The sequence below is a fragment of the Dama dama genome, chromosome 8 (genome assembly GCF_033118175.1).
Source record: "Dama dama isolate Ldn47 chromosome 8, ASM3311817v1, whole genome shotgun sequence".
NCBI lineage: Eukaryota > Metazoa > Chordata > Mammalia > Artiodactyla > Cervidae > Dama > Dama dama.
Genome location: NC_083688.1, coordinates 7,154,666 through 7,296,902, shown reverse-complemented (window position 1 = coordinate 7,296,902; position 142,237 = coordinate 7,154,666). Strand labels below are relative to the sequence as shown.

Genomic DNA, 142,237 nt, shown 5'->3' with positions numbered 1-142,237 from the left:
TAATGCTGTTCTGAACATTCGTGTGCAGTCTTTGAGTGGAAATGTTCTCAGTTCTCCTGGCTGTATATCCCGGAGTGGGATTGTCGAGTCATATCATCACTCTATACAAACGTTTTGAGGAACTACCAGAATGTGTCCTACAGCAGCTGCACCTAACTACATACCCATTAGCTCAGATTCTTAACCTTTCTGAACCTTAGTTTCTCACTGGCAAAGCATCAGTATTGATGCTTACCTTATAGACTGGCTGTAAGACGTAGATTTGATAAAGTAGCGGAGGCAGTTGGTACATAGTAGGTGCTCAATAAGTGGAATTATCATACTTAGAAAACCTATAAGATTCTGAACCTGTTCCTTTTGTTTCTCTTCAAATATGAGCATCAACTCCACATTATCCCCATTTGTTTACCTACTTTTTGAATTTCCCTCCAGTTAATTTTATTGTGGAGCAAGATTCCTGCTGACTGTTCCCTCCTCCTCTCTCTCTCTCTCTCCCCCTCACACAGACACACACAGACACACAGACACACACACAGACACACACACACACACACACACACACACACACGCCATTTTAAAAGGACTGTGTGCATCCTAAGTCGCTTCAGTCGTGTCCGACTCTTTGCGACCCCATGGACTATAGTCCGCCAGGCTCCTCTGTCCATGGCATTCTCCAGGCAAGAATACTGGAGTGGGTTGTCATGCCCTCCTCCACAAAAAGGACTAAGCTAAAGTAAATGGAAAGGAAAAAATTCTGCCATCCTGAAACCTGTACGTTAGAGCTGGAATCCATTACTATGGTGGTTCTCAAAGTGTGGAACCTAGACTGACAGCACTTGGGAACTTGTTAAAATGCAAATCCTCAGGCCCCACCCCAGAAACACGGAATCAGGGACTCTGGGGATGAGCCCCAGCAATCTGTGGTTTAACAAACCCTCGGGGTGATTCTATGGCACACTAATGTTCCCAAATTACAGATGGGAAAACTGAGGCCCAGAGAAAGGATGTAACTTATGTGTAAGCCCATGGAGTGATTAAAACTGGAAGCTTTGGAATCATGTGGTCCTGGCTACAAATTGCAGCTCCCCATTTCCAACTGCGGGACCTTGGGCCTGCCTCTCCCTACCCAAGTGTCTGTCTCAGTCAGTTCAGGCTGCTCTAACTGAACACCACAGACTGGATGACTGAAACAATGTTTACTTCTCACAGTCCTGGAGGCCGGGAAGTTCCAAGGGAAAGTCGCTCAGTCGTGTCCAACTCTGTGCAACCCCATGGACTACACTGTCCACGGAATTCTCCAGGCCAGAATACTGGAGTGGGTAGCCATTCCCTTCTCCAGCGGATCTTCCCAACCCAGGAATCGGACTGGGTCTCCTGCGTTGCAGGCGGATTCTTTACCAGTTGAGCTACCAGGGCTTAGTTCAGCCAATTTGTCAGCCAATTTTGTTCCTGCTGAGAGTGCTCTTCATGGTTTGCTGACAGCAGAAGTCTTCTCCTCTTACCCCCACATGGCCAAGAGGAAAACGATCTCTCTTGTGTCTCTTCTTCTTAGGGTGCTAATCCCATTCATGAGGGCTCCACCCTCATGGCCTTATTACCTCCTAAAGGCCCCATCTCACAACTGCATCACCCTGGGGGTCAGTATTTCATCATATGAATTTGGGGTACAATCATCTGTAACATGGGAACAGCATATACCTGCTCCCAAGATGGCCATGATTCTGCGTTAAAGGCAGAATGAGGGCTGGAACTCAGGCCCCCAGATTTCCAGACTGGTGCTTTTACCCCTAGAAAACTAGCTGTCATCCCAACCATCCAATAAGAAGGTTCAAGAGATAACATTTGAAAAGCTGACATGGAAAGAAGGGCTTTGTTTTATTTTGAGAGACCCCAAAAGGAAGAGCCAGAGGACTAGTGAAAAATTACAAGGTGGTAGATCAATTTAAGAGAGAATTTCCTACATGGAACTGTTCAGAAACAGAATTGGAAGCCCCAAAGGATTCATCACTGGAGAATTCCAAACCATATCTGGATGCCAACATTTCCAGGGTAGGAAGTTGCTGTGGATGATCTCTGAGGTCTCCTCACATGTAACCCTCTGTAGTGGATATGCGCTATCCCCGCCACACCCATTCTTTGGGAAACGGCCCATTCACCACCTCCATGTGGTTGGATGGGCTGTCAGTCAGGGTGTTCCATTCATGCCTCACACCCCAGGGGAGGACACACTACCCAGACTAGTCAATTAGACTTTCCCATGAATCCCTTGGACTGCAAGGAGATTCAACCAGTCAATCCTAAAGGAAATCAGTCCAGAATACCCATCAGAAGGACTGATCCTGAAGCTGAAACTCCAATACTTTGGCCACCTGATGCGAAGAACTGACTCATTTGAAAAGACCCTGATGCTGGGAAAGACTGAAGACAGGAAGAGAAGGGGACGACAGAAGATGAGATGGTTGGATGGCATTACCGACTCGATGGACATGAGTTTGAGCAAGCTCTGGGAGTTGGTGATGGACAGGGAAGCCTGGCGTGCTGCAGTCCATGGGGTCACAAAGAGTCGGACACGACTGAGCAACTGAACTGATCCTGACCACACTGATTGGCTCAGGGAATGGCACCTGACCCAAGCAGAATCTTTTTCTGCCAGAGCCGTCTCAAAGCCACATCCATTCTTGAATTTCCCAATCTGGTGAGCCTGCAGAATTTCTTTTTGGCTTAAGACGGTTTGGGGTTTCTGTCCCTACCATTGAAAAAAGTTTTAAGTAATACTACCATACAAAAATGGGCTTTCTGTCCTTGTTTTGAGGCCTGCCTGGAATTGCATTAAAACAGCAAGAGCAATAAAAACAGCAGACAAAACAACAATAGTTTAAAACCATTTAAAATCTTTAGTCTCTTTAAAAAATGCCAAAACAGATTCCAGTCCCAACACAGAACAAAAAGTTTTAAAATCTATTTTCTCCATCCCTCTCATCTCATAGTCACTGCAGCTGGCTCCTAAATTTGCTTCTTTCTTCTGCAAACACCTAAGCCCCAGTTGGCTCTTAGCTTTTTCCTTCTCATCAGCCTTTTTCAATGTCCACTGATCCTGATCCAACCTTGCTGGATCTTGGAAGCGGGAAGGAAAGAAGAAAGGCATAACTCCTTGTACAGTAATGTGGATTTATGCAGATCAGTCTCGGAGTCAATGGAAGAGGTGTGATTGTAAAATCCCATCTATGGAGTGAGGCATGACTGTGAAATCATACTTTCAGAAGAGATACTGAGCTCTTTCAAGCATGAGTCATAAGCCAAGTACAGCCTAATAAACATTTACAGAGTAACTACCATGTGCCAGCTAAGAGCCAGGAGTGGGGCTGAGTTGTCTCAGGCATCTGGAAATGTGGCTGCCTGAACTCCAGACATTAAAAGTCTGTTAGTTAACAAATTTATGGTTGCTGAGTGGGGAAAATGGGGGGAAGGGATAGTTAGGGAGTTTGAGATCGACATGAACACACTGCTCTATTTAAAATGGATAACTGGGACTTCCCTGGTGGTCTAGTAAGGTTAAGAATCCGCCTTGCAATGCAGGGGACACATGTTCAATCACTGATTGGGGAGCTAAGATCCCACATGCTGCAGAACAACTAAGCTCATGTGCCAAGAGTGGAGAAGCATGGGCCGCAACTGAGAGATCCTGAATGACACAATGAAGATGCCACATGCCACAACAAAGACCTGATGCAGCCAAAATAGACAAGTTAAATAAATAAATATATTAAAAAATAAAATAAAATGGATACCTAACAAGGACCTACTGTATAGCGCAAGGAACTCCACCTAATGTTATCTGGCAGCCTGGATGGGAGGGAGATTTGGAGGGAAATGGATACACGTATATGCATGGCTGAGTCCGTTTGCCGTCCACCTGAAATGATCACAACATTGTTATCAGCTGTAGGCCAATATAAAGTAAAAAGTTAAGGGGAAAAAAAGCCTGTAACTCACTCATCATTGAATAGCTACTATGTCCTAGGCTGTGAGGATATATCCAGGCAGAGAAATATTAAAGGCACAAAATGATTTCTATGAAATGGTGGTTAGTACTGCCGGAGGAAACATGTTGGGGACTGAGAACAAACCAAAGTCAGGGGTTAAGTTCCCTGAGAAAGTGACTCATGAGCAGAGACAGGAAGCAAGAATAGGAACTGGCTAAAAGACTACAAGACTCGGGGGGAGATAAGCCAGGGAAGGGAATCCTGGGCACAGGAAGGGAAGCCTGGGCACAGTATTTGAAAGATAAGAGAGAGTGAGAATGAAAGCGAGAGCAAGAGGAGGAAGGAGAGAGACAGAGAGAGCCTCCAGGAGGACTGTCTGTGTGGGTGGAGAACAGAGAACTAGAGGAAGGTTCAAAAGGTCAGTGGAGGCCCCCGCTGTAAAAGCCTTGGACTGCCACGTAAGGGATCATGAGTCAGGACCAGAGACTTCAACACAATCCCTATGGGCCACCTAGGTCTTGAGATAGTGGTTTGTTCGAAACAAGGAGAAGCTCAGTTCTGGTTCTTCCACCCTGTGTTGTGTTGGAGCAGGCTACCGCAGACTCAGGAGAGCCCCTGGTGTGCATTTCTTCCCAACTTTGTATTCAGTGACTTCAAACCGAAATTGACCATGATGGAGATATGTATACCACAGAAACTGGCAAATGCTACCAAGCAGGGCTTTCCCCTGCCCCACAAGACCCAGTCCTTAAACACCAGCACCTCTGCTTTCGCCAAAGAGGAAGCTGGCACCCCAGCACTGGTGAGTTCAGTGCTAATGATCTTTGCAAATCAGGAAGTGATCAAGATCGGGACATTTCATTTTCATCTGCCCTTAACCATCAGGAGGCTGAGTAGAAGAAGTTTTAAACCCACAGGTCAGACTGAGATCCAAATGCCAGCCCCGTCACTAATCCGCTGTGTGACCTTGGGCAAGCAGCACAATCTCTCAATTTCATCTGTTAGAAGAGATATTGATACCCACCTCATGGGATTGATGTGTGTACTAAATACATGTAAACTGTAATGCCTGCTGAATAATAAGGACTATTATGGACTTAAGGACTAATGCTATTGAATGCCATTTTAGGTAAAGAGCTCTCGATAGAGATACACTTATTTTATTCCAGAATGGAGTTATAATCATTGTTTGAGATACTGGAAAGAAACAGAAGGAGCTCCCTGAGGACCTACATAGAGGTTAGGTCGTGGTAACTAGCTGAGATTTTCTCTTTCATCTTTCTTTTTTCTCAAGATGACGTCTTTTAACACTTTGAGAGATGCAGCTTACCCGACTTCTGTGGTCACAAAAAGTCCTTTCGAACTGTTGCAGCAAGGCACTCAGACACACAGCTTCCTACTTTGAAATTATGGGGTGGGGAGAAAGGGAACAAGGGAGAGCGAGCACATGGCAGGTTTTGTCAAAAAGAACAGGTGTCAGATTCAGATGAGCCACGTATGTGGAACAGGTGGCAAAGGAAGACACTTCTGTGCCCCCTGCTAAACTGCTCCCAGTTCAGTGGGATGCTGGGTCTGAAAGAACTGCAGTTGGTCAGATGAAGCCACAGTTCCATAGATGATTCAAAGATACTTAAGTATGCTTCCAGATGAAACTGCTTCTATCTTCCTTGCCTTTGAGGTCTGGACATGGCTTCTGTGAGCCCATGTTAAGAAGTGCTGATTGAATTCAATGCATGATGCAAATCCCAGAAGTCTCCTGAAATGTCTGAACATCTGCACCCAGGGACAAATACAGGGCAACCAAGTCCCCAGAAGATGCATTCTCTCTCTCAAGAGCTGCCGGAACCCAATCAGACGAGCCCAGGATTCTCTCTGCAACTTCATTGGTCCTGGTTCATGTGCTTGGTCACAACTGATCAACAGTTACCAGGCCCCTTACTGAGACCCAGAGAATGAACAAAGCAGTTACCTAGAGGCAGTGTAGCCATGAAGTCAGACAGGCCTGGGACTGAATCCGGAATTCAGCACCTGCGTGAGCTCTCTGGGTTCTCAGAATGGCAGATTCCTCATCTGTTAAGAGGAAGCAAACCTCCTTTGAGAGTTGTGGAAGAACAGAAAACAATAGAGTTCATAAAGGAAAGGTATGATTGTTCTTTAGAATACAAGTGACTTTTCTTGTTGGAAAAACAATATATATTAATTAGAAATTAGTTTTGGATTAATTTAATTACTTAACTTTAGAAGTTAGACGTAAACAGAAAGAAGAAAACTTAAAAATATCCTCACCATTGAGAGATAACAAACGCTAACGTATTGGTTTTCAGTACAGTTCAGTTCAGTTGCTCAGTCCTGTCCAACTCTTTGCAACCCCATGGACTGCAGCACACCAGGCTTCCCTGTTCTTCACCATCTCCCAGAGCTTGGTCAAATTCATGTCCATTGAGTTGGTGATGCCATCCAACATCTCATCCTCTGTCATCCCCTTCTCCTTCTGCCTTCAATCTTTCCCAGCATCAGGGTCTTTTCCAACGAGTCGGCTCTTTGCATCAGGTGGCCAAAGTATTGTAACTTCAGCTTCAGCATCAATCCTTCCAACAAATATTCAAGATTGATTTCCTTTGGGATGGACTGGTTGGATCTCCTTGCAGTCCAAGGAACTCTCAAGAGTCTTCTCCAACACCACAGTTCAAAAGCATCAATTCTTCGGCACTCAGCTTTCTTTATAGTCCAACTCTCACATCCATACATGACTACTGGAACATACTGGGGTTATACCCTTCCAAATCTCTCTATGCCTATGTGTGTGTGCCTGCTTAGTTGTGTCCGATTCTTGGCAAACTCATGGACTGTAGCCCGCCAGCGTCCTCTGTCCATGGAATTTTCCAGGCAATAATATCAGAGCGGGCCATTATTTCCTACTCCAGGGGAGCCTCCCATCCACGGGTTGAACCTGAGTCTCTTGCATCTCCTGCATGGGCAGATACTTTACCACCCGTGCCTCCTGGGACGCCCACAAATGCCTATAGGCACACACTTTTTTAATGCGCTCGTATTTTGGTACTTGCTTTTCTGCTACTGAGTAAATATCCCTGAGTGACTACGTATGTCTTGGCAGCATCTTTTTTTTAATGACTGTAGACTCTTCTGTGGTGAGGCTTGTTCCATTGTCTGGAAGCGATTACTGATCCGGTGACAGGTACCACGCCACAGGCTTTGGCATCAGAGGGAACAGTGTTCCCGGGAACATGCCCAGGAAGCTCTGGAGGCTGTCATTCCCACGTGAAGGGTGTAGAGAATAACAGGACGGACCCCGCACCCCCCTCCCCATTGTCTCTGGAATTAAATAACGGGCCAAATTGCTTGACCTGGAACCTGGCACTTGGAACGCACCCGGATACACCCAGTGGTGTCTGAGACTACGTTCTTAAACTGGCCCTGAACTAGTTTGTCTTGTTTCAAGTCCCGTGTTGAAATTCCTGTGATTACGAACTATGAACAGTTTTCCTCTTCTCCCCTCCCTCCATACGCGGATTTACTGATCTCCCCCCCCCCCCCCCCCCCCCCCACTCCATCCCCTCACCGGGATCGGGCAGAAAAAAAAAGAAGTAGAGGCTTTGGGGAGCTCCTGGAGGGTTTGAGCGGGGCGGCCCCAGGGGAAGCCCCGGGCGCCTCCCTGGCCACGCCCCCGGAGGGGCGGGCCCGTGACTCGGCCTCCTATTGGCTGCCAGTCGCATCACCTGCCCGGTGTGAACCAGGAGGCCGGAGGTGTGGGAGGCCTGACCTGGTCCCCCCGCCCAGGGCCGCGGGAGGGCCGGCATGACGGGGGCCCGACGCTGGGCCCCCCTGCTCCTGTGCCTGCTGCAGTCAGCTCCAGGTAAGGGCTCGGGGCCGCGGGGCGGGCGCGGGGCCGCGGGGGCGCTCCATCCGGTCTGCACCCAGTTCAGACCGACCCTGGGAGGGAGGTGCCCGGGCAGAGGTCTGTGCGGGGTAACCCTGGTCGTGCGAATCCGCAGAGCCCATCCCTCCCCCCTCCCCGCCCCCAACCCGCCACCACCTGGTTTTTTCTAACCGGGGACTAAACAGACTCGCCACTCCAGCACTCTTGCCTGGAAAATCCCATGGACGGACAGAGGAGCCTGGCATACTGCAGTCCATGGGGTCTCAAAGAGTCAGACGCGACTGAGCGACTTCACTTCACTTTCTTAACAGACTCGAGTCTGAAATTCCATTACGGGAAGGAACTGATCCAATTTTCTAGTGCCAGTTCAGGTCCAGGTGAACACAGAAAAACAGATAGTGACAGTTCAAAAGTCAGCTGCATTTGTCTTTTATAAAGCTCTTTTTAGGGTTTCCTAAAAGCCCTGTCCGCTGAATGAATACCATCACCCACACTTGACCCTCATTGGTACAGGAAACCAAGCAAAAGTGCTCTGCCCTCGCTGGCTGGGGCAGGGCGGGGGGTGGGGGGCCGGTGGTTGGGGAGTGTGGAGGGGTTGGGGGAGTCCCCTATCCTCCCCCTCCTCCCAACTCGAGGTGTCAAAAGTTCCACCCAGGCCTGGGGGGAAGGACCACCCGCTTAGTCTAAGCTGTGCTACCGTTCTAACAAGTCACATTTTTTTTTTTTCTGCGCCCTCACTAGTAAATAAGTTGACAGGGTACAAAACACCTTGGGTGGTTGGGATCCAACCACCAAACCCCAGCTAATCCAGGGAGAAGGAGCCCAGATTGGAGCCAGGATATCGCCCTGATCTTAGACTAATAATTTAAGAGCTTAGAAGGGCCCTTAGACATAATCTAATATTGATGCTAAAAGCCAACATTTGTCTGAGCAACTTCTTTGTGCTGGGCACCACATTATTCTAGTTAAGCATCACAGCCCAACTGTCCTAAAGGTAGGTAGTATTTTCTCCCTTTTCAGATGTGGAAACTGAGGCTCAGAGCAGTTAAGGGAATTACCCAAGAAGGAAGGCGTTGGTGAGACACACAGAACAGGGAAGACTGAGGCTGAAGCGAGCATGGCCAGCTTTGGCGGTGCTGCGGGCGGCTGGTTCTTCCACCCGGGTCAGCTCAGGGACGCCCCAGCTCCGGTGCCTTCACCGCAGTGTTACAGCAGCTGATGAGGAACGGGATACCTACGTGGTGGGAGGGGAGGGGTCCTCTGTACTCCCCTTTTCACCATCAATGGTTTTGCTGTCTAGCCCTAGCTATCCTTACACTCGATGAATATTTAATGTACAGAACACAAGCTGTGGTGTGAAGGTTTAGGGTGAAGCAAAGCTGAATCCAGGTTCTAATCCTGGCTCCCACACATAATGGGTGTGTAACCTGAGGCAGTTGGGTTGTGACACTTAATTAGAATAATGTGGTGCCCAGCACAAAAAAGTTGCTCAGACAAATGTTGGCTTTTAACATCAATATTATATTATGTCCAAGGGCACTTCTAGCTCTTAAATTATTACTGTGTAATGGGTGTGTAGCCACTTCTGTCTTAAAGGGTGTGTAGCCCCTTCTGTGGAAGGGGATTGACGCCTACACCACAGAGTGGTTTGTCCTGAGGACTGAGTGAGGTTTTGATTGAATGGGGATTTGACTGAATGCCAGCCTTGTGCCTGGCACCTTTCAAAGGCTCAGTAGAGGGTAATGGATTGCCAGGGGGCTCAGTGGTAAAGAATCCGCCTGCCAATGCAGGACACACAGGTTCCATCCCTGGGTCAGGAAGATCCCCCAGAGAAGGAAACAGCAGCCCACTCCAGTATTCTTGCCTGGGAAATCCATGGACAGAGGGGCCTGGCGGGCTACAGTCCAGGATCTCAAAGAGTCAGACACCACAGAGCAGCTGAGCACCCAGAGGGCAACTACTCTGGCTGCTATTTCTCCATTGCGGCCGAGCTCAGACTTAAGGCCTATTCTCAGATAAGCTACTGGTAGACGGATTTTGGCCTCTTGCCAGCCACCTGCTAGAAAGTCCAGAAACTGGGAGCACTGTCAGCATCAGCGTCCTGGTGATCCAGTTCCAATGACAGGACACAGGTTGGGGTGAAAGCAGGAGCCCACATTTGGGTCTAAAAAGGCGGGAGTGTGGACCTGAACTGAGGGCCATCAGCAGAATGGACCCCACCTTCCCTGATGCCCTTCTGTATACTGTATGGATTTCTATCACGGCGCATGTGACCCTTCAGGTAACTGAATTCTCCATGGGACCATGAGTACTTAAAGGGCAGGAGTGGAGTTGTAGCCCTCTTTGAAACTTCTGGCATGCAGTGATCAAGAGATGTTCTTGAGCAGCAGTGAGCCACAGATGTTGGAAGAATAATGCCGAACATAGAAGGAAAAAGTGGAAACAGTGGCAGACTTTATTTTCTTGGGCTCCAAAATCACTGCAGATGGTGGCTGCAGCCACAAAATTAATAGACGCTTACTCCTTGGAAGAAAAGCTATGAAAAACCTAGACAGCATATTAAAAAGCAGAGACATCACTTTGCCAGCAAAGGTCCGTCTAGTCAAAGCTATGGTTTTTCCAGTTATGTACAGATGTGAGAGTTGGGCTCACATAAAGAAAGCTGAGTGTCAAAGAATTGATGTTTTTGAATTGTAGTGTTGGAGGACTGTTGAGAATCCCTTAGACACCAAGGAGATCAAACCAGTCAATCCTAAAGGAAATCAACCGTGAATATTCACTGGAGGGACTGATGCTGAAACTCCAATACCTTAGCCACCTGATTTGAAGAACTGACTCATTTTTCAGATGAGACCCTGATGCTGGGAAAAATTGAGGGTGGGAGGAAAAGAAAGCAACAGAGGATGAGATGATTGGATGGCGTCACTGACTCAATGGACATGAGTTTGAGCAAATTCCGGGAGATGACAGGGAAGCTGGGTGTGCTGCAATCCATGGAATCGCAGAGTTGAGCATGCCTTCGTGACTGAAGAACAGCAGGCCCCATGAGAACCTAGGGGAGGAAGTGTGATCAGAGTTCAGACTTTGGGGATTTCCCTGGTGGTCCCGTGGTTAAGAATCAGCCTGCCAATGCAGGGCACATGGGTTCGATCTCTGGTCGGGGAAGATTCCACATGCTTCAGAGTGACTTGGCCAGTGCACCAGTCCTGAAGCCTTCGTGCCCTAGAGCCAGTTTGCCGCAACAAGAGAAGCTGTGGCAATGAGAAGCACGTGCACCAAAATGAAGAGCCCAGCCCCCCACAACTCCAGAAAGCCCTCCCATAGCAACAAAGCCAAAACTAAAAATGAATTTTTAAAAAAAAAATTTTTTTAAAGAGCCCAGACTTTGGGATTGACTAGGCCTGGATGGATTTGAATTCCATTTCTGCAACTTATTAGCTAAGAGGGCCTCAGTTTCCTCATCTGTAATGTGATGCTCACAATTAGTACCTGCCTCCTGGAGAGGTGGGGCAGGTTGAAGGAGAAAATGCAGATGACATAGTTTTTGCATCGTGCCTGGCACATAGTTAGGACACAGGACACATTAGCTGCTCTTACTAGCAGCAGCAGCATTGCCACCACTTCTGACATGTCAGGAAGACTCCCCAGAGGAAGTGACATTTGAATCAAGTCTTTAAAAGACTGGATGGTGAATACCATGCTGTGAAGAATGCTTGGGTTCAAGGACACACAGAGGAATGCAGTGGTTTGAGAAGGGCGAGAAGGAAGATTGGCTGCAGCCTGGTGAGGTGTGTTGGTGAGCTGTCAGGAAGACGTCAACGAGATGGCCAGGCCAAGCTGGGCAGGGCTGCACGTACCCTGATAAGGAGCATGGACTTTATTCTGAGAGCGCGGGAAGGGCAGGAACTGGGCAGCTGGTAAGCAGATGCATATTTCAGAAGCTGAGCAGTGAGAAGGAAGGAGTGCCGAGGAGGGCAGCAGGGGAAAGTTAGAGGCAGTCAGGGAAAGAGCCGCTGGGACAGTGACGTCTGAGCAGAGATGGGAAGGAAGCAAAGAAGTGAGCCAGATGGAATATCCGGGGGAGAACAGTCTAGGCGGAAGGAACAGCTTGTGGAAAGGCCTGGAGGTGAGTGCAGGCCCATCGCACTCTAGGAACAGGAAGGGGCCAGTGTGGCTGGAGGGGACAGAGTCCTGGGGAGTCCTGGGTCAGACTGGGTAGGGCCCTGTGGGTGACTGTAGAGACTTTGGATTTTACCTGGAGTGAAACAGAAGCCACTGGGGCCTTAAAGCAAAAGGGTGACATGATTTAACTTTTGTTTTAACCCCTGCTGTCATATGGTAAATGGACTGAGGGGACAAAGCTGGAAGCAGGGACAGCAGTTAGGAGGCCTTAGGGATAATCCAGGTCATCACAGTATTCATTCATTCACTCAACAGATTTTCACTGTGCACCTACTATGTGCCTAGGGACCTTTGCAGGCAGACCCTGGGGACATGGCTGAGGACAGGACAGAGCCTCTGTTCCATGAGACCCTCAGGGCCGTTCCCTCCTGAAGGCCAGGGATCTATCAGATGGTTCTGCTCTGTGCTGTTTTGCTGGAATCCTCAAGTGCCAGGGTGGGCACAGATGGGCACAGATGGGCTGCTGAGGTCTAAGGAGGGGAAGGGGCTGTAGTCAGCCAGTAGGTCGCACAACTATAACTGGAATCGTGCCCCCCGGGTCTCCCGCCTACATCACATCCCGTCTGCTTCAGCCACCCCAGACAATGCCTGCTTCTCAAACTGAGCAAGCACCCGATTGCCTGCCATGCCATGCTTCAGCTCAGAATGGCTCCAGGCTTCATGACCTCTTTCTCCTCCACAGGGCGGCCCCTCCTGGCCCCTCCCCAGAACGTGACACTGCTCTCGCGAGACTTCAGTGTGTACCTGACGTGGCTCCCAGGGCCTGGCAACCCCCAAAACGTGACCTATTTTGTGGCCTATCAAAGGTGGAAGAATGCCTCTGAGCTGGCGGGGTGGGATGGGGGGGCGGGGCAGTGGGCCTGAAGAGGTGGGCAGGGGCCAGAGGGGCTTCTCTGCAATAAATAGCTACATTCAGTGTGGGCAGCACCTGCTGGGGTCCATCCAGCCTCGGCAGGATCCAGGGGGTACCCTCAGGATGAACAGCGTTGGCGAGAGAGAGAAGACACGTGAGACCAGCCTTGATAGGGCCAAGTCTGCGAGGGGGAGAGAGAGAGAGAGAGAGAGAGAGAGAGAGAGAGAGAGAGAGAGACCGACCAGACAGGGGGTGCAGAGTCTGGCAGAGTCTGGCAATGCTTTATTTTTTACCGTGGCTTTTATACCCTAAATTAGTACATTTCTAAGGGGAAGATAGTTTAACATTACATCAGCTTGTTCTTCACGAAACCAGGGTGTTTTCTGCATACTTCTTTGTTTATGACGGTCTTGTACATTATCTTCTGGCCTTGGGGCCTATTAACATTTTATGCAAGTCAGGTGAATGTAAACCTATTTTCTGTTTCTATGGTGACCTTAACTGAAAGGTAGCAGTCTCATAGGGCAACAGTACAGAGTAGAAGTATAACCTTGTTAACACAAAAATTAATCCTTCTGCAGAAGTTGTCAGTTGCATTTATCTGAGAAGTTTACCCCAGACTGACTCTGTGACTTTGATGAGGCAGCCTCTGCCTAGCACTCCTGGCTGACAATTAACAACCATCTCATTGTTACCACACTAGGGCTAAGCTCTTATTTCTCTAGATCTTTAACTATATTAACAATGGTTTCTATAACACAACCTTAGCACATTAAAAGCAAAAACACAGCAAACAAAACACAGCAAGCAAATGTTAACCCAATAGCTACTTTTAGAATAATTTTTCTTGTGTTTTCTAATAGGGCTTCCTCACCCCCCGAAGGGCTCTATGTCTGTTAGGGCCTTTATATGATCAGGTTCTTTATGTTATTTTATGATTAGGGTATTATAAGCAATCATGCATATTAGTACCAAGGGCATAAACACATTTGCCAAACAAACTAAAATACCAGCAAAGGAGTTTAAATTAAAACACTCCTTTCACCCTGGATAATCTCATAAAATACCACCACCTGGGAAACTTATTGATTAAAGTTCTAAATCGATTCTCATTTGGGAAGAGATTGGGGAAGGCCTTCTGCCTGTGTCACAGAAACTAGGGAGTAGTCTATTGAGGCAGGCATCAGAAAGACAGACATCATCTTTAAGGTGAGCGCCGGGGGCAGCTTTTCGAAATCCCTGAAAACCTGATCTGCCTTGCCTGTCAGGCTTTCTCCTCGTGACCTTGTCATGGGTGGGATCTCGTGAGCTGGCCTTTTCAAAACCCCTGAAAACCTGATCCACCTTCCCTGTCAGGTTTTCTCCCTCATGACCTTGTCATGGGTAGGGTCTCATGTGTTGACTCCTAGCAAGCACCCACTGCTTCTCTGAGTCCCACAGGTGACAGCATGCGGCAGGTACTGGGAGAGGATATTCAGGAAAGTTCTGGAGGTGGGGGTGATGCTGAATGGAGAACAGTGCCCAGGTGATGGACCTGCCAGGAGCGAGGCAGGATCTTTGAGAAAAGTCAAAACAGGGCATGGATGGAGCTGTGAGGGCCTGATGATGGAATTTTTGAGAGCCTGGATAAAGTGCTTGACACTGTAGCAGGTAAAGGAAGCAGGGATATCTCTTGCAGAGCTGTGATAGGCATCACAAAATGATCACCCTTTTCCCCACGGAGCCTGCACAGAGCCTTGGGGTCCTTCTCACCTTGGCAGCCCAGGCATCCACCGCTGATGCAGAGGAGTCTAAAAATGAAAGCAGATTTGTCATCTTTGCACACAGGTGGAAGTCATCTGAAGATCTTTCATTAGAGAGTAAGCTAATAAAAGCAGATACTCAGCAGCATTAATCTAGAATTGGTGGGAAGGAGGAGGCAGGAAGGAGAACTGCCATATACTCAGGACTCTTCCTGTGCCAGGCTGAGTGCTAGGAGCCTAGCGTGAATGCCTCCCTTCTGCAGGCTCTGCATCTCCCCTGTGTTAGAGGTGAGGAGGTACTCAGAGGTGCTGTGACTTGCCTAAGGAAGTCAGTGATGGAAGCAGAAGAAAAACCCACATCTGTCTGACCCCAAAGCTTGTGCTCTTCCTGTTCTATCATGGTGCCTCCATCTGTAGCCTCCAGATATGAACGGTGGGGGCCTGGCTTGGGAAAGGACAGACTGTAGAGAGCTTTCAAAAGAGAGGATGGGACCTTCCCTGGTGGTCCAGTGGTTAAGAATCCACCTGCCAATGCAGGGAACTTGGGTTCAATCCCTGGTCTGGGAAGATCCCACATACTGCAGGGCAACTCAGCCCGGGGGCCACAACTACGGAGCCTGTGCGCCCTAGAGCCCATGCTTCACAACGTGAGAAACCACCATAATGGGGAAGTAGCCCTGGTTCATCACAACCAGAGAAAGTCCACACACAGCAACGAAAACCCAGTGCACCCAAACTAAAGAAAGAAAAGAAAAAGAAAGAATGGTGCAGAACTGTGTCAGGAGGCAGAAAATACCCAGCCTGTCCTGTGTGTTTGCTGTGTGTCTGCACGTGTCCATACATGAAACATATTTAATCTCACACTGCCCTGCAAGGAAGGATTCAGTGACTCTGCTCTACCAGTGAGGGAATTGAAACCCTAAGAGGGTGTTTTGCTCAAAAACACACAGCTAGGCATAGTGGAAGTGGGATAAATTGATTAAAGAATTGAAAGCCTAACCTCAGACTTTTATGATATTTTCCTTTCCTTTTATACTTTTGAAACACCTGTGAGGATTCCAAAACTGTGATATTCTAATGGTACTATTTTCTCATTTATTAGCTAGAATTATTTTATAAAAAGATGCTTCCTTTCATGTAGTATTTGATATTCAGTGGTACTGTTCATACAGGCAAGACAGAATAAATGCTTGGAATTTTTTTCTTGACCAGCTTGGAAGATAACGAATTGGTTCCCTATCATGCCCCAAAGGGGATTGCCTTGTTGGTTTTTTTTTAATTATCATCACCAACTCAAGTAGTTAAACATATCTAATGGTTTAGTCCATTGCAATTGATTCTACTCATTGAAGCTTGAATTGTCTCACATTTGGCCAATGCAAGTCCCTTCAGGTTGGCTCCTGGGTCCTTTGAACTTGACCCTAGTAAGTCTTGATATCTCTATTGTCATTTGTTGCAAATAGATGTTCCAGATTCATTTGCACAATTCCTCACCTGAAACCTGAAATCAGCCATGTCTCCATTTGGTAAAAAAAATGGTTTTAAAGAACACTGTGTAGCTGTCTGATCAGTACTGCACTATCGCTTTGAGATCTTTTCAGTGAACAGAATTGAGGTAATATGTTTAAAAATCCCATCTCTATTCCTGGCTTCTACTGAGATGGCTGATTAAATCTGCGAGTCACACCCATGATCTCTTTATCAAATGATTTTCAAGCCACAACTTTGGCATTCTCTCCAGAACATGCTTTCTTATTTTTTTTTGCAATATTCATAGGCTGAGAATTTTCCTTATCTTCAAGTTCTGGTTCCTTTTGGCTTAGCGATTCCTTCTATCTGTCTCTCTCTCTCTCCTTTCTCATTTTACTGTAAGCAGTAAGAAGAAATCAGGTTACATCTGCAGCATATTTCTTAGAAATCTCCACAGCTAAGTATCAAAATTCATCACTTTCCATTTCTGATTTTCCATAAAAACACTAGGATGTAATTCAGCCACACTCATTGCTACTCTATAACAAGGATCAATTTTCTTCCAGTTTCCAATAAGATATTCCTCCTTTCCATCTGATCACTCTCAGAATCACATTTTGTCAGAGCTCTTAACCATGACTCATCCATCCTAGGTGACCCCTCATGGCATGGCTCATAGCTTCATTGAGTTACATAAGCCCCTTCACCATGACAAGGCTGTAATCCATGAAGGGGGTCTATATTCCTACCAATAGTGTTTTCAAGGCAATTTTGGCTTTTGCTCACATAAACTTTAAAACCCTTGCAGCTTCTACCCATAACCCAACTGTAAAGCCACTAACTCATTTTTAGGTATTTGTTACATTAGCTCCCCTGAGGCCTTTCTCAGGAGATGGTCACCTTCCTTCTCCCTGTGTCCTCACCTGGCCTTTTTTCTGTGTGAGAGCAGCCATGGTGTCCCTTCCTCTTCTCATAAAGGCACTAGTCTTATTGGTTTAGGGCCTCACCCTTAGGACTGCGTTTAATCTTAATTACCTCTTTAAAGGCCCCATCTCCAAACACAGTCACATTGGGGTGTTAGGGCTTCAACATATGAACCGGGTCTGGGGGGTGGGGGTGGATGCTGTACAATTTAGTCAGTAATACTGATAAACTGAATTTCAGTAAATTTAAAACTTTTGTTCTTTAAAAAAATAAAACCCCAAAGAAAATGAAAAAGCCAGTCACTGAGAAATATATATTCACAATACATACACTGACAAAGAACTTATATCCAAAATAGATAAAGAACTCCTACATCTCAAAAATAAGATGAATCACCCCAAAATATTTGAATTGTCACTTAACAAAAGAAGATATGTAAATAGCCCAAAAGCATATGAAGAGATGTTCAACATCGTTAGTCTTTAGGGAAATGCAAATTAAAGCTACAAGGAAATACACACACCACTAGAATGGTTAAAATTAAAAGATGTGACAGTACTAAACGCAGACAAGCATGTGGAGGGCATTTTGTTGTTTAGTTGCTAAGTCGTGTCTGACTCTTTGCAACCCCAGGGATTGTAGCCCACTGCCTCCTCTGTCCATGAGAGTTCCCAGGCAAGAATACTGGATTGGGTATGGAGGGCATATGGCCCTCCATATTTGGAGGTTTTGCAGCCACAGGTTCAACCAACCATGGAAAAAAATATATTTTTTAAAAAAATTCAGACAGTTCCAAAAGACAAACTTGAATTTGCCACACAGTAGCAAATATTTATGTAGCATTTGCATCATATTTACAATTATTTACATAGTGTTTGCATTTATATTAAATATCATAAGTGATCTAGAGATGATTTAAAGTATATGAGAGAATGTGCAAGTGTTGTGTGCAGATACAAAGCCCCTTATGTAAGGGAGCTTAACTGCAGATTTCTGTATCAGTGGGTGATCCTAGAACCAATCCCTTGTGGATACTGACTATGTATTGTTGGTGGGAACTACAATGATATAGTCACTTTGGAAAACAGCTTTACAGTTTCTAGTAAAGTCACACATTCAGTGACCACGCTTCCCAGATTCCACTCCTAGATCTATATCCAAGAGATGTGAAAACATATATCCATATGAAGACTTGTATGTGAATTTCATAGCAGCTTAATTCGTAATTCCTTGTTATGGACTGAATTGTGTTCCACCCCTTAGTCACTCATGTGTTAAAGCCCTAACACCCTTGAGACTGTATTTGGAGATAAAGTCACAAGTATACAGTATTTAAGATGTAAGAGGCAATTAAGATTAAATGCAGTCCTAAGGGTGAGGCCCTAAGCCAATAGGATTAGCACCTTTATGAGAAGAGGAGGGGACACCAGGGCTGCTCTCACACAGAGAAAAGGCCAGGTGAGAACACAGGGAGAAGGAAGGTGACCATCTCCAGAGAGAGGCCTCAGAAGACAGCAGACCTGCTGACACCTTGATCTTGGACTTCTTGTCTCCAGAACCGTGAGAAATCAAAGTATTTGTATCATTTAAGATTACACATATAAGTGATACCATATGACATCTGTCTCCCTCTGTCTGACTTAATTCACTTAGTATGACAATCTCTAGGTCCATCCATGTTGCTGCAGATGACAACCACCACCACCATATTTCATAAATGAAGAATAAATTAGAAGAAATATAAGAGCAAATACAGCAGATAATGCCTTAAAAGAAACAGAAGGTGAAAAAGAGAGAAAATTTTTAAAATAAAAGAGAACTGAAATGTAAATGCTGAAGTTATAAGACTCATAGAAGAAAGCACAGAAGAGCATCTTTGTGACCTTGAATCAGGCAAACATTTCTTCAGTTCAGTTTAGTTCAGTTTAATCACTCAGTCGTGTCCAACTCTTTGCGACCTCATGGACTGCAGGACGTCAAGCCCTCCCTGTCCATCACCAACTCCCGGAATTTACTCAAACTCATGTCCATTGAGTCGGTGATGCCATCCAACCATCTCATCCTCTGTCGTTCGCTTCTCCTCCTGCCCTCAATCTTTCCCAGCATCAGGGTCTTTTCAAATGAATCAGCTCTTTGCATCAGGTGGCCAAAGTATTGGAGTTTCAGCTTCAACATCAGTCCTTCCAATAAACATTCAGGACTGATTTCCTTTAGGATGGACTGGTTGGATCTCCTTGCAGTCTAAGGGACTCTCAAGAGTCTTCTTCAACACCACAGTTCAAAAGCATCAATTCTTCGGCGCTCAACTTTCTTTATAGTTCAACTCTCACATCCATACATGACCACTGGAAAAACCATAGCTTTGACTAGACGGACCTTTGTTAGGATTAGGACACCAAAAGGAAAGAAAGCTGATGTGTTAGTCTGCCAGGGCTGCAGTGACAAAATGCCAGACTGGGGGCCTAAACTCAGTTTAAATGCTGGCTTATCAGAGTGATATTTTAAAAACGTAAATCAGATAACTTCAGTCCCCCTGTTCAGAACCTTCCAGCGGTTTCCTATGACATATGGAATAAAATCCAAACTCCATACCAAGATGGTAAGACTCTGCCTGCTCTGCCCACCCACCTCTGTCCTCATCTCCAGTCTGCCCACCCTCTCTGTTCCTTGTCCACTGGGCTTTGGCCACCCTGGTCTTGCTTTTTTTCTGTACTGATCAAGTCCCTTCCCATCGCAAGGCTTTTGCTTTTGTGATTTCCTTCCCCCCACCCCTTCTTATGGCTCCCTTCTCAGTATCCCATCCTCAGCTTCAGCACTGTCTTCCTGACCTTTCCTGAGCTGCCTTCAGAAAGTAGTCACCCCACCTTCCCCTGTTTTCACTGCACTTACCAGCTCCTGAGTTTATCTTCTCATGTGACAATGGTGGGAAAGCCCCTCCTTCCTGAGTGTCGGTTCCGAGGGCAAGACCTCATCCGCCATGAATTGCCGATTCCCTGAGAATAATGCCCAGCGAGCGGGTCCCTCCTTTGCACCTCAGTGTTCTCAGGAAGTTGGAGTCATGGACTTGGGTGTCCCCTCCGACATTCACGTAGCACCCAGCACAGAGTGGGACACACAGTGGGGGGCCTGTAATTGTCTGAATGAATCAACGTGGTGGAGAATGGTTACTAGCAGAGCGGCCCTGTGAGGGAGACATCACAAATGAGGAGATTCAGGCTTAGGGACTTGAAGGTTCCAGAGCTAGTGATGGGCAGAACCTGGGTTCCCACCCTCATCTGTCATTCTTGAGTCCAAGCTGCTAACAGGACGGTCCTTCTTCTGTCTCAGTTGATGGCTGGCTGGCCAGACAGATGGATGGATGGACAACCAGGTGGGATGGAGGGACATGTAATCACGTATTCTCCAAGTTTCCTCACCCCAAGAGGCCGAATCCATGACCCACACTTTTCTGTCTCCTCCCTCAGCTTTGCACCCCCCAGAAGGTGGCGGAGAGTGAAAAAGTGTGCAGGAACCAAAGAACTGGTGTGTTCTCTGATGTGCCTGGAGAAGCAAGACCTGTGCAACAAGTTCAAGGGGCGTGTGCAAGCAGTTTCACACGGCGCCAAGTCCCCCTGGGTAGAGTCCAAGTCCATGGATTACTTCTTTGAAGGTGGGTAAGGGGCTGTGAGAGGGAGGCTGTCTGCCTAGGAGCTCAGCTCAGTGACACTGCTGTCCTAGCCATCTGCCCTCCACTTCCCCAAAGCGGTGGGCAGCTCTGGAGCCATCCGCCATGGGCCCCAGCCTGTAGTCCAAGTAGTCTGACTTTGCAACCAGTAATCAGAAGCGTTTGCCAGCCCCAGCAGTTCGGGGTGTGTGTGTGTGTGTGTGTGTGTGTGTGTGTGTGTGTGTGTGTGTGTGTGTGTGTGTGTGTGTGAGCCGCTCAATTGTGTCTGACTCTTTGTGACTGAATGGACTGTAACCCACCAGGTTCCTCTGAGCACAGAATTCTCCAGGCAAGAATACTGGAGTGGGTAACCTATCCCTTTCCCAGGGGATCTTCCCAACCCAGGGATCAAACCCAGGTCTCCTGCATTGCAGGCAGATTCTTTACTGTCTGAGCCACCAAGGAAACCCAGTTCTGTTTGTGCCTCCAACTAATGAGGTTCATGATCTTCTACTGTATACAACCTTGGTTATGAACTACACAAAGCACTTTACTTATTCCTATTTTTGTTAATGTTCAATCTCTCTCTTTCAGAAATATTTTTTTTAAATTTTGGTTGAAAAAATAATTTCTGTACACCATAGAAATTTCAGGGGAAAGAGAGAGAAGAATAGGAAGGAAAACATTCCCCATGCTTATAACCTTCAGGAATCACCATTGTTAACATTAAGTGAGGAGAGCAATTTTTTCTCCAGTGTATTTTATTTCTGACCCTCACAACAGGCCTGTGAGGTTCATTTTAATCCACCCGTGTTTTTAAAAAAATTAAAAAATTAAGACTTAAAAAAGTTAAGAAACTTACTGGCTAGTAATTGATGGAGATGTGATGTGAAATACGTCTTTCTGACCTTGGACAAGATGCTGGATTGGGTCAAGAGTAAGAAAGGGAGTATAAATACTCAGACAATAGCTTCATGGAGCTGAAATCTGTAATTTATCATTCAGGCTTCTCAAAATATTTGAGGACAAAATAGGGCTTGAAGGGAGGGGAGGAAAGGATTGAATGAAGGATGGCAGGAAAGAGTGACAGAGAAGGAAGAAGCGGTGATTGGGATGGGAGGAAGCTGGCAGGGTAGATTGACAAATGGAGGAAAAGGATGGATGAATGAGAAGAAAGGAAATGTGGAAGCAATAGGGAGGAAGTGATGGATGCGTGGGAAGGATGAGGCTAGAAGGATGGATAAATGCTTACTATGAAGGAACTAGTATGGGTGGAGAAGCACAGGATAGGAATGAAACTCAGATGGATGGGTCAGTGGCTAGAGACTATAGAAGGAAGGCTGGCTGCCTGGCAAGGGAGGGAAGGGTGGGTGAGAGGGAAGGAGAAGCAAAGGAGAAAGGAAAAGCAAAAAGAAAAGATACATGGAAAGAAAACAATGGATGGACAGGAAGGATGGAGGGATAGCAAAGTAGGCTGACTGGCTAGATGAAAGGAAGAAAGAAAGTATAAATGATTAGGAAGACAGGATGGATAGGAAGGAAGAAATGTCAGCTGGAAAGAAGGGAAGATTAGATAATTAGGAAGAAGGAAGGATAGCTGAGAAGGATGTATGGATGGGAAGGAAAAGAAGCATAGTCACGAAAGATGGACAGATGGACGAAAAGAAAGTTGGGAAGGCAGACAGAAAGGTTGTCTGCCTAGAAGAATGATGGATGAATAGGAATAAGAATTAGAACAATAAAGGGACAGATGCAGAGATGGGCTTTTTTATTTTTTTAATTAATTTATTTTGTTTCTTCCTCCCTAAAGCTCTTCTGATTCTCTTAGAGCACACCTCAGGCTTGAATGATCCTTCTTGCCTTTTTTCTGCACTCAACCGTGACCCTGGTCACATTCTCTCTTGAGTTTTGTTAGTTTGAATATTTCATTTTCCCTCTAATTTCCTCCAACTCCTTGAGGTCAAAATTTATGGGGGCCTCGTCTCCCCACTTCTCTCAGCTCCCTGCCCAGGGCTTTAATACATATCAGTGTCGAGTGGGTGTTTCCTGATCACATAAGTAGTGGCACCTTGCAGAAGCCCCATGCTTTCCCTGAGCACAATCAGAGCAGGGAAGACCAATGTGGTCAGGGCTCCTGCCGTTTGGTGCTCAGGGAAGGCAGCATGGAAAAAGTGGCATTTCAGCTGGACTTCGAACAATGGTATATTAATTTTCTCTTGTTGCTTTATTCCTTGTCACTGCCCCCTCCATCTTCAAACCATCAGTCAAACCTAGATAATCTTGATCAGACTGTCAGTAGAAATGGACATTAAAGATTCTGCCAGTGAGGGCTCGGAAGTGAAGAACATCATAGAGGAAGCCTACATCCCCTCAGGTCCATGGGACTTTCCAGGCAAGGATACTGGAATGGGTTGCTATTTCCTCCTCCAGGAGATCTCCCCAACCCAGGAGTCGAGCTCTTGTCTCCTGCCTCTCCTGCGTTGGCAGACAGATTCTCTACCACTGAGCCACCTACGAAGCCATAAATCTCTTTCAAGAATAGTTAAATCATCATGAGCAGACTGTTAGTAGAAGTATGGATACTAAAGGTACTGCCTCACAGAAGGAAGTGAGGAATATGTTACTGAAAATTTCGGGAAGGGGGATGCCTCTTATATACTGAAAAACGATGAGCAAATTTGTATCTTACATGTGTATGGAAAACAGAACTCATAAATGATTAATTTGGTCCTTTATCAAGAAGATTTCCAAACAAAATATTGAAGGCATGGTCTGGTTTATTATTGGCAACTATAGCAAAATGCAAGGAGGAAAGAGAAATTGAGGAAAGAGCCTAAACAAAAAGGAGCTAGGACTCAAACGTCTGGACAACTCTCAACCTATCCAGATGCAAAAGATGCTAAAATTAAGAAATTTCTTCCAGGAGTGTGACACAGAGAAATAGCCAAGGGTGTAACTATACACCTGGACTTCCTGGTGGCACCAGGGATAAAAAACCTGCTTGCCAATGCAGGAGACACAGGTGACATGGGTTTGATCCCTGGGTGGGGAAGATGCCCTGGATGAGGGCACAGTGACCCACTCCAGTATTCTTCCCTGGAAATCCCGGTGGACAGAGGAGCCTGGCGGGCCACAGTCCATGGGGCAGCAAAGAGTTGGACGAGACTGAAGCAACTGGGCATTCATACACCCACGTGATTGTATAACCACTTACTAAAACCTCAGATCAATGTGTTTGGCCCAGAGAAAAGGCTCTTGGAAGAGATTTAAGGGTATGACACACAGTCCCCTCAATCAAATCAAGGGGCCTCTAGAAAACGGAAGTGTTATCCCTCAGCCAGCTTAGCTAAAACCAAAAATAGAAACAGCTCTTCCCAAAAAGATATGTGGAACTGGCTTCTGTCAGATGCAGTAGGTCCCTGTGACATCTGTAGGAGACCCATAAGCTTCTTGAGCATTTTATATCAGCAGAAATAGTGTCAGTTTGGATGAAAAGGAGCAGAGAGAATATGAAATGAAAGAAGGCTATTGGTGCCCCAATTTCTATGGAAAGAAGCAGACTGTAAACTATTTAGCTGCAAATATCTTTCATGAAAAAGAAGGACTATTCAGAGAGTGGAACCAAGATCCTAGAGAGCAGTGTTGAAAGCCAAGGAAATGTAGTTCCCAGGCCTAAAAATCTAATACAGTTTGTGTAGCTAGATTTCAAAACTGCTTCAGCTCAGTGAGTATTTTACCTCCTGTTTCTCCCTATTTGAACCAAAATGTCCATGATCATTGTCCGCTGCCTATCCCACCTCCTTATATTGGGAGCAGATAACTTGTACTTTATTTTCACCGGTCCACAAGTGGACAGGAATCCAGATGTCATGCTGAGTGCATTGGACCCAGACTCTCACCTGAACCTGATTTAGATACTTTAGAAGATGAGATTTTGGAATTTGAGTTGATGCAGTAATGGGATGAGACCCTAGGGGGCCTTGGGACGGGGTGAGATGGCTCAATGGTAAAGAATCCGCCTACCAGTGCGGGAGACACAGGGAACACAGGTTCGATCCCTGGGTTAGGAAGATCCCCTGGAGAAGGAAATGGCAACCCACTCCAGTATTCTTGCCTGGAGAATCCCATGGACAGAGGAGCCTGGTGGGCTCCAGTCCATGGGGGTCACAAAGAGTCGGACACAGATGAGCAACTGAGCCTGCACGCACAGGATGGGGTGAATGTATGTTGCCCTTGAGAGAGACAGGAATTTCAGTCTCTCAGGAATCATACGGAGAACCATGATAGGCAGAATGACTCCCCCCAAGATGTTCATGCTTTAATCCCTGAACCTATGAATATGTTAAATGTTAATATTAGATGGCAAAAGGGATTTTACTTACGTTTATGGGTGTTAAAATAGTGAGATTATCTTGGATTATCCAAATGGGCCCAATCTAGTCCCTTGAGTCCTTAAAAGCAGAGACCTTTCTCCAGCTGGAGGCAGAAGACATGTAGAAAAAGGGGAAATCAGAGAGAATTGAAATGTGAGAAGGATTCAATATGGTGTTTCTGCTTTGAAGATGAAGGGGTAACCTGATTAGAAATGCAGGTGCTGGGACTTCCCTGGCAGTCCAGTGGTTAAGACTCCATGTTTCAACTACAGGGGACATGGGTTCAGTCTCAGGTCGGGGAACTAAGATTCCCATAATGCTATGCAGTGTGGCCAAAAAATTTTTTAAAAAGAAAAAGAAGAAAGAAGCACAGGTGTCTTCAGAAGCTGAGAAAGGCTCCCGGCTAACAAACAGCATGGAAATAAACCTCAGCCTTACAGCTACAGGGAACTGAAATCTGCTAACAACAGTAATGAGTATGGGAGTGAATTCTGCCCCCAAAGTTCCCAGAGGAGAGCCCAGGCCGGCTGACACCTTGATTTCCACCCAGCGTTGAGAACCCCATCAAGCCCACCTAGACTCTTACCTCCAGAACTGTGACATGATAAATCTGTGTTGATATAAGCCACTAAGGTTGTGGCAATGTTATGGCAGCAACAGAATACTGATACAGATGGGCAGGAAGCTGACAGACCAGGGACAGGTGAAGGGCACCCGGGGGAAGGGACAACGTGCGTCAAGGCAGGTTAACTGTTTCCGCACTGGGTGAGGAGCAGGCCTGCCTGGAGGCAGGGGCATGCGTGCTCTGTGACCTGCGGAAGGTCCTGACAAGTCCCGTTCTGTTCCCACCAGTGGAGCCAGCCCCGCCTGTCCTGGTGTTCAACCAGACAGAGGAGATCCTGATTGTCAATGCTACGTACCAGCTGCCGCCTTGTGTGCCCCAACCAGATCTGAACTATGAGGTGGATTTCTGGAAGGAGGGGACTAAGAACAAGGTGAGAAGCCCACCTCATGCCCCCACAAGCTGCGTCCCCTTCCCCAGTCTCCCAGCAGATCCCCTCCGAGCTCTTCACCCTCCGAGCCTTGCCCCTGAATGCCTCCTCCAGGAAGCCTTCCATGCCTACCCCTCACTGCTGCAGTCACCCCCTTGACTTTGCAGTGTGATTGACTTGTGGCTCACCTCTGCCCCAAACCCCCACCCAAAGGGCCAAGTCCAGGACATCCTTCCCCTGAGTATTACAGCTAGTAACAACAAGGCAGTTTTGTTTTTGTTTTCATTATGAAACTTTTTTAAAAAAATAAAATCTGATTGAAGTATGATGGGCTCTGGGAGGCCTACTTGCTGAGGCACCAGATTCATTTGGGAAAAAAAACTAGAAAATTCAGATAAATTCTAGGAAGAAAACCGAAAGTATCCAGAGATGATTTCAAATAGCTCTTTGGTGTATATACAATTTGGAGAAGGCAATGGCAACCCACTCCAGTACTCTTTCCTGGAAAATCCCATGGACGGAGGAGCCTGGTAGGCTGCAGTCCATGGGGTCGCAAAGGGTAGGACACGACTGAATGACTTCACTTTCACTTTTCACTTTCATGCGTTGGAGAAGGAAAAGGCAACCCACTCCAGTGTTCTTGCCTGGAGAATCCCAGGGACGGGGGGAGCCTGGTGGGCTGCCATCTATGGAGTTGCACAGAGTCGGACACGACTAAAACGACTTAGCAGCAGCAGCATATATACAATTTCAGACTTGTTTCTGTGTATGCATGTGCTTATGTCTGTATCTATTTGTTTATGGTTAGCAAATTTTTTCCGTAAATGGCCAGAGAGTAAATATTTTTTACTTGGCAGGCCATAGTGTCTCTCACATCTATTCAGCTCTATCTGTAACATGAAAAGAGCCATAAGTAAATAGGTAAACAAAGAGGCATAGCCATGTTCCAGGAAAACTATTTTCAAACAAAGGTGAGGTTAAAGTCTATAGACCCCTTTTCTTGTTCATTCTGTTGTTTACTGAACCCAGACTCACACTCCTGACCTCCTGCACACTCTGGATCCCAGAGACAAAGATCTTCATCTGATGTGGTCCTTGCCTTCAAGAACCTCATAGGTGTTCTTCTGTTCTTTCTACTGTCCAGTAGAAACATAATGCAGAACACACTGTGTCACTTAAACATTCCACATTCAATTAAGTAAAAAGAAACAAGTGAATTTAGTTTTCACAGCAGATTTTATTTCATTCAATTGAATGTAATCATCTCAACATGTAGTTAATATAAAAATTACTGAGATTTTTGGGTTGGTCTCTCATGAAAGTTGGTATGCATTTTATACTGGAGCGCATCTTGGTTGGTACCAGCCACGTTCCAAGTGTTCAATAGCCCCATGCGGCCAGTGGCTACTGTGTTGGACAAGCAGCCCTGGAGTTTTCTGTGTCTGTAATGGCTGAGTGAATACCCCTGTGTTGTTGTTTAGTCACTAAGTCAGGTCCAGCTCTTTGCGACCCCATGGACTGCAGCACATCAGGCTCCTCTGTCCTCCACTATCTCCCGGAGTCTGTTCAAATTCATGTCCATTGAGTCCATGATGCTATCTAACCATTTCCTCTGTCACCCCTTTCTCCTTTTGCCTTCAACCTTTCCCAGCATCAGGGTCTTTTCCAATGAGTCGGCTCTTCGCATCAGGTGGCCGAAGGATTAGAGCTTCCGCTTCAGCATCCGTCCTTCCAGTGAATATTCAGGGGTGATTTCCTCCACCCTAATATTTTGCCATGCCCTGAGGGTAGGAAACCTGAGGCATCTGCCCCTGAAAGTGAGGACCACTGGGCCCTGGTGGGGTGTGCCTGGGAGTGACCTTGAGTGGCAGGGCTGCTTTTGAACCCAAACCATCTCTACCTTGAGACTCAGCGAAGAAGAGAAGCCAGATAGTGTTGGGAAGTGCTCTCACTTAATGCTTAAGCCTTAAGGCAAGTAAAGAAGCTGTGGGAATCCCAGCTGTGCCATACCTGCCAAACACACCCCATCCTGACTGCATGGAGCCAGTTCCCCCCACAGGCCCACTCTCCTCTGTTTCTCTCTCCACACAGACCCAGTTTCCAGCCACTCCCCATGGTCAGCCAGTCCAGATTCCCCTCCAGCCAGACACCAGCGGGTACCACTGCCTCAGCGCCAGAACCATCTACACCTTTGGCAATCCTAAATACAGCGAGTTCTCCGAGCCCGCCTGCTTCTTCCTGGAAGCCCCGGGTGAGTGCCAAGTGGTACAGAAGTGAGGACTTCCCCCCTGAGCTTTAGGATCTTCATCACGTGGTGGTTAAGAGCCCGAGTTTAGAGACAGACTCGCCTCCATTAAAATTCCAGCTTCGCCTCCGCTCACTATGTATCTTTGGGCAGTTTACATAATCTCTGTGAACCTTGCTTTCCACCATCTGTAGGATGGGTTTAATTCAGTTTTTTTTTTCTTTTTAAATTTTATGTATTCATTTATTTTGGCTGCACTGGGTCTTCACTGCTGCTAGAGGGTTTTCTCTAGTTGCCGCAAGGGGGGGCTACTCTTTGTTGGGGTGCAGGGGCTTCTCATTGCGGTGACTTCTCTCATTGAGGAGCACGGGCTCTAGTGTGGGCCTAAGTAGTGGTGTGCAGGCTTAGTTGTCTTGAGGCATGTGGGATCTTCCCACACCAGGGATTGAACCCGTGTCACCTGAGTTGGCACTTAACCACTGGATCACCAGGGAAGTCCTGGGTTTATTCTTATGAGTATTAAATAGGATAATGTATGTGAAGCCTCAGCTCAGATGTAACTGATAGACAGGAGCCCCCGTTTCTCTAGTCATTATTTTTTTTCTTCCTAGGATCCAACTGGGTGCTCCTGTTGCTACTACCGCTTCTACTACCACTGCTATTGGCTGTTGCCATAGGGCCTGTGATGTGGAAGACCTTCAGGGGGAACCCCTGGCTTCAGCAGACAAAGATGCCACAGGCCCTGGTATGGCAAATCTGGGGGCGTGGGACAGGGAGGGAGGGTTGTCCAAGAGGAAGGAAGTGGAGCTAGACTTGGTAGATAGTTCAGGTAGAATATCAAGATCGCCTAGACTGCAAAACGTCTATCTACCCATCTAAATTTTCTCCATTAGTGATTCATTCCTTTGGCACCAAATTAAAATAGCAGATAAGCCTGGGAGGGACAAGTGCCTTAAATCCCTCTTGAAAATAATTTCATCTCTGCTAAGGATTTGTCAAGTGCCAAGAGCAGAACCCCCAGCCTTGGGATTCAGGAGAGGTGCCGGGAGGGGAGGTGGGGAGGGTGAAACCGAAAGGAGACATCTTAAAAAGGTCCCAGCACTTTGTTCACCGTCTAACTGAGGGTAAGTCTTACACAGGCAGACCCTGCAATTTCTTCATTGGTCTGCTGGCTCACTCACTTAGAACCTGGGGCACTGGGACAAGGGAAGCCTGGAGAGGCCAGATTTGTTCAGTGGAGGCCTGGAAAGGGAAGCTGAGTCATACATGGGGCTCGGTGGGCACTTGGGTTGGGTGGGAACTTTGAGGATGGGCTCTGAGTGTTCGCCACATGGAAGTGTTTGACATTCCTGGACCTGCAGGGGATTCCCACTCACTGGAGGACTACCTCTGTGTTAGACATCCGTACCTGCCCCATCCCTCTACCTTCCCGAGCATGCACGCATGCGAAGTCCCTTCAGTCATGTCCGACTCTTGGCAACCCTATGGACCATAGCCTGCCAAGCTCCTCTGTCCACCTTCCGTTACATGGTAGATCACCAGCCTGATCTCCTAAAGCCAGCGCCTGCAACCTGGACGCTTTCTCTGGCCTCTGGTGCCCTCTCTGCCTGTGCACATCACAGGCTGCGTGTGCCAGGGAGTTCACGCCACCACCCCCTCCATCCCTCCCCCACTGGTGCTCTGAGGCCCCGGTGCTGCAGCCGCTCCAAGTCCCCAGCAAGGCTCAGCTCCAGCTGCCCTCGAGGTGACCTGACTCACCATACCCCGCTACGGGCTGCTGCGCCTTGCTGGCACTTCCCGGGATGACTTCCCAGAGAAACGGCTTCCGTTTGAATCGCTTGTCTCTTTCCTTGTCTATTTCCCAGGGAACCCAAATTAGAACAATCATGCTTCCAGAAAGGCTAATCTTCTGTTCTTCTCTCCTCTCCCCAAATCAGAACTTCTCCGGACACAGACACTACAGGGCAACCTTTCAGCCTAGTGTCCCAGAGTGCGTGCACAACCTGATCCTCTGTCCCCAAAAGGAACTGACCAATAGGGTCAGGCTGACCTCTAGAGCCAGGGCCCCAGCCCCCGTCCAGGCCGGACCAGAGAAGGACAGCACTGAGGAGAAGGACGGTGAGGAGAACACAGATGAAGAGGACACGGATCCCAGTGTCAGCTTCCAGCCCTACATTGAACCGCCCCCCTTCCTGGGGCAGGAACTCCAGAGTCCGGGGCCCACCGAGGCAGGAGGGCCCTGGACTCCGCTGGTCCAGGGGGAAGGCTCCTCTGCCTACGATTCTTCAGGCAGAAGCTGGGCCAGCACTGCCGGCTCCTCCTCCTCCTGGGATGAGGCTGGATCCTCCGGCTATTTGGCCAAGAAGGGGCCAGGCCAGGGGCTGCATCGGGAGGAACACCAGAAGCCTCTCCCACCACCCAAATTCTCCGAGGACTCCAGTTCCTCAGGAGAGCCCCCCAAAGACAACCTCTCCTCCTGGACCACCTGGGGCTTATCATCACCAGGGCTGAATCTAGTCCCTGGAGAACCCCCGGTTTCTCTTCGGACACTGACCTTCTGCTGGGACAATAGTCCTGAGGATGTTGAGGGGGAGGAAGAAGAGGAGGAAGAGGGTTGGAGGGAGTCAGAAAGTGAGGACAGCAGTGCTGGCAGCTGCAGGGCTAAGAGCCTCCAGAGGACCGAGGTCAGACCCCTGGGGCATTACTTGGCCAGGTGAGCTGTGCCTCCGAGTCTGGCTGCTGCTGAGTTTTCCAGGGACCCAAGGCGTCACCAAGACTTGAAATCCTGGGAGTATCGTTGCTGGGGCAGCAGACGGTCTTCAGAGTACCTCGGGGAACCCCAGCCATTAGAGGCTGTCCACCAGGCTGAGCCATCAGAAGCCACCTGCCCTCTGACCTGCCTGCTTTGTGCCAAGCACCAGGAGGGGTGGAGACGAGAATGGGAGGAGGTCAGAGGTTGGTTGGGTGTCAGATCACCCCACTGACCCTGGGGTGATAGGCCAGCTGGAAAGATTATCTCCAGACAATGTGAAATGGGCAAGGTCAGGTCCCAGTGGACACTGAAAGCCGACAGTGCAAGGGCCCATCCGGCTTTGGGGAGAGAAGGAATTGCAGGCACATCTGGTGGAGCAGAGACTCTCATCTTTCTCCAGCATCCGCTGGGCTTCCTCCTCCGCAGAACTCGGCCTTCTGGTTTATGAGTTCCCTAGGGTGGGCCCCAGTGAAGAAAAATCTAGTTGGCCAAGGGTGTTGGAGAGGCAGAGGAAGGGGAAGGGCGTCGTCATTGAAAGCCCAGTCTCTGAGTCACGCGTTTCACAATCTATAATATCAGACAGACCTGGGTCCAGATCCCAGCTCTGCCATTTACCAGTTGTGTGGCGGATGGGGAGACACCCTCCTCCTCTGTGCCTGAGTCTCCTCTCCAGCTACCACCTGGGGCGTGGTGAGAGTTCTGACAGACGCGTGATGCCTGCCACATCGTTGGCACTCACCACGTGGCGACCAGTAGGATTCTCCCATCCACCCAGGCTCTGGGGGGTGGGGGGACCACTGGGCATCTCCCACCTGTGATCCTAAACTCAGAGTGACTGGATTCTCACTCCAAGTCTCCCACCTACCTCCCACCCTCACTGCCCCCCGCCTTGTGGTCAGGAAACTGAGTTCTCAAAAGCTGAAGCCCAGTCAAGGGGATCCCTGGTCCCTCTCCCTTTTCGCGGCAAAGAAAGAACCAAATGGTCCACTGTCTAGGGAGCCTGATTAATTGATGGTGAAGAAGCAACCCAGCAGGGAATTGGGCCCCCAAGCCTGTGATCCCCAGCTTAGAACTTTAGACCCTTCAGTTGCCCATTGTGGTTGTAAAGATGTCCTATTTCCCTTTCCAGTTTTGAGAAACCACTGTTTCTGGAAATAGGTGACTGTTCTTCCCTGGGGGTAGTGATGGATGTTCTCAAACAACTGATTTGGTAACCTAATTTTGTCAGTTTTGTGGCCCTGCGGGAACCACAGAGATCAGAACAAACCTTGGCTCTGCCATTTCACCTGCCAGGACTTACACGTTTTTCCAGTGATGCAAAAAGCATCTTCATAAGCTTTGTACCCACAGGGCTGTGCTGTTTAGAAGTCAGCATAAAGGTATAGCATAGAGAGAATGATCTGGAAAAGCTTCTCAAACTTCCAGGGCTTCTCAAACTGTGTTCCCAAAAGACCCTGGGCTTCACAGGAGGAGTCTCAATCTCAGGGGAAGCTAGAGCTTCCCCAGTTTCAACCAGAGCAACCTCCCTGGACCCCTCATTTTTCTCCAGCACTCTCCATGTGCAATTGTGCTTGGGAGTCTCCACTGCTAAAGAAAAAGTTAACAAACCCCCTTTGAAGCTGCAAATCCTGTCTTCTGTTTCAGATGAGGAAGCAGAAATGTTGACTTCACTATATATATCGCTAAGAGTGAGGTTGGGTCTCTGGCCCGCCAGGGCAACCCCGGTCCCTTTGGCCAAGTAAACAGTACGAAGGTCTCGGCAAGGGGCATGGGGTTGCAGGGGCCTTCACCACTGCTGGGAGGCATGCACGTGCCTGCACGCCCAGGCACACACACGTGCCTGTCTGCAGGGGTTTCTCTCCCATGAGGCTTGTCTACATCCATCACTCAACACAGGAGAAGAAAAACAAGCTGTACCCGTGGCACTGGGGAAGGCTCAGGACCAGTTCCCAGGGAAATACCCAGACCAAGCCCGGTGTCCTTTCTGGAACCTGTTGAGCTGCTTCGAGGAGGTAATTCCAAGTCCCTAAAAGCTATCGTCACAGTTGTCTTAGGCTGGTGTGAAGTAACTAACCACTGTATTCTGAAACCTTGTGTGTTTTCTAAGTATTTTTTTCAAAGTTTAATTTCTGACATAGGCTGAACCCTCCTTGAATTCTAAAAGTCCAGCTCCTTCATGGTCATTAAGTTATAAACAAAAAACTATGGGCAGCATTAGGAAAGAACATGCTGGCCAATATTATTAGTTAGGTGTACTCAGCACTGAACTGTTTACAAAGCCCTTTCATAAACTCAATGGCCAGGAACTGCATAGCTTGAACTCCAAGGCCACATGTGAAGAACAACGGGGGTGGAGCAGGTAATGCCCTAAGTAAAAGTAAGATTCCGATTCTTTAGGGTACTGAGAAGTTTATATATTGCTCTGAGATATTTGTATTTATTTCTAGCTTTATTTTATGTTTATATCATATTTAAATAATTTCCTAATGCTTGTTGGGACCTACCCTAAACTGTTTAAATAAAGAGCTCTATTTTTAGAGAAAAAGGCAAAATCGAATGGAAAAGTGTGTGCTCTTATTTCTCAAAGGCTCTTCACCAGTCTTGACTGTTAAGACTAGAGTAAGTCCCCTACATGCGAATGTGTTCCATTCTGAAAGCACATTGGTAAGTCCAATTTTTTCACTAAGTCCAAAGAAGTTAGCCTAGGTACCCAGCTAACACTATCAGCTATACAGTACTATACTGTAATAGATTTATAATATTTCTTATACAAATAATGCATACAAACAAACACACAAAAGTAAAATATATTTCACCTCACAGTACAGCACCTTGAAGCTTCCCAGGTGGCACAGTGGTAAAGAATCTGCCTGCCAATGCAGGAGACACAGAAGACGAGGGTCTGACCCCTAGGTCAGGAAGATCCCCTGGAGCAGGGAACGGCAACCCGCTCCAGTATTCTTCCTTAAAGAATGGACAGAGGAGCCTGGTGGGCTACAGTCCGTGGGGTCTCAAATAATCAGACACAACTGAACTCATGCACAGTACCTTGAAAAGTACAACCACTGGCTTACAGAGGCTGGCATCGAGTGAGCAGGCAAGAAGAACTACTGACTGGAGAAGAGAGAGGAGATGGGAGATGGTGGAGCTGAAGGATCGTCAGCAATAGGAGATGGAGGGCAAGCTGCAGTTTCACTCATGCCTGACATTGATGACACAGATTCTGGTTCCTGCTGGAATCAGATGCATGTTTGCATCTTTGAAAGTTCATATGTAGGGGCTTTACTGGATAGGGTCTTCAGTTGGGTCCCCAGCAGTGGACCAGAGACAAGGACTTGGGGGTATTTATTTCAGTGCAATGATTTCAGAAAGCACCAATAGAAGAGTGGAAGAGAGGGAGGGGAAGCAGCCAGTCCAGGTGCACAGTCAGACAGGTCAGGTCTCTGAGCAAGTGGAACTCAGTCCTCCTAGGGTGCTTTGGGAGTTCAGTATTAAACCCTCTAGATATGTTCCACTACCAGAGACAGGAACTGGGGAATTTATCCACCAACTCCCAACAGTCCTGTGTAGAGAGCCACTCCCTCCCAGAGAGGTGCGGGTACTTGCAATTGGGATCCATCAAACTGAGTGCACAAGACGAGTGCTACAGTGCGGCCAGAGCTGTGCCTACCACCCTGGCAGCTTGCCTTTTTGCAACAATGGTCTCTGGAAGGATATAGAATAGCCTATGTGGCAGCCTTATAAGCCCAAATTCATTCTAGTAGCTCTCAACTGGGGAAGGGTCTCCCAGCTCCCACCAATTCTCCCTCAGGGTAACTTCTGAAAACCTAAAAAAAGAAAAACAAAAAACAGCCTGTCATTTGACCAGCTAAATGGATTTATTCAGAAACAGCAAAGAATTGCCATTTGGGACATGCGATTCATGATGAACAATAAGCAAGTCCAAAGAACAAGGAGAGGAATGTTTCTTTATAAGGGAAAGAGGGGCCACTATAAACCATCTATTGGAGGAAACTGGGAGTTCGAAGGGTAGTGACTCTTCATTGGCTGAGTTAGGACAGTCTCTCATTGGCTAGACTGTTGCCAGGCAAAGAGAAATTCCTCCTCCTGCTGGGCAGTAACATAGTAGCCCTCTTCCTGTTGGGCGATGCAAGGTTATGTCTCTTTCTGGGGAGTCTGCAATTGACAGCAAGAGGTAGAGCATGAGAGTTCTCCCTTCTGTCCTCCCACTATTAGTTATCAGTCATGTCCAACTCTTTGCAACCCCATGGACTATAGCCCACCAGGCTCCTCTATCCCTAGAATTCTCCAGGCAAGAATACTGGAGTGGGTAGCCATTCCCTTCCCCAAGGGATCTTCCCAACACAGGAATCAAACCCAGGTGTCCCACATTGCAGGCAGATTCTGTACTGTCTGAGCCACCAGGAAAGCCCTTAATCCCCTACCTGTAATCTATTATTTTCTGTAAACTTAGCATCTATGACTGCTTGCTTACAGCTTCCTGGAGTTCATGCCTGTGTGCACAAAATCAAGCTAAAGTGATGGGAGTTTGGGGGTTTAAAAAAAACCAGCAACTTCCCTGGTGGTCCATTAGCTAGGACACCATACCCCCAATACAGGGGTTCAATCCCTGGTCAGGGAACTAGATCCCACATGCCACAACTAAAATAAAATATCCCACATGCCACAATGAAGATAGAATATCACACATGCAGCAACCCAAATGCAGTGCAGCCAAATAAATAAATATTTTTAAAAAAAGACAGATGAGAAGTTATCAGTTCAGTTCAGTTGCTCAGTCATGTCCGACTCTTTGTGACCCCATGGACTGCAGTACACCAGATTCCCTGTCCGTCACCAACTCCTGGAACTTACTCAAACTCATGTCCATTGAGTTGGTGATGCCATCCAACCATCTCATCCTCTGTCATCTCCTTCTCCTGCCTTCAATCTTTCCCAGCATCAGGGTCTTTTCCAATGAGTCAGTTCTTCGCATCAGGTGGCCAAAGGATTGAAGCTTCAGCTTCAGCATCACTCCTTCCAATAAATATTCACAACAAATTTCCTTTAGGATGGAGTGGTTGGATCTCTTTGCAGTCCAAAGAACTCTCAAGAGTCTTCTCCAACACCACAGTACAAAAGCATCAATTCTTCAGCGCTCAGCTTTCTTTATAGTCCAACTTTCACATCCATAATACATGACTACTGGAAAAACCAAAGCTTTGACTAGACGGACCTTTGTTGGCAAAGTAATGTCTCTGCTTTTTAATATGCTGTCTAGGTTGGTCATAGCTTTTCTTCCAAGAAGCAAGCATCTTTTTATTTCATGGCTGCAGTCACCATCTGCAGTGATTTTGGAGCCCAAAAAAGTGAAGTTTGTCACTATGGAAACAGTCAGTTTTCATTCCAATCCCAAAGAAAGGCAACGTCAAAGAATTCTCAAACTACCGCATAATTGCACTCATCTCACACGCTAATAAAGTAATGCTTAAAATTCTCCAAGCCAGGCTTCAGCAATACATGAACCGTGAACTTCCAGATGTTCAAGCTGGTTTTAGAAAAGGAAGAGGAACCAGAGATCAAATTGTCAACATCTGCTGGATCATCAAAAAAGCAAGAGAGTTCCAGAAAAACATCTATTTCTGCTTTATTGACTATGCCAAAGCCTTTGACTGTGTGGATCACAACAAACTGTGGAAAATTCTTCAAGAGATGGGAATACCAGACCACCTGTCCTGCCTCTTGAGAAACCTATATGCAGGTCAGGAAGCAACAGTTAGAACTGGACATGGAACAACAGACTGGTTCCAAATAGGAAAAGGAGTACTTCAGGGCTGTATATTGTCACCTGGCTTATTTAACTTACATGCAGAGTACATCATGAGAAATGCTGAGCTGGAAGAAGCACAAGCTGGAATCAAGATTGCCAGGAGAAATATCAATAACCTCAGATATGCACATGACACCACCCTTATGGCAGAAAGTGAAGAGGAACTAAAAAGCCTCTTGATGAGAGTGAAAAAGTTGACTTAAAGCTCAACATTCAGAAAACTAAGATCATGGCATCTGGTACCATCATTTCATGGCAAATAGATGGGGAAACAGTGGAAACAGTGGCAGACTTTATTTTTGGGGGTTCCAAAATCACTGCTGATGGTGATTGCAGCCATGAACTTAAAAGATGCTTACTCCTTGGAAGGAAAGTTATGACCAACCTAGATAGCATATTAAAAAGCAGAGGCATTATTTTGCCAACAAAAGTTCGTCTAGTCAAGGCTCTGGTTTTTCCAGTGGTCATGTATGGATGTGACAGTTGGACTGTGAAGGAAGCTGAGCGCCGAAAAGTTGATGCTTTTGAACTGTGGTGTTAGAGAAGACTCTTGAGAGTCCTTTGGATTGCAAGGAGATCCAACCAGTCCATCCTAAAGGAGATTAGTCCTGGGTGTTCATTGGAAGGACTGACGCTGAAGCTGAAACTCCAATACTTTGGCCACCTCATGTGAAGAGTTGACTCATTGGAAAAGACCCTGATGCTGGGAGGGATTGGGGGCAGGAGGAGAAGGGGGCGACTGAGGATGAGATGGTTGGATGGAATCACCGACTCAATGAACATGAGTTTGGGTAAACTCTGGGAGTTGGTGATAGATAGGGAGGCCTGGAGTGCTGCGATTCATGGGGTCGTAGAGAGTCAGACACAACTGAACGACTGAACTAAACTGAACTGATTTCCATTGTTTCCCCATCTATTTGCCATGAAGTGATGGGACCAGATGCCATGATGTTAGTTTTCTGAATGTTGATTTTTAAGCCAACTTTTTCACTCTCTTCTTTCACTTTCATCAAGAGGCTCTTTAGTTCTTCTTCACTTTCTGCCATAAGGGTGGTGTCATCTGCATATCTGAGGTTATTGATATTTCTCCCAGTAATCTTGATTCCAGCTTGTGCTTCTTCCAGCCCAGCGTTTCTCATGATGTACTCTGCATATAAGTTAAATAAGCAGGGTGACAATATACAGCCTTGACGTACTTCTTTCCCTATTTGGAACCAGTCTGTTGTTCCATGTCTAGTTCTACTGTTGCTTCTTGACCTGCATACAGGCTTCTCAATAGGCAGGTCAGGTGGTCTGGTATTCCCATCTCTTTCAGAATTTTCCACAGTTTGTTGTGATCCACACAGTCAAAGGCTTTGGCATAGTCAGTAAAGTAGAAGTAGATGTTTTCCTGGAATTCTCTTGCTTTTTCGAGAAGTTATACCTCAGTCTAAATGAGTCAGTCAGTTCCATGAATCAGTTACTCAAGAGATACTGGTTGGTGCCAGGGTTTCCACACCCCTTGGCAAGTGATGGGATAATATAGGATGCAGAGGTGTGACTACATTTTATCAATTATCAGCAGTCTGTTTTTTCCCTTACTGTCTCTTTAAGTGGGCTTAGGAGCAGAAGGTGGCGATCCCAAAAGAATGCCTCAGAGTACACGGTCCTGGTGAGACAAACCATCAGCAGGGAATTCGAGGCTGCTCTCCAGGAGCCAGTGCCTCCAAGGTGAGTCCCATCCATTCTTTCAGGTGGCTCAGCACATCCCATCCCACTCTGAGCCTTGGCTTTTCTGGGCGCTCAATGGATGTCTTGGAAGCCAGATTCCAACAGGGGCTCAGACTCCCCGACTCCAACTCCCATCTCGGAGTTCCAGGCCCTTTCATGGGATGCATGCTAAGTTGCTTCAGCCATGTCCAACTCTTAGTGACCCCATGGACCATAGCCCGCCAGGCTCCTCTGTCCATGGGATTCTCCAGGCAAGAATACTGGAGTGGGTTGCCATGCCCTCCTCCAGGAGATCTTCCTGACCCAGGGATCAAACCTGCATTTCTTACGTCTCTTGCATTGGCAGGGGGGTTCTTTACCACTAGCGCCACCTGGGAAGCCCTTTCCTGGGATGCGTGCGGCATGCGCGCTCAGACGCTTCAGTCGAGCCTCCTCTAAATAGCTCTAATCCAGCCTCAAAGCCTAAACCGCAGGATGCAGTCCTTTACCTCCCCCATCGCTGGAATTTGGCCTCACAAACTACTGCCAACTGAAACTTCTAAGTGGATATTTATGACTGTCCTCATTGCCACCTCCTGCCATCTCCATGCCTACATACCCAGGAGGCTGTTTTTTTATGAAGGTTTTTAAGGGCCCTCTCTTGATCCTTGGTTCCTCATTTTGTAACAGAGAAGACTCACTGCAGGAAGTGTCCTTTGAAACTGCCCAGAGACATCAGCTTGTTTAATCCTCCCAGCATCACTGAGAGTAGAGGCTCTTTTGATCTTTTGTAAATAAGAAAGTTCAGGGTGAGAGCTTAAGCCATCTGCACACTGCAAGCAATTGGCAGAGCTAGGATTTGAACCTAGGTCTGTCTGCCCAAGGCCCATATTCTGTTCACTTCCTGACTCCCAGGGTACATATAAACCTGTTGCCCCAATCCTGGCATGAGATGCAGGGTATTCTTAATGTTTTATGAGGCAGCATGATCTTGTTAGCATGTAATAAGCTACTGGAACTCCTTACCCTGAGAGAGACAGCTAAAATTCTGAGCAGAGTCAGTGACTGATGAGCTGAATTTGTGTTTGTGGTCACTGACAGCAACCAGGTAGGGAATTCCAGGATGTCAGGAGAGGATTCCAACCTCAAAGTGACATAGAAGCAGAGGCCATTCGAGCTCCAGGGGCCCTTAGAGACTCCTAAACCCCAGCCTCCTTTATAGACAGAGGCCCAGAGAGGGACCAAAATCTACTCTGGGTTACCTAGAGTCAGGTGCAGGGGTGGGAGCAGACCCAGGCTCCCAACTTGGAACATCTAAGTCATTGTCCCTAATTAACACAACCAAGCTTGGAGGCAGATGACTCCAATGCGAATCTGATGCTCCTTTTCTTTAAGAAAAGGCCATGGGGTGAGTTGTCAAAGCTTCATCCCTTGTTCCTCCCTCCCACAAGTGGTCAGGGACCCCTTTCAAGTGTCTCACCACTGAATCACCATGGAAACAGCACTCCCCTCCCCTAAAGCCACCCCACTCCCTGCTAATGTTCTTGCTTCTACAGAACAAGTTCTGGCATCCCTGGGTGTTCAGAGACAGGACCGGAGCAGGTCACATCCCTGAGTATCTGGCATTTTAGGAAATGCTTTTTCCACACCTTAGGGGTATTCCAGGGAAGCCCTGGCCAGCTCCCTCAGCACATTCATTCATCCGGCAAATATTCCTGGGTACCCACTTGGTGTCAGCTCATGCAGGACGCAAGTTACATGCTTTGTCCCTGAAATGGGGAAACAAATAATGTGGTGAGATACATACCAGGTTGGAGGAGAGACAGGGGGCCATGGGAGCTGCAGCTCCTAATCTACCCAGATGAACTGATCACATGGGGAAGGCTTCCTGAAGGAAGTAAGCTTGAGAAGTGGTCAAGAATGAAGAGGAATTAAAGTGGGATGGACGAGGTGTTCTGGGCAGTGGGTACAGCCTGTGCAAAGGCTCAGAGGCTGGACAATGCAAGGTGTAATTGGAAAATGTCATCAGAGGGAAAACAAGTGCATTTTCTGGCTTTCTGTGTAAAAGAGCTAGCAAGGGCAATCTGCTGAGATAAAGGTCAGTTCTGTAAGCCAGTGCTGGAGAGCTGCTCTCTGAAGGATACAGAGAGAGTACAGAGGAGGGAACAAAGAAATACAAGGGGTGCTCTTTACTTCCCTGGTGTCTCAGACGTTAAAGCATCTGCCTATGTGGGAGACGCAGGTTCAATTCCTGGGTCAGGATGATCTCCTGGAGAAGGAAATGGCAACCCACTCCAGTACTCTTGCCTGGAAAATCCCATGGACAGAGGAGACTAGTAGGCTACAGTCCATGGGGTCACAAAGAGTCTGACATGACTGAGCGACTTCACTTACTTATTTATTGTACTTGGAACATTTTCTTCCTCACTGGGGAGACAAACACCTTGAACTTGACAGGCCAGAGAAGGAGGTCATCCAGGGAGCACCTCCCAGTGGTCCTACCTTCTCACTGAATACGCCCAGCAACCAAGTGCAGCCCATCACAAAGTCGGCCACACCTTTGTGGGGAGAGCTGCTTCCTTAAACCAAAAGGAATTTGCCTCTTTAATATGTCCCCTTACTCTGTACTCTGGTTTTCCTGTTTGGAGGTAGTTACCAAAAAGGGGCTCAACTCTTCTCCATGCAGTAGCCTGTCTGGTATTTGAAGACGATGCTGGCACCCCACTTTGACCCCACCAGAGTCTCTTTTTTCCAGTCGTAGGCATGAGCACAACTCAAGAATAATATTGGACAATGCCAAGTACATAGCATACCAGAGTTCAAGAAGGATTTTTTTAATTTTTAATTTTGTATTGGAGTAGGATTTATTTATAATGTTGCTTTCATTCCAGGTGCACCACAGTGATACAGCCATACATATACACAAATCTATTCTTTTCCAGATCCCCCTCTTGTATAAGTCACTACAGAGTCCTGAATAGGGTTCCTCGTGCTTTGCAGTAGGTCCCTGTTGGTCATCTATTTTATGTTTAATAGTGTATATATGCCAAGCCCAATCTCGTAATTTATCCCTCTCCTCTTTTCCCCTTTGGTAACCATAAATTTGTTTTCTAAATCTGTGAGTCTGTTTCTGTTTTGTAAAAAAAGTTTATTTGTATCATTCTTTTAGATTTCACATGTAAGTGGTAGCATATGATATTTGTCTTTCTCTGTCTGATTTCACTTGGTATGTAATCTCTGGGTCCATCTATGAATTATCCATTTGCAATGAATATGCAAGTGGAATTATTTCATTCTTCTTTAAGGCTGAGAAATATTTCATTATATATATTCATGTATATACCACATCTTCTGGAAGGATTTTTCAGAGTGAATCTGTGACAGTCTGGAGCTGTCGTGAGCAGAGGAGAAACCATCCCAGCTGGCTTTGAAGAAGTGGGTCTCTGGTTGAGGGAAAAGAAACCCAAAGAGACAGGTCCAGCCCAGACAAAGGCATTTCTTCAATGTCCACTTGCGTTGTACTGTCACCTTACTTTTCCTTAATATTTTGTTGTTCAGTCATTAAGTCGTGTCCAACTCTTTGTGACCCCATGAACTACAGCATGCCAGGCTTCCCTGTCTTTCACTATCTCCCAGAGTTTGTTCAAACTCATGTCCATTGAGTCGGTGATGCCATCCAACCATCTCATCCTCTGTCATCCCCTTCTCCTCCGGGCCTCAACCTTTCCCAACATCAGGATCTTTTCCAAAGAGTCAAATCTTCACGTCAGGAGGCCAAAATATCAGAGCTTCAGCACCAGCACCAGTCCTTCCAATGAATAGTCAGGACTTATTTCCTTTAGGATGGACTGGTTTGATCTCCTTGCTGTCCAAGGGACTCTCAAGAGTCTTCTCCAACACCACAGTTCAAAAGCATCAATTCTTCAGTGCTCAGCCTTCTTTATGGTTCAACTCTCACATCCGTACATGACTACTGGAAAACCTTAGCTTTGACTAGATGGACCTTGGTTGGCAAAGTGATGTCTCTGCTTTTTAATATGCGTCTAGGTTGGTCATAGGTTTTCTTCCAAGGAGCAAGTGTCTTTTAATTTTATGGCTGCAGTCATAAAATAATATATTTCCTATAAGAGCTTTAAAAATGCAAATGAGCAAAGACAGGGAAATAAAAATACCTTTAATTCTACTACCACCCAGAGATAATTCCATGAATGTTTTCATATATATCTTTCAGACTTTTTTCTTTATGCGTGCATGTGTTTTAGCATGCCTTGTACTGTGCATAGTTTGTACCATGCTTCTTTTTTCTTTTTTTGGCCAGTTTATGGGATGTTAGTTCCCCAACCAGGAATTGAACCAGCACCGTCAGCAGTGAAAGCGCTGAGTCCTAACCACTGGACCACCAAGGAATTCCCCAGGCTTCTTTTCATCTAGTAAAATATGGTGACCCTTTACCTGGGTCACAAAACAGTTTTCTCCAGCGTTGTTTTGAAGGCCGCATTCATCCTGCATTGGATGGACTTAACAGTTATACATTTAACCAAACCCCTAGAGTCAGATATGAATGTTGTTCTATTTTATTTTTATTTTTTACTATTAGAAATGATGTCTGGATGTTTCTCAAGCTCTTTAACAATCCAGGTGTCTTCCTTGTCATTAATAGTCTCTTAATCATAGTCCCTCCTAAGTATGGGGGGCCTAGTTCTCTCACAGATTCCTTCTTCCAGGAGTTTCTGAGAGTCTCCAAAGAAGACTTCACTTTCCACAGACCTACAGGCTTGAAGCCTGTCCTCTCATCCAACCAGCCCAGATTGCTCCAGCGACTGCTCCTCTCCTGACGAGCCCTTCTTGGCATCTTTGTAACCTGTTTCTCTGACCGTGATCTCCCCACACCGCCTTGTCCCTAAAGTCATCACAAGCCCTACAGCCATCATAGTCCACTCAGGAGCACAGAAACCTCTTAAGTCTTTCAAACCAAGAGACTTTCACGTAAGGGAGTTGGTTGCCCAGGTGACGAAAGAGCTGAGAATTCACTCAGGAACTGAGAAGCAGCCCAGAGAGTCAGCCCAGAGAGTCACCACAGCAGGAAGTTGCTCCATCCTTTGAACTAAAGGGGAAAATGGAAGGAGATGTTATCAGAGCCCAGGCCACCTGACGGAAAGATGGCGGCTGCCTGGCTGGAGGCAGCGGGAGCTCCAGAGGAGACACTGCCTTTGGGGGAGGCCACTCAAAGTGGAGGAAGAGGGGGAGAAGTCCCCTGACTTCTCTCCTCCAGCTCACCTGTCTGCCTCCCGTGCCTCCCATCGGCGGAACCGAGCAGGAAGCCGTTGGCAAAGGATTCTGGGAAATGCAGTTTCCTGCAATGAACAGGACAGGACTGGCACAAACCATTCCCCCAAAGCACAGCTCAACTGCGGCTGTTTAGTCAAACAAACTTTGCCAAGGACTCGGAACTGACAGAAAACAAGGACAACACAGCAAAGAAAAACTTAAATACAGATCCCTGGCTGTCACAACCTACTACATCCAAAAACCAAGGCCTCTCTGCCCTCCCTGAGGACCCAGCTGTCCTGCCACAGGACTCAACCAGCTGTTGTGTGACTGGAACTGGTCAAACTCTCCCCAGAGGTAGAGATCTCTGATAATGTCCACCCTAGCCAGAGTCCAGGCCCCTTTAACCTTCTCTTGAGGCCCAGTGAGGAGGGGAAAATCATTGCCTAAACACCCGTCCCAGTGGATATCATGTAATCCCTATAGATCCAGCTGCACATGATGGGACAGCTTGGGTGAGCAGTTTGAATCTTCATGGTCCCCAATCAAAAGCCCATTCCTGAATTTTGCCCCCATCTCTAGCACAGTAGAACAAGTCACTGAAATCTCAGATCCTTTTTTTTTCCCCTAATGTTTTGCAGGTTCCAAATTCCCAAGGCTCAAGGTAGGAGGGCCTGGGCTTCTCACCCCCAGCAGCCTCTCTGGGTGGAAAGCTATTCCCAAGCCCAGCATCCATCATGGCGGACCTACATAAATACATAGCACAAGACACAAGCAAAGACATTTATCTCTTCTTGCCAGAACAAAACCAAGGAGTCTAGCTTTTCCTCTGCCACAAGGAACTTTCCAGAACATATCTTTTGCTCCTGCCTCTGCTCCAGTTGCTTTCCTCAGGGTGAATCCCTGTGGATGGAATCACCGGAGCAAAAGGTAATTTGTAAGTTGCAAGCTCTTGATACCCAGTGCCAACTTGCTCCCAGATAAGGCTGTACATCACGGATTATTTTTGTCTTTTCTGCCTATCAGTTCCCTAATAAAGCACTGAAGTCTTAGGATGAATCAGCCACCGGACCAGATAAACAAGCCAGTCCGTCACTGTTGCTGTTTTCTGCACTTAGGAAGGAAACTCCCTTGGATCCCGCCCAGGACCTGGAATTCCGAAGCACACGGACCAGGCACCTTTGTACCCAGCTCCCCACTGCCCAGGTCCCACCTTTCCTCCTTTCCCCGCCCTCGTGCCTGGGTGGAGCCAGCTGCCAAGGCGCCAAAGCTTCTCAGCCCTCCCTCTGGGCTCAGTCTGGAGCGGAGACCGAAAGAGGGCTCTGTGCCCGGCCCCGATGAGGACGCTACTGACCATCCTGGCGGCGGGATCCCTGGTCGGTGAGTGCCCACCACCCTACGGTCAGACGTGCCCCTACCAGGAGTTGATGATCAGGGCTGTCCTCCCCCTGGAACCCCATCCAGCCCCAGCATGAGCAATTTCAGTTTCTTCTCTGCTGGGCTGCACTGGGAGTTTCTGGGGAGAAGTAGATACCAGCTCAGGTTGCTGGGGGGGCAGGGGGGCGGGGGAGAGGGTCCCTGAGATCTTGGGTTCTTCCAGAGACTCAGCTGACCCTTAAGACTCTCACCATTCTGAATCTGTGGATGCTCCCACCCCAGCGGATAGAGAACTAGCTTGAGGGAGACGAACATCCTTGGACAACTCACATCTTTCTGGTGGAAATTGTGCTTCTGTTCCTCTGCTTCTGGCTGGCGCTGGCCTGACTTGGGGAGGTGAGGAAGCATCAAGATGGACAAAGCTTGAGTCCGGCCATTGCCGCCTTCCATGCTCCCCAAGGGAGCCTCTTGCAGCCCCTTTGTGGTAGACCTGAAAGAGCCATCTCTCACAGAGTGCTCAGGTCTGTTTCACTAATAGGTCTTCAAACACCAGCGCTCTTAAGAAAATGGGGCTCAAGGGCATAGTCTTCACAGCCAATAAAGTAGAATTCTTTGATGTATGGTTATGGAGAACTTCAGGACCGGTGCTTGAGATCCTAGATTGTCTCTCTGCTCCCTGAGATGTTTAATAAAATTCAGGGAACTTTCTGAGAAAGTGAAAGCATAGTCCCAGCTGAAGAAGGGGGAGCGGTGGCCGCTGCAAGGTCCCTTCGAGCTCAAGAGCAGGGTAAAGGCCATAAAGGGCTGGAGCTTCCAGCCCCTCCAGTGCCGCGCGTGGTGTGTGCTGCGTGGATGCACGGGGCTTCCAGCTGCCGTCCCAGCCCTCCAGTTCACCCTCCCCTGGGCATCAAGCCGGGCATTCCCAGCACACTGAACTCACGATAAGTTCAGGAGACTTGATGCTTCCCCTGCAAGAGACCCCAGATCTGTCCCTCCAGACCCCCACCCATTCTGGCTGGGGGCCATTGACCCTTCACGATGTGGGACACAGGGGGTACCAGCCTTTAGAAAGTTGTTAGGAGTCTAAGTTCACTCTGGAGACTCAGATGCCTTCTTTGAAACTCTTCAGCTGATTCCAGAGCAAGTTGAATTGCTTTTGCTCGTCTGTCCTTAGCTTCCCAACTGATTGATGTAGAATTGTTTTTCCTAGCAAATGCAAAAACTTCCTTTGATCAGATCTCCCAGGCTGTCAATCTCTAGACAATACACGTGTCCCTATGATTTCACAATGTAGACTTTTACCCAGGAAGTGCAGAAACGATGTGGGCTGAGGAGCCGATGATGAATTTGAGAGGGAAGAGGAATGAGTAGGCAGGAGGAAAGGGGGAGATCTTGTTAGCCCTCAACACCTCCTAAAAGAGGTGGGCTGCCGAGGTCCACCAACCTGACTTCAGGAAGCCAACTTCACTTCCCTCTTGGAAAGTGGTCCCCATCTCCATCCAACCTGGGCCCTTCACCTCCCTAGCACATCCCAGCCTCAGCCACCTGCCTCCTCCAAACCCACGTGGCCCACCCAAGATACTGACCCCAACCAGCCACCCTCCGCCTGCAGACCATAGCCGAGCCCGCCTCCAGGCACACCCTGGCCTTCTCTCAAATCCCTCTCTCTTGCCTGCTCCTGACCTCACCACCTTGCCCGAAGCCACCATTGAGTTCTGACCTCAAGTGGGCTCCCTGCCTCAACTTAAGACTCAGTTCTGAATGCAGGACCCCTCCCTTCAGTGAGTGCATGCTCAGTCACGAAGTCATGTCCAACTCGGTGTGACCCTGTGGACCGTAGCCTGCCAGGTTCCTCTGTCCATGGGATTTTCCAGGCAAGAATTCGAGGAGTGGGTTGCCATACCCTCCTCCAGGGGATCTTCCCGACCCAGGGATCGAACTTGCATCTCTTCTGTCTCCTGCACTGGCAGGCGGGTTCTTTACCATTAGCTCCATCTGAGAATCCCTCGCTCCAGAACAGACCCCAGTTCTGCCAAGACTCAGATCCAAACAAGATCCCAGCCACACCTTGGGACTCAGCATCATATCTATCACATTGGCTAGAGGCAGGAAGAAACCCCTGCGCCCTAAGACTCCAGTCTGGGGGCTCCGAGAACACAAAGAATTCTGCAGCTACTGGGCCTGCCTGATCCACCCAGATTCAAAGGAGGACGTGGCCTTAGATTTAGCACACGGATACACAGCCGAGTCAGGCTGTCCTAAGATACTTTACTTTCCCCACAAATGCCTCCCAAGCCCATGGACCTCTCTTGCAGAAATCCTGTACGTAGACTTGGAGTAGAGGAGTAAATAACGCTCCACTGCCTCACTCTCTGGACCTTCTGGCAGTCATCGTCATTGACTGGGTTGGAGGTGGCAGGAGGCCACACATCACATCAAAGACATGTACACACAGGCCTCAAGGCCTTGACTCAGCTGGGCCTGCACCTGTTTATTTCCCACCCCGGCCAACCAGGCCCTTTGAGCATGCACAGAGCCAGCTGCCGCTCTGGTCGCCATTTTCCTGTGCTCTCCTTTCTTCAGACCAAGCTGGGAGGGCTGAGAGGAGATCTATTTGTAAGTCAAGGGCTCTCATTTACAGTGAAGATTTGCTTCAGGGTCTGTGCCTCCTTCTGGGTCCTCTCCTTGGGGCTCTGGCTTTTGTTGCCCCCTCCTTGGCCCATTGTATCTGCCCCAAAAGCAGGCTAACTGCTGTGATGAGTATTGCACACTGCCTCTCTGAGCCTCAGTTTTCCTCATCCATGAAATGGGCATAACCTACCTCTTCAGGTGGTCAGGAGGATTTGATGCGGAGACTTAGCCCAGTGCCTGGCACTTGATGTGCATTTCAGACATGTCAGCTACTGCTATGGTCCAATTATTTCCATTATAGAGCTGAAGAAATTGAAGTTCTAATGACTTAAACAGCTTCCCCAAGGTCACACTGCCTGTTCAGTTCAGTCCAGTCGCTCAGTCGTGTCCGACTGTTTGCGACCCCACGAAGCTGTATGTGGCCTCGGTCAGCATCCTCCCGCTATGAAATCCATGGGGCTGGAGAAGGCTCCTTTGCCCTCCTCAGCACGTGTGTGGTGGGTGGGCAGGGACTGGACCCACCAACAGAGAGGCAAGGATGCACAAACATCTTCTTCTCCCTTGCTTGAAATTATTGGTTCTAGGAAAGTTACTTCTTAGACATTAGTTGAGTACCTCTAAAACATTCCCTTGGTGAGAACACTGACTTCAGATGGTGCTGAGAAATGAATGAACACAGTAGCAAGTGTCGACAAGGCTGTGGAATAACCGCACCCACTCAGACATCGCTGATGGGAATGTGAGATGGTGCAGTCACTTCTCTGGAAAACAGTTTGGCTGCTCTTCAAAAGTTCAACATAGAATCACCATATGACCCAGAAATACCACTCCTACTGAACTTATGTCCACTTCAAAAACGTGTGCACTAACATTTGCAGCAGCATTACTCAAAATAGCCAGAAAATGGAAACAATCCAAATGTCCATCAGCTGATGGGAGGATAAACAGAATGTGACCTAGCCACACAAGGCAATATGATTCAACCGTAAGAAGTAAATAAGTACCAATTCATGTAATATGGATGAACCGTGAAAACATGATGCTAAGTGAAAGAAGCCAGACACCAAAGGCCAATTGGATGACTTCATTTGTACAAAATGTCCAAATAGGCAAAGTCATTGAGATAGGAAGTAGATTATTGGTTGCCTGGGGCTGGGAGGACGGGGAGGGATGGGAATGAGAGCTCAGGGATACAAGATTTGTTTGGGGGCGATGAACACGTCCTGCAGCAGTGGTCTACACTGCCTTGTGAATATATTTAGGATACCACGGAACTGTATGATTTTAAGTGGTCAATTGTGTGGAATGTGAATCATAGCTCAATAAAAAGGAAAAAAAGAAGTGAAGGGAGCGGGAGGGTCAGCTAGCACAGTCTCCTGCTAAGTGGTTGCTGGCTCACCCCCTCAGCTGGCAACTCGAAAGGGGGCTAGGGCAGGGTCTATGCACCCACCTGCTCACCCTGCTCCCACTTCTGGCAGCTCACATCGCTGAGGACACCTCGGACCTCCTTCAGCACGTGAAGTTCCAGTCCAGCAACTTCGAAAACATCCTGACGTGGGACGGCAGGCCGGAGAGTGCCCCTGACACCGTCTACAGCGTCCAGTATAAGACGTAGGCTCCCCAGCAACGTGACCCCTTTGACTCTGCTCTGAAACCAAAGAAAACCCTCCCCTCTTCCATATGTCCCCACATCCCCCTTGGACCCAGACTGGTGTCACTCAGCAACCCTCCCCCAAGACATGGCTTTGTTCCTTGATGTTTCTTCTGCAGGGAGAGGTTAGAATGATGGTTACAAGTATGGGCTCTGAAGGCAAACTCCAGCCCCTCATCCTATAACCCCGGGCAGGTAGATAAATTCACCAAGCCTCCATTTCCCATCCATGAAGTAAAGATAGCAATAATACCTTCCTCTTAGGGTTGTTGGATGGGTTAAGTGAGTCATTAGCATGTGTGCCTGGCAAAAAACAAATGCCCAACCATTGCTTTGTTATTTGGGGAAGACTAAGTCAGCAACCAGGTGGCGCTAGTGGTAAAGAACCTGCCTGCTGACGCAGGTAGACGGAAGAGACGCTGGTTCCACCCCTGAGTCAGGAAGATGCCCTGGAGGAGGGCATGGCAACCCACTCCAGTATTCTTGCCTGGAGAATCCCACGGACGGGGAGCCTGGTAGGCTGTAGTCTATAGAGTTGCGCAGAGTCGGACACAACTGAAGTGACTGAGCACGCACGCCAGTCAACAAAAAGTCATGCTCACCCCCTCCAGCCCCCACCCAGCCCCATTCCTGCTCATCTCCCTTCCCAGGCAGGAGAGGGGGGTTGCATGGGCTCAGCAATCTGCAAACCTGGGTGCCATTCCTGGTCCTGCCACTTCATCCTGTGGCAAGTCACTTGCCCTCTCCGAGGCCCAGGTCCCTGACCTTTAAATGGGCCTACCAGTGCCCAGAATATGAACTCAAACTGTCTGAGTTCACATCCTGGCTCCCTGCATGCATGACGCAAACACCTGGGCAAATTTTACTTCCTGAAGCCCCAGCTTCCTGACTTGAAAAGGAAGGAAGATATTAATAATGTGTGAACCTCGCAACACTGTTGTGAGGTTGATCTGAAGACTAACAGATCATCTGCATAAAAAGCCTGGGACACACGTGCTAAGTAAATATTCAATATCGTTATCAATATTAATAAACCACAGGCTGGCTGCCAAGCCTGTTCATGAAGGGTGTGCTCCAGCCCCTCCCTGGCCCACAGGTATGGAGAAGGAGAGTGGTTGGAAAAGGAGGGCTGCCAGCGGATCACCCGGAAATCCTGCAACCTTACCATGGAGACAGGCAACCTCACTGAGCTCTACTACGCCCGGGTCACCGCCATTGACGGGTCAGGCCGGTCTGCCACCAAGATGACCGACCGCTTCAACTCACTGCAGCACAGTGAGTGGGGGACTTTCGTTGCACGGGATCTGGGGTGCGAGGATGGCCTTTTCCCCTCTGGAGTGGGTGGAGCGTCCAGAGGGGCTCTGCCTCTCAGAGCCAGTTAAGGATGTGGCTTTTACGGAAGACGCCCCAGACTGGACAGCATCCCCCATGTGGATCCCCCATCTTTCTCCATCTCTAGACCTCTCGTATGCAGACCACATTCACCTTACCACTTTAGTGCAACCAAGCCCTCCTAACTCCATCCCCCTACTCCTTGTTTGACTCTTTTCCAATCCTCAGACATGGTTTCAGTTTCAACATCACCTCCTAAGTGAATATCCCCACCACACAGCCCCAACAACTCCCTTTTATGATACAGGTCATCACCTGCTATTTTCCATCACCATGAACTGTCCACTGACTTCAGAGCTCAGATCATAACCTGTCTTTATTGTTTGCTTGCATGGGTATCATCTGAATTGAAATGTGAGCTCCATGAAGGCATGCGTGGGCATGGGATCCACTGTATTCCTAGTCCCTAACGTAGCGCCTGGCACATAGGAGATGCTCCATACATAACTGATGAAGGGTTAAATGGGTGGATGGGTAAATGGATGAGTCATTAAACTTCTCACGCAAGTTAAGCTGGTGATGTTCACTAACTGACTTAAAAGTCACATGGTCTTTTAAGAAAATAAAAAATAAAATTCAGCAAGTTATTTTATATTGTCTCTCAGGTTGTTCAATTAATGCATAGTTATTGTAGGAAATTTGGAAAATACAGAAATACGCAAAGAAAAATAAAGCTAAGCCCAAATAATCTGAACACTTAAACATAACCACAGTTACTAGCAGCTGTATCTACTCTTTTGTGACCAGGTGGTTTGTTTTTCATATCATGGTATCATGAACACTTCAGTTCATTTCAGTCGCTCAGTCGTGTCCGACTCTTTGCGACCCCGTGAATTGCAGCATGCCAGGCCTCCCTGTCCATCACAAAATCCCGGAGTTTATTCAAACTCAAGTCCATCGAGTCGGTGATGCCATCCAACCATCTCACCCTCTGTCGCCCCCTTCTCCTCCTGCCCCCAATCCCTCCCAGCATCAGGGTCTTTTCCAATGAGTCAACTCTTCACATGAGGTGGCCAAAGTATTGGAGTTTCAGCTTCAACACCAGTCCTTCCAATGAACACCCAGGACTGATCTCCTTTAGGATGGACTGGTTGGATCTCTTTGCAGTCCAAGGGACTCTCAAGAGTCTTCTCCAACACCACAGTTCAAAACCATCAATTCTTTGGCACTCAACTTTCTTCACAGTCCAACTCTCACATCCATACATGACCACTGGAAAAACCATAGCCTTGACTAGACGGACTTTTGTTGGCAAAGTAATGTCTCTGCTTTTTAATATGCTATCTAGGTTGGTCATAACTTTTCTTCCAAGGAGTAAGCGTCTTTTAATTTCATGGCTGCAATCACCATCAGCAGTGATTTTGGAACCCCAAAAAATAAAGTCTGCCACTGTTTCCACTGTTTCCCCATCTATTTGCCATGAAGTGATGGTACCAGATGCCATGATCTTAGTTTTCTGAATGTTGAGCTTTAAGTCAACGTTTTCATTCTCATCAAGAGGCTTTTTAGTTCCTCTTCACTTTCTGCCATAAGGGTGCTGTCATCTGCATATCTGAGGTTATTGATATTTCTCCTGGCAATCTTGATTCCAGCTTGTGCTTCTTCCAGCTCAGCATTTCTCACGATGTACTCTGCATATAAGTTAAATAAGCAGGGTGACAATATACAGCCTTGACATACTCCTTTTCCTATTTGGAACCAGTCTGTTGTTCCATGTCCAGTTCTAACTGTTGCTTCCTGACCTGCATACAGGCTTCTCAATAGGCAGGTCAGGTGGTCTGGTATTCCCATCTCTCAGAATTTTCCACAGTTTGTTGTGATCCACACAGTCAAAGGCTTTGGCATAGTCAATAAAGCAGAAATAGATGTTTTTCTGGAACTCTCTTATTTTTCAATGATCTAGCGGATGTTGGCAATTTGATCTCTGGTTCCTCTGCTTTTTCTAAAACCAGCTTGAACATCAGGAAGTTCACGGTTCATGTATTGCTGAAACCTGGCTTAGAGAATTTTGAGCATTACTTTACTAGCATGTGAGATGAGTGCAATTGTGCAGTAGTTTGAGCATTCTTTGACATTGCCTTTCTTTGGGATTGGAATGAAACCTGACCTTTTCCATTCCTGTGGCCACTGCTGAGTTTTCCAAATTTGCTGGCATATTGAGTGCAGCACATCAATAGTATCCTCTTTCAGGATTTGAAATAGTTCAGCTGGAATTCCATCACCTCCACTAGCTTTGTTCGTAGTGATGCTTTCTAAGGCCCACTTGACTTCACATTCCAGGATGTCTGGCTCTAGGTGAGTGATCACACCATTGTGATTATCTGGGTCATGAAGATCTTTTTTGTACAGTTCTTCTGTGTATTCTTTCCACCTCTTCTTAATATCTTCTGCTTCTGTTAGGTCCCTACCATTTCTGTCCTTTATGAGCCCATCTTGGCATGAAATGTTCCCTTGGCATCTCTAATTTTTTTTTGAAGAGATCTCTAGTCTTTCCCATTCTACTGTTTTCCTCTATTTCTTTGCACTGATCACTGAGGAAGGTTTTCTTATCTCTCCTTGCTATTCTTTGTAACTCTACACTCAAATGGGAATCTTTCCTTTTCTCCTTTGCTTTTTGTTTCTCTTCTTTTCACAGCTATTTGTAAGGCCTCCTCACACAGCCATTTTGCTTTTTTGCATTTCTTTTCCATGAGGATGGTCTTGATCCCTGTCTCCTGTAAAATGTCACGAACTCTGTCTGTAGTTCTTCAGGCACTCTGTCTATCAGATCTAGTCCCTTAAATCTATTTCTCACTTTCACTGTATAATCATAAGGGATTTGATTTAGGTCATATCTGAATGGTCTAGTGGTTTTCCCTACTTTCTTGAATTTAAGTCTGAATTTGGCAATAAGGAGTTCATGATCTGAGCCACAGTCAGCTCCCGGTCTTATTTTAGCTGACTATATATAGTTTCTCCATCTTTGGCTGCAAAGAATATAATCAATCTGATTTTGATGTTGACCATCTGGTGATGTCCATGTGTAGCATCTTCTCTTGTGTTGTTGGAAGAGGGTGTTTGCTATGCCCAGTGTGTTCTCTTGGCAAAACTATTAGCCTTTGACCCGCTTCATTCTGTACTCCAAGGCCAAAGTTGCCTGTTACTCCAGGTGTTTCTTCACTTCCTATTTTTGCATTCCAGTCCCCTATAATGAAAAGGACATCTTTTTGGGGTGTTAGTTCTAAAAGGTCTTATAGGTCTTCATAGAACTGTTCAGCTTCAGCTTCTTCAGCATTACTGGTAGGGGCATAGGCTTGGATTACCATGATATTGAATGGTTTGCCTTGGAAACAAACAGAGATCATTCTGTCGTTCTTGAGATTGCATCCAAGTACTGCATTTCTAACTCTTTTGTTGACTATGATGGCTACTCCATTTCTTCTAAGGGATTCCTGCCCACAGTAGTAGATATAATGGTCATCTGAGTTAAATTCACCCATTCCAGTCCATTTTAGTTCGCTGATTCCTAGAATGTCGACATTCACTCTTGCCATCTCCTGTTTGACCACTTCCAATTTTCCTTGATTCATGGACCTAACATTCCAGGTTCCTATGCAATATTGCTCTTTATAGCATCAGACCTTGCTTCTGTCACCAGTCACATCCACAGCTGGGTATTGTTTTTGCCTTGGCTCCATCCCTTCATTCTTTCTGGAGTTATTTCTCCACTGATCTCCAGTAGCATATTGGGCACCTACCGACCTGGGGAGTTCTTCTTTCAGTATCCTATCATTTTGCCTTTTCATACTGTTCATGGGGTTCTCAAGGCAACAATACTGAAGTGGTTTGCCGTTCTCTTCTCCAGTGGACCACATTCTGTCAGACGTCTCCACCATGACCCGTCCGTCCTGGGTGGCCCCCCACGGCATGGCTCAGTCTCACTGAGTTAGACACGGCTGTGGTCCTGTGATCAGATTGGCCAGTTTTCTGTGATTATGGCTTCAGTGTGTCTGCCCTCTGATGCCCTCTCGAAACACTTACCATCTTACTTGGGTTTCTCTTACCTTGGACGTGGGGTATCTCTTCACGGCTGCTCCAGCAAAGCACAGCTACTGCTCTTTACCCTGGATGAGGGGTATCTCCTCAGGGCTGCCCCTCCTGACCTTGAACGTGGAGTAGCTCCTCTTGGCCCTCCCGGGCCCACGCAGCTGCTGCTCCTCGGATATTCCAAATAGGCAGATGTCATTAAATACTTTTCCACATCATGGTATCTCACAACTACAAAAATGATCCATTCTATGGAGGTACTTTAACTGACTTCCCTGATTCCCTTTTTGGAGGCAATCAGTTTTTTTGTTATTGTTGTTTTTTAATAAACAACACTGAAGCAAACATTCTTTTAGTGCAGATCATTTTAATCTTGGAGGTCAATGGACCCTTGAGGACTTTTTATAAGTTAGCTTCGGGGGGAGACATGAATCCCTGAAATTGTTTGCAAGATTTTTGTATATGTACATTTTGGGGGAGCAAAGAACCATAGCATTCATCAAATTTACAAAAGGGTCTATAAACCAGGAAAGGTCATTTGGTTATTTGGAAAATTCATCTTGAGAGAGATTGAAGTCTTGGGCCTTGCCTTTGAGGTTGCATCAATGATATTGCAAACCGCAAACATTCTTCAGGATGCATAGTTGAAACATCACTCCCCAAAACTCTCATTGCCAAGGTGTCCAACAAGACTCGAGGTAGGGATGTATGGAGGCTGGGGCAAGGGCATGATCAGCCTAGGGGGCCAGGGCCCCTCTCCCTGGGCTCTTCCGACCACCCTTGGTCACTCCTTTGCCAACCTTACACCCAAGCACCAGTCGCGTCTCTTCTCACCTATTAATTTAGTGGATGCTTTCAGAAACATGGCTGGGGTTGGGGTGGGAGGGGGTGGGAAGCAGTCATTTCCCAAGGTCCACGGCAGCCTCTCAGACACTTCTGACTGATTCCAACTGTTTCATTTCTTTTTCTCTCTCTCTCCCTTTTCTAGCTATCATCAAACCACCTGATGTGACCTGTATCCCCGAGGTGAGATCCATCAAGATGATTGTCCATCCCAGCTACACACCAATCCGCGCACGGAATGGCCACCAGCTGACCTTGGAGAACATCTTCCAAGGCCTGCTCTACCGCTTAAAGCTGCGCATCAACCACACCTACCAAATGGTAAATGAAGGGTAAATATACACACCACCGTGGTCCTCCCCTGCCTCCAAAACCCATTTTCCTCTCTGCATTGTTTTAAGTAGAAATGAGATGTGTTATATAAATCAGCATTTCTCAAAATACATCTACAGCTACCTCTTGTAGATTCACGCACACAATAGCATGCTAAAGTCTCTGACAAGTCCTGCAAACTCAAGACTCCAGTTTCAGTTTGTTTAATACAACTGTTCTCACATATTTGATCAGAGAAAGTCCCTTTATTTTGCATTACATGTTTTGTTTTGTTTTGCCTAAGGCCTTCTAGCATTCTGAAGAACATCTTCTATTAACATTCTCACATGTCCACTTTGGAAAATACTGGAATCAGTTTCTTTTGTTGTCCAGTCCCTAAGTCATGTCCAACTCTTTGCAACCCCGTGGACTGCCCCACAGGATTCCCTGTCCTTCACTATCTCCTGAAGTTTGCTCAAACTCATGTCCATTGAGTCAGTGATGCCATCCAACCATCTCATTCTCTGTCGTCCCCTTCTCCTACCTTCAATCTTTCCCAGCATCAGGGTCTTTTCCAATGAGTCAACTCTCGGCATCAGGTGGCCAAAGTTTTGGAGTTTCAGCTTCAGCATCAGTCCTTCCAACAAAAATTCAGGGTTGATTTCCTTAAGGTTTGACTGGCTTGATCTCTATCTCCTTGCTGTCCAAGGAACTCGCAAGAGTCTGCTCAAGCACCACAGTTCGAAAGCATCAATTCTTTGGTGCTCAACCTTCCTTATGGGTCAGTTCTCACATCCATACATGACTGCTGGAAAAACCATAGTTTTGACTATATGGACTTTTGTTGGCAAAGTAATGTCTCTGCTTTTTAATATACTATCTAGGTTTGTCATCGCTTTTCTTCCAAAGAGCAAGCATCTTTTAATTTTGTGAATGCAGTCACCATCCACAGTGATTTTGGAGCCCAAGAAAATAAAATCTGTCACTATTTCCACTTTTTCCCCATCTATTTGCCATGAAGTGGTGGGATCAGATATCGTGATCTTTGTTTTTTAGTGTTGAATTTTAAGCCAGCTTTTTCACTCTCCTCTTTCACTTTCATCAAGAGGCTCTTTAGTTTCTCTTTGCTTTCTGCCTTTAGGTTGGTATCATCTGCATATCTGAGGTTGTTGATATTTCTTCCAACAATCTTGATTCCAGCTTGTGTTTCATCCAGCCCAGTATTTCTCATGATGTACTCTGCATATAAGTACAATAAGCAGGATAATAATATATAGCTTTGATGTACTCCTTTCCCAATTTGGAACCAGTCGATTGTTCCATGTCTGGTTCTAACTATTGCTCTTTGACCTGCATACAGATTTCTCAGGAGGCAGGTAAAGTGGTCTGGTATTCACATCTCTTGAAGAATTTTCCACAGTTTGTTGTGAACCACACAGTCAAAGGCTTTGGTGTAGTCAATAAAGCAGAAGTAGAATGTTTTTCTGGAATTCTCTTGCTTTTCTTATGATCCAACAGATATTGGCAATTTGATTGCTGGTTCCTCTGCCTTTTCTAAATCCAGTCTGAACATCTGGAAGTTATTGGTTCATGTACTGTTGAAGCCTAGCTTGGAGAATTTTGAGCATTATTTTGCTAGCATGTGAAATGAGTGCAATTGTGTGGTAGTTTGAGCATTATTTGGCATTGCCTTTCTTTGGAATTGGAATGAAAACTGCCCTCTTCCAGTCCTGTGGCCACTGCTGAGTTTTCCAAATTTGCTGGCATATTGAGTGCAGCACATTAATAGTATCCTCTTTCAGGATCTGAAATAGTTCAGCTGGAATTCCATCACCTCCACTAGCTTTGTTCGTAGAGATGCTTCCTAAGGCCCACTTGACTTCGCATTCCAGGATGTCTGGCTCTAGGCGATTGGTGAGTGACCACACTATCATGGTTATCCAAGTCATTAAGACATTTTTTGTACAGTTCTTTGTGTATTCTTGCCACCTCTTCTTAGGTCCTGTTCTGCTTCTGTTAGGTCCTTGCTGTTTCTGTCCTTTATTACGCCCAACTTTGCAGGAAATGTTCCCTTGGTATCTCTAGATTTCTTGAAGTTCAGTTCAGTTCAGTTCAGTTGCTCAGTCCTGTCCGACTCTTTATGACCCCATGGACTGCAGCACAGCAGGCTTCCCTGTCCATCACCAACTCCTGGAGCTTACTCAAACTTCTTGAAGATATTTCTAGTCTTTCCCATTGTATTGTCTTCCTCTGTTTCTTTGCACTGTTCACTGAAGAAGGCTTTCTAGTCTCTCCTTGCTATTCTTGGGAGCTCTGCATTCTGTTGAGTAAATTTTTCCCTTTCTCCTTTGCCTTTCACTGCTCTTCTTTTCTCAGCTATTTGTAAGTCCTCCTCAGAGAAACTTTTACCTTCTTGCATTTGTTTTTCTTGGGGATGGTTTTGGTCACCGCCTCCTGTGCAATGTCACGAACCTCCGTCCATAGTTCTTCAGGCCCTCTGTCTATCAGATCTAATCCCTTGAATCTATTTGTCACTTTCACTATATAATCATAAGGGATTTGGTTTAGATCATACTTGAATGGCCTACTGGTTTTTCCTACTTTCTTCAATTTAAGTCTGAATTTTGCAATAAGGAGTTCATGATCTGAGCCACAGTCAGCTCCCAATCTTGTTTTTGTTGACTATGGAGAGCTTCTCCATCTTTGGCTGCAAAAAAAAAAAAAATCAATCTGCTTTTGGTATTGACCATCTGATGTGTCCACATGTAGAGTTGTCTCTTGTGTTATTGGAAGAAGGTGTTTGTTATGACCAGTGCGTTCTCTTGGTAAAACTCTGTTAGCCTTTGCCCTGCTTCATCTTGTACTCAAGGAATCAATTTCTACAGCTGCAATTCTTTTTGCTGACTCTCCACTTTTTGTGGGAACTGGATACAGCAGTGTCTTAAGATCAGTAACAATGAAAGGTGGAAGGCAGGGACATAAATTGTCAAACGTTACATATTTCTTTTTGTATTCAGAAAATAAAATATGAAGTATGTCCCCTTACCCCCTGTAGTGTGTGCTACTAATCCATAACTCCACTGAATGACTATTCCTGCACTCAGGGGGTTTATAATCTAATGGGTGTGGCAAGAATGAAAGCAAGAATTCATACAGCTAGAGGCAGAGGGAAACAAGAGTGTGTGAGAGACGGGACAGGGGCTGGAATGAGAGAGAGGAGGTGTCAGCTCAGAGAGATCTGAACAAACCTCTAGAACAGGAGACTCTTGTGCCAATACCAGTTTCTGAGGTGTACCAGGTAATATATGCTGGTTGTGTCATTTATTCCTCATCACACCACTATGAGGTAGGTGATTCTATCTCCATTTTCTGAATAAGAAAGCAGAGGTTCAGAGAGGTTAAGTCACTTGCTCAAGACTGGTCAGCAAATAATAATGTAGTCAAGACTCCAAGCCAGACTTGTCCCAAGCTCACATTCCTCCCCTGCCCCCTTCACTGGTCTACCTTGTCCCACTATGATCAGAGAGAAAAGCAGGGAAACTTAGGATAGTGTTGGAAAGCACAAAACTACCCATTTGAGCTGAATCATAGGGACATGTAGAACAGTTTCTCAATAAATAAACCTGGTCCCAAACCAATGGCATCACAATCTCCTACTGCCTTAGTTTAAAATGCATGTTCTTGGGCCCCCTTATAATCTGCTCCATCAAATTCTAGAGTTTCACCTCTGGGATCTGAATTTTAGTAGGAACCCAGTGATCACTACTTACCCTAAAGTTTAAGAACCACTGATGCAGAGGAACAATGATAACCCTGAAAAGACAGGCTGGGGCCATGCTGTAGAGGTCTGGAGGGCAGATGGAGGAATCAGGAGTCTTTATTTGCTTCGGTTGTCAAGGGGAGTGAATAGAGATTACTGAGCAGGAAGAGGCTTTATCACAACTCATTTTGGGCAAATATTTGGGGTTTGAATGAATATTTTATTGTTACTGATTTACAGTTTAATTCAGTTTGTGACCAGAGAACATATTCTGTATGAGTTCACTCCTTTATGGAGACTTGTTTTATGGCCCAGCATATGGGCTATCTTGGTGAATGTTTCACATGCCCTCGAAAAGAATATGTGTTTTGCGGGTGTTTTGTGGAGTGTTCTACAAATACCAATTAGATAAAGGCGGCTAAGAGTGTCATTCATATCTTCTATGTCTTTCCTGATTTGGGGAAGCTCTATTGTTCTCTTAATTGCTGAGAGTATTACAATATCCAGCTTTGATTATGGACTTGTCTATTTTCCCCTTTAATTCTGTGCATATTCGAAACTTTATTATCAGACAGTTACAGACATGGTTGTTACAGCCTCCTGGTGAACTGACCCTTTCATCATTATGAATTGTCCCCTTTTATCTCTAGTAATACTCTTTTTATTGAACTCTACCTTGTCTACTATTAATATAGTGACAGAAGGCAATGGCACCCCACTCCAGTACTCTTACCTGGAAAATCCCATGGAGGGAGAAGCCTGGTAGGCTGCAGTCCATGGGGTCTCGAAGAGTCAGACATGGCTGAGCGACTTCACTTTCACTTTTCACTTTTATGCATTGGAGAAGGAAATGGCAACCCACTCCAGTGTCCTTGCCTGGAGAATCCCAGGGATGGGGTCGCACAGAGTTGGACACGACTGAAGTGACTTAGCAGTAGCAGTAGCCTTGTACTTGGGGCTTCCCTGGTGGCTCAGTGGTAAAAAATCCACCTGCTATTGCAGAAGATGTGGGTTTGATCCCTGGGTCAAGAAGACCCCCTGGAGAAGGAAATGGCAATCCATTCCAGTATTCTTGCCTGGGAATTCCCATGGGCAGAGTCAGAAACAATTTAGCAGCTTAACAACAACAAAGCCTTATATCTATAATTGCATGGCATATTTTTTATATCCATATATTTTCAATCTATCGGTGCCTTTATATTTATTTTTTACATTTTCTTTTATTTTTAATTGGAGGATAATTGCTTTACAATACTGTGATGATTTCTGCCATACATCAACATGAATCAGCCACAGGTATACATGTGTCCCCTCCCTCTTGAACCTTCCTGCTGGTGCCTTTATGTTTAAAATGTATGTCTTTAGACAGCATTCTGATAGTCTTTCCCTTTTTAAGAATTGAGATATAATCACCTACCATAAAATTCACCCCCTTTAAAGTATAGGAATCAGTGGTTTTCATATATTCAAGAAATTTTCCAACCATCACCACTATCTAATTTTGTGTGTTCTATTGATCTGTTTTCAAGTTCTTTGATTCTTCTGTCATCTCCAATCTGTTGTTAAGACTATTCAGTGGGCATTTTTAGATTTTTTTTTCAGTTCTGAAGTCTCTAATTTTTATAGTTTCTATATGTTACTGAAAAACCATTCATTCATTATGAGCACATTTTCCTTAACTTCCTTGAGCATACTTATATTAGCTGGTTGTCCAAGGAGGCCTTATAAATAGCTGAGAAAAGAAGAAAAGTGAAAGGCAAAGGAGAAAAGGAAAGATGCTGCTGCTGCTGCTGCTGCTAAATCGTTTCAGTCATGTCTGACTCTTTGTGACCCCATAGACGGCAGCCTACCAGGCTCCTCCATCCACGGGATTTTCCAGGCAAGAGTATTGAAGTGGGGTGCCATTGCCTTCTCCCAAAGGAAAGATATATCTATTTAAGTGCAGAGTTCCAAAGAATAGTAAGAGAAATAAGAAAACCTTCCTAAGTAATCAGTGCAAAGAAAGAGAGGAAAACAATAAAATGGGGAAAACTAGAGATCTCTTAAAAAAAAATAACAGATACCAAGGGAACATTTCATCCAAAGAAGGGCACAATAAAGGACAGAAAATGTATGGACCTAAGCAGAAGCAGATGATACTAAGAAGAGGTGGCAAGAATACACAGAAGAACTACACAAAAAAGATCTTAATCACCCAGATAAACAGCATGGTGTGATCACTCACCTAGAGCCAGACATCCTGGAATGCGAAGTCAAGTGGGCCTTAGGAAGCATCTCTACGAACAAAGCTAGTGGAGGTGATGGAATTCCAGCTGAACTATTTCAAATCCTGAAAGAGGATACTATTAGTGTGCTGCACTCAATATGCCAGCAAATTTGGAAAACTCAGCAGTGGCCACAGGACTGGAAGAGGGCAGTTTTCATTCCAATTCCAAAGAAAGGCAATGCCAAATAATGCTCAAACTACCACACAATTGCACTCATTTCACATGCTAGCAAAATAACGCTCAAAATTCTCCAAGCTAGGCTTCAACAGTACATGAACCAATAACTTCCAGATGTTCAGACTGGATTTAGAAAAAGTAGAGGAACTAGCGATCAAATTGCCAAGCAAATTGTCAAATTGCCAATTCTGGATCATAGAAAAAGCAAGAGAATTCCAGAAAAACATTCTACTTCTGCTTTATTGACTACACCAAAGCCTTTGACTGTGTGAATCAAAACAAACTGGAAATTTTTTAAGGAGATGGAAATACCAGACCACCTTACCTGCCTCCTGAGAAATCTGCATGCAGGTCAAAGAGCAATAGTTAGAACCAGACATGGAACAACAGACTGGTTCCAAATTGGGAAAGGAGTACATCACAGATGTATATTGTCACCCGGCTTATTTAACTTGTTACAGAGTACATCATGAGAAACACTGGGCTGGATGAAACGCAAGCTGGAATCAAGATTGTCGGGAGAAATATCAATAACCTCAAATATGCAGATGACAACATCTTTATGGCAGAAAGTGGAGAAGAACTAAAGAGCCTCTTGATGAAAGTGAAAGCGAAGAGTGAAAAGGCTGACTTAAAACTCAACATTCAAAAAAATAAGATCATGGCATCCAGGCCCATCACTTCAAGGCAAATAGATGGGGAAACAATGGAAACAGTGACAGACTTTATTTTCTTGGGCTCCAAAATCACTGCAGATGGTGACTGCAGCCATGAAATTAAAAGACCCTTCTCCTTGAAAGAAAAGCTATGACCAACCTAGACAGCATATTAAAAAGCAAAGACATTACTTTGCTGACAAAGGTCCATCTAGTTAAAGCTATGGTTTTTCCAGTAGTCATGTATGGATGTGAGAGTTGGACTATAAAGAAGACTGAGAGGCAACAAATTGATGTTTTTGAACTGTGGTATTGGAGAAGGCTCTTGAGAGTCCCTTGGACTGCAAGACCAAACCAGTCAATCCTAAAGGAAATCAGTCCTGAATATTCATTAGAAGGACTGATGCTGAAAACTGAAACTCCAATACTTTGGCCACCTGATGTGAAGAACTAATTCATTAGGAAAGACCCTGATTCTGGGAAAGATTGAAGGCAGGAGAAGGGGACGACAGGGTTTGAGATGGTTGGAGGCACCACCGACTCGATGGACATGAATTTGAGCCAGCTCCTGGAGTTGGTGATGGACAGGGAGGCCTGGCGTGCTGCAGTCCATGGGGGTTGCAAAGAGCGGACACGACTGAGCAACTTAACTGACTTTAAAATCATTGTCTGCTAATTCAAAAATTTTGGTTACCTTGGGGTAAGTCATAATTAACTGTCTTTTCTCCTGAGTATGGATTACATTTTTTTCTTTTCTATATGCCTAAAAATTTTGGAAAGCATTCCAGACATTGTGAATGATATGTTGAAAGGACTGGGTTCTTATGTTCCTCCAAAGAATATTGATTTTTGTTTGTCTTTCTAGGCACTTAATTTGGCTGAACCTCAAGCTCCAAAATCTCAGTTATTTAATGTTCAGTTGAAATCTTACCTGGACTGCTTGGCGTCTTCTCCATTAGTGCATACCTTAGGTATCAGCCAAGAATTTGGACAAAGTTTATACATAGAGTTTAGGCTTCCCTCTCTAGGAACTTCTCCTATCTGTGGTTTCTCTCCTCACTTTCTAACTTTAATGATTGCCCTGAATTCTGTCTTCTGTTTGTTCAAACCAGTAAGATTACAAGGTTTTTGTCTATCTGTTACCCACCCCATGTGGTATAAATGGGGGCCTGTCCTCAGGCCAAAAGATACTAAAGAGGGAGAAAAATTTATTCAGTGCCATTCCCTTCCTTCTTTCTCCAGTATCTGCCTACTTTATGTACTTTCCAATACCTAAATGTAATTTTTATTTTAACCAGAATTTATAGTTGTTATTTTAGGGGAGATTGGTCCAATAGAAGCTGTAAATTACTGAGAAAGAAGAGAGATCAAACATAGAAATGAAAGCATGATCAGGGTGGGAAGTCAGGGGGCTATTGCAATGGTACGTGCTGGAAATGGAAAGGGCCTGAACCAGGATGGAGGCAGTAAAATACTGGGGAAAGAAGGACTCTTGGGACCTTGAAAACGCTACTGGAATTGTATTACATGATCATTTCAATCATAAGAGTTCCAAAAAATAATAAGTTGTTAAATCCACACATGCACTTCTTCACCCCCTTCAAAAGAAAAGCAATAAATAACCCTAAACCTTGGCCTCCATGTGTCTGGAAAAGGGAAGGCATAACTGAAAGGCAAAGAACCAAAGAAGAAAATTCTTAGCCTTTAAACTGCCAAGAACATAGGTCCTAGACCTTTAAAGAAAAGTTTATGTATTATTTCAGGGCAATTATATACAAAGGATATGAGAGAGCATTTGTCAAAAAAAAAAGGCTTTAAGGTTTGTGCTTTGGATATTAGAATAAGACATTATTAACAGATTGAAGACAGGAGAAAGGGACAACAGAGGATGAGATGGTTGGATGGCATCACCAACTCAATGGATGTGAGTTTGAGTAAGCTCCAGGAGTTGGTGACAGACAGGGAGGCCTGGCGTGCTGCAGTCCGTGGAGTCTCAAAGAGTCGGTCATGATTTGAGCAAGTGAACTGAACTGAACTAGGGAATCAAATACAGTTGTCAGTTTGGGGTTGGGGATGGGACAGAACCGAGAGAGAGGAGATCGGGATGTTTAGACATGTGAGGTTAGAGAAGCCCGCAGACTGATGTTCAGGAAGGAGCTGCCCATGTGCCCCAGGAATTCCATAGATCTTACTGAGATCACTTTGGGTGTTATCCACACATTGGTGATCACAGGAGCCACAGATTGAGAAAAAAATCAACAAGAAAATACATGGAAGAAGAGGGAAAAAAATAGATGAAGAGTGAAACTTTCAGAAAAACAACACTGAGGGGCTGAAACCAGTAAAAGAACAATTAGAGAGGGAGGAAGAGAGCCAGAATGATGGAATGAGGCAGCCAAGGAAGGAGTTCAAGGTCAGAGAGTTTTGAGACATACAAGTGGGTAAGAACTGAAAAGCAGCTCCAGCAGAAGGATGGGCAGGCACAAAATACAAGGGCTTGCTTCCGAAGCAAAGTGTCTGCAGGAGTGGCAGGCATTCAACATCACCAGAGGCTAAAGTACTAATTAGGTGAGCTGTAAGGAGAGATAAGTGAACAAGGTGGGCAGGGACCAGGGTTTTTCACTCTGTAATATGACCTAGACCATCAAAGGATTTTGAATAAAGGAGCTTTGCAATTATATTAATTGTTTAGAGAGATCGCTGTGACACAAGGTTAAATCTAAAGGTGGACAGGGACGAAACCAGAGACTGGGGACTAGTAAGGAGGCCACTGCAAGAGTCCAGGGCAAATACATTGAGGTCCAGTCAAGACAGAAGCAAAGAGGAGGTAAGAGATTGATGGATATTCAAAGGGTTTTTGTTATTTTATTTTAAAAAGGAGGAAAAGGAGAATAGAAGAAGGAAGAATGGAGAGGTGGTGGTGATTGTGGTGGTGATGGTGGTGGTGGTGGTCATGATGGTGTTGTTGTTGGTGACACTGATTGTGGTGTTGATGGTGGTGGTCATGATGGTCATGATGGTGATGGTATTGGTGATAGTGATTGTGGTGGTGATGGTGGTCACGATGGTGATGGTGTTGGTGACAGTGATTGTGGTGGTGGTGGCCATGATGGTGATGGTGGTGGTGACAGTGATTGTGGTGATTATGGTGGTGGTCATGATGGTCATGATGGTGATGGTATTGGTGACAGTGATTGTGGTGGTGATGGTGGTCATGATGGTGATGGTGTTGGTGACAGTGATTGTGGTGGTGGTGGTGGTCACGATGATGATGGTGTTGGTGACAGTGATTGTGGTGGTGGTGGCCATAATGGTGATGGTGGTGGTGACAGTGATTGTGGTGATGATGGTGGTGGTCATGGTGGTCATGATGGTGATGTTGGTGACAGTGATGGTGGTGGTGATGGTGGCAGTGGTGGTGGCCATGACGGTGATGGTGTTGGTGACAGTGATTGTGGTGATGGTGGTGGTGGTGATGGTGGTCATGATGGTGACGGTGTTGGTGACAGTGATTGTGGTGGTGATGGTGGTGGTGATGGTGGTCATGATGGTGATGGTGTTGGTGACAGTGATTGTGGTGGTCATGGTGGTGGTCATGGTGGTCATGATGGTGATGTTGGTGACAGTGATTGTGGTGATGATGGTGGTGGTCATGGTGGTCATGATGGTGATGTTGGTGACAGTGATGGTGGTGGTCATGGTGGTCATGATGGTGATGGTATTGGTGACAGTGATGGTGGTGGTCATGGTGGTCATGATGGTGATGGTGTTGGTGACAGTGATTGTGGTGATGATGGTGGTGGTCATGGTGGTCATGACGGTGATGGTATTGGTGACAGTGATTGTGGTGGTGATGGTGGTGGTCATGGTGGTCATGATGGTGATGGTGTTGGTGACAGTGATTGTGGTGATGATGGTGGTGGTCATGGTGGTCATGATGGTGATGGTGACAGTGATTGTGGTGATGATGGTGATGGTCACGGTGGTCATGATGGTGATGGTGTTGGTGACAGTGATTGTGGTGGTGCCACCCTGATGGTGGTATATAACAGCAACTAGTATTTATAGAGTGCATACTAAATCCCAGGCACTGTTCCAAGTGAAAGTACACTGAGCTTGCAACTTTAAGGAGAGCTTGCAACTTTAGGGAGAAACTAGAAGTTAGGGGACTGGGAATGGAGCACTGCAGACTGACCTGCCAGTGTATGGTTTGGGCAGCTGGTCTCACCATTTTCTAAGTGCAGTGACCCTGGCAGAGTTGTAAGCAGGCTCCTTATGGAGGTTGGTGTATAAGAGGTGTTGCTCTGTGTTCTCTGTCAAATTCAGGACCTTGAAGGGAATAAGAGAGAATTTGAGTTTGTCGGCCTGACCCCTGACACGGAGTTCCTTGGGACCATCATGATTTGTATTCCAAACTTATTCAGGGAGAGCGCCCCTTATGTATGCCAAGTGAAAACGCTGCCAGGTAAGTTCAGCTGAAGCCAGAGGGAGGTAGGACTGCTGAATTCAAACCTTGACTCTGTGCTTTCCTCCTAATTACCCAGGTGAGGCTTGAAAGTGCTCTAAACACAAATACACACACACACACACACACACACACACACAGAAGGATTACCAGTGTATTATTAAAGTCAATCTTTGTTTATCCATAAATGAGTTAGCTGGTGGGTTATCATAGCAAATGTTTAATCTCCACCCTCCAGCCTATGTCTGAATTTCCTCTCTCTGGCAAACTGCATGTGTATCCTGGCAAAGCAAATTCAACTTGATATTAACTCAAGTGAGACATCCTGGGAAATAATCTGCTGATGGGAGAGCAGAAAAGATAAAAAGATCCCTCAATACCTTCCCAGGTCAAATAAAAATAAGTGATTATAATAGCATTTCTGCAGTACCAGCCAGGGACCAGACACGACAAAACACAATTCTCATGAGCTATCTATGAAGCACCTTGGTTCCACTGAGAAAACTGAGGTACAGAGTGGTTAAGTAACTTGCCCAAAATTGCATCGATGGTGACAGACAGAACAAGGCCTAATTCCAGGGAAGACACTGTCATCACTATGCTTCTATAGAAATCATTTTGAGTCACTGGCTCAAGGAGGTGGTGTCCCATGTTCCTTTCCTCTAGCACATTGAAACTCAACTCTTATTGTAAGCATCATGATATTTTTACTTGTGTTTATTTTCATAGAGATAGAAATGTAATGCTGTAATTTTAGAGGATGAAAGTGATAGCATTGGATTGGATGGATTTGGAAAACAGTTTCCACCCTAGTCTTCATTTTAGATTAATGATGTCAGTAGGTGATTTCTGTTCTGATGAACAGAGGTCAGGCAATTTAGAGGCTGGACCCAAGGGTATAACTGCAGCTTGGTAGAATCATCATCAGTTAGGTTCTGGTCCTCAGCTTTATTCAGAAATTCAGCTCAACGGTTTCTCCAAGAGCCCGTAAGAGACTGACTTCTCTACCCAAGTCCCAGTACTTTAGTGTTCATGGGAAAATATGCGTGGTGGACCAGCCAGCACCGGCCACTTGAACGGGGCATGCCCTTCCTGGGGAAAGGGCCAAACGAAGACCGGAATAGACCTTGGCAGTGGAAGAACTAGAAAAAAGAAACCAACGTCACAGGCAGTGAGCTAGGAGTGTATATATGATTTGTGACCCTCTCCTCGGACCTTACTGGATAAATCTCCTCCATTCCCAGCTCGCCCCGTCCCCTTGCTTATTGACAACTTGCAGACCACTCCACCCATATCCTTCTGATCTACCCATATCCTACATGATCTAACTCATGATATCATTTTTTTCTAAGACTGTAGCTGCTTTTATATGAATCATACTTTTTAGTGACCATTTCTTGGTGACATATAGAAGGTGCCTTATCCTTTATAATGAAGAATATTAATAAGAAGTCCTACCATTTATTAAGTACGTACTCTAGTGCCAAACACTGTGGAAAATGTTTTACATATATTATCCCATTGAATCCTTACTACAATCCGGCAAGTTGGGTAACCTCATCCCCATCTTACAGAGGAGGAACTCTGGCTCTGAGAGCTTAAGCAACTTGCCCATGATCACACAGCTGATCGGTGAACCTAATTAGGTTCATCTGATTTTGAAGACCGGGCTCTAATCACCACTCTGCAATTTCGTTTAGAGCCAGTCCCCTCTACTGCACACTTATTCCTCTTACTTCTATTTCAGGATGAACCGTCCTGCCCTTGACCCTGTATCCAGGAGTCTGTCTTACCCCAGAGCCCAGGACCCCTCCTTTATCTACATCTCTGAATGTCTTGGGCCATCATGCCAGCATCCTGATGCTGGAAAGGGGTCTAGGGCTTGGCTTACCCCATATCCTAATTTAACAGACAAGAAAACAAAGGTATCGTTGTGTCTTGGCTCTGAGGATGAGCTTTAGAGTTACACATGTCAACCCTGGCTCCGCCGCTGAGTAGCTGGTTGACCTAGTCACACAAGTCACTTAACCTCTCTGAGACTCAGCTTCATTATTTGTAAGGAGGGAGCATACATAGCCATCTGTTTGGTAGGATAACATTGGTAGAGCCCTCTACACAGTGCTTGACATGTATTAAGAGTTCAGTCATCGCTGGCTACTGTTATTATTAATAATAAATCTTAGACCAGAGAGGGTCATGCAGAAGAACACATCAGTGACTGGACCAGACCTCTAATACCCCACTTTCCAGTGCTGTTTCTGTCATGTCTTCCTACTTCCCCGTGAGTGAGATGGCAGAAATGTTCCAAGTCCCTGTCCTGGGACAGGAAGCAGCAGTTTTCCAGTCACGTTAGGCATGTCATGTAGAAACATGTGGTTCCTGTCCTCTCCCCAGTAGAGTGATGGGAGTATCACGGGACAGGAGACAGGGTATCACTCAAGTGGGAAGCTACCCAGAGAGGCCCAAGCCACAAGGACTTGGGAAGGAGAGAGGAGAAGCCTGGAAGTAAAGGCTCCAGCAATCCCCAGGGTTCACAGTCATTGCCAAGGTCACTGGCAACTGATGATCACCCAAGCTGAAGCCACACAGGGGCCAGGAACCAAAGGAGGGTGACTTGGAAAGTCAAGACCACTGGGTAATCCAAATCATCAGCTTTCTGTTGGTTTGTTTTGGCTGTATTGTGTCCTTGTTGCAGTGCACAGGCTTTCTTTAATTGCGGCACAGTGGTCTAGTTGCCCAGCAGCATGTGGGAGCTGAGTTTTCCAACCAGGGATCAAACCAGCATTCCCCATGTTTGAGATGGCTTCTCAACCACTAGACCACCAGGGAAGTCCCAAATCACCAGTTTTAACAAAAACCCCAGCTACCTCTAAGAAGAGATACCAAGCTACTTTCCAGTCCCACCTGGGTTGGTGACAGGAAGTGTGTCATGCCAAGAACTGGCTGCAGGCACCCATTCCAAAGATACAGGACTATAGGGAGGAGGCTCAGCACTAGAGCCCTTACCTGTCCTCTCCTTCTACTTTAGAAAGGGTGATGCTTCCCAGGCTCCCTCCTGAGTGAGGTCTTCCCAATACACAGCTCAGACCTTGACTGAGACGTGGGCAAGTCGGGCCCCTCTCATTGTCCATCTCCCCTCCCTTTGCCTCTTTCCCAAGCACCCGCCAGGAAGGCAGGACTTCCCTTAGACCCAGACAAGAGGGGCTCTTGTAAGGTCCTGCTCCAGCCCTGCCCTGGTCATGGCCCTCCCCACAAGATGAAGGGTCCTTAGGTCCAAGTGGGCAGATCCCCATGGAATCTGTGAGCCCCAAATCCCCTGTATCAATGGCAGGAGCCTGTGTCCAGTCTCAGCAGGTCTCCTCCTTGGGTCTTTCTTCCAGAGGGCAAGCCCTCACTCCAAAGGGTGGCCAAAGGATGGGTATTGTAGGGGCCATGGATGAACTTGACCATGAGCCCATATCCTTGTGCATGATGCCCCTGACAGTGTGGGTTGGAGCCAGGCTGGGCTTGCAGGAACTCCCCCCTGCACTTCTGTCTTTCTACTCTGCACCCCGAGGTGTCCAAGAAGCAAGCTTCAAGCCTTCCAGGTTGTTATGAAAAGTATATTTGTTAAGAAGGGGGCACAGAACATATTTAACTTAACAATGTAAAAACGCAATTTATAAATTCTTAATATTTAGACGTATGGTGTGTGGCCCTCCATCTGTGCCCTCGCCCCGGCCCCGTAAGTCTTGGGGGTAGAAGAGGCCTTCCCAAGCCTGACCCGAGAGGTGGGGTTGGGGGACGAGGCCCGAGTTGCCAGCACCCACACTGACAGCCTCAGCCTCCCTGCTTTGCCTCTTGTTGACCCAGATCGGACGTGGACCTACTCCTTCTCCAGCGCCTTCCTGTTCTCCATGGGCTTCCTGGTCGCAGGGCTCTGCTACCTAAGCTACAGATACATCACCAAGCCACCTCCACCTCCCAGCTCCCTGGTGAGCAGGGGCCCTGGGGAGGGCATGGACCCAGGGACCCCCGGCTCTCTCTCGCTTCTCCCGCCAACCTAGAGACATGGCTGGCAGCCCCTGGGGTGGACCGACAAGAGCTAGGAGCTTGGGAAGAGAAGGTGTGGAACAGAAAAGCCATGTGGTTTTCAAGGGGGCACACGCCCTATCTGAATGGGCAGCCCAGGCAGGCTCTGCCACCTGGGATCACGGGCCCAGTATGGCCACATCTTTGCATTTTTTTCAGAAGTCAGAATTTCAGATGGTAATGTGAACTCTCCCATGTTTCAAGTCTTGGCAACTAATTTTTCTAAATTAAGCCTTAACAAACCACATGTGTCATATCAGCAGCCCGAGTCTGGGGCATCTCTGCCTGCTGCAGAGCCTGGATAGTCTGGGGCTGGAGGAGTTGGCCCATCGGCCCCTCCAAGTCAAACCCCATCTGGGCCATTTCCTGTAAACTCTCCTGGCCTCCGCTTTCCCCCACCCTTCCCCTCCTTTCTCCCTCCATGAGACCCTTTGGGAGCTGAAGAGCAGTTGAAGCACCACCTGGGGAGCATCACCCAAGGTCATCCCAAATCTGAGCCAACTCCTTCCAGAATACCCACCTCCTGGGGAAATCACAGCCTGACTCACCACTCTCCCTGGCCAAGCCAGACTCTGGAAGTGGGCCTTAGCTAATGGGGCCAGAGCCCTGTTCCTTCACAGAGGCCCCAGCACTTAGAGGAATCCCTGGGAAAGGAGGCAGGGCTTATAGATCTTGGAAAAGCCCTCAGACAGCCTACCCTTGCCCTTGCTCCCACCCCGGGGGAGGACTGCAGTGCCCACAGCATCCTCGGTGGGGGGGCGGGGGGTGGGGGGGCTGAGAAGGCACTCTAATGGGCGTGCTGTTCTCCCTGCCTAGGATGTCCAGCATATCCTGCCCTTCCAGCCTCTGCGGTTCATCCAGGAGCACACCCTGATCCCCATCTTCGACCGCAGCAGCTCTGGCGGTCTGGCCCAGCCTGTCCAGTACTCCGAAGTCAAGTTCTCCGACCCCACGGAGACCCCGGGACCCCCACCGCGGCATGGCCTGCCTGAGATTGCCTACCTCGGGCAGCCAGACCTCCCCGTCCTCCGGCCCTCCAGAGGACCACCTCACCAGGGACTCCCCATGCCGTCATATGCCCCCCAGGCTGCACCCGAGGGCAGGCCCCCATCCTACGCACCTCAGGTAACCCTGGAAGGTAAACCCCCCTCCTACACCCCACAGGCTGTCTCAGAGGCCCGGCTTCCTTCCTACACCCCGCGGGCCACTCCGGACAGCTGGCCTCCTTCCTACGGGTTGTGCGGGGAAGGGTCTGGGAGAGACTCCCCACCTGTGACACGCTCTGGTCCCAAACACCTCGGAACTAAGGGGCAGCTCCAGAAAGAGGCGCCAGCTGGCAGCTGCAGCCCAGGTGGCCTTTCGCTACAGGAGGTGACCCCCTTGGCCATGGAGGACCCCCAAGAAGCAAAATCCTTCCACCAGCATCTAGGGGTTCACACAGACCCAGACTCTGACTCTGATTCCATCGGCCAAAGGGGGCCAGGAACACGAAGCTCCCTACGGGGCCAGCTGCCCCTCCTTTCCTCTGTCCAGATCGAGGGCCACCCCGGGGCCCTCCCTTTGCAGACTCCGTCCCTCCCATGCTCCCCCGTGGACGAGTGTCCAAGTCCCTGGGGCCTGCTGGAGTCCCTCGTGTGTCCCAGTGACGAGGATCCGGCGTCCAAGATGGAGGCCGAGAGCCCAGGCCTTCAGGCCCCAGACCTGGAGTCGTCCACGGAGCTGGACTCGCTGTTCCGAGGCCTGGCCCTGACCGTGCAGTGGGAGTCCTGAGCGGAGAGCAGGGCAGGCCTGGGGCTTCCTCCTGTCCCCACCAGCCCCCAGTTCACATCCTTGGCCGTCCCTCCCGCACCCAGGGACGCTGCGCACTCTACAGCCCAGCCCTGGGTGGGTGCCCTTGAGGAACCCGCAGAGGAGGAGGCTGGACCCTTGCCTCGGCTATGATCCCTTTGGAGCAAAATAGACGTGAGAAGAGCTCCAGCCAGAGTTTCAGAGGCGTACCATGTGCAAACGAGCTTGAGCACGCCGAGCTCGGCAGGGCAGGACACAGTCAGAGAGAGGGGGTCGATGCAAGGAGACCGCCCAGAGATCCAGGGCCCCGGCTCCTAACGCACTGGATACAGAGTTCTCCTGGAGCCTACCCCTCTTCACTCCTTTCCTGGCCAGTTTCATAATCTGGTTCAGCAGACTGAGGTCTCTGCCTCCTTTATGATTCCCCAAAGAAGGAAAAAAGGAGCCTGAAAAGGGACGCCTCCTAGCAGACTGGGCAGAACCAGAACAACCTGTGAGATGGCAAGACTCCAGGGCCGGGTGTGGCTCAGCCCCAACCAGGGCTACTGCCTGAAACTGCACTGTTTCAACTTCCATCCTCTACTGGAGGCTGGACCCCAAGTGAAAGGCAGGTCCTGCAGGGAGGGAGAACACAGAAACCCTCTCTGTCAGCAGGAGTTTCAGACCCTATCCTGGGAGCGGGGTTTGAAAGGAACATGGGGCCACGGGGTGCCTGAAGGAGACACAACTACAAACTGTACTTACTTCACAACTTTGGAAACTCAGCCTTGGGTTCAGCCCACCTGGGTTCCAGTTTCAGCCTTAATACTTCCCAACCATGTGACTACAAGCAAATGAATCACTGTTTGAAATCTCAGTTTCCTCATCTGTATAATGCGGATAGTCACACCTACCGCATGGGATTGTGGTGAGGCTGAGATTAAATCATGTCTGTAAAGTGTTTCACAGCGCCTGGCACATGGGCCATGTCCAATAAATTATTAGCTGTCTCCTATTGTGATTTTTTTTTTTTTACCCCCAATTCAGGTTGATTTTGGATCAGGCATTTTCTCAGATTATCTTGATTTCCTCAGAATTGTTCCAGGCCAAGCCAGAGGGTCTGGACTGCCTAGGAGGAGCTCAGGGAAGGGACTGCAGGAAACAGGGTCCCAGAGACACACGGAACCTCCTCCTTGAGCTCTTAGGTGGAAGCTATTTTGGGGGTGGCAGCAGCCTGCTCAGAGGACCTGTCTCCCCAGCAGCCCCCACCCCCAGAGGCAGGGCAGGGCCACCCCACAGTTCTGCCCCTGCCTCTGCTCCTCCGTAAAAGCAGGTTCTCATCTGAGCTTCCAGCATGCAGTCACATCCTTTGTGTCACTGCATCTCCTGTGATCCTTGTGATGAGGAAACAGAGGCCCAAGGAGAAGAAGGGGGCTCCCCCACTGTGCCCCCGCTAAGGCCACGACACAGTTAGAGTTTAAAATTAGTGCTTTCTCTAAAAAAAAAAAAAATTGTATGCAGACTATTATTTTAAATTCTTTATTGAATTTGTTATAATATTGCTTTGGTTTTATGTTTTGGTGTTTTGGCAGCGAGGCATGTGGGATCTGAGCTCCCTGGACAGGGATTGAACCCATACCCCCTGCATTGAACGGGGAAGTCTTAACCACTGGACCCCCAGGGAAGTCCCCCAACTCTAGTATGTTTTGTCTTCATCAAGAGAAGGAACTTCCCACAGCAGTTTGGATTCGTGCCGGATGAGACTCCAGGGACATAAGGAGGGGAGGGCCCCAATGGGGACCCTGAGGGGCCAGAGGCCTCATCCCCCTCTGAACATCCCAAAGCCCTGTCTGAAAATAGCTGAGCAACAGGGTCAAAGTGCAGTTGCCCTGGTGAGACACTTTCTGGGTGGGCAATGCCCTCCCTTCACTGTACCCAGCACGTCTCCCCTCCTATTCCTCACCCCTCCCCTCCCTGCAACACAGCGCCAGGCAGCACAGTCCTTATCTGTAATTAATATTTAACATCTCTTCAGGGTCACTGGTCTAGACCCAGTATCTCCCTGGTGGAGGGTGGGCTGGCCCATTCTCCTCCCGGCAGCTGCTACATTGGCCCTGATGATTGCTCTCTGCCCCCACACTGCAAACAAGCCTGCTTCCTGTCACTCGGGGTGAACTTGGCCAAAGGTGGACTGTCTCACCTGGTTTAGTCATGAAAACCAACTTACCAGCTGGACTCTTCTCACCAGGTGAGTGGGTCAGGGTGTCAGAGAGTTTTTAATTAAAAGCTGTAAACATCTCTTCCAATTCACAAGGCCGCAAAGCTCTCTAAGCTCCCTGGGGTAACTGTTGTTCCTACAGTCCATGAGTCTCTGAGTCCTGTGATCCTCCTCATCCTGGCCCTGCGTCTGCTAGGCTTCATCCCCTCTCAGGTCTCCGGCCTGCCAGGCAGGAAACTCAGGCTACAGAAACAGCTGGAACTAGCTAGGGGGCAGAGCGTCTGAGGCCCCGGAGCCCGGCTGGGGCGTTGGCATTCCTGAGTGTCCTAGACCTTGACCACACTGCAGCCTGGCCCCACCCAGTCCAGAGAAAGGTGAGTCTGGTGTCACCAGCCTCCAAGTCACGCAGAGCCCAGCCCAAGAGCAAATGAATAAGAGTCCAGCAGAGCCGGTCAAGGAGTAGTAAGAGGAGGCGGGACTCAGCCTCGCTGTTGGGAAGTTCCTGCTCTTGATGGCTCCTTCTTCCATTAACCTGCCGTGATAGGCGGCATCGCTGATATTCTGCAAAGGAGGAAAATGTGGCTCAGAGGGTTTGGGTGAGGTTTCCTAAACTTGCCTCACCATGAAAAGCCCTTGAGAAGCTTACAAAAAATACATCTTCCTCAGCCCCAGCCCAGACCTGCTGGATCCACAGCTCCTAGGGAATCAGGCTTTTAATAAAGTCCTTTAGTGATTCCTCTTAGGCAAGTGGAAGAACCCATGCTATTATATCAATAGTTTTCCTATTCATTGGTCTCAAATATCCCCCTAGAGCCACCCCCATCTAACTCCCTGGATGGGGGTGGGGAGCTGAAAGTAGGGGGGGCGGTATTTCAATCTGAGATATCTGAAGACTCCCGGCCTCCCAAACCCCCAGCCGAGGAACGCGCGGGGTTTGCCTGAGTTTCCACCGAGAGAACAGGGCCGTGGGGGATGAGGGCTCCTCCAGGGTCCCACAGGGCAAGGCTGGATCCCTCTGTGCCCCTCCCCAGTCTGGTGTCAGCTGGACAGAGGGACACAGCTCTGAGACCCCAGCCCCGTCCCCTCCCCTCCCACCCGCACCCCACGCGGCCCTTCAGTTGCTTGAGCCAGTTTTCCCTTCCCACTCTAATGAGGAAGGGGCATGAGGAAGACGCGTTTTGACCTGTTAGTGAGAGACGAACTGTAACCGGAAGTAACTTAAGTGTGAGAGCAACAGAGCAGGGAAGGGAGACGGACGCAGGAGAAAGGAGGCGCCGGGAAAAGGCTCTGGACCAGACAGTTCTCCCCTTGGCCACCAGGGGGAACCATCAGCCGAAGACAGTCCGGTTGCTGTCTTAGAAACCCTCGGGGCAGTTCAGGGTGGTCGGTGGGTAAAATAGGAGGTGGGAGAGGGTTCAGGATGGGGACACAGGTCCACCCGTGGCTGATTCATGTGAATGTATGGCCAAAACCACCACAATATTGTAAAGTAATGAGCCTCCAATTAAAATGAATAAATTAATTTACCAAAAAAAATAGGGTTCAGGTGAGAATCCTTAGTATTCATAAATCCAAAGAAGGCAATGAAAAGGAAAAGGAAGGGGAGAAAGAATGAAATATTTAAGGAGTACTACTTCATGGGTTAGAACTTCCCAGAGGGCAAGGGTTTCCCCAGTGCTTCAGAGGTAAAGAATCCGCTTGCAGAGCAAGAGATACAAGTTCAATCCCTGGGTCTGGAAGACCCTCTGGAGAAGGAAATCCACTCCAGTATTATTGCCTGGGAAATCCCGTGGACAGAGGAGCCTGGCAGGCTACAATCCATGGGGCCACAAAGAATCAGACACAACTTAGCTATTAGACAACAACAATTTCTTGCATTTTAACCTGATTTGAATCTCGTAAACATTCTTCAAGACAGGTACTCATTCATTCATTTTTAACAAGCGTGTATCAAAGACCCAGTTGTATGCCAGCACTGTTCTTGGGGCTGGGGATACAGTGAACACGACAGGCAGGTAATTCCCTGTTGTCTCAGAGCTTGCATACAATTTGCACATAAAGAAGCAGCCCAGAAAGGATGATTGGAAGGACTGATGCTGACGCTGAAGCTCCAAAACTTTGGCCACCTGATGCCAAGAACTGACTCATTAGAAAAGACCCTGATGCTGGGAAAGGTTGAAGGCGGGAGGAGAAGGGGACAACAGAGGATGAGGTGGTTGGATGGCATCACCGACTCGATAGACATGAATTTGAGCAAACTTCAGGAGCTGGTGATGGACTGGGAAGCCTGGGCATGCTGCAGTCCATGGGGTCGCAATGAGTCGGACACAACTGCATGACTGAACTGAACTAAAACTGATCATACAGTATTTGTCTGTCTCTTTCTGACTTATTCCACTTAGCATAACATCCTCCAAGTCCATCCATGTTGCTGCATATGGAAAAACGTCATTCTTTGTTATTCCATTGTTTATACTTACCACATATTCTTTATCCATTCATCTTTCATTGGACACTTAGGTTGCTCCCATATCTTGGCAACTGTAAATAATGCTGCTATGAACATTGAAGTGCATGCATATTTTTAATTAATCTTTTCATTTTTAAAATATGTAGCCAGGAGTGGAATAGCTGGATCATATAGTAGTTCTATTTAATTTTTTTGAGAAACTTTCATACTGTTTACCATAGGGGCTGCACCAATTTACATTCCTGTGAGAAATATATGAGAGTTCCCTTTTAGGAGACTGAGATTTTGGCTGAAGCTCTCGCTTGTAGATTCTGTCTGTCTGTCTGTCTGTCTGTCTGTCTGTCTCCCCCCTGAGGAGTCCCTAGGGCCTAGGAAGAAAGACAGACTCAATATTGCTGGGCCCCTGAGGCCCCAGGAAGAGGCCAGGAGGGGAGCTGTGTCTCTGGAGTGGAGCCAGCACCGCCTTCCACAAACCTGCTCATCCCCTGAGACTGGCTCAGGAGCCCCCTCCTGATCACCCCCTATCGTAATTGCCTGTGTCCCCATCTAGATGAGACATATCCTAAAGACCAGCATCTTATCTCTCCCCTCTACATCCCCAGTGCCCTGCAGGCCTAGGTATGAATGTCCGTGAGGGGAGAGGATTGAGACGGGGAGGAGGAGCAAAGGTCCAGAAGAAACCTCCCCTGTGGCCTCTCCGGAAGCCTGGGAACTTTGGATGGTGAAGGAGAAAATGACTTGCCCTCCTCTGCTGCTTGTACCATGTGCCCCACACTGCCCGCACACCCTCACCCCACCCCACACACACCATCGCACACCCTCACACCTCACACTCAGCCCGCACACCCTCACCCCACCCCACACACACCATCGCACACCCTCACACACCCACACTGCCTGCACACCTTCACCCCACCCCACACACACCATCGCACACCCTCACACCCTCACACTCAGCCCGCACACCCTCACCCCACCCCATACACCCCATCGCACACCCTCACACCCTCACACTCAGCCCACACACCCTCACCCCACCCCACACACACCATCGCACACCCTCACACCCTCACACTCAGCCCGCACACCCTCACCCCACCCCACACACCCCATCGCACACCCTCACACCCTCACACTCAGCCCGCACACCCTCACCCCACCCCACACACCCCATCGCACACCCTCACACCCTCACACTCAGCCCGCACACCCTCACCCCACCACACCCACACACCATCGCACACCCTCACACCCTCACACTCAGCCCGCACACCCACACCCCACCCCACACACACCATCGCACACCCTCACACCCTCACACTCAGCCCACACTCTCACACATTCCACACACATCTCATACCCTCACACACAGCCCACACACTCTTACACACATTCCAGACACACCTCATACCCTCACACACACCCGACACACTCATACACATTCCACACACATCTCATACCCTCATATTCAGCCCACACACTCACACACATTCCACACACATCTCATACCCTCACATTCAGCCCACACACTCTCACACATTCCACACACACCTCATACCCTCACACACACCCCACACACTCACACACATTCCACACACATCTCATACCCTCACATTCAGCCCACACACTCACACACATTCCACACACATCTCATACCCTCACATTCAGCCCACACACTCACACATTCCACACACACCTCATGCCCTCACATTCAGCCCACACACTCACACACATTCCACACACATCTCACACCCTCACATTCAGCCCACACACACACACATTCCACACACATCTCATACCCTCACATTCAGCCCACACACTCACACACATTCCACACACACTTCATGCCCTCACACACACACCACACACTCTCACACACATTCCACATACACCTCATCCCCTCACACACAGCCCACACTCTCACACACATCCCCACACACACCTCATACCCTCACACACAGCCCATACACAATCGTACACACATTCCACACACACCTCATCCCCTCACACACAGCCCACACATTCACACACATTCCACACACCTCATCGCCTCACACACAGCCCACACGTTCACACACATTCTATACACCTCACACCCTCACACACAGCCCACACATTCACACACATTCCACACATACTTCATACCCTCACACACATCCCATACACTCACACACATTCCACACACACCTCATGCCCTCACACACAGCCCACACTCTCACACACATCCCCACACACACCTCATACCCTCACACACAGCCCATACACAATCATACACACATTCCACACACACCTCATCCCCTCACACACAGCCCACACATTCACACACATTCCACACACCTCATCCCCTCACACACAGCCCACACATTCACACACATTCTACACACCTCACACCCTCACACACAGCCCACACATTCACACACATTCCACACATACTTCATACCCTCACACACATCCCATACACTCACACACATTCCACACACACCTCATGCCCTCACACACAGCCCATACACTCACACACATTCCACACACACCTCACACCCTCACACACATCCCATACACTCACACACATTCCACACATACTTCATACCCTCACACACATCCCATACACTCACACACATTCCACACACACCTCATACCCTCACACACATCCCATACACTCACACACATTCCACACACACCTCATACCCTCACACACATCCCATACACTCACACACATTCCACACACACCTCATGCCCTCACACACAGCCCACATACACACATTCCACACACACCTCATGCCCTCACACACAGCCTACACACTCTCACACACACACCCTCATACCCTCACTCACAGCCCACATACTCTCACACACATCCCCGCACACACCTCATACCCTCAACACCCCACACACACTCTCACGCACATTCCACACATACCTCATACCCTCACACACAGCCCACACACCCACCCACACACCCTCACACACATACACACACTCATACCCGCACACACAGCCCCCACACAATCTCACACACATCCCCACACATACCTCATACCCTCACACACACACCCCACACACAGACACACCCTTACACACAACTGCACACCCTTATGCACACCCACACATAACTCATACCCTCACACACATCCCAAACCCCCCACACACCATCACACACACACCCTCACATGCACTCTCACACACACCTGCACACCCTCACATACATACACACATACCCTCACACACACCTCACCATAGGCGAGCAGGGCCCGTCAGTAGCTGCTGCGTGGGGAGCAGGGGTATAGATGAAAAGAAACCCACTTCTATTTTAGCAGTGATAACCTATGAGCACTAAAGACTCATTTTTCCAGTCACACATCATGTCTTCCTGATGACTGGGGGCCCAGCCTCGCTGTCTCCACTTTCAGAAGGGGAATCAGATCTGAGAAGCTGCGTGTCTTCCCCGAAGCACCTGTCACCGGGGTCAGCTGGGGGAGGAATTCAGAGCAGAACTCTCAGCAGCTGAGAAAGCTGTCCCTGATCCATTTTCCATATACCCAGGCCTGAGCTATGAGCTTCTTTCCACTGCAGCAGGGGGCGAGGGTTGGGGAAGGGATGGCACCCAGGGGAGGATCTGTCTGTGGGAGGTGGGTGGGGGGGTGTGGGGACAGCTCCACCTGTCGCTGCCCGGCAATGCTGGACCCAGGGAACGGCCCCTCCCCCTCACCTCCCCCCCCATGGTTCTCATCCATTGTCATCACACTGCTATATTTAAGGCCCGTGCAAGCTCCAGGATCACATTCTTCTCCCAGTCCCCGCTGAGTCCGGGGCAAGAAGAAACCAAGGACCCTCTCATCCTCTGGAATCGTCTCCCCAGAGCCTCCTGAGTGGGCACAGCTGCTTCTGTGAGTCACCTCCAGAGATCAGGGGAGCGGAGAGAGACCTCCAGAGATCAGGGGAGCGGAGAGAGACCTCCAGATAGTGAGACCCTCAGCTTTCTATTCGGAAGTGGGGTAGGGGTGTGTGTGTGTGTGTGTGTGTGTGTGTGTGTGTGAAAAGGATCCTGTGAGATCGGGAAGGAAGAAGCAGACTTGTGCTCAGCCATGGACATGAGAGGGGATTCTAGAAAAAGAAATCCCTGCCCTGCCTCACTGTTTTGTGTGGCCCTGGGTCTTCCGAGCTGAGCCTTCTGTGATATGAAAGCTACAGTACAACCCTCCCAGATCCCTTGGGGATGCCCTGGGAAGTGGAGGCTTTCCTGCAGGCATCAGGGATCAGCAGGGACCCGGGTGGGCTGGCAGGTCCGGCCAACCTAGAGCTGTCCTGGCGGAGCCCTGCTTGGCCCGCCCAGCGGGCAGGGGATGAGAGCGAGGCCGCGGGGCCTACATCGCAGGGCTGGGAGGGCGCTCATCCAGCCTGGACTCACTGGCACAAAACCCGGGCCAGCACTCCTGCCTCAGAAACTGGTGGGGAACATTAAGAGCATGTCCCCGCTTGCCCAGACCCCCTGGGTAGGCTGTGTCTCCACTCCCGCCCGCAGGACCCAGCTTTCTGCCGTCAGGACTCAGAGTCTCTCTGGCTCATATGCTTCTCTTCCCGTCCTGAGGAAATGGAGAGACCTCCTTGACCCTTCTCACTGGGAGATGCTGTCAGAGAGCTGGGGGGATGACCGGGGGGTGGGGGCGTTACAGACAGGGCAGTGGCCAGACTAAGGCTTGGGAGGAAGGTGGAGGAAATGGAGTGGGTGGGGAAGGCCACAAAGCAGGACCCCAGGAGGCTTTGCACCCTCAGAGGAGGGCAGTGGGGGCCGAGGTCCCCTCCTGACCTGCCACGCATCGCTGACCCCTCTCCAGCAGGCACACACCGCCTTCTGGAGAGAGAGCATTGGAAAGCTGCAATCTGCTCACGACCTAATCCCAAGCCTCAGTCAGCGCTTTAAAAAGAACCGATGGCTCATCCCTAAAGCCAGGGGTCTGGTTGCGGGCGGCCCAGGAGGTCCAGGATGAGCGCCAGGCCCGCCCCGCTGCGCTCGTCAGGAACAGAGCATCCGGGGAAAGCAGCCAGCAGCTGAGGCCAGGGAACGTTAACCCTCCGCTGCTGGGGCTGGGGCCGCGTCCCAGGCGAGCCAGGGCCTCCCTCGCTGGTACCCAGCAGCTCTCTTCTGGGCCGAGAGGAGGAAGGAGCAGAAAGAGCAGGCCAGTCATTGTCTGGGTGCAGGCAGCCTCTTCCTTGGGGGTGCGGGGGTGCTGGATAGGAAGCCCAAAGGATGACGTCCCATTGAGTTCAGCGAGGTCATTGCAGGAAGCTTCACAGACAATCCTTGGTCCCAGCTAACACTCTGCAGTGACCCAGGCTCTCCTGGGGGTTCTTTTCTGGATGCCCAAAGGGAGCAAACTTTAAGGAACCAGGAGAAATAAACTTCCACTAAGACAGACCCTTAGCAGCCTGAGCCCTCTGACACCCCAGAATAGGCCTTTCCGGGTCAAGGATCTCTGATGGGGCCAGTGCGCCCACCTCCCCCATCATGAACTTAGGGACATGGCCCCCCACAGGTGTGTTCTGAACACACACACACACACACACTCACTCACTCTAGCTTGGCCAGCAGGCCCCGAAGGAGAGGCGGGGACAGGACAGAGCCTGCCCTCATAGAAGCAGACAGGAGAAGGCTAAGCACGGGTCTGCTCTTCTGTCTCCTCCTTCGTGCCCAGGGTCTACATCAGGGCCAAACCTGGAGAGGACCTTTCCAGGTAAGAGGCCTGTCCCAAATTCCCACCTGGAGGAGCGTGGACGCCAATTCCAGGGGTTCCACCGAGACGCACCCTAGGGCTTCAGCATCAGAGGGCCCTCAGAGGCCTGGGGGTAACATTGCACCCCAGATCCAGGAAAGAATGTACTGCAAGAACTCAGAGCCAGCTAGCTTGGGGCCGCCACTCTCCTGCCCACTTCTTGCCCTGGACGTCACAGCGCTCAGTCCCTCACGTGTGGGAACCTGAGGCCGGAGAAGGGAAGGCCTTGCTCAGGCCACGTGGAGGGGCAAGGACAGAGTGCAGCGGAAGCCAGGGCCTGCTCCTCAATGGGGGGCAGCCCATGGGGTGGCAGGCAAGCCAGGCTGAGAGCTTGAAGCCTGCCTCTGTCACCTGGGCAGGCGCGGGTCACCCCCATTGGGTCTTGAGATCGCCTGCCTGCCCACCAGAGAGAGACCACCCCCCCACCAACAGACCTCGGGAGAGATGCTGGCGGGCCCCACGGGGAAGGGGCGGGTGGACACCTGGTGGAGTAACCGTGCACTTCGGCTCTGCAGGTTGTCGCTCTCGCAACCATGACTCTGCCTCACAGCCCGGGAGGTGTGGGGGAGCCCCGGCCCCCCCAGGCCGTGCAAGTGCACCGGCGGGAGCACCGCCGGGAGGAGGAGCAGAAGGAAGAGCGGCAGCACAGCCTGCAGATGGACTCCTCGACGCGGAGACGGACCTTCCGCAGCAGGTAGGGCGTCAGGGCACCCCCAGCCACTGCCCTGCCCCCAGGACCCCCAGTCTGAGCAGAGAGGCACAGCCTGACCTCTGCATACTCCAGTCTGAGGGGGGAGGCATAGCCCTGACCTTGGGAGGTTCCTGTTGGAAGGGCAGGAATGACCCTTCTTTTTGGAGAGCCCAGCCTGAGATGGGAAGCACAGCTCTGCTTTGTGGAGCCCCCAGGCTAAGAGAGGAGGCATGGCCCTGTTCTGAGACCACGGTTTGAGAAGGGCAGCACAGCTGTGCCTGCTAGTACCCTGAGGTGGGTAGGTGGAGCCCCCAGCCAGACCCCCAGCCAAATCTGCAGGAGCCATGAACTCTCTTCTCCCCGGGCAGTGAGGAAGAGTATCAGTTCAGCGCTGCAGACTACGCCCTCGCAGCAGCCTTGGCTCTGACAGCCTCCTCAGAGACAACGTGGTAAGTCAAGTGACCTTTCCAGAGAGCCCTGGCCTAGGAAGAGGTCATCTTGTCCATTCCCCTTCCTCCCTACTGGCTCCCACACTCAGCTTAAAAAACATGCCCGAAATTACACACCTAGAACAGGTGACTAGTCAGAGGTTTAAGCCCAGGGCTGACTGATGGCAAAGCCCACGGCACCACCCTCTGATGGGTCCACAGGCGGTAGTGAGGGACCATCCCTAGGGGAGAGGGTGGGGTTCCATGCTTCACCACCCGGCTTCCAGGGGAGGAGTCTAGGGACAGAGAGGGGAGGCGAGTAAACCAGCCCACATGTCGAACACAAGCCCTGAGATAGGAGGGCCTCCAAGCTTGGGAGCATCCTTAGGCCTGTGTCCTGCTCCTGGACGTCCCAGAGCAAGTCACTCAGCCTGTAAAGCAAATCTCTACCCAGTCAAATGGGGAGACTAAGCCTGCCGGCTTGGCTCTACTGAAAACAAGAGGAACCATGGCTTGTGAAACACCCTTGTGAACTGTATTGATAATATTAAGTGTTAGTCATTCAGTCGTGTCCAATTCTTTGTGACCCCATGGACTGTAACCCACCAGGAATTCTCCTCTGTCCATGGAATTCTCCAAGCAAGAATATTGGAGTGGGTTGCCATTCCCTTCTCCACCTTCTAAAACCCGGGCCCATTCAGGGGATTTTGGAGGCAAGAAAGGATTAAAGTTGCCCTTGTCCTCAAGAAGCTTAAAGCGTGGCCAGCAAGGCCAGGCATAGGAGAGGTAGGGCCAGGATGCGCCCCCACAGCACCACCCATGGGCTCCCCGCCTCTGACAGCCTCTGTCACCGCAGGGAGGCCCAGCTGAGGCGCCAGACCAGCACCGTGGAGCTGGAGGAGCGGGGGCAGAAGCGGGTGGGCTTTGGAAACGAGTGGGAGAGGACAGAGATCGCCTTCCTCCGGACCCAGTGGCTGCTGCGCCAGAGACGAGACCGGAAGGCACTGAGACGGCGGGTGAGAGGGGTGGGCGGGGGCTTCCAGGGCCCTGGGACCCACAGCCCTTCTCATGCTGCCCCCCCTCACCCTACCCCCTTCTCCAGAAAAGCTGGACCTCCCAGGGCCCCCACCTTCTAGCTGCATGACCTTGGGCAAAGCTATGATTCTAACCGAGCCTCAGTTTTCTCATCTGTAAAATGGACGTATTTGGTCCAATACTGAGTGTCGACCGTGGGAAGTAAATGAGAACACGCTTATAAAACCACTTTCCCAGTTCCTCGGACACAGAAGACACTCGGGAAATGTCAGGGATCTGAAGCCACCTCCGTGCCCCATCCCTGGGCAGGACAGGAAGAGCTGTAATACTTACATGGGTGTTATCACTGCTCATGTTTTTCACATAGAGACTTAAGTCATCCTCCCTACAATCCTACAGGAGGGTGGGGCAATATGATTATCATCCCCATTTTACAGATGAGGAAACAGAGGCCTGGCCTATGGTTGGTCTCATAGCCAGTAAGCGGCAGAGTTTGGCCTTGATTCCAGGTCAGGTCCCAAAGCCCCACGCCCTGCCCTCTGTGCCATGCTGCCTGTCAGCCACTGGCGAGGAGAATCCAGCCTGGGCGTCAGGGGGAAGGTAACAGCAAAGACGGGGGAGGCGTTGCCCTGGCTCCTGGGACTCACAGGCCCTTCCTGCCTCCAGACAGAGGAGAAGGTCCGGGAGGCCAAGGAGCTGCGGGAGCTGTGTTCCGGCCGTGGGCCCTGGTTCTGGATCCCTCTGCGCTCGCACGCGGTCTGGGAGCACACCACGGTCCTGCTGACCTGTACCGTCCAGGGTTCACCTCCACCCCAGGTCACCTGGTAAGCCCCCAGGGCAGGAGAGAAGGGATCCTCACCCTGCCTCCAGGCTCCGGACCTCAGGGATCCCTTGAATGTGACTTCCTTACTCAACACCTCCCCGCCAGGGGCCTGGTCCCTTCCCCACAAGTTCCTGCTGCCTTAGAAAAGCCGCGGACCCACAGCCCTGAGCTCTGCCCACCCCCAAACAGAGCAGCAGCTGCTGGGGAAGCTCCGGAGGGGTTATTCTTAGCTGCCTCCCAGCCAGCCTGGGGCTAGATGTCTGGGCCACCTGGGGAGCCAGCACTTGTGAAAATATGATTCTGGTGGCTTGAGAAGGCAGCTGCCCCAAGCTGGGCATCTCCAGGGTTGCAGGAAGATGGCAGAGGCAGGTCCAGGGTCGGGGCAGGAGAGAAGGCAGGGAGGGTGGGGGCTCTCAGTGAGAAGGAGCCCAGGCCCAGCTTGCTCTCTCTGCTAACTCTGTGTGTGGTCTCAGCTATGGCTCAACCTCTCTGGTCCTGCCTCAGTTTCCTGGTCTGTGAAATGGGTTGAAGATCTCCTGTCCAGCTTGCGTGTGTTGAGGATTTAAGGCCACAACAATGTGGAAGTCCTCAGAACTTGAAAGCTGCTGGGAAAGCAGGAGGTACCATTCCTGGGAATGTACTCATAAAAGAACACAGAGTTGAGGCCTTGCTGGAAGAGGGGAGTGGAGGCAGGAGTCTTCTGAAAGGACCTGGGGAGGTGGGCATGGCAGCATCTGGGGTCTCTCTCCACCCCAGAGGGAAATGTGTCATTCACACAGCTGAGCTCAGTCTATCCTGAGCTCCCCAGGGTCTAAGGCCCATTGTCAGGCATGCTGGGAGACAAGGAAACGATTTCAACAAATATTTACCAGGAGCATAATCTGTCCCTGGCCCTCACTCAGACAATGAGGCATAGAAATGACCCAGACACAATCTCACCTCAAGGAACTCTCAACCCAGAAAAGAAATGTCAACACAATGAGAAATATGTCCAAGGGCGATATTTGAGATAAGAGTGAAGGTGAAGAAGGGCAGTAGCTGTCTCCCTCTGGGGAATCCAGGAAGGTTTCTCAGAGGAGGTGACATATAAGCCCAATCTCAAAGCTGAACAGACCAGGGTCTCAGTAGGAGAGAGAAGATAAGCACACAAATAACTGAGGTCACAAATGAAAAAGCAACATCTTACACTTGAGCCTCCCTTACACTGACCCAGCACTTTCCTCTCATTTGAGTCTCTGGGCCATTCATGAGGTTAGGACTACATCCCCATTGCACAGGTGAGGCTATCGAGGCTCAGAGAGGTAGTGTGACTTGTTTAAGTCACACAGCTAGTGTGAGCCTGAATTCAAATTCTGGTCTTCTTGCCTTCCAGCCCAGAGCTCTACTGGCCAAGAGAGTAGAAAAGTGATCATTACAGTTGTTTTTGGGTTTCGTTTTTCTTTAAAGCATCTATAATGCCTCTGAAGTGAGAGAAAGGGGAAGAACTTAGGCCAGAAGCAATCAAGAAAAATGTCCTCAGGGAAGTGTCATTGCTGGTCGCTGCCAGATGGCATTCATTCAAATTCTGTGGGGACCAAGGCTGTCAGTAGGAAGACCTGGGCTAAGCGGCGGTCAGCCTGGCAGCCAAGTCCTGCCCTGCCCTGGCACCGAGGCTCACATCTAAGGCTTTCCATGGGAGCCTCTGGGGAGGGAGGCTTGTTTCCACCCCTGCCAGCAAGGTTGCCACAACAAGGAGCTGAGCATTCCTTGCAAGTGTTGGAGGCCCAGGCCAGGCCCACCTCCAACCAGAGGGACTCAGGGGGCCCCAGGGGCTCCAGGCTTTGGGGATCAGGTTTCCTATCAACAGGCACCTCTGACAGGGCCAGCTCATCCCAGACTGGCCTCCAGAGCTTCGCCCAGGCTCTGGTAGAGACCCAGCCCGAGTCAGCAGGACGATCCTGGCTCCCCAGGCTTGTCAGGAGAGTCCATTCATTCAGCAGTTATTGAGCACTTCCTGAATGCAGGGGCAGCAAGAGGGCACATCAGACAAGGTCCAGGCTGGCTATGTTTACTCTGCAGAACTGGGTCCTGGCCACAGTTCATGAACATCAGAATCACTCTCCCAGGTCAAGCCACCTGCAAAAGTAAAGTGAACACCAAAATATGGCAAATTCCCTGGTGGCCCAGTAGTTAGGACTCAGTTCTCTCACTGCCAGGAGCGCAGGATCTCTGGTCAGGGAACTAAGATCCCACAAGCCACGCAATCAAAAAATTTCTTTAATTTATAAAAGAGGTTGGGGGTGGGGGGAGGAAAAAGACCCACCAGAATATGTAAGGGAAAGTAAACTTAGATAAATAATAAAAAATCTCACTCTTTTACGTAGGCCTCACTGAGCCAGGCTCTGGGTTGGGTGCCTGCCTCAGTTGTCTCATTGAATGCTGTTTAATGATTGGCTGCCATTCAGCTTCATCCACACAGCCAAGCCTTCAAGGGCCTGAGGAACAGGCAGGAGACTGACGCCCAGAGAGGGGCAAAAATGAGAGCTGATGTCCCAGGCTGTCCAGGTCATGCCCAGAGCTGCAGCTGCTGCTTTTTCTGGGAAAGGCAGAGGCTGGCCCAGGCTGAGGTGTCTGGAATGTTCCTGACAGCTGGGGGATGGGGGCACTGACCTTGGCCCCCCCAGGCCTGGGAGAGGTGGAAAGATAGGGCATCCAGATTAGGCACCACCCTCCCCACAGAAGACTTAATTGGGCTCCTTTCAGAAGAAGGCACGGCCTGACGGCCGTAAGGTGAGGTGTGGACACAACACTGTTTTGGTCGCCATGGAGACAAACAGGGCATGGGGAGTGGACAGGTCCAAGGAAGGTGATATGCTGAGGATGGGGCGCCCTCTTTTGGCCAAGGCCTCCTCTTTGACCTCAACCACCACTGGGGCTGGGCTTCCCTGGTAGCTCAGCTGGTAAAGAATCTGCCTGCAATGCAGGAGACACCAGTTCAATTCCTGGGTCGGGAAGATGCCCTGGAGAAGGGATAGGCTACCCACTCCAGTATTCTTGGGCTTCCCTGGTGGCTCAGATGGTAAAGAATCCTCCTGCAACACAGGAGACACCAGTTCAATCCCTGGGTTGGCAAGATTCCCCTGGAGAGGGCATAGCAACCTACTCCAGTATTCTTCCCTGGAGAATCTCATGGACAAAGCCTGGCGGGCTACAGCCCGTAGGGTTGCAAAGAGTCAGACATGAATGAAGCGAATGAGCATGCTCACACACACACCTCTGGGGCTGACTCTTCACCCAAAGTCCTCATGGACACAGAGGCCCAGAGAGGGAGAGTGATTTGCCTCAAGTCACACAGCAAACAGTGTCAGGAACCCAGACCTCCTAACTTTCACAGACATTCACTCATCAGACCTCCAGAACATACCCCAGTGGGCTGTGGGCAGAGGCAAGGCCACCTGGCTGTCCAGGGCTTGCAGCAGAGGGAACAAGACTTCACAGAAAACAAAAGGAAGTATCCGGGGTACAGTGGGGTGGGGCCATGGTTGGGAATCGCCTGGCAAGTTTCAAAATAACTGATGCCCAGATTCTACGCCCAGAAATTCTGATTTCATGGATCTGGGCTAAAGCCTGGGCATGGAGTTTTTTTAATGACTTACAGAAGATAGATTTTTTTCCCTTCATGTAAATATCTGATGTAGATGGGGAGGGGCTGCATGGCAACTCCACCCTTCAGCTTAGGGACTCAGGCCTGTTCCCACGCACGGCTGGAGACCTCGGGTCTTCCTGGTTCAAGATGGCAGCCGTATTTATGGCTGTATTCTTGCCTCAAGATTGGAAGGAAAGATGATGTGAAACCGGGCAGAGAGTGTCATCAGAAGCAGCCACGTGACTCTTGGACTTATTTCTGTTGACAAGACTTAATTTAGTCACGTGGTCACACCTAGCAGAAGCAGAGACTAGGAAACATGTTAGATCTACTTTAGAATAAGAGAATGGCTGGTGGAGAACAATGAGAAGTTTATGTTTTAATATTTATTTAGTTCATGTTTGGCTGCACTGGGTCTTAGTTGAAGCTTTTCTCTAGTTGCAGTGTAAGGGCTTCACTGTCCTGTGGCATGAGGGATCTTAGTTCCCAACCAGGGATCAAACCCACATCCCCTGCATTGCAAGGCAGATTCTTAACCACTGGACCACCAGGGAAGTCCCTGCAAGGAGCAGATTCTGATACAAATTCTCAAAGGCTTACATTCAGACTCTGAGCATGGAGATTTTTAAATGAGATGGTTGGGTAGCATCACTGACTCAATGGACATGAGTTTGGGTAAACTCCAGGAGTTGGTGATGGACAGGGAGGCCTGGTGTGCTGTGGTCCTTGGAGTCACAAAGAGTCGGACACAACTGAGCAACTGAACTAAACTGAACTGGTGACTTTAACAAGAACTGAGATTAAGAACTGTTGTCCTGGGGGTTGGCAAAAAGGAAGGGATGGAGAACTTTCCTTGGTACCCCTTCAGAGAGGAAGGAAAAGCTGGAGCCTGGTCCTTGGGGGTACCCCTGGTAAGGGAAGGGGCAGATACCCCTAATTATGGCTCCCTCTTCTCTGCCCTCCAGAAGGGAATAAACACTTGAGCATCCACATCCTTCAAACTTTACATATCTTATCCCATTTAATCATCACAACAACCCTACAAGGTCAGCACAATTATTATTCCCATTTCACAGATGAGAAAAACTGAGGTTTAGAGCTGCCCTGAGTCACACAGATGAATAAGCAGCACAAAACTGAGGTTGGAATCCAGGCCCAAGAGGCTCGGGATCCCTCCCGCTCAGAACCACATTGCCTCCCACACGCCAGTGTGTCTCCACAGGTACAAAAATGACATGAGAATTGATCCCCGCCTCTTTCCTGCCGGCAAGTATCGAATCACCAACAACTATGGACTGCTGACACTGGAGATCAGGAGGTGAGAACATGAGCCCCAGAGAGACCCACGGTCCCAAGCCCCAGCACTACCAAGGCCAGAGCAGGTCCAAACCGCTCCTCAGAGCTATGAGCCATATCAGCCTCAAAAGAGTGAATGTGGGATGGACCCTCCTTTCACTCACATAGAGTCAGATTAAATAAGCCTGAAGTGGGGCCCAGGAATTGGTATTTAACAGACACCCCCATGTGATTCCAATGTCTTAGAATACACAGTGAGAAATTTGGACTTGGCTAGCAGCTAGGTATGTGGGGAGAGTTCCTTGCTGGGGGCGAGAACACACACACACACATATACACACGCGCACGTGCAAGGGGAAGCAGAACAGAGAGAGGTAGGCCTTTCAGGAGGTAGTGAGTCTTAAGCACAGTGTTGAAGGAAGAGGCAGCATGCATGGAGGAAATGAGCACAGTATTCCCCAAGGTACGCACTGTTTGTATGAACTGCCAGGCTCTGAATTCCTCCAGGTGCCAAGCCCTGTGCTCGCTGCTTTCCGAATATAGTTGTCAAGGCCCATTCTCATTCTCTCAAGGAAGCATTGTTCCATCCATGTGACAGATGAGAAAACTGAGGCTCTGAAAGATTAAGGCTCTTGCACAGCTTGTACAGGGCAGGGCCTGGGATTGAGTCAGTTCTTTCCACCTGGGTTCTTTCCAATACACCAAGCCCTCCACCTCAGCCCACTGGGGCTCTGGGAGACACGAATATAAACAGGAGGTTCCAGAAGCCAAGTGGGGCTGAGTGGACATAAATACCTGATCCTCCAAGGCTCCACAGGGAGGTGCCCCATGGACCACACCGTCGGTGACAGCATGCAGGGCTGGGGCAGCCTCGGGGAGCAGGTGGAACTGACCTTTGAAACCAGAGGGATGCCTGCTCCAAGCAAGCAGGGGAAGAGAGGGGCCACCAAGGGGCCTCTCTGCTTGCCGATGGGGCCAGATATGCCCTACCACCACGGTGGCCCTGGGGTGGAGCCAGCCCCAGCCTCCACGAGGAGCAGGGTTGGCCTGGCTGGTGGTGAGCCCCAGGCCTGGGCTTGAGAACACCTGGGCAACTGGCCCAGGTCTGACACAGGCTGGCGGTGTGCCTGGGCATCTCCTGCCCCAGGGTTCTGCCCAGGAGGTGTTGACAGAGTGGGGAGGCCATGACCCAGAGCGGGCTTGTCCCCTTGAAGTGGGGTTGAATTCCAGTTGCTCTGGGACTCTGGACCAGTCACTTAGCTCAAATGTTATCATAACAATCGTACTTTCAAAGCGCTTTCACCTTAAGCCGAGGTGTTATGTTTTCCCAGTTTTTCAAAGGCGGGCCTGGAGGTGTGGAGAGGGACAGGGGCAGCCCAAAGGCACCCAGCTTCTCAGGGGCAAAGCCTAACCTAGAGCCTAAAGTCCTCCCATAAATACCTGCTTCCCCACCCACCGTGCTCTCCGGGCTTGAGTTTTCCATGGAGCCCAGCAGCCTCGGGGAAACATCTCCCTCCCTCCTTTTCAGATGTACCATTGAGGACGCAGCCACCTACACAGTGAAGGTCAAGAACGCCTTCGGCCAGGCCTCCTCCTTTGCCAAAGTCCTTGTCCGCAGTGAGTCCTCCCGTGCCCAAGAGGCCAGGTGGCCCACAGCCAGCCCTGGATGAGCAGATGAGGACATGGGTCTGCACCAGACTCGGGGCGGGGCAGGGGTATTTGTCCTGGGATTGAGTAACCAGGGCAGCCACCGGGACTCCTGCTTCCCCGAGGCCTTCAGAGCAAGTGAGATTCTCCACCCTCAGGCTATTCAACCTATATACCAGTTCAGTGCCTGTTCAAGAGCAGGCTTATCCTACCGGGTTGGGCTTTTGGGTCCAGATCCAGCTCAGGACTTCTGGGAAGGCGGCCTGGCCACCAGAAGTCCTCAGAGGGCAAAGGCTGAGTCCTACCACCTCCCCTGCTGACCCTCACTGCCCTTTTTAGCTTCTGGTGCATATTTCCCAGTTAGCTCAGAATCCTCCTGGACATTGATCAGAGCCCAAAGCAGGAGAGACCCTCGAGTCCACCAGACCCCAGGCCGCAAGCTTCCTCTGATGCTGGTGGGCCATGTGAGCCTGGGCACCATCACGCTTCCCTGGCCTCCCCATCTGCAAACAGGGAATCCTCCTGCTGCCCCAGATGCTCCTATGGGTTAAATGTGATGGTTTAGGTAGAGCTTGGCTGCAGCAGACTCTTGGGGAAGGATAATCCTCCCCCAACCACCCTATCAGCCCATGGCCCAGGCAGGGTCTAGCCAAGGAGGCCACACCTTTGAGCCCAAGTTCAGCTCAGTTCAGTCGCTCAGTCGTGTCTGACTCTATACGAGCACGCCAGGCCTCCCTGTCCATCACCAACTCCCGGAGTTTACTCAAACTCCTGTCCATTGAGTCGGTGATGCCATCCAACCATCTCATCCTCTGTCGTCCCCTTCTGCTCCTGCCTTCGATCTTTCCCAGCATCAGAGTCTTTTCAAATGAGTCAGCTCTTTGCATCAGGTGGCCAAAGTATTGGAGTTTCAGCTTCAGCATCAGTCCTTCCAATGAACACCCAGGACTGATCTCCTTTAGGATGGACTGGTTAGCCCAAGGCCTTGCCCTAAGGACCCAGAGAGAGAAACTCCATGTATGCAAATTCAAACACACACACTCACACACACACACACTCACACACACACACACTCACACACACTCACACACATACTGGGTGGCAGGCAGGCTGGAGTCCAGCCCCACCTCCCCAGCTCTCATCAGTCCTTGTTCAACTGTCCTTCACAGCCTCTCCACCCTTCTGCCCTGTTCCCCAAATAGCTCTTGGGAGGCAGTTGTCCCGTTGCCGAGCCAGGCTCTCTGGGTGGAATCTGAGCCATCCAAAGTCTAGTGCAAGGTCAGGTATCAGGCCCTCAGACCCTACCTCCCTCTGTCCGCCCCTCCTTCCCATCACCTCCTCTGAATCTCCGTCCCTCCCTCCATCAGAGCCTTCCCAGGGACCAGTGTCATGCGGTGGTTTCAGGCTGTTGAGGTGCTTGCTGGGTGATCATGCCTCAGTTTCCCCATCTGTATTAGAGGATAATAATGTCACCAAGAGACAAGGCTGCTGTGAGGATTAAATGAGTTAATGAGCATCACGTGGTGCGTGCTATGTGAACAAAAACTGTTCTCACTGTCCCCTGGTGATCTGTGTCCACACCGCCTTGGACTTCACCCTGAAGCCCCCAGGAGACTTTCCTAGCGCTGCCCTGAACCTACCAGAAATCCCAGTCTGATCATGCTCCACCTCTAGGACTCTGTGATCCTAGCAGTGGGTGGGTTTTGCCCATGGCGATTCTCCAGAATACTAGAGTGGGTTGCCATGCCCTCCTCCAGGGGATCTCCCCAACCCAAGGATCAAACCCAGGTCTCCCACATTGCAGGTGGATTCTTTACCATCTGAGCCACCAGCGGAGCCCAAGAATACTAGGGTGGGTAGCCTATCCATTCTCCAGGGGGTCTTCCTGACCCAGGAATCGAACCTGGGGTCTCCTGCATTGCAGGTGGATTCTTTACCAGCTGAGCTACCGGGGAAGCCCTTGGGAAGGAAAACACCATTTATTGAGCACCGACTATATGCTAGGGTCCTGCTAAGGGCTTCGTTCATGTGAACTCAGGTATTCAGAACCCACCACCGCCCCCATCAGGTAGGACTCAGGAAGGAAATGAGGCACAGATAGGCCAGGGAACTTTCTCCAAGTTGAAGAGGGAGGCCCTGCTAGATCAGGACACAGAGGCCATGCCCCCAAAATCCAGTAGCAGTGTGGACGCTGAGCCTTCTCCAACTCCCATTTGCTCTGGGTTTCAGCTTACCTGGGGAAGGATGCTGGCTTCGATTCGGAGATCTTTAAAAGTAAGGAGGCTGGGGAGAGACGGGCTTTCAGGGAGGAGGGTGTCTGGGGCCCCTTTAGAATATAACCATCCATTTTCCACAAAGGGATGTCCATGTGGGAATTGCCTGTAAACTGTTAATACTTGTGGACTGGCTTCTGGGGGCCCCCAGGCACCCAAGAGTTTCCCCTAACCGCTGGGCTGTCCAGTGGCTAAAGCTGAATGAGAAAAAGGCAAAGCCAAACAGACAAATGGATATTTGCCATTTCAGTTCACCTGGTCCCACCTAAAGAAATCTCTTCCCCACCCCGCAGCCCCCAGCATCAGGCTCTTCTCCTTGTTAAGACCACCTGGAGAACTGTGAATCCTGACCCAGCAGAGTGGGGACACCCCAGAAGGGTCCTCCTCACTTCCATCTAAGCCCCAGGCTAAGCCGACACAGCCTCAGAAAACTTCTGTCCTAAATTTCTGTTCCCACCAGGACTGATGTTTGGCCCCAGCGTGGAATTCACATCAGTACTGAAGCCGGTCTTTGCCCGTGAGAAGGAAGCCTTCTCCCTGAACTGCCTATTTTCAGAAGACGTGTTGGACGCTGAGCAGAACATCCAGTGGTTCCGAGACGGTGAGGACCCCCGGTCCTGGCCCCCAGCCTGCAGAGGCAGAGATAGACCCCTGGTGGAGAGAGGAACTCAGCTATGCCCCTTCCCCAGCCCATACAAACTGAGTGATGAGTGCGGCCGAGGCAGAGGGAAGCTGAACAAGCCAGGTGGGCTCAGATCATATCACCCTGCAAAGGGTCACCGAGCGTTCACAGTGCCAAGCCCTGCGCTGGGTGCCAGGGCAGGGGCAGGCACAGACACGCATGAGGCCAGGGGGCTCTCCATCCGAGAGCGGGCAGGAAGCCAAAACAACACAGCTGCAGCCTCTGCCCCTCGAGAGCCTCTGGTTGAGAGCCCTTCAGGCACACACGCTCGCCATCAGCACGCTCGGGTGAGGACTCTGAAGCAAGAGGAACAGGGGCCAAGCGCAGGAGGCAGGTCAGCCTAAGGAGGGTCAGGGCGGGGTGTGACACCTGCCTCCGGCTTTTCAGAGTCAGCGTGTGGGTGCAGGCAAGAACTGCTACTCGGGAGCTGGAAGACCGCTGGGGGATCACGGGCCAGGGCTGGGGAAGGCCCAGTCAGCTCAGGCGGAAAGAGACGGATCAGCCAGGGAGGAGACGGGCGGCTGAACCTCCTGCCCTGTTCGTGACCAAGCCTGCAGCCGAAGAGCCAGGAGTGCAGCACCCCCAGCAGCCTGAGCCTAGGGAGGTGCCCCTTGGGGGCCTGGGGGTGGAGGGGTAGGGAAGCCACAAGCCCTGAGAAACTGCTGTGACAACAGGCCGAGATGTCCCCCAGACCTCTCGGGGACAGAGGTGGTGCTGGCGGGCAGGAGGGGCCTTTGCGGGACAAGGAGCAGCATGGTACGCAGCAGGACCTCGGGCGAGGCCTGGAGCCCACAGCCCCTTCCCTGAGTCCCCACCCCTCTCCCTAAGGTCCCACCTGCCGACCTCCCACCCTCCTCCCCAACCCTGACCCCCCTCACCAACACCCCAACCCTCTCAGTAAGTCCTCTCTCCCTTTCCTGAGTCCCCATCCCCCGAACAAGCCCCCTCCCTTCCTTGAGCTCACAACCCCCACCCACCGAGCCCTATCTCCTTCCTTGAGCCCCCAGCCTCCCAAAGAGTCTCTGACTCTCACACCAGGCCCCCACTGCTCTTGTTCCCACTTCCTCAGAGAACCTCCAACTCCTCCCCGAGCCAGCAGCCCCACGCCCCTTCCCCAAGCACTCCCCACCCCCGCCACCCCCACCAAGCCTGCTACAGAGGGAAGTTCAGAGATCACCTTGGCAGAGTCCTGAAGGTCGCCACCTGCTCCCCCAACTCCCCAGCAGAGCCTCCAACCGCCGGCCACCGCATCTCTGCCTGGATCCCAAAGCACCTACGGGTTCCCGGGTGAGCTCCGGATCTCCCACGAGCTCACCCTGCACCGCCTCTCCCTGCAGGGAGGCTGCTGAGGTCCTCCGGCCGCCGGCAGATCCTCTATGCTGACCGCCAGGCAGTCCTGAAGGTGGCCTGCGCCTACAAGGAGGATGAGGGCCTCTACACTGTCCAGGTGCCGTCGCCCTTTGGGCTCCGGGAGCAGAGCGCCTACGTGTTTGTGAGAGGTAAGGGGTAGCTGGGCGCAGGGGGCCCAGCCAGAGCCCAGGGACCAGGACTCTGCCTTGACCGACTTGCCGTGGGACATGGGGGCGAGTCCCCAGCTCCTTGGGGCCTCAGTGTCCCTGCTATATAGTGAACGGGGGTGTTGAGGCAGAGTCTTTCTAAGATTGCCCATGACCCTCCTCCAGAGGGACCCAGCCTGAGAGTCTCAGGCTTGGAGGGAGTTGGAGAGGAGGGCTGAGCATGGGCTGGCATCCTTCTAGTCCTGCTTGATTTTTGCCTCCCGGCTTCGCCACTTCTGCTGTTGGGTGACCTTGGGTGGTTGGCTTTTCCTCCAGGAGATTCGGTATTCCCAAGCAAAACGGAGAATTGCTCTGGGACTCAAAGATGAATTGTGCCAATTGTTCAGGCAGATGGTGTAGAATGGGCCCCTAATAAACTGGACTCCCACCCACCCACCCCTAGATGCTGCTATTTAAAAGAACAGGCTGTCTTGGTCTTGGTCTTCAAGATCAACTGCACCCCTGGGGGGTTAGCGAGAAGAGGAATGATGGGTGGGAATGGGAGGGGGTTGGTTGCCAAGTGGACATTGACTGGAAGAGCTGCCCCTACTGTCTTCCCTCACCCCACACCGTCCTGGGTTTCAGATGCTGCAGCAGAGAAGCCAGGAGTCCCAGGCTCCCCCTTGAATGTTCGATGCCTGAATGTGAACAGAGACTGCCTCATCCTGACCTGGACCCCGCCCAGTGACACCCGGGGCAACCCCATCACCGGCTACTCCATCGAGCTGTGAGTGGATCTCTTGCATGGCAGAGCCCACGGGGGGAGATGGCTCTGTGAGAACAAGAGCGGGGGCCACAGGAAACAGGGACCCCATGCCTCTCCTTGGGACAGGGTCGGAGGCAGGTGTGTTAGTTAGGGGCAACAGAAGGGTGTCCAGCACTGGAGTCAGCCACTGCCCCTGGACGCTTTACGGCACAAGCTGACCCTGGAAGGGACAAACATCAGAGCTTGAAACCTGAGCACACGTGGCTTCAGTGGCTACTTTCCTCCCTGAGTGAGAGACCCAGGAGTCCTGAGCCTGGAGGGAGGGGGGCTTCCCAGGAGGGGGAGGGCCCACACGTCCCTCCTCCTTCCCCCACCGCCAGCTCTGAGGCCCTAGCTGGAGTTAAGGCCTAATCCAGCCACTTGAATCCTTACAACAACCCCTATCTGAGGGGGTAGGGGATGCGCTAGTGCCCCATTCTACAGACGAGGAAACTGAGGTACACTGCCCCTGATGTACACTGAGGTACATCCAGCCAGTGCTAGGAATAGCGGTACCCAGAGGGTGTAGAGATCCCAGACTCTGAGGATCCCTCTAGAACACACACCAACAGGGGAGTGGACAGTCCTTGGGGAAATGCTAAGTCACCCGCTCATGAGCCACGTGAATTTGGGCAAGTCGTCTCACTCCTTAAACTCAGATCCCACTGGTAGAGTGAAGGTAATCACACCTAACCTCAAGGACCTTCAAGATTAAACAAGATGATGGATGTGAAGGGCACAGCACAGCTCCAGCCCACAGGAAAGTTCCATGAATGGCACTAGCTCTTTTGATTAGCATCCTGGTTGGTGGAGGATGGTGAGAAGTCCTCCTATGGACCCAAGCTGGAGCCGGGCTTTTAAATGGAGAGCAAGTATTTCCCTGGCCGAGACAAGCTGGGCGGACAGCCCAGGGTGGGGGAATGGCCCTGCTAGAGGCTCAGACTGAGGGTGTGAGTCACGGGCAGGGTCTGAAGCCAGGGATTCTCTCCCACAGGTGCCAGGGAGAGTCGGAGGAATGGGTGCCGTGCCACCAGGCTCCCGGCGGGACCTGTCGGTGCCCAATCCAAGGCCTCATCGAAGGCCAGAGCTACCGGTTCCGGGTGAGAGCCGTCAACAAAGCGGGCAGCAGCGTCCCCTCCAAGGCTTCCGAGCCGGTTGTCATGGGTGACCGCGACGAAGCTCAGAGGAAGACAGGTGGGCACAGAGGCCCTGAAAGGACGGGCTAGAGCTTCCATCAGGGCACACCCAGGACTGCCTCACACAGGAGACAGGCGCACGGCCCCCATTCCCAGCCCTGGTCCAGAAGACGAGACACAGCCCAGCCCTCAGGAACCCCCAGTCTGATGGAGGAGACACAGCCTCAGTTCAGTTCAGTTTAGTTGCTCAGTCATGCCCGACTCTTTAGGACCCCATGGACTGCAGCATGCCAGGCCACCCTGTCCATCACCAACTCCCGGCGTTTACCCAAACTCATGTCCATTGAGTCGGTGATGCCATCCAACCATCTCATCCTCTGTCGTCCCCATCTCCTCCTGCCTTCAATCTTTCCCAGCAACAGGGTCTTTTCTAATGAGTCAGTTTTTTGCGTCAGGTGGCCAAAGTATTGGAGTTTCAGCTACAGCATCAGTCCTTCCAATGAATATTCAGGACTGATTTCCTTTAAGATGGACTGGTTGGATCTCCTTGCAGTCCAAGGGACTCTCAAGAGTCTTCTCCAACACCACAGCTCAAAATCATCAATTCTTCGGCATTCAGCTTTCTTTATAGTCCATTTCTCACATCCAAACATAACTACTGGGAAAATCATAGCTTTGACACAGCCTCAGGAACCCCTAGTCTGATGGAGGAGACATAGTGCTGTCCTTAGCAACCCCTAGCCTGAGGGGGGATTTAGAGCTTGTCTGCTGGAAGAAATACAAATCTTAGCACCAGATGCTAATCTGGGGTGAAACCACAGCACCTTCTTCAGATGCCCTTAACCACAGGAGGGAAACTGCCCTGACTCAGAAGCTCCCAGCCTGGAGGGTGGAGGTGGGGAGGCAGAGAGTGGGGGACAGAGCCCTCTCAGCCCCGAGGAGTCACCCTGACCCGGGTATGCTGTGCCCTCGGAATCTGACCCCTTCGCTCCTCCTTTTTGTCCCACTTTGTCCCCATCGGGCAGAGCACCTCCGGGGTCTGAGAATGCCACCTGCCTGGGGACACACAGAGGGGCCGAGAGGCCAGGACCAGGGGTGGGGGAGGAATTGGCCCCCAGAGCCGGACAGGCCCTGCCCTGTCCCTTCCTGCCCTAGCCACACGTCCTGCAGCCCTTGGTTCTCCGCTAACGGGTTCCATTCTCCATCCTAGAGATCCCCTTTGATATGGGAAAAACCATCACGGTCAGCACAGATGAGTTTGACGGTATGTGTGAACCCCCTGATCCTTGGCCTCAAGACTCCAGCCCGCCACCTTTGCAGTCTGGAAACTCTGGGACACAAACTGGCCCGAGGCAGAAGCTGTCTGTGGGCATGGGTGGGATGGTGAGCGTGGGGGATCCAACTTGGGGCCAGGCTCTTGGGTGGGTGCCTGTGCCCCTCCTGGGGGAAGCAGACATTGGGGAAAGTCTCCAGCAGGACATGGGGACACCAAGGCTCTGGTTCCGGCCCTGCCTGCCCGGCCTTGTTGTGTGATTAAAGCAAGTTCCTGCCCCTCTTCTGGGCCCCGACCCCCACCTCTGTGAAGTGAGGGGCTGAGATCTGGGATCTCTGAGGGCCCACACATCTCAGTCCCCGGGCAACTCTGATTCCAGACTTCGTGACCATCCCCTCACCCCCGACTAACGTCCACGGCAGCGAGATCCGTGAGGCCTACGTGGTTCTGGGCTGGGAAGAGCCGAGGCCCCGGGGCAAAGCCCCGCTGACGTACTTCCTGGAGAAGGTACGGAGACCCCAAGGGCCCCGGCCCCAGGCCAGCCAGAGAAATAGAAACGCTGTGGGACCAGGATGTGAGGGGGAGTGCTGGTCCAGGGAGGCGCTGAGAGACCCCAGCGGCATCCCCTGGGGAACCCTAATGAGAAGAGAATTTTCTGTCTGGAAGTCCTGAACATAGCCCTACACGGAGGCAGGGGGGTGGATTAACCTTTTGAGGTTATCTCCAGCTATGGAAGGGATTTGAAGTGTTGAGGGGAAGGAGCTACTGACATTTAGATGGAGGAACTGGAGAGGTCTCCCCAAGAAGGTGAGTTTAGAGTAAAAGCCTAAAGGAAATGGGGCTTCCCTCAAAGCTCAGTCGGTAACGAGTCTGCCTACAATGCAGGAGACCGGGTTCAAAGCCTAAGTCAGGAAGATCTCCTGGAGAAGGAGATGGCAACCCACTCCAATATTGTTGCCTGGAAAATCCCATGGATAGAGGAGCTTGGCAGGCTACAATCTATGGGGTCGCAAGAGTTGGACACGACTGAGCGGCTAAGCATGGCACTAAAGGAAATCAGGGGCCAGCCAGAGATTTCTGGGGGAAGAACATTCCAGGAAAAAAGATGAGCAAGTACAAAGACACAGAGGCAGGGGTGGGGCCTGGCACCATCGGGGAGCAGCAGGGGGCCACGGAGCCTGGTGGGCGGACAAAGTGGGATGTGGGAGTGGGATGTGACTCGGGGCTTGGGAGGGTTCTGAGCAGACATGGATGGGATTTAACTTGAGCTGTAAGAGGATTCCTCTGCCTGTCATTTGGAGAAAAGATTGAAGGGAGTTAAAGGTAGAAATAGGCAGACCAGATCAGAGGCTATTGAGATAGCTCAAATGGTGAGAGACGATGGTATCTTTGGATCAAGGTTCTGGAAGGGGAACTTGAGAGTGGTAAACCATGGTTGGATTCTGGATAAATTTTCAAGGTAGAGCCAGCTGGATTTGGGATTTGGGGGTATTTTTTGGTTGGTTGTTTTGTTTTGTTTCTTGGCCACACTGCGCAGCTTGCAGGATCTTAGTGCCCCAATCAGGGATCAAAGCTGGGTCCTGGCAGTGCCTAACCACTGGACCACCAGGGAATTCCCCCAACTGAATTCACTGATGGAGTATATCTGAGGGTGAGAAATGAGAGAAAGAATCCAGGAAGGCTTCCTGGACTCTGACCTGAGCAGCGGGAAGGATAAGTGCTTTGACTAGATGTGGGCAGCACTGGCGTGGAGGCAAGTTCAGGGTCAGTTCCCCTGAATGTGAGATGCTCCACGGGCATCCAGGTAGAGACATCACAGAGGCAGGTGAATCCAAAGCTCAGGTATTGAGGGGCATCCTGGGGTGGGGAGAGAGGTTAACGAGAGCACGTGTGGGAAGAGCTCTCCCACTTAACGCCAGGTTCCTCTTCTTTGTCACAGTCGGTCATAGGCAGTGGCACCTGGGAGGCCATCAACTCAGAAACTCCTGTGAAATCCCCAAGATTCGCCCTCTTGGATCTGGAGAAAGGGAAGTCATATGTCTTCAGAGTGCGAGCGATAAACCAGTACGGCATGAGCGATCCCTCGGAGCCCAGCGAACCCATCGCCTTGAGGGGGAAGCCAGGTACCAGGGATGCAGGAGATGGGCGCAGGCCAAGCCAGGCCGTCAGCACCAAGCCTCGGGCCCCTGGTGGCTGCAGGGACACAGCCACGTGCATTTCTCTGCTCCTGACCACTCTGCCTATCACAAAGCCGAGAAGCAACATGATCACGGGCCTGTAAAATTTCAGACCATGAAGAATTACATTTCAAAAAAAAAAGAATTACATTTCTCTGGGCAAGAGGCTCTTGGAAGTACAGGCATTTTTTTTCCAAATCAACAATTCGTGGGTTGCAGAATCCAGCTGGGTCCAGCACAGGAGCTGTCTGTGACCAGTGGCCCCTCAGGGCTAAAGGTCTCCAACCAGAGTCTGATCCCCCTCGTGCAGCCAGGATTGAGCCCCTGGGCAGGCCTCCCGCCATCTCCTTGGTCCCACCCCCAGCCCTGCCTCGTCAGGTGGGACCCCTCTCAATAGCAGCACAGCGTGGACCCGGGCAGGTCATTTCTGAGCAGCAAACCTTGATGTCCTCACCTGCCAAACCTACTGTTCTGGAGGTCTGGTTATTGCCCCCGCCTCTGGTTCCTTCCTGAGCTTCCCAGCAGCAGCTCCACCCTGGCCTGACTTTCCAGGGTGCCCTCTCTCCTCTGAGGCCTCTGGATTGTGGGGTCCTTCTCTCTTTGATAAGACCAGATGGGTCCCTGAAGCTGCCATCACCAACGAGCCTTTTAAGGAACCAACTGCAGCACTGCCCATGTTAGAAAAGCCTGATGTGCTGCAAGGCCTGTGTGGGAAAGATTATCAAGTCCTAGATTTGTAGTGTTCAATAATGTAGAAAAAAGATATATATAAATATATATATATATATGCGCATATATTCAGGCTTCCCAGGTAGTGCTAGTGGTAGAGAATCTGCCTGCCAATGCAAGAGATATAAGAGACACAGGTTTGATCCCTGGGTTGGGAAGAGCCCCTGAAGGAGGGGCATGGCAACCCACTCCAGTATTCTTGCCTAGAGAATCCCCATGGACAGAGGAGCCAGGTGGGCTACTATCCATGGGGTCGCAAAGAGTCAGACACAACTGACGCGACTTAGCACACGTGAATGCATGTACATATTCATCATAAGTATAAATAGGTTGGTGGGCAGATGGAGTTTTTCTTTCATTCTAGTCTGGTTAATAATAAGCTTGATTCAGGGTCCCAGCCAGTGAGTGGTTTGTGACTGGATGTGGGCAGTCTCTGGACCACAAGGTAGCCTTTGGACAAGGTTCTGGTACACTTCAGAGAAGGAAAGGAGAGGAAAAGAAGAGAGAGGAGGGGAGGAGAGGAAAAAAGAAAAGGAATTGACTTGTATTATGAAAGCAAAAGTATCATACAAAAATAGGAGAATACAAAAGAAGCAAGAGAGAAAGAGAGAATGGAAGCAAGGGAGGGAGGGAAAGAAGGAAGGAGGGGCAAGAATGCCCCACCCCCCTAAATCCCACTGACAGGGTAACCACTGTGAGTATCCAGGTACCTGGGCTTCTTCTGGTCTTTCGACCACATGCCTACCAGTGCATCTTTTTGAAAGTCCAATCAAGTCGTATGTAGAGCTTTGCATTCTACTTTTTAAAATTAAGATTATATCACAAACACATCCTCAGGCCTTGAAATCAAGATTTTAGTGTGTGAGGATGAATCCATACATGGATACCCTCAGCTCCACTTCTTGCCCACTGGCAGAATCAGGTCTCCTGGATACACGGGGTCCCTGCGTGACCTCCTTCAAGTCTCTCCCCACCACCCAGCCTCCATCCACTGCCACACTGTCTTCAGCCTGAGACTGAAGTTTCTGATAGGACCTTCCTGAGCCCAGGACCCCATCTCTACCTCCCCTGGGCCAAGTACAGAACCTGGCTCAGAGGAGGCACTGAACAGGTACTGGGTTTGTGTTGGATGGATGCTGAGTTCAACCTTTGCCTGTTGATGTCAAAGGACCACTAGAACACAAGGAGAAGTGTCCAGGGGAAATGGAAGATGAGGCTCTAGAATTTAGGTGAGAGAGCAGGGCTGGCAGTAAAGCCTGGGAATTCACCTGCAGGGAGGCGAGGACTGAAGCCACGGGCATAGGTGGACCCTTCATGCCTTTCTTGGGAAGAGTTCAAGAAAAATGGAGCAAGTCAAGCAACTGAAGCTTGGAGGAGTCTCAAATTTGGGGACAAAGGGAAGAGGGGAAAACATAAATAGATGTGTAAGGAGTTTGAGAAATACAAAGAGTACTAGGAAGGTCCTGTATCTGACATCTATCCATTCATCCATCCATCCCTCTATCCATCCATCCATTCATCCATCCATCCCTCTATCCATCCATCCATCCATCCATTCATCCATCCATCCATCTTTCCATCCATTCATCCATCTATCCCTCCATCCATTCTCCCATCCATTCATCCAGATCTCTTCATTTAACAAATCATGGCAAAAAAAAAACAAAAAACAAATCATGGCAGACCCTACCTCAAGGAACATTGTCTCAGAAAGCCATGAATGTTAACATTTCAACAGGAAACAAAAGATGTTTCCTAGAGATTGAAGATAAACGCTGAGGAAAATTGTGAGATCTGGTGACTTCTAAGAGAGAAAGTGACAATGAGGATTGATAAAAGAATTTTAATGAGGAAGTGGAAATGTTTGAAGGTGAGAGAGGACGTTCAGAAAACAAGAGCCTGGAGCACACCTCTGGGACTAGAAAGAGCTGCCCAAAGCCCCAGGGCATGTCTGAAATGCTTGTGGCTGCCCCCAGCCACCCCCCATCCCGTGTGCGCTCCTCTCTGCCTCTCCCACACCTCTCCCCCTTCCCAGCCGTGTGACAGCATCTTCACTCAACCCATATTTCTGTGTTTTAGCCACTCTCCCACCTCCAACGCAAGTTCAAGCTTTCCGAGACACACAGACCTCTGTCTCCCTGACCTGGGATCCAGTGAAAGACAGCCCAGAGCTCCTGGGTTATTACATCTACTCCCGGGAGGCAGGATCATCTGAGTGGCGAACAGTTAACAACAAACCCATCCAGGGCAGCAGGTGAGTTTGCCCGCACCCTTCCTGCCTCAGAAATAATAATAATGATGATAATTATAATACAGTAATAATGATGAAGCTTGCCATTCAAGACATGGTTGGGCACAGGGCATTGTTCTAAGCTCTTTTCATATGTTAGATCATTTAGTTCGACCTGCAATCCTATGAACTTAGGGCTACTTTTTTGCTTGTCTGGCTGTTCTGGGTCTTCATTGTGGCACACAGGCTTTTCTAGTTGTGATTCACAGGCTTAGTTGCCTCATAGCACGTGGGATCTCAGTTCCCCAACCAAGGATCAAACCTGAGTCCCCTGCAGGGCTAGGCAGATACTTTACCGCTGGACTACCAGGGAAGTCCCAAGACTACTATTTTTATTGTCACTGCACAGAACAAATTGAGGCACAGCACAGATAAGTGGCTTGCCAAAACATCCTTAGCCAGTGAGTAGAGGAACCAGGACAGACAGCCTCTTTTCTGGCAAACTCTCTCTTAAGGGCACGCTATTTGGAGGTAGCGGTGAGTGGCTAGGTCATGTCCTTCCAGGAGCTCAGAGACAGAGAGGCAGAGGGTACAGGCTGGGAGGCCAGGGTTCGGGCTCCTCACCCACCCTCGCTCACCAGGGACCTTTGCACAGAGACCCGCCCTCTCTGAACCTCAGCTCAGCCTGCCTGTCCCATCCCCATCCCCTCTGAGCTTCCCTCCTCACTTGGTGGCCTGTCCTTGCAAGCAGAAGCCTCAGGCTTCTGGGCTCATGACGTCTCTCCATTTTGAAGCTCTGTGGGATCAGGGACTCAGTTAATGACACATATCCCCCCATTAGACTATCCCCAAGAAAAAAAAAATGCGAAAAAGCAAAATGGCTGTCTGAGGAGGCCTTGCAAGTAGCTGTGAAAAGAAGGGATGGAAAAGCAAAGGAAAAAAGGAAAGATATACCCATTTGAATGCAGAGTTCCAAAGAATAGCAAGGAGAGATAAGAAAGCCTTTCTCAGCGATCAATGCAAAGAAATAGAGGAAAACAATAGAATGGGAAAGACTAGAGACCTCTTGAAGAAAATTAGAGATACCAAGGGAACATTTCATGCAAAGACGGGTTCAATAAAGGACAGAAATGGTAGGGACCTAACAGAAGCAGAAGATATTAAGAAGAGGTGGCAAGAATACACAGAAGAACTGTACAAAAAAGATCTTCACGACCCAGATAATCACAATGGTGTGATCACTCACCTAGAGCCAGACATCCTGGAATGTGAAGTCAAGTGGGCCTTAGGAAGCATCACTGTGAACAAAGCTAGTGGAGGTGATGGAATTCCAGATGAGCTATTTCAAATCCTGAAAGATGACACTGTGAAAGTGCTGCACTCAATATGTCAGCAAATATGGAAAACTCAACAGTGGCCACAGGACTGGAAAAGGTCAGGTTTCTTTCCAATCCCAAAGAAAAGCAATGCCAAAGAATGCTCGAACTACCACACAATTGCACTTGTCTCACACGCTAGTAAAGTAATGCTCAAAATTCTCCAAGCCAGGCTTCAGCAATACATGAACTGTGAACTTCCAGATGTTCAAGCTGATTTTAGAAAAGGCAGGAGAACCAGAGATCAAATGGCCAACATCCGCTGGATCATCAAAAAAGCAAGAGAGTTCCAGAAAACCATCTATTTCTGCTTTATTGACTATGCCAAAGCCTTTGTCTATGTGGATCACAGTAAACTGTGGAAAATTCTGAAAGAGATGAGAATACCAGACCACCTAACCTGCCTCTTGAGAAACCTGCGTGCAGGTCAGGAAACAACAGTTATAACTGGACATGAAACAACAGACTGGTTCCAAATAGGAAAAGGAGTACGTCAAGGCTGTATATTGTCACCCTGCTTATTTAACTTATATGCAGAGTACATCATGAGAAACGCTGGACTGGAGGAAGCACAAGCAGGAATCAAGATTGCCAGGAGAAATATCAATAACCTCAGATATGCAGATGACACCACCCTTATGGCAGAAAGTGAAGAAGAACTAAAGAACCTCTTGATGAAAGTGAATGAGAAGAGTGAAAAAGTTGACTTAAAGCTCAACATTCAGAAAACTAAGATACTAGCATCCGGTCCCATCACTGCATGGCAGATAGAAGGGGAAACAGTGGAAACAGTGGCTTACTTTATTTTTCTGGGCTCCAAAATCACTGCGGATGGTGATTGCAGCCATGAAATTAAAAGACGCTTACTCCTTGGAAGGAAGGTTATGACCAACCTAGACAGCATATTAAAAAGCAGAGGCATTATTTTGCCAACAAAGGTCCGTCTAGTCAAGGCTGTGGTTTTTCCAATGATATAGATGTGAGAGTTGGACTATAAAGAAAGCTGAGCATCGAAGATTTGATGATTTTGAACTGTGGTGTTGGAGAAGACTCTTGAGAGTCCCTTGGACTGCAAGGAGATTCAACCAGTCCATCTTAAAGGAGATCAGTCCTGGGTGTTCACTGTAAGGACTGATGTTGAAGCTGAAACTCCAATATTTTGGCCTCCTAATGCGAAGAACTGACTCATTGGAAAAGACCCTGATGCTGGGAAAGATTGAGGGCAGGAGGAGAAGGGGACGACAGAGGATGAGATGGTTGGATGGCATCATCAACTCGATGGACATGGGTTTGGGTGGACTCTGGGAGTTGGTGATGGACGGGGAGGCCTGGCGTGCTGTGGTTCATGGGGTCGCAAAGAGTCAGACATGACTGAGCGACTGAACTGAACTGAACTTTACCCCCCACCCCATTCCATCTGATGACTGACCAGGCCCTGAGCGCACCTGTGGGCTCCCCTCACCCTGGGCTGCAAGATCATTTCACCCCAAGAAAGAGACAGGAGCTAGCGCCACACTGGCTCACGGTGCCTCAGTCACTCACGCTGTCACCTCTAAAGTTCGGGTTGTGGACAAATGAGCTCAGAGTCCAAGTTATCCCTGGAATGATATCTCCCCAAGGACTTGCATCCAGGTGGGCATCCCTGGGAGCTGAGCGAGAGTCACGTGACAAGAGTGGCGTGTTGGAAGAACGTGTCACACGTGAGAGTGGCGTGCTCCTCTGGTACATGCAGAGAGCTCATCACACGTGTGTATATCTCATCGGTTACGGGTGTCAGGGCCAGGAAGAGGTTGAACACAGCTGCCCAGGAGTGTTGCCAGAGGTGATAGCCTAAAGCAAGCTCAGCTGGAAGGCAGGGCCTGGTTCACCACCATGCCACGAGCTCCTCAGAATCTGGCTCACAGGAGATGCTCACAAAAGACTTGAGTGAATGAATAATGAATTGGCAGGCACTATGCTGGGATTCAGGAGGCCTGGGCTGTAGTCCAGATTGTGTTTCTGATGGGCTGTGTGCTCTTGGTTCACCTCATTCTTCCTGCAGAAGGCCTTCCCTACCTGTAAAATGAAACTGGTTTGCTCCATAAGGGCCCCTCCAACCTTCCAACATTCAACTCCTTGAGGTCAACTGGCCAAGAGAAGCTCCCTATAGAATAAGATTTGCTCCAGGAAAATGTTGATAAATGGAGAGGGGAAAAGAGGGTCACAATCTGGACCTTACCAAGAAGGGACAGGATGGGAGGACACTTTTCTCTAAGCCAGAATGCCCTTGTTTGTCTCTGGCTGATGATTCTCTTTGGGGGTCTTTAAAGGGACTCTATTTTAGAGTTACAGCCTTTGTACAGATAAAAAGACCACTTGTGTTCCCAGGATGAGGCCCAAAGTCCTGGAGATCTACTAGATTGCTCAGTTCAGGGGTTGGCTACCTGGGCCTTCAAGTGGTACCTTTCCCAAGGTATTTGCCTTTTTTTTTTTTTTTTTAATTTTGCTGCAATGGTGCACAGGCTTCTCTGTAATTGTGGCACTCAGTCTTAGTCGCCCCGTGGTATGTGGGATCTTAGTTCCCCAACCAGGGATTGAACCCGTGTCCCCTGCAATGCAAGTCAAATTCTTAACCACTGAACTGCCAGGGAAGTCCCCAGCATGTTTGCACTTTAATGACAGGCTCTAGAAGTCACAGCCTTTAAAACCTTAAGGACCTCACCCTCCAGGATGCAGGCATGACTTTGGGGGCAGGGACACGGTCTTTAGGTGAGAACTGAGGCCCTCCAATCTTCCCATGCTGGGGGCCACTTATCCCCCACAAGGTTGTTCTAGAGATTTCAGGGATGTCTCCAAACGTTTGGCCATCCCTGAAGGCTGCACATTTCTCTCCCAGGTTTACAATTCCTGGGCTAAAGACAGGGAAGGAGTATGAATTCTGTATCAGGTCCGTCAGCGAAGCCGGAGTCGGGGAGAGCTCAGCTGTCACGGAACCCATCAGGGTCAAGCAGGCTCTGGGTGAGTCCACAGGGCAGGTGCAGCCTGCAAGCCTGGGGGGTGGGCAGCCGTGGCCTGGGCAGAGAGCTGGGGGCTTATCGACCATCTCTTGGAGGGTCCAATTCCAGAGGCCACAGGGCAGAAGCCTCCCTGGGGGATCAGATGCTGCCCCTGACCACCCGATCCTTTGAGAGGAGAGTAACAGTGGCCTGAGGCCAGAGTGGAAGCCCAGGTGTCCTCCGTGTAGCAGAATCAGAGTTTTCAAGGGACACCGCCGGCTAAGTCAGCACCCCCAGAGGGTGGGCACCCACCAGGGGAGGCTCATTACCTCCCTTGGGCCCCACTGTCCAGTCTGGCCACCCCCTGGGAGCACTGACCCCCTTGCCTCCCTGTAGCTACACCGTCCGCGCCATATGACTTCGCCCTCCTGAACTGCGGGAAAAATGAAATGGTCATTGGGTGGAAACCCCCGAAGCGGCGTGGAGGGGGCAAGATCCTGGGTTACTTCCTGGACCAGCACGACTCGGAGGAGCTGGACTGGCATGCGGTCAACCAGCAGCCCGTCCCCACCCAGGTTTGCAAGGTGAGGCTGGAAGGCGGCCATCAGCCTGAGGTTCTGACTTACACAGGCAGAGACCAGAGGTCGGGGTTGGAGGTTCTGAGGCTGAGAGACCTCAGGCTCCTCAGCCTCCATGATACGGCTGATTATGAAGGGCAGACCAGTCTCACCGAAAGTCCCCACAGACCTCCTGCAGTGACTCGATCCTCTGTCTCCCCAGCCTCGGCCTTCACAGTCTGTGTTTCTGCTCTTCAAGGTCAGCAACCTCCATGAAGGTCACTTCTATGAGTTCCGTGCCCGGGCCATAAACTGGGCAGGTGTTGGCGAGCTGTCGGCGCCCAGCAAGCTGTTTGAGTGCAAAGAGTGGACGATGCCCCAGCCAGGTGAGCGGATGGGGGGAGCCAAAGCCCAGTACCAGTCCTTGCCTCCCTCCCCAAAGCTAACCAGTGACGATGAACACCACCGCCCGGCTCTCTTTCCCCTGCCCCCTTCCACCAACGGGCCCTGTAATCCTATCCACAGATGGTCTTAACCCAGGCAAGTCAAGAGCCCTGACCTTGGCCATTGACGGGCCCTGCACCCCTGTCCAAATTACTCTCTAGCTCAGCACTCCATCAGAAGTGCTCCTGATTCTCACCACAGACCAATCTCAACCCCCAAAGGCACACGGCTAGGTGACCAACTCATTCCAGCTTGCCCAGCACTTTCCCCGCATTATCATCAAAAGTGTCATGTGCAGTCCTGGACAGAGTCACATCAGCATTCTCACACGGTAGCCCTGCACCTCCCACTTAGGAAGGGAGGACGCCAGCCTCCCACCTTTCTGTTTAGCTCAGTTCTGTTTTCTGCACAAAGCTTTTACCTGAATGGTTGATAGTCACCCTGTGTGAGGCTTGAGACAACATTATAAACAATTGATACTTACTGGGTACTAACAATAAGGTGTATTGACACCCCCCATCAATTCTGTCATTAATGCTCACAACAGCACTCTTTTATAAGAACTATTATTATCCCCATTTTACAGATGAGGAGACAAGAACATAGAGGTAAAGTAACTTGCCCAGAGTCCGCATAGCCTGAAAGGCTGGAGCTGGGACCTGAACCCCATACCTTGAGCTTCTACATTAAAGACTGAAATGACAAAGAGATCAAATGGATGAATGCTGTGTGAGGGGTGGGAATGAGGAAGATCAGGGATGTTTCCCAGAGGAAGTGCTACTGAGCACTGAAGAGTTAACTCTATGTCTGAGCCAGACCAAGCTTTGCCATGAAGCCAAGGCAGGCCAGGTCTCCACCGGCCCTGAGCGGGCACTTCCAGACCTGGGAGGGACCGAAAAATGGTCAAGCTTGCTGACTTACCACCCGCTTGCCTCCTGACTGTGTGGCTGGCATTCGGCTGTCTGGCTGGGTGCCTGGCTGCTCATCTCCTTCTCACCCACAGGGCCCCCGTACGACCTGCGCGTGTTTGAGGTGCGGGCCACCTCCCTGATGCTGACGTGGGAGCCCCCTCTCTACCAAGGGGCTGGACCTGTCACAGGCTACCGCATCAGTTTCCAGGAGGAAGGCTCTGAGCAGTGGAAGCCAGTCACTCCAGACCTCATCTCTGGCACCCACCTGAGGGTGAGTCCCCGCCTGCCACAGGGTGCAGCCGGCCTACAGAACATCAGAGCTGGACCGGCCCTCAGAGGTCACTGCCCTGACTTACTGGCAGCAGAAGATCAGAAAGGGGGTACGGCTTAGCCAGGGTCACACAGCGAGTTGGCGGGAGGTCTGGCTGGCAGGTTGGCCTTAACTTGCTCTGTGCTGAGTAGACTCCTCCCTAAAACCTCACTTGTAATCAGCAAGGTGTAGCAGCATCTGGGTGTGCATATCCCTCTTTAAAACACTTGGCTATTATTTACTTTTGGCTCTGCTGGGTCTTTGTTGCTGAGAGTGGGTTTTCTCTAGGTGCAGAGAGCAGGGGCTGCTCTCTAGTTGTGGGGCACTGGGTTCTGACTGCAGTGGTCTCTCTTCCTGCCAAGCATGGGCTCTAGGGCATGTGGGCTTCAGTACTTGCGGTGCACGGAGCTTAGTCGCTCTGTGGCATGTGGAATCTTCCCGGACTAGGGATTGAACCCATGTCTCCCCCATTGCTGGATGCATTCCTACCCATTGTACCACCAGAGAAGTCCTTGATATGCACATCCCTTAAGCTAGGAATTCTGCTTCTAGGACTGAACTGTAAAGAAACAATTAGTCAAATGTGCAAAGACCTCGGGGCAGTGATGCTCATTGTATTGTTGCTTATAAAGGCAAAAGCTGGAAACAACTTAAACATCCATCAGTAGTGGGTTTGTTTAAATAGATCACGGTGTATCCTTAATGCAAACTCAGTGCCAGGGAGTGTAAAGACTGGTAGTTTAAGGAGCAGTAATAGTATATACAACAAGGTAGAGCGACATGTAAGTTTTGACATGAAAATATATCCATCATATGTGGCTAAAAAAATGCACAATACAGAGCAGGATATTTGTATGTCAGATAACATTTAATATGGGCTTTGTTTTATTTACCCTGGTGGCTCATGGGTAAGGGACCCACCTGCAATGCAGGAGATGCAGATTTGATCCCTGGTTTGGGAAGATCCCCTGGAGGAGGAAATGGCAACCCACTCTAGTATTCTTGCCTGGGAAATCCCATGGACAGAGGAGCCTGGTGGGCTACAGACCATGGGGTCACAAAAGAGTCAGACTTGACAGAGCAGCTGAGCACATACACGTAATATATGTATATCACATTGTATATTAATGAATATATATGCATATACATATTCCCTGGTGGGCTCAGACGGTAAAGCATTTGTCTGCAGTGCGGGAGACCTGGGTTTGATCCCTGGGTAGGGAAGATCCCCTGGAGAAGGAAATGGCAACCCACTCTAGTACTATTGCCTGGAAAATCCCATGGACGGAGGAGCCTGGTGGGCTATAGTCCATGGGGTTGCAAAGAGTTGGACATGACTGAGCGACTTCTCTATGCATATACATGTTTCTTAATTTAAATGAGAAGCAAATTCTAGACTGTCTGGATAAATAATAAATCCAGCAGAATCACTGGTTTTATTCACCTGTGGAGGTTGTTTTGACTTCCTCACGTGTAGAAGGGAAAGCACAAATAATGCTCTTCTGGCATAACAAGAACAACTCACGAATATTTGTCTTCTCAGAAAATAAAGGTGTCCACTAGGTCATGTCCAGGTCTTGAGACCCCATGGACTGCAGCCCACCAGGCTCCTCTGTCCATGGGATTCTCTAGGCAAGAATACTGGAGTGAGTTGCCATGCCCTTCTCCAGGAGATCTTCCCAACCTAGGGATTGAACCCAGGTCTCCTGCACTGTAGGCAGATTCTTTAATAACTGAGCTACAATGGAAGCCTGTAGCATTCTTAGCAGACACAAATTACTAACAGACAATCCACAGACTTTCAGACGGTAGTATCTGTTTCTGAAGCCAGCATGTCTCACAGGCCTCCTTGGTTTAAGGAAAGTTCCATGAGATGTAATCAATTTTATTTTCTGCAGCTCTAAGGAGAGAGGGAATATTTTCTCCAACTCATTTTCCCGAGGCATCTTTCACCAGCAGGCAGGAAGGTGTGTGGGTTTCAACACCACAGGTGTACACTCTGTTAGCACCAAGAGGAAAGAAAAGTATGCTCGAGAGGCCCAAAACAATGTGGGAAGAAGATGCTAACAAGCAGAGTATGGTGCATGTTGCATTTCAACATGGTTTGAGTGCTAAGTCGCTTTAGTCATGTCCAAATCTTTAGGACCCCATGGACTGTAGCATGCCAGACTCCTCTATCCATGGCATTCTCCTGGCCAGAATACTGGAGTGGGTTGCCATGCCCTCCTCCAGGGGATCTTCCCTACCCAGGTATCAAACCTGCATCTCTTACATCTCCTCATTAGCAAGAGGGTTCTTTATCCCTAGCGCAACCAGGGAAGCCCTCAATGTGGTTTACATGCATTTAATACAAGTACTAATGGATTTTTACAATATTGTCAATTTTTTTGGTCATCTCTAGGGGTGGGAATACCAGGAGAGCCTTCACTTTATATTCTTTTCTATTGCTTTATATTCTTTCTATTGCCCCCAAGCATGCATTTCTTTCATAATTGGAAAAATAAAAATATTTCATTTTGAAACAATAATATTAAGGCTGTCTAAGACTGAATTGCAGAGGGATGAGTCCATGGGGTGCGCTGAGATTCTGCAGCCGCTGCTCCACTGTGGTAGAGTCAGCCAGTGCGGGACAGCTGACCCTCGAGAGCCACAGAGACGGCTCTTCCCTCTGCTCTCCAGGGTCGGGGAGCTTCAGTGACTTGGCACCATTTCTGCGTGTGGATGATTGGCCAGCATTCACTCAGCACTTCTGGACACCTCCTTAGTGTCAGACCGGGAACTAGATCCTGGATGTAAAAAGCTCAAGGATCAAATCACAGTCCTTGGGGAGCAGGCAATTAAAATACTGTGTGTCATACTATCGAGGCAGGTTCAAGGGATTCTGGGTGCTCCAAGGAGGAAGGTAAGAGACCCTTCCTGGACTCGTCCCATCTGCCACGCTGAGTGGCTGAGGATGACTTGGAGTTGCTAGACCAAGAGGAAGGGAGGGCATTCCAGACAGAGGGCACTGCAAGGGCAAAGGCAGGGAGGCATGAGGCAATGTGATGCGCGGGGGACCCTGAGGAGTCAGGGAGTGAAGGGGGCACAGAGGGGAGAAGGAAGACAGAAGGCTGAAGAAGGTTGGATGAGGAAGACTTTGGTATGAAGCCACAAAATCTGACGTTCACCCCCAAAGGCCACTGAAAGAGTTAAGTGTAATCAGACTGGCATCTTGGAAAGATTGGTAGAGGGAAATATAGACCAGGAAGATGGGTCTAGAGGCAGAGGCACCATCTAGGAAACTGTTGCGCTAATCAACAGTGAGAAAAAATAACACTTTAATCAAGGCATGGTTGGGACACAGAGAGGTCACATTCGGGAAGTGTTAGAGGGACTTCCCTGGTGGTACACTGGATAAGAATCCACCTGCCAATGCAGGGGACATGGGTTCGGCCCCCAGTCTGGAAAGATTCCACATGCCACGGAGCAACTAAGCCCATGGACCACAACTACTGAGTGTGCACAGTCCAGAGCCTGTGCTCCGCAACAAGAGCGCCCACCGCAGTGAAAAGCCTGTGCCCTGCAGCTAGGGAGCAAGCCCTGCTCGCCGCCACCGGAGAAAGCCCACGTGCGGCAGCAAAGACCCCGTGCAGCCAAAAATCAACCAATAAGTTAAAAAGAAAGAAAGAAACGTTAGGGAAATAAAATGGGAACTTTGGTGATGAGAGGTGTGGGGCTCAAAAAAAGATGTCAAAGATGATCCCCAAGCTTCTTTCTGGGGTGACGGTTGGAGAAGAGGTGGCAGGTCCAGGAGGAGAAAGAGTTTTCTTGTTGGCAAGCTGATGGTAAGCTAAGCTCTGAGCAGATGGAGTTCCAGGTGTCACAGGCATGGGAGGTAATCTCAGTGGAGATGCCTGTTTGAAGCTGGAACTCGGGAAAGCGACATGCCCTGCCCCCAGCCTGTCCCCACCCCCAGGCAGCCTGCCCCCCACCCCCTGGGAGGTGGATGGTGGATGGTGGATGGTGGATGGTGGATGGTGATCAATCAATCCCCTGCAGCCCTTAGCCAGAGTTGCAGGAAGGACGGGCCTCTGCCATCTTCAGGGCTCACTCTTATTCCCCCCTTTTCTCCAGATTTCTGATTTGCAGCCAGGGAAGACCTACGTGTTCCAGGTACAGGCTGTGAACTCAGCGGGCCCAGGGCAGCCATCCATGCCCACCGACCCAGTACTCCTGGAGGACAAGCCAGGTAGGGGGAGGCGGAGGGGAGGATCCGCAGCAGGAAGACAGACCAGCTGGGCCTCCCTTCCCCCCACACCCCTTCCCGCCCATTTCTCTCCAGCCCCCACTCTCCTTTATTTCTGTGGGATCCTGAGACGGATCCTGAGATCTGAACACACGGTCTCCTTCCACGTCATGGGTCCTCCATCCCAGATACGCCACGTTCCTAAACTCTTAAAACTCTTTGTGGATATTTAAAATAACAGCCAGCTGCATTTCAGATACACCGTGTGGCTTTGCCTGCCTTGTGGTCACAGGTCCTTCCCGGGGTCCCCTCCTACCACACAGGCCAGATGCTATGGTGGGTCCTTACACTGTCTGACCCTCCCAACAAGCCTTTGAGAGAGCTGTCCTTGTCCCCACATTTTTAAAATTTTCATTTATTTATTATTTTTGGCTGCACTGGGTCTTCATTGTTGCTCGAGGGCTTTCTCTAGTTGCAGCGAGCGGGGGCTACTCTCTAGTTGCTTCGTTGTGACACATGGGTTTAGTTGCCTCACAGCACGTGGGATCTCCCTGGACCAGGGCTCAAACCCGTGCCCCCTGCATTGGCAGGTGGCTTCTTAACCCCTGGACCACCAGGGAAGCCCTCATTGTCCCCACTTAAGAACTGATTTTGTTGTAGCTCGGAGAAGTTAAATGACCAAGTCACATAGCTCGTGTACGACGAAATTGCTCAGTTCTTCCCACTATAAAGTGTGTTCTTTTCCCATTCTTTTAGTTATTCATTCATTCAGCAAGTATCTGATGACACCCACGTTGCCCTGGGGACGAGGCAGTGATGAGACAGCAAGGTTCCCGCTCTAGTGACAGGAGTGGGGACGGATGGACAGTAAACAAGTAAAGATGAAAAAGTCAGTGATAAGGGCAATAAAGGAAATAAAACAAGGTGATAGGGTGGGGTGGGCGTTACTTTAGCCAGAGTAGTCAAGAAGGGCCTCTTGGAGGAGGTGACATTTGAGCTTAGAAAGAGCCTGATCATGCAACACCTTGGAGGCCACAAGAGTCTAGAGTTTATAATTTTATTCGAGTGTAATGGGCAGCTATTGGAGGCTTTAAGCAGGGAACAGGCCTTACCTGGTTTATTTTTTTTAAATGTCTGTTACCCTCTGTTGAATCCTGCCCTCAGATGCCCGGGAGATAGAGGTTGGTGTGGATGACGAGGGCTTTATCTACATGGCTTTTGAAGCCCCAGAGGCCCCCGACTCTGCTGAGTTTCAGTGGTCCAAGGACTACAAGGGCCCGCCGGACCCAGAGAGGGTCAAGGTCGAGGAGCAGCCTAACAAGTAAGTGAGGGGAGGGGGCGACACACCTAGGGCACAGGTCCCGGATGTTACCGGGTGAGTGGGCAAAAGCTCGCAGGTGAGACCACCTGGAAGGACCCCCGATGACGAGCTTGAGGGGGCTGCGTGGTCTCCCGTGAAGGATGCTGACTGCCACCTCGGGGAGAAGTGAGGGAGGGGGCAACAGACGATTTGAAACAGTGACCCTCATCTGGAGATCCTTCTTCTGTAAGAAAAGTGCCTCTATGTGGGTGCTTCCAAGGAGATGCTCAGGATTTGGTTTCTAGCCTGGGTACCAGCAACTTGCTCTTGGATGTTCTCTGGACTATGCTTCCTCATCAGTAAAAGAGGGGTTAGGATGTCCAGGGCCTCCAGGTCTTGCTCCTCCATCTGTAGAAGCTCTGGCTTAGGCCCCATCCGGCAGGAAACAAAGCTAATGACTTGAGCCCAAGTAGAGGCAGGCCTGGGGGATGTGGCCAGTATGAAGACGGTTCCAGAGAGGCTGGCTAGCAAGGGCCATTGAGGGTGGCAGGCCAGACTGGCTCCGGGCAGAGGACCCTGGAAACATGTAAGGAGGTAGACGCCCCTGCTTCCTGGCCTGGCCAGGGTCTGAGTCTGGGATGCAGGACTTCCAAGGCCGACCCAGACTCCCCAGCTCCCAGGCTTCCAGGGCACAAGTCCCCTCTCAGAGCCTCTGCTCTGCTGTCTCTGCAGATCCAAGATCATCCTGAAAGATCCCGGCCTTGAGGATTTGGGCATCTACTCGGTGGTGGTCACAGATGCTGACGAAGACATCTCAGCAAGCCACACACTGACAGAGGATGGTGAGGCCCCTCTCTGCCGCCGCCACCCCAGAGAGACAGACCCAGACTACCAAACACAGATACCCCAGAGGCCAGAAAGAAGCCACAAAAATGAGTAAAGCAGAGATTTCTAGAGAAGTAGGTCCTCACCCACCCACTCGGTCAGCCGATCCATGAATAAGTGTCTGTTGAGCACTGACCACATGCCAGAAGGCGTCCCAGGCACTGAATTACATCAGCGAACTCTGCTGGCAGAAATCCCTGCCTGATGGAGCTCACACTATTCTCATCTCTCTCTTTCCTTTTCTACTTTTGATAAAAGCAAAGGTCCCGGTGAATTATTTCACTTCCTTCCATAGCCTAAAAAAACCACAGTGTAAGTGGAATGATAAACTGCCAAAGGCAGTTAGTCTAAGGGGTGAGGATGGCCACAGGCAGCAGTGTGGGCCGCGGCCACCAGAGAGGGGAGGCTGGGCCTAAAGCCATCGTCCAGGAGACTCACCCTCTGCTGTCTCCATAGCAACTGGGACGGCCGCGGTCCTCCCTGCTGAATGCACAGGGGGCCCTTTGATTTTGTTAAGACACAGAAGCCAGGCGGGTCCAGATTTCTATTCCAGTTCCACAATTTCCTGGCTGCTTGACCTTGGGCAAGTCATTATCCCTCTCTGGGCCTCAGTTTTCTCACCTGTCAAAGGGGGGTAATAATCCCTGATGCCCCAAGTGAAACAATGATGTTATGCAGATACACTTTCGTGACTCCTTGCAAGCTAAAGCCAACCACAAAAGCATAAAACCATCCACAAAAGCAGTGGGGTTTGTTTTTTGGTTTGGGATTGGATGCTTGCCATGTGCCCAGACTCACCCTACTCTGGACTCTAAGCTTACCAGGGACAATGAGATATGGGCTCTGCCTCTGCCAATTCATTCATGCAACACGTATTTATTGAGCACCTGCTGTGTGCCAGACACCCATGTAGGTCCAGAGCTCAGCTTAGCAGGAGAGACAAGCCTAACACAAAGAAGCAGTTAGGGATGAGACAGCACTGTGCTGACCTGCCCCAGGCACATGTAGCCTGAAGTAGTCATTGGAGGGGCCAGACCCTCCGATTCTAGGACAGCACGTTGCAGTGGATTAACAAGGGAGCTCAGGAGGCAGACCGTAACGCTCACCCCACAGCACGGTGTGAGGATCACTGAGAGCCTGGCAGACAGCAGCTGCTTCCCTGGGGAAGTGGCACTTGATCAGGCCTTGAAAGACAAGGAAAATAAGCCATCTCAGGGGGTCCTACAGCAACCCCTGAAGCCCCCTCAGTGCCCCAGAGCCAAGGCTTGCAATAGTCATCATCAACCTCTTTGGTAACCAAGTGACCCCGAGCTGAGTCTCTCGGGACTTTCACCCAGTGTGAATGCTAGAAAGGTTCCCATGACCTGCTCTGGCCCGGGTATCTCATTCTCTTTGGTTTCTTCCTTGCTCCTCCCTGTACCAGAGCTGAACAAGCTGAAGAAGTTGAGCCATGAGATCAGAAACCCAGGTAAGTGGTCCAAGCCGCCAGACTTGGGCAGTCATGCCAGGCCCACTGGGGTGTCCTGAGCAGAGCTGAGTCAGCCAAGAGCCAGACACTAGCTGGTGGGGGGTAGGGGAGAATGGGGTCATCTTGGGGCTGGAGGGTCAGACACCCAGGGAGTCCTCAGTCCGTAAAGAGAAAAGAATGGCCAGCAGGGAGCATGTGGGGTGCAAGGGAGGGCAGAGTGAATGGTTTCTTCTTCCTCTTGGATTGTGGATCATCTAAACCCCTGCTTTCCTCCATTGGCCAGGAGTATGTTTGTAGTCCCTGTGGCAAGGGTCACAAACTTGGGTGTATACTGGAATCACCCCGGGAGCTTTTCAAAATCCAAACGCCCAGGCCATGCCCCAGATAAATCAGAATCTCTGGAACTGGAGACAGATATTAGTGTTTTGAAAGTTCATGGATGCAATGTGGGATCCTGGATTGAATCCCACACCGGAAAAAAAAAAATCATATTAGTAAATAGTGCCAAAATTTGAACAATATCTGTAGAATGGTATCAATATTAATTTCCTGGTTTAAAAAAATATACAGTGATTTGGGAAAGTTCAGGATACTGGAATTTTCTGTCTGTTTTTGCAACGTTTTGCAAGTCAATTTATTTCTAAATGAAACAAAATAAATGAAATTATGTGTTTTTTTTAAAAGTCCTTATGTTTCTGGTGTCCAGCCAGGGTGAGAAGCATGGCCTCAAAGCCGTAGGAGGAGGGTGAATTCCCTGAGATGAATTCAATCTCGGGTGACCAAATGTGGGAAACCCTCCCCAGACCCTCACCTTAGCTATGTCTCCACCAGACTCTGAAGCACTTTGCACGTGGCCTGTCCGCGCTGCGCTCAAAGTGGGGCTGTCGGGAGTGGGGAGGGGAGGAGGGTGCCCTGCCCACCCCCTCCTGTCCTCTGCCTCCCAGTGATCAAGCTGATCTCCGGCTGGAACGTTGAAATCCTCGAACAAGGAGAGGTGCGGCTTTGGCTGGAAGTGGAAAAGTTGTCTCCAGCAGCTGAGTTGCATCTAATCTTCAACGAGAAGGAAATCTTCAGCTCACCGGTAATTGGGGGCTCGGCATCCCTAAGTGAGGTCCCTGGTCCAGGAGGTGGCCTCACAGGCAGTGGTCTCTACCAGCCAGCACCGCCCCTAGCGGACATTTCAGAAATAGCCACCTGCTTCAGCTGTCACAGTGAAGGAATTCGGGGTGGGGACACCTGGATTTTAGTACCTGGGGGACGTGGGCAGGGATGCTAGACATTTACCAATGCAAGGGACACTCCCACAAAGAATTTCCTATGCTCCCCACAATTTTTGAGTATCCTGACAAACATTCATAAGATGAAAAACCTACATTCATGCTTGTGACTATCCAAGCCCAGACCCTAACTCTGAGACACAAACACAAATTTTTTAAAAATTTTTTGCAGTGTTAATATACACTGACAGATTTTATTCTATTAGCCCCGTTACCTGTTCTCTATTTTCCTGTTCTTGTACAGAATAGTTTTCATTTGCTTTGACTTGCAAGATCTCAGTTCCCTGACCAGGGATTGAATCTGGGCCACTAGACCACCAGGGAATTCCCCCATACAGAATAGTTTTAATTTTTTTGCTATTCTAACTTCTCTTAAGTTAAAATGAATTCACTGTAAGTCATGAAGCACCCATGAGTGATATGAGCATCTGCATATTGAAAAACATTACTTTCATTTCCTGTTCCTGTTATAGTTGTGGTGTTACATTGCTTCTTAAAAATTTTTGTGTGCAGTTGTATTAATTGAACCATATAAGTTGCCCATACTCAACTATTTTTACTTACAAAGATGCCAATTTCAATCTCATGAGAGATTTAATCATAAAATGATCTTATTTGTGAATTCCACTTCCAGATGGCCAACTGGCCATCATTACATATGTGTTATCAAGAGAGGAGCTGGTTCTGACAGAGGAGAAAGAACTCGAGGCTACATGTCAGAAGGTTCCTGTTCATCTCCTGTGGGTTGTGTGCCTCTGGGCAGGTCTCCTCGCCTGTCTGTGCCTCAGTTTCTGCATCTGTACAATGGGGTTGGTTGCCCCAAGATCAGGAGGAACAATTGAGAAAACAGAGAAAGTTTTGCATAAAGTCAAAGCACACATGACTTTGGTTCATGATGGAGGAAGTGTAACAAAGTCTGGACTCAGCACACAGCACTGAGACTATAGAAAAACAAACAAAGTTTTGCATAAAGTCAAAGCACACATGACTTTGGTTCATGATGGAGGAAGTGTAACAAAGTCTGGACTCAGCACACAGCACTGAGACTATAGAAAAACAAACAAAACGAGCGGTTCCCTCAAATCATACATACAAGTGAAGCCAGGGGGAATAGGGTCCTAAATGTGGAAAACAAAACGTTTTGAAAATTGTTAGAATGTGACAAAATATAAACAAGTATTAACTCTGGGTAGCAGACACACAGGATTTTTATAGTACCCTTTATAATTTTACGGGAAATTTTGTCTATTAAACTGCAAAAAAAAAAAAAATTTAGACAATAACTAAAAAAATATGGCACAGTAGGAGATTGGGGGATTATTAGTAACTGAAATTGACTCAGGCACAAGATTCTCCTGTGCCCGCGGGGCCCCAGGGTGTTCTCAGGAGCCAGGTGTGTCTATACACATGAAGAGAGGTACCCAGGACCCCTTCCCCAAACCTGAAGGCTTCTAACTTTACCACCCCAAGTCCAACTACACCCCGATTTGCACCCCTACAACACACATTCCCTATAATTGGAAGACAGCAGAACAACCTCTCCTGTTTCCTTCTCCCCAGAACCGCAAAATCAATTTCGTCCGAGAGAAGGGCCTGGTAGAAGTGATCATCCAGCATTTGACCGAGGACGACAAAGGGTCGTACACGGCTCAGCTCCAAGACGGAAAAGCCAAGAACCAGATCACCCTGGCGCTGGTGGACGACGGTCAGCCGTGCCCCGGGCCCCGCCCCGCCCCAGGCCCCCGGCCTCAGCTCTCAGCCCTGGGGTCTCTCCTGGTCCATCCAGACGCCCCCCTAGTCGACTCCCCAACTCCCCGGACCTGCGCCCCTGGCTCACTCCAGTTCCCCCCCACCCTCTGTGTTCACAGAGTTCGACAAACTTCTAAGGGCGGCAGATGCTAAGAGAAGAGACTGGAAGAGAAAACAGGGTAAGACCTGCTGGGACGGAGTCCAAAACCCTCGTCCACTAGCGCCGGGAAACTGCCGGACAAGTGGGTTAATAGATCCCTCTGTCCTGCTGGGGCCCCGAGGGACGGCCACTGCCTTTTGATCCAGTGCTGTTCTCATGCCAAAACTTGCCCAAGCCCGAGAGTGAGCGCCTCCTTAAATTCTGCACCCCAGGGGCCTCCCTCGCCTCACCCCAGGCCCCTCCTGGGTAGCGGCGGGATCCCAGCATCCGAGGGGCCTTTGGGACTCAGGTGCCCCGCCCCAGGTGCCTTCCCCCGTCTCGCCACCAGGTGGCGCGCGAGCCGATCCTGGCGCTCTGACCGCCGGGCGTGTCGTTGTGCCTTCGCAGGTCCGTATTTCGTGGAGCCTCTGCAGTGGAAGGTCACGGAGGACTGCCAAGTGCTGCTGACCTGCAAGGCAAAGCCTCGCCCCCCCCCCGCCCCGCCTCCAGCCCTGCCCCCGGGCCACGTGCGCCCAGACCAGTGGTTTTCCCCAAGCCCAGTGGCTGTCTTCAGATTGGAGGCGGGAGGGGGAGGGGACGACAGAGGATGAGATGGTTGGATGGCATCACCGACTCTGTGGACGTTGAGTCTGAGTAAACTCTGGGAGTTGGTGATGAACAGGGAAGCCTGGCGTGCTGCAGTCCATAGGATCGCCAAGAGTCGGTCTTGCCCCACCCCTGGGAAACTGCGTATCCTGCGCTAAGTCTGGTCCCAAGCAGGGGAAGTAGCCCCAGGGATTTTGCCTTTAACCGGGAAAACAAAAGCCCAGGGAGCAGAGTCGGGTGAATTAGAGTGCGCTGGGGCAGCCGTAAGCTAGGTCTCCTAGCTGCTCTGGGGGAGACTCCGGGGACCAGGAGTCTGGGAGAAAGAGAGCGCTCTGTAGATTAAGGGGAAGCCCTTGTGTCCCGCCAGACACTCTGCCCAGCGCTTTATAGCATTATTTTATCTCATCTACTTCACAACCATCTGTGAGAGAGGCGTTAGGATCCCCGCTTTAGGATGAAAAAACAAGTGAGGAAGTAGCTCAAGACCGCAGAGCAAGAGGCAGAGCCTGGAGCCAGGGTTTACCCGAGTGTGTCTGACTCCAGAGCTGGCGCCACTGTTTCGCAGCACCCTGCAGCCTTGCAGATAACTAGGGGAGGGCGCACCCCCAGAAGGGCATCCGTTCAGCAAACGTAAGCACTCTGCAAGCCCTGGGCCTACAAGAATGAAGACGTGGTCTCCTTAGGCCTCCCAGGATCCTACAGTCCAAAGCAAGAGCCTGTGAAAACAGCATACCTGGTGTTGTGATGGAGACATGCATGAAATTGATTATTCATGATAGGGGGCACTCTGGGGTGTAGAAAGGAAGGCTTCCTGGAGGAGGTAACACAGGTATTTACAAAGAAAAATAGGGTAGGAAAGGGATCAAGAAGCAGAGGGAATGCCATTAGCAAAAGTCCAGAGTTCAGAAGCCATCAGAGAAGACATGCTGTGTGAGGAAGGGGTTGGCTGAGAGTTAGGGGGAGAGCAAGGGGGGCGGGGGAGGGGGAAATCGTTTTTTGTAAAAGAAAGTTCAGATGAACTGGGTCTTCACTTAAAAGAGAAAGCCTGAAGGAGTCTCCTCACTCCTGACCTTCCTCAGGTGACCAACACCAAGAAGGAAACCCGCTTCCAGTGGTTCTTCCAGAAGAGAGAGTTCCCTGCTGGTCAGTACGACCCGCAGACTGGAGCAGGGCTTCTCTGCATCGAAGAGGTGAGCACAGCCCTGACTTGACAGCTCATGGAGTTGCGGGGCCAGGAGCTCTGGGCAGGGAGTCAGGACCAAGGCGAGGCGAGTGAGGCACTAACCTCATGCACGCACGTTAAGGGGGCACCAAAAAGCTCAGTAATCAAGATAAACAATATTTTAGGCAATAAGTAAGTAAGTAAAGTCACTCAGTCGTGTCCAACTCTTTGCAACCCCGTGGACAGTAGCCTACCAGGCTCCACCATCCATGGGATTTTCCAGGCAAGAATACTGGAGTGGGTTGCCATTTCCTTCTCCAGGGGATCTTCCTGACCCAGGGATCGAACCCAAGTCTCCGGCATTGCAGGCAGGCACTTTACCATCTGAGCCACCAAGGAAGCCCTTTTCAGGCAATAGTAAGAATCAAATTAATGCCAAAATAGAAGACCATGGGGGAAAACAATACCAAAATTGTAAATAAAGACAGGCTCAGTCATACTGATTTTTCCTTTTCGTTGGATTCCAGTCCCGGCCCTGCCCCTGACAGTGTGGCCCTGGGCTAGTCACTGTCCCTCTCTGACCTCAGTTTTCACCTGTAACATGAGAGGGTCGGGCAGGATGCTGTCTCAGAGATTCCTTCCTGCTGCTGCAGCCTGAGATTCAGGGCAGGAAGACTGTCTCCATGGGAGGCAGTTCTGGGCAGAGCAAAGCAGGCCTGGAGCTTACCTCTCCCATCCACTTCCTCCTCATGGCCCTCAGAGGAGTGTGACCTGGTTAAGATAGAAATACAGAGCTCATTCTTAAATAGTCAGTGTTTTTCTGCCCTGCCACTGATTTCTGTGGCCCGTGTGCCAAGGAGCACTGCGCAAACGCAGGTTTGCTGACAAGGAAAGAACTAATGATGTCAGGGTCCTCGCCCAAATCTCAGCCAAAATAATGAGAAGTGGGCCTTTGTCATCACAGTTCAGGCCCTTCCACAGGGCTTGGCGTCAAGGAGGTGTTTAACTGCTACTAAGTCTTGTCATAATCATCTGGCCTATTGGTGTGAGAACTTTCTGGCTTCCAAAAAGTAATCTCCCTTGATCCTCATGGAAACTGTAGCACGTGGTCAGGGCAAAGTTTATGCCACCATTTTACAGATGGGTAAACTGAGACTCAGGGGGTGTAAGTACCAAGATGCAAGGCTGGAGAGTGGACCCAAAAGTCTCTCCAGTCACCCTCCACAGAATGTGGCTGGGGCTTTGGAGCATTCACTGAAGCAGCAGGGAGGGAACAGAGGAGAGGACTGTTGGGGTTTCAGTCCTTTGATCCCCGGGTTAAGAGATGCTTCTTGAGGAGTGGGATAGGATGGGTGGGAGGTTCGCGAGGGAGGGGGCGTATGTATACCTATGGCTGATTCATGTTGATGTATGGCAGAAACCAATACAATATTGTAAAGCAACTATCCTCCAACTAAAAATAAATCATTTTTTTTAAAGAAATGTCTCTGCCTCAGATCCTGCCTCAAAACACGCTATGTGGAGATGGTTGCAAGGGGCCCTTTGACGGGTCAGGGAGGCAGATATCGCCCTGCCCCGCCCCACAGCCCTTGGAGGAGATGCTGTGTAATGAGAGGGCACAGTTGACCTCTGACTTTGCTTTGAAAGCACAGCCCAGGTTCTTGCTTTGCTGAGTGTTGACCCAGGCTTGTCGAGGTTGACAAGCATGTGCCAATAAGGACACCCTTGTCCTGAGCAAAAGAAAGCACACCTCTTCTGAGAGATGCAGAGAGATGCCCCTCCATCCCGGGCCCCCCAGAAGCAGGGCAGCTCTGGTGGAGGGTGCTCCCGGCTCAGCCCAGCTCTGCAAGGAGGACTGTCTGCTCTGCTCAGAGCAGCTGACTCAGAATCCCCCTGGGGGAGGGGAGAGGGGGAGGGGGCATCTGTTTCTGCCCTCAGGTCCACCTCCCTGCCCCACCTCTGGGCCCCGACAAGCCGAGAGCTTGGAATCAAAGGGCTCTGGAGCTGGAAGGAGCCAGAGGTGGCCCATCACAGGGGGGTAAACTGAGCCCCGACAGGAGAGTTAGGGGCAGGCCCGGAGCCCAGGCCTCTTAATTTACTGTCCATCGCTCTTTCTGGAACCCATGCCGATACGGCCATCTCTCCTTCCTTCCAGCTGTCCAAAGAGGACCAGGGCGTTTACAGAGCAGAGGTTTCCGATGATCGCGGGGAGGACGATACCATCCTGGACCTCAGAGATGAAGGTAGGAGCTGGCGATGTCAGAGACGGGCCAGGAAGTCTCTCGCTGAACCAAGAGTTGCAGTCTGTCATCCCCGTGTCACTGGGGGCAACTGAGGCCCAAGGGGGTTAAGTGACCTACCCACGGCTGCACCACAGGTCAGGGCCAGGGAGGGCCTGGCCTGTGTGATGCTGGAGCCCACGCTCACTGCCCGGCCCCCAGCGAGCCCAGGCTTCGTGATGTGGAGCCTGGGTTCTCTGCTCTGCCCCACAGTGGGCCCCAGGGTCCTCACCAGGCCGATAGCCTCAGCCTGCAGGAAAATCGTCAGGTCAGCCCACCTGTCCCCCGTCTGTATGGCCCCACCCCATCCGTCATGGAGTGCCCTGGGTCCCCTCCTCGCCCCTACGCCTGTGTCCTCAGAGCTGCTCATAAGCTCCACCAGCCTTTTCCAAGGCCAAGCCCACCCTGGTGCGTCCCTCGGGGAGCCCCCCATATCAGCTGACCGTTCCATCTTCTCCCTCCAGCCCTGGATGCCATCTTCACTGAGCTGGGCAGGATCGGTGGTAAGCAAGCCCCCCACCCCTCTTTGCCCAGCCCTGATCTGATGCCACATAGCCTCCGGGGTGCCTCCAGCCATCCTTGGCTGCCAGGGTGGAGTGGGTTTAGACTCCAACCTCAGAGACTGTGGCGGGGGGTGACGTTCCTGCTCCGTGACCACACTTGCCTTCCCCTCACCGCACCCCAGAGCAGGGGTGAGCTGCCTGCCCCCAAGATGTGATGCCCAAAGGGCCTTGGGGAAGACTCAGCCTTCTCCTCTGCCCCGTCCCCCCCTCCCCCCCGCCACCGCCAGCCCTCTCTGCGACCCCACTGAAAATCCAGGGAACGGAGGAAGGAATCCGGCTCTTCAGCAAGGTCAAGTACTACAACGTCAAGTACATGAAGACCACCTGGTTCCACAAGTAGGTTGGCCTTGCCCTGGGGTCCCAGGAGGGAGGGGGCCAGCACCCACACCTGAGCCCAGCCACCCCCCCACCCCCAGCCCACAGAGGGAGCCCAGGAAGGGAACAGCTGTCAGGGGCGAAGAAGGGAGGCTCCCCAGGGAAGGTGGGACCCCTGGTGCTGAGAACATTTTTCCAGTGTCTCCATGACCACAGAAGGACCATTGTCTTAGAGCAGCACCTGGGAACCGAGGGAGGGAAGGACTCAGGAAGGAAGGAAAACCAGGTGGTCAAGTGGGTCATGGTGCCCTTGTGGGTCTCTGCAGCCTTAGCACACTCAGACAGCCAGGCTGAGGGGAGACAGGCAGGCAGAGGCACCTGGGGGGCTGACAGCTAACAGGGCCAGGCCTTGAAGGCAGGATCAGGCATCAGGGACTCAGCCAAAGCTAAGTGACCCCAGAGAGTTTGGGAGCAGAATTTTCCCTTACATGCATACCTCAGCCTCGTGAAGCAGACATTACTGCACCCATTCTATGGAGGAGGCTAGACTGATTTAGTCAAACTTGTCTTGTGAGTAAGACCAAGGCGAAGTTGAATTTCAGAACAATAAAGCTCTTTCCCCAGAGTCTCTGAGCCCTGTGACTAAGCCCAGAAGTGTCCCTTTTGCAGCACGACACTGGGGGCACGGGCCAGGTGTCTTTAGGTATGAAATTTAAGTAAAGAAGGAAGGGAGTGTATACAGTTTGTAAGAGCCTGGGGCCAGTTATCATGGGAGGAGCTCCTGGGAGGTTTTGAAGATGAGGAGAAGGATGAGGTGAGGAAGTGGCTCCCATGGGTGGGATGGAGGGAGGTGGCCACTGATCCTGGGGCCCCACTTGCTCAAGGTCCCAGCCTGCAGAACATGTCGCAAATAGAGACTCAACACTGGCACAAGCTTTGATGAATGATGAATGGATGAGTGGGTAGATACTTATCGAATGTCTCATGGATGGTCAGCCCACACATCTGGAAACAAAACCCCAGGAGAGGAGTCTGGGGCAGGGGTGCCTACAGCTGGGCAGGCAGCCAGCTTGTCCTGGGCATAGCCCTGTTAACCATTTCTTTGCCCTCACGTTCAGAGAGAAACGCCTGGAGAGTGGCGACCGGGTGAGGGCTGGTACCACCTTGGATGAGATCTGGCTCCATATCCTGGATCCCAAGGACTCAGACAAGGGCAAATACATCCTGGAGATTGCCGCTGGGAAGGAAGTCAGGCAGCTCTCTGCCGATCTCTCAGGGCAAGGTGATCTCTCCACCCGTCTGTCCTTGGGGGAAACCTGTTTAGAAAACCCCACAGTCTTTGGTGGGGGCTGGGGGGGGGGTACTCCCATCTCCCCACCCAATCCTAGCACTGCCCCCAAGAGAATGCTGGAACAGAGAGTAGGAACAGTCACAGCTGAGCTCTGTACCTTCAGGTTGCAAAGGTCAGGGGGATGGAGTAGAGGGTGGGTAGTGGGGATGCTCTGACGCAGCTATTCCCCTTTTCCTTCTCATAGCTTTTGAGGATGCCCTGGCTGAGCACCAGAGACTGAAGTAAGTTCCCTTGGCGGCGTTTCCCAGTGTGATCAAGGCCCTTGGGGCGCACACACACAGGGCCCTTCCTGGGAGGTGCAGCTGGCTGGATCTGCCTTTCCCCTACCACCCCTCCCCCAACCCCTGGCAGGACTATCCTTTAACAATCTGTTAAGCCCTTTTCCCATTTCTGTTTTCCAGAGCCTTGGCCATCATCGAGAAGAGTAAGTCCAGCCATGTTGCCGCGGTTTCCTTTTCTGAGTTGGGGGTGACTTCCCAGCCGCTCACAGCTCCTGGCAAGGCAGCTGGAGCCCCGGTTGCCCAGCTGTGTGGCTCTGGGCTGTCACAGAGCTGCCAGAAGACCTGGGCAGCAGCAGCATGGAGACAGGCGGATAAGGAGTCCGAAGATACCTGAGACCATGGGTGCACCCAGCATCCATTCGGCTGATGTCAGAGAGACTCCGAAGGCAGGGGTAGACGGGACCGAGGCTGCGCTGGCCCTTCTGATTGAGGCCTGGGAACGGACGACTTTAATGCTGAACCTGGTTCTGGCTGTCGGGGCACTAGGACTTCATCTAATCCAGGACACAGCCTCTGAGCTGCCCAGGAGCACCACCAAGTCCATGCGCTGGAGCTTCATCAGGTCTCCACAGCCAGTGCTAAACCACCCCGTTCCAGGAGGCTGGCTTGCTGGTCCCACTGACCCAGTAGTCACTATGGGACTTTTCAAGAGGGAAAGACCCCAGGCAGCAGAGTAAAGCTGCTCCAGACAACCTGAGAAAGGAAACCGACCATTTGTGGTCACGTGTAGGAGGAGGGATTAGCCCTATACAGCTTCTTGTTCCCGAATGTCCCCACTTGGCAGGAAGTGCAGGCTGTTCGTAACTGAAATCTGGAAGGGGGTTGGTCATCCGGGGTCTAAGGGCAGTGAGGAGCCCTCACAAGGGGCAGCCACCTTGGTGAGAGGACCAGAGGCTGAAGACCCGACTCAGCCCATCACATCTGTCTAATTACTTCCATCCCACAATCCATCCTGGGATTCTGAGTCACAGGACAGGACACCCACCCCAGGGCCCTACCAGCAGGAGCCTAGACTCACCATTTGTGGTCGCTGAGACTTGTGAAGTCCAGAGTCTAGGGTGATGGATTGTTCCCTGGTGAACATTAAGCCCACATGAAGGTCCATCTCTCCCCCTCCCCCCAACCTTGATCCAGGATCCTTCTCCCCTACATCCATTGCGGACACCAACCGCTTCAAGGGTCTTTGCATATCCCCCCAGTCATGATCAAGGGGCTGTTCCCACAGTCTCGATTTCAGCATAAGGGATATGTTGGCTTTCTGCTTAGTGATTGGAGAAGAAAATGGCAACGCACTCCAGTATTCTTGCCTGGAAAATGCCATGGATGGAGGAGCCTGGTAGACTATTATAGTCCATGGGGTCACAAAGAGTCGGACACGACTGAGCGACTTAACTTTAACTTCTCTTCCTGCCCAACCCCCGGGGCCACCGAGTCCCCTCCCTTGACCAGAATCAGTGTCCCAAAAGCTTCCTTCCTGTTCCCTCCCTTAGCTGGATCATCACACCTGTTGTGTGCACTTTGCCAGTTTAAGGCTCAGAGCAATCTCATTCACCTTCTCTCCCAGTTCTCAAGGGGAAGGGCACCTCCCTATCACCTCCAGGTACCACCGACCATGATATTAACCTCAAGTCAATGACAGAAACATTATGACCTCTGTCTGCAAGGAAATAACATAATACAAGTTTAAAGATGTCCACCCAAACAATGCCAATAGGAAAAGAAGCATTGCTGAAAAATAAACCACCACTCCAGGTAAACGTTCATCACGTGGGGGGTCTTATTTTTTTCCCTTCCAGATCGTGCCAAAGTGGTGAGGGGGCTGCCGGACGTGGCCACGATCATGGAAGACAAGGTACTGACGGTCCCCGGCCCACAGCCAGCGGCCCCACCCTGGGCTCCCTCCCGCACCCGCCAGAGAGCACAAAACAACAGGGCACTGTGGACCCCAGAGCCCGAGGGCTGCTTCCACCAGAGTCTGGCTTAGCGGCCACCCCTCGATGGTCACACGTGTGGGTGTGGCCTGGGGCGGGGGGTGCTGGCCCCAGCTTCACCCCATCTCTCCAGGGTGCCCCGGATGTCACGGGCTTCGACTCAATGAGCCCTGAAAAGCCCTTTCCAGACTGAAATTATGCAAGTCTAATATTCTAGAAAATAACAGCTCACATCTTCACGTTGCTCCCCTTGTACCAGGCACTGTTCCATTTTTTAACCATGGAGGCAACCACATGGAAGAGTGTGTTGTTACTAGTCACCCTTCATAACTGAGGGAACGGAGGCCCAGAGAGGTTAAGGGACTTAGCTAAGGGCACACAGCTTAAAGGAACAGTGCTGGCTGGGAGTCACACCCAGACAGCCCAGCTCCGGACTCCGGGTATTTGCCCATTACACTACAGTGCTCTGCACCGAGACACTGCTCTCCTGAGCATTTTCAAACTCAATTCTTAACATCTTATGTTAAAGCAATCTAGGCTTATTTGCCTGGTAAAATCATAATGAAATGTACAACAGAAAGCAATAAAGCAAAGTCCAGGCCACTCTAGGGCAGGTCACTGCTCAAGTAATAAAGATCTGAAATTCTAGCAAGCATTCCTCTAGAATGAAGTTGAGAATGGAGGATGTGGGCCTGCAGTAAAATGTCTCCCTTTAGTGTTATTACTTTATGGGTTACCATAAAGCACACATAATTAACATGTCACAAGGAGCAACTTATACTGGGAGCTCCCTGGGAGCGTGAAGGTGATGCCAAGGGTTAGTCCCAGAGGATGAAACTGACTGGTCCTTTCCTGTCCTTTCAAACAGACCCTGTGCCTGACCTGCGTCGTCTCAGGAGATCCTGCCCCTGAAATCTATTGGCTGAAGAATGACCAGCCGGTCACCTTCCTGGACCGCTACCACATGGATGTGAAGGGGACAGAGGTCACCATCACCATCGAGAGGGTCAAAAGTGAGGACAGCGGGCGCTACGGTGTCTTCGTCAAGAACAAGTATGGGTCTGAGACGGGCCAGGTGACCATCAGCGTGTTTAAGCATGGGGAAGAGGAAAAGATGCTGAAGATGTGACAGTCGGATTCAACCGCAGCCTGAGGTCTAGTCCGCGCTGGACTAGGAGGGTCAACCAGAGGGTCACAGCCTGGCACAGGCCACGGGGGTGAGACTGGAGGGGAGGGACCAGGGCAGAACCCAGGGCATGGGAGTGGGTGAAGTGGACACACCCAAGTGGAGAAGCAAAGATGGGGTGCTGGGAGGCCTGCAGGATTGCAGGATAAGGACTGGACTTGGACTGGAGGATTTACGTGCTCAACTGTTTCAACTCTAAACGCTCCGTGAGCCTTGCCTTTTTCATCTATCAAATGGGGATTCCTACTCCTAGGGATTGTTTTTGAAAACTCTATGAAATCATGTATCAGTGGTTCTCAATGAGAGGCAATTTTGTCCCCTAGGAAACAGTAGGCAGTGTCCAAATTTAGGGTTGTCACAACTGTGGGTGTCCACTGGTGTCTAGTAGATAGAAGTCAGGAATGTTGCTAAATATGATAGCTCCCTGCCACGTAGAATTCAACCTTAAATGACAACAGTGCTGAGGCTAATGCACCCGGCCATAAATGGATGTATCATAATACCCCTCTTTGAGCATACTGTATTTTCGATGAAGTTCAGCAAACATTCATTTGAAGTCTAGCATATGCTGGGCTTTTGGATGGCACTGGGAGCACAAAGTTGTAGGCCCCACCCTCAAGGGCACCTCAGCCCAGAAGAAGAGACAAACCTGGGTGCAGATGACTTCAGGACAAGTCAGGTGATCGGAATTCTAAAAGGTCCAGATAAAGTTCCACTGGTGGTCAGAGGAGGGACGCAGGTGTTGGTCCCAACTAGGGAAGGTGAGCTTTAAAACACCTTCATGGAATTAGCAGAATGGTTTGTTAGGTCCTAAAAAATGAGTGGGAAATGGTGATGGTGATGGGAGGAGATTTCGGGAGGAGGGGCTGGTGAGAGCAAAGGTGAGGCGTGGAGGTGATATCGCCTGGGCGGCCTGGGACACCACATTAGAGTTCAGACCTTCAGGACTCCCAGCTCAGGGCCTCTGCCTGGCAGGACACATACTGGTTGGCCTTGCTTGCTGGACCTCAATACAGAGCTGGGTATTTTACCACCCTCCGGTTTCCTTGTTTAAAATCAGATGGGGAGGGGAAGGCATTTATAAAGTTAGAGATATTTGTTGTAAAATTTTGGATAACCTTGAAAATGATGAAAGAGAAAATAAAATTCATCTACACTCTCCATACCAGAACATAACACCCACCTCTGATTGCTGAAATGATTTCTGAATTTAAAGATAAAATGAATCACTCCTGCATTTACCACCTACACACGCATCAAGGCATGATGGGTAGCTTATACCCCCAGCAGCTACAGGTGCAGTTCAGGCCAGGTGTTCAGTGATGGCAGTGGGGGGCAAGGGGCCAGGGGTCCTGCCGTGCCTGGCTGGGAATCAATATGGAGAATTGAGTGGGTCTTGGAGGCAAACACAGCCAGGCTTGAAGCCAAGATCTCTCTGTGTGATCTTGGCCATTTTTTTCCCCCCTTTCTCTGGGCCTTGATTTTTCATCCATAAAACAAATCTGAAAGATCATTTTTGAAGGCCCTTTCAGCTGACACTAAGATTTTGATTATTTCCCAGAACTTGGTTCTCCTTTGCTTTTCTCTTCTGATGACGATGTGATGAAGAAAAAGGTCCTGCCCTCATTCACTCTCCCAGTGTCGTACTTGGAATCTCAGAGGAGAGAGTCAGCTTCTTTCATTTGTCCATGAAAAATGTTTCAAATTTCAAAGAAATCGGGAAGCACGGTATCCATGCACTTTATTCCTAAAACCAGAGCAGCCTGACATATGCTTACACAGGTTCTTCATCTTCACACAGAGCACCTCCTATTCTCCTTTGTATGATCATCGCCCCAACACAGGGAGGCAGGCAGACGCTGTGATGGTGACAATAAATCGCATAGGCACAGCACTTAGAAGGCTATAAAGCATTCTCATGTCTCAGTGCTCATCAGATCCAATGGAACATCATCACTGGCCACATTTTTACAGACATGACAGTTGAGAACCAAAGTGGTACATGGCAGAGTTGGGACAAGAACCAGAGTCCCTGGGTCCTGGTTCGGAGGACGTTCTGCTCTGCTACCCTGCCCATGATCAATGCAGAGGGGTACACAGAGACCAGGGTCTTCCCTTGTGGCTCAACTGGCAAAAAAAAAAAAAAAATCCACCTGCAATGCGGGAGACCTGGGTTCGATACCTGGTTTGGGAAGGTCCCCTCGAGAAGGGAAAGGCTACCTACTCCAGTATTCTAGCCTGGAGAATTCCATGGACTGTACAGTCCATGTGCAAAGAGTTGCACATGACTGGGTGACTTTCACTTTCACTTTACACAGAGTCCAGAGCCCAGAGGTGAACTCTTGCCGTGGTTCTCACTAAATCCCTGAGAATCACCAAAGTGCTGAGTGAGCAGATCAGTGAACAGGTGGATAAATGGAGGTGGCTTCTTGGCCCCAGTGTCCAGAACAGTAAAAATTATCTCCACGGGGAAGCAGGAGGCATTACAAGGGTCCTCAGCAAGTTGTCATGTTCTTGCCAGAGAAGCACCTGCCGGGTTGACCCTGATTGAAACGTGGTGTGATCGCCCCCTGTTGGTGGAGAGTGGGTTTTGCAGTCTAAGAAGCGGCTCGGAAGCAGTGCGTCGTTAGACCGGAGATGTTGGGAGCTTCCTGACTTGGTGACAAGACAATTTGGGAGCAGGGGTTGGTCCCTGATGTGCTGCATATGGACAATTTTTCTTTGTCCAGTCTTCTTGGATAGGGTGTCCTGCATCCTGGAGCAATCTTGCTGAAGACCGGGATCCTCACTGTCCTTGTTCGCTCCGCTCTCTTTTCTCTGCTCTACCTTCTACAGAAGCCAGGCTCAGCCAGTTTTTCCATTGGGCCCCCACCTAGGAGGACTGTGGACCGGGAAGGTCAAGGGCGGGGCAGTGGGGATGGAGGTCCCTAGGACCTTTCCCTGTTCCCTGTCTCAGCTCCTCCCGCTTAATCCCAAGCAAACTTCAAGTACCACTCAGGTGGGAGAACTAGCGCTACAACACTGCGCATGCATACACATGCTTAGTCGCTCAGTCGTGTCCGACTCTTGGGACCCCATAGACTGTAGCCAGCCAGGCTCCTCTGTCCATGGGATTCTCCAGGCAAGAATACCAGAGTGGGTTGCCATTGCCTTCTCCAAGGGATCTTCCCAACCCAGGGATCAAACCCAAGTCTCCTGCATTGCAGTCAGACTCTTTAACCACTGAGCTACGAGGTAGGAGAAAGGGCCTTCCTGAAGAATATCGTGATAAAATAAAAAAAAACTTTCTGCCTGGTCTTTGTTCTTGGTTTGGAATATATAGCTCCTAAACCCTTGGGATCTCCAGGGTGGGGTCTCCAGACGGATCTTCAGACAAAAGAGCTGATGAGATGGTTGGTGACTGGGGGCCCGTAGATAGCTTCACGATTGGGAGTTGGTCACCAGAAAGATCAAGGTAGGACTAGAGGGTTGGAACTTTCAACCCTCCAGCCACCTCCATTGCCCTCTAGAGAGGGGAGAGAGATAAGAGATTGAGTTACTCCCCAATGGCCAATGATTTAATGAATCATGCTTTAGTGCTGAAAACTCCATTAAAAATGGCTGAACGACAAGATTTCAGGGGCTTTTGGGTTTGTGGACAAATGGAGGTGCTGGGAGGGTGGTTCACTTGAGAGGGCATGAGAGCCCCCCAACCCCCTACCCCCCACCCCGTGGACCTCTTCCGCTAGGTTGTCCACTTGTATCCTTTACAATAAACCAGCAACTGTAAGTAACATGTTTCCCTGAGTTCTGTGAGCCATTCCTGCAAATTATCCGCTGAGGAAGGAGTCGTGGGAATGCCTGGTCTATAGCCAGTTGGTCAGAAGCACAGGTGATAACCTGGGACTGGTGTCTGACGTGCGGGCAGCCTCGCGGGACTGAGCCCTTAAACCCGTGGAGCCGACTCTCCCTCTGTGCGGTCAGTGTCAGAACTGAACTGAACTGAACTGTAGGGCCCCCAGTCGGCATCTGGAGACTTGGAGAACTGGTTGTTGGTGTTGAAAAAACTCACACATTTTGTGTCCGAAGTGCTGTGAGCCAAAGCAACTCAGAGTTATGAATCGACCACCTTCCCATGGGTTCCTTTCCATCTCCATCCATTCTGTTTCCTGAGCACAGGGTAGGTGGTTGGTGGCACTCCATCATTCAGTGAACCCAGGTACCCCAGCTTCACCCCTTTCCTATTCTGTAGCCTGAACCACTGGCCTGGACTTTATCTTCCTCTCCGCAACCTGTCCCCGAAAGCCTCCACTCCTGCCCCCAGCCTGGGTTACTTCCAGCATCCCGCTTTCTGGACCCCTCTGATTCTTCCACAGCTACAATTCCCACTTTCTCCTTGTGTTATTCTTTTACTGGTTCATCCTGGGAAGCATCTCAGTTGGGTTCAGCCTGATCCCTGGTACCCTTGTAACCAAGCAAAACCCTATGGAGCCTTCCCAAGACAGATCCCTCGCCCATATCCTCTGCATTAGCTCCTCTCTGAAGTACCTAGATAATAGTATCTGATGCATATTTCCTGAGTTTTTCAGATACTAAAACCACAGCCAAATGGGAAAAAACTGACTACTTGATGATCATGAGTACATAACTCACAGACCCTCTAGTGCCTAAAGATTGAGCACCTTCAACCGATCAGAGAATTGTGCATGAATGCACCCCACACCCTGGGATGCCCCTCCCCCACCTCGCCTTTAAAAAAGGTTTGCTGAAACCCTTCCGGGGTGGGGGGGGCGGGGGTTCCCGGTTTTAGAGCACAAGTCGCCCGCCTTCCTTTACAAAATATGCTGCATTTTCCTTCACCATATTCCTCGGTTGATAGTTGGCTCTACTGCTCCCGGGCGAAGAGACTCAAGTTTGGTTTGGTAATACCTTTGAGGCTTAGAAATTTAGGAACTTTTGTCTCTTATCTGTGTGTGTTAAGTCACTCAGTCCTGCCCAACTCTTTGCAACCTGATGCACTGCAGCTCGCCTGGTTCCTCTGTCCATGCGATTCACCAGGCAAGAATACTGGAGTGAACAGCCATTCCCTTCTCCGGGGGTTTACCTAACCCAAGGATCGAACCCCAGTCTCCAGCCTTGCAAGCAGATTCTTTAGCAACTGAGCCACCAGGGAAGCCCATCTGGCAAAGCCCGCCAGCAAACACACAGTCCCAGCATTCTCCAGGAACCCTCCACTGATCTCCAGGCATGCTGGGCTTCCAGAGAGCCAGACCAGACATAGGCTGAAGGAAGGCCCGCCAGCCAGTGGGTTCCCCCTGTATCACCCCAGCAGTCCCCTGCCCCCACACCCGTGATGCCACCTTTCACACACCAACCCCAGGCGCTGATCCTTGGCCTGAAGCACTGAGAGCTGTAAACAGGAAGCGCTTGAGAAGCAAGAACCCTGGTGGGAAGGATGCCCGGCCTGTGTGATAATTAACCTCTCCCCACTGGGCCTCAGCCACCGCGCATCAGATGCTTTCAATACCTTAAAACTTCCAAAGCACTTCAAGCAACTTGGGTGACATTTGCACGCCAAAAATAGTTTCAGAAGCCACACTCCCCAGATGTCTCTAGCTAGAGGAAGCCAGATAGTTTATTTTGAGCGTTTGAGAAAAGTTTCGATTCTGAGGCGGGAGGCGTTTCAGCCAAGAAGGGCCCTGGCTTGAAAGCAAAACAAATTGCACAGCCTGCAAGGAATGTGCCCCTCCTCTCCTGGGCCTCCCAGAAGCCCTTGCACCCCCCGGCTGACTTTCTAGCACTGCTTCCTGTCCTAGCAGATCTAAAGAAAGAGAAACACGGGGCCACACAAGAGCCTTTTCATTCCAATTATAGAAATGTTCATGGTGAAAGGAGCCTTTGGGTTTGCTTTAAAATACTCCAGTTTAAAAAAAAAAAAAAAACTTCAAAGGAAAAGGAATAAAGGGAAATAAATGAAAAAGTAAAACATTGATAATTCTTGAAATGGATAGTGGGTACATGGGTACCATGCTCTCTACTTTTGCACTTATTTAGAATTTTTTCATAATAAAAAAAATGTTAAAGATTCCACAAGAAACAAACCCTTGGCCATCTTTTCATCTGGAGTCAAATGAGTCATTAATCCAGCAATTAGACACAAGGTGTTTAATTGTCAAGGACATTAGACACAGGTGAGTGAGCACAGCCATTGGTCTCTGGCAGGCAATTTATACAGCCTGCTCTTTTTCAATCACACGAATTTAATGGTAATGTAGGCATCTGGTCTCATCACTTCATGGGAAATAGATGGGGAAACAGTGGCAGACTTTACTTTTTGGGCTCCAAAATCACTGCAGATGGTGATTGCAGCCATGAAATTAAAAGATGCTTACTCCTTGGAAGGAAAGTTATGACCAACCTAGACAGCATATTAAAAAGCAGAGACATTACTTTGCCAACAAAGGTCTGTCTAGTCAAGGCTATGGTTTTTCCAGTGGTCATGTATGGATGTGAGAGTTGGACTGTGAAAAAAGCTGAGCGCCGAAAAATTGATGCTTTTGAACTGTGGTGTTGGAGAAGACTCTTGAGAGTCACTTGGACTGCAAGGAGATCCAATCAGTCCATCTTAGGAGCTCAGTCCTGGGTGTTCATTGGAAGGACTGATGCTGAAGCTGAAACTCCAATACTTTGGCCACCTCATGGGAAGTTGACTCATTGGAAAAGACCCTGATGCTGGGAGGGATTGGGGGCAGGAGGAGAAGGGGATGACAGAGGATGAGATGGCTGGATGGCATAACCGACTCAATGGACATGAGTTTGAGTAAACTCTGGGAGTTGGTGATGGACAGGGACGCCTGGCGTGCTGCGATTCATGGGATCGCAAAGAGTCAGACACGACTGAGCGACTGAACTGAACTGAGGTGTCCTGTAAGAAATAATGATCAAGTCATGACTATAGTGTTTTTTAAAAAATTACACATCCCAGTGATCCCGTTGACTCTGCATTCATTCAGCGCAAGCTTGGCTGAGCTTACTATGTGGTAAGAATACAGAGAAAGCTTGGTGCTTATAATCTGAGATCCAGTTTTGCTTTACTTGAAGTGTGTGGCTTAGTTAAGTCATTTAAAATTTCTGTATCTCGTCTGTAAAGGAGGGCTGCTGTGAGAATTAAATGAGGGGATGCTTGCCGAGTAACTAGTGTGGAGACTGAGAGGATCGAAATAAATGGCAGATTTCCCCACCCACCCACTCCCTGCAATCACAGTTGCTGGGGAAGATAGAGGGGCTGATCCAGCTCCCACAGAATTCAACAGCTCCTTCTGCACTTTTTTGACCGATGACAGTACGGACACTTCCAGAGACAAGAGCCCACAACCTCACAGGGAATTTTTAAAGTAGCATCTGTTGTATCCTTCCAATGATAGGAATGATAAATGGTTGTCGTAGAAAAATTGGACAAGACAGAAAGGAGCCAAGAAGAAAAGCAAAAATATCCATAATTGCAATAGTCTTGTGGTTGCCCGTGGAGGCGGGGAGGGAGAGGGAGGGATTGGGAGTTTGGGAATAGCAGATGTAAGGTATTATATATAGGATAGATTAACACCAAGGTCCTACTGTATAGCACAGGGAACTATGTTAAATATCCTGTGATGAAACATACAGAAAAGAATATGAAAAATAAAATATATTTGTATAACTGAATCCCTTTGCTATAGAGCAGAAATTAACACAACATTGCAAATCAACTATACTTCAAAAAAATTTTTCTAAATAAATCCATAAACCCGCCAACCAGAAATAAGTACAATGGAAGAGATGTTTGATAGCTAGCCTAACAGATATTCTCACCTCTTCTCCATTACCACCTCCACTCTAGAGACTGGGAAGTGAAATATTCACTTTCCCAGGCTCCTTTGTAGCCGGGAGCAGCCACAGAACACAGTTCTGGTCAAAGAGACCTAAAGAGAAATCTGCTGGGGCCCTTTGGTAGGGTCTTCATGTTCCTGATAGAGGAGACAGACACTGCAGACACCAGACTGCTCCCCTTCCTCCCTCCCGCCTCAGATGCAGACACGATGCCTGGAGCTGGGACAGCCATTTTGTGACCATAAAGAAAAGAGAACTGCAGAGATGCCAGCCCAAGATCACCAAGCTGCTGATGCCAGGTTCTCAGATCCCCAGAAAACTTATGCGTGAAAAGGCACCATAAGTCAAGTTTTCCAATCCTTTGAGCTAAGATTCACACACAACTTGTTAATATGTTTTTGATAGATTTCCTACCAGTCTTAACAGAATTGAGAATTCTTATAATTTTACATTTTGAGTTTTTTCCTATGACACAAAATCATAAAAGTTTTTTCACACCACCAAAAACATTCCAAAACCCCATATTAATGTTTGTCTAACATGTAACTATATATCATTTCCATGTTGCCAGAAATAGTTTCCAATTTTTCGCTAGTAATTAAGACTGGGATGAATATCCTCATGTATAAATCTTTGCCTGCGTCTCTGAAAAATTCTCTAAGATATCTAGAAGAGGAACTACTAAATTAAAGGACATGAATTACTAGGTCGAAAGCAGACTAGTTACATGGCAGGAGTGGAGGCCAGCAAACAACTGATGGTACCCTGGCCTTCCCCTCAGGGATACAAATCAAAAGTTAGTCAATCATCCAATATATATTTATTGAGTAGCTATTTCACTCCAGGCTTTCTGCTGGAGGATGGTGATACCGTGATGACTGAAACAGACATGGGTCCTGCCCACATGGGAAATACCATTTCTCAGATAGCTGCCCAGAAGGATGGTGACTGGTTTTTATTGAACCATGGCCAACTAATGAATGGAGATGCTCACCATAAAGCTAAAAAGCAAAAACCAACTGAGAAAAATATTTGTGATCTATACTTTGTCAACAAAGATC

General features: G+C 49.6%; 3 protein-coding genes across 10 annotated transcripts; all 3 read left to right on the top strand.

Moving 5' to 3' along the window:
• The first annotated feature begins 7,726 nt into the window (after window positions 1–7,726).
• IFNLR1 (interferon lambda receptor 1) lies at window positions 7,727–33,601 on the top strand. 5 transcript variants are annotated; one of them, XM_061148210.1, is made up of 7 exons: window positions 7,727–7,857; window positions 12,746–12,869; window positions 20,517–20,701; window positions 25,921–26,063; window positions 28,152–28,311; window positions 28,917–29,050; window positions 30,243–33,601. In XM_061148210.1, exons 1-7 carry the CDS (start codon window positions 7,800–7,802, stop codon window positions 31,020–31,022), a joined length of 1,584 nt encoding a protein of 527 aa, XP_061004193.1. In that variant the 5' UTR covers window positions 7,727–7,799; the 3' UTR covers window positions 31,023–33,601. The 5 variants fall into 5 exon arrangements, with proteins under 5 accessions (XP_061004193.1, XP_061004190.1, XP_061004189.1 ...); XM_061148207.1 differs by having other exon boundaries at window positions 30,171–33,601; XM_061148206.1 differs by lacking the exon at window positions 7,727–7,857 and adding an exon at window positions 11,805–12,007 and having other exon boundaries at window positions 30,171–33,601.
• An 11,137-nt stretch (window positions 33,602–44,738) lies between these two features.
• Window positions 44,739–74,262, top strand: IL22RA1 (interleukin 22 receptor subunit alpha 1). 2 transcript variants are annotated; one of them, XM_061148204.1, is made up of 8 exons: window positions 44,739–44,774; window positions 44,963–45,224; window positions 49,331–49,463; window positions 50,600–50,778; window positions 55,910–56,085; window positions 67,263–67,401; window positions 71,254–71,375; window positions 72,289–74,258. In XM_061148204.1, the coding sequence occupies exons 1-8, from the start codon at window positions 44,754–44,756 to the stop codon at window positions 73,240–73,242; spliced, it is 1,986 nt and encodes a 661-aa protein (XP_061004187.1). In that variant the 5' UTR covers window positions 44,739–44,753; the 3' UTR covers window positions 73,243–74,258. The 2 variants fall into 2 exon arrangements, with proteins under 2 accessions (XP_061004187.1, XP_061004188.1); XM_061148205.1 differs by lacking the exons at window positions 44,739–44,774; window positions 49,331–49,463 and having other exon boundaries at window positions 44,884–45,224; window positions 72,289–74,262.
• A 593-nt stretch (window positions 74,263–74,855) lies between these two features.
• Window positions 74,856–134,461, top strand: MYOM3 (myomesin 3). Of its 3 annotated transcripts, none has more exons than XM_061148201.1 (38): window positions 74,856–75,487; window positions 81,683–81,811; window positions 84,211–84,389; window positions 84,755–84,835; window positions 85,671–85,830; window positions 86,516–86,673; window positions 91,520–91,615; window positions 93,122–93,210; window positions 95,470–95,514; window positions 95,974–96,114; window positions 97,533–97,694; window positions 98,337–98,478; window positions 99,491–99,690; window positions 100,843–100,896; window positions 101,285–101,412; window positions 102,845–103,028; window positions 105,891–106,065; window positions 110,293–110,414; window positions 110,789–110,976; window positions 111,209–111,335; window positions 112,397–112,575; window positions 116,728–116,842; window positions 118,004–118,160; window positions 118,872–118,981; window positions 120,448–120,492; window positions 121,437–121,573; window positions 123,330–123,474; window positions 123,638–123,697; window positions 124,066–124,133; window positions 125,343–125,453; window positions 127,581–127,668; window positions 128,169–128,207; window positions 128,495–128,603; window positions 129,701–129,864; window positions 130,118–130,154; window positions 130,335–130,357; window positions 132,011–132,066; window positions 133,014–134,460. In XM_061148201.1, the coding sequence occupies exons 3-38, from the start codon at window positions 84,229–84,231 to the stop codon at window positions 133,272–133,274; spliced, it is 4,317 nt and encodes a 1,438-aa protein (XP_061004184.1). In that variant the 5' UTR covers window positions 74,856–75,487; window positions 81,683–81,811; window positions 84,211–84,228; the 3' UTR covers window positions 133,275–134,460. The 3 variants fall into 3 exon arrangements, with proteins under 3 accessions (XP_061004184.1, XP_061004185.1, XP_061004186.1); XM_061148202.1 differs by having other exon boundaries at window positions 81,683–81,887; XM_061148203.1 differs by lacking the exons at window positions 74,856–75,487; window positions 81,683–81,811 and adding an exon at window positions 83,584–83,656 and having other exon boundaries at window positions 133,014–134,461.
• The last annotated feature ends 7,776 nt before the right edge of the window (window positions 134,462–142,237 follow it).

Coding starts and splice junctions, on each gene's coding strand:
- IFNLR1 (XM_061148206.1), top strand. CDS start 11,920: ATGGGAAGGAAGCAAAGAAGTGAGCCAGATGGAATATCCGGGGGAGAA. Junction 20,702..25,920: donor CATGGATTACTTCTTTGAAG/GTGGGTAAGGGG, acceptor TGTTCCCACCAG/TGGAGCCAGCCCCGCCTGTC. Junction 29,051..30,170: donor CAAAGATGCCACAGGCCCTG/GTATGGCAAATC, acceptor TCTATTTCCCAG/GGAACCCAAATTAGAACAAT.
- IL22RA1 (XM_061148204.1), top strand. CDS start 44,754: ATGGAATCACCGGAGCAAAAG. Junction 44,775..44,962: donor TGGAATCACCGGAGCAAAAG/GTAATTTGTAAG, acceptor TTCTGCACTTAG/GAAGGAAACTCCCTTGGATC. Junction 45,225..49,330: donor GGCGGCGGGATCCCTGGTCG/GTGAGTGCCCAC, acceptor CACTTCTGGCAG/CTCACATCGCTGAGGACACC.
- MYOM3 (XM_061148203.1), top strand. CDS start 84,229: ATGACTCTGCCTCACAGCCCGGGAGGTGTGGGGGAGCCCCGGCCCCCC. Junction 95,515..95,973: donor CGATTCGGAGATCTTTAAAA/GTAAGGAGGCTG, acceptor TGTTCCCACCAG/GACTGATGTTTGGCCCCAGC. Junction 111,336..112,396: donor GTGGACGATGCCCCAGCCAG/GTGAGCGGATGG, acceptor TCTCACCCACAG/GGCCCCCGTACGACCTGCGC.